This window comes from Cynocephalus volans, chromosome 4, assembly GCF_027409185.1.
Source record: "Cynocephalus volans isolate mCynVol1 chromosome 4, mCynVol1.pri, whole genome shotgun sequence".
Lineage (NCBI taxonomy): Eukaryota > Metazoa > Chordata > Mammalia > Dermoptera > Cynocephalidae > Cynocephalus > Cynocephalus volans.
In genome coordinates, this window is record NC_084463.1 from 83,409,687 (window position 1) to 83,553,865 (window position 144,179).

At 35.8% G+C, this 144,179-nt stretch overlaps 2 protein-coding genes and 1 pseudogene across 4 annotated transcripts; 2 read left to right on the forward strand and 1 right to left on the reverse strand.

Annotated features, from left to right (window-relative positions):
- Positions 1-11,620: 11,620 nt before the first annotated feature.
- On the forward strand, positions 11,621-29,572 carry CHORDC1 (cysteine and histidine rich domain containing 1). 3 transcript variants are annotated; one of them, XM_063093528.1, is made up of 11 exons: positions 11,621-11,822; positions 14,896-14,945; positions 17,548-17,604; positions 18,629-18,786; positions 21,440-21,543; positions 22,094-22,152; positions 25,394-25,464; positions 26,492-26,597; positions 28,473-28,592; positions 29,100-29,162; positions 29,420-29,572. In XM_063093528.1, the coding sequence occupies exons 1-11, from the start codon at positions 11,759-11,761 to the stop codon at positions 29,564-29,566; spliced, it is 999 nt and encodes a 332-aa protein (XP_062949598.1). In that variant the 5' UTR covers positions 11,621-11,758; the 3' UTR covers positions 29,567-29,572. The 3 variants fall into 3 exon arrangements, with proteins under 3 accessions (XP_062949598.1, XP_062949600.1, XP_062949601.1); XM_063093530.1 differs by having other exon boundaries at positions 22,097-22,152; XM_063093531.1 differs by having other exon boundaries at positions 14,917-14,945.
- Positions 29,573-43,813: 14,241 nt separating this feature from the next.
- NAALAD2 (N-acetylated alpha-linked acidic dipeptidase 2) lies at positions 43,814-94,851 on the reverse strand. Its single transcript, XM_063094846.1, has 21 exons — positions 94,787-94,851; positions 92,600-92,603; positions 91,878-92,115; positions 91,056-91,167; positions 82,378-82,564; positions 78,662-78,763; positions 77,707-77,832; positions 74,472-74,658; positions 70,833-70,926; positions 69,738-69,836; positions 66,097-66,182; positions 65,693-65,812; positions 65,513-65,595; positions 63,007-63,070; positions 62,073-62,140; positions 59,462-59,553; positions 57,845-57,935; positions 56,414-56,678; positions 53,552-53,633; positions 51,857-51,949; positions 43,814-44,003 (listed from the first exon to the last, which is right to left on the reverse strand). Exons 1-21 carry the CDS (start codon positions 94,849-94,851, stop codon positions 43,814-43,816), a joined length of 2,448 nt encoding a protein of 815 aa, XP_062950916.1.
- A 41,960-nt stretch (positions 94,852-136,811) lies between these two features.
- LOC134376221 (tripartite motif-containing protein 43B-like) overlaps positions 136,812-144,179 on the forward strand; it is a 9,964-nt pseudogene continuing 2,596 nt past the window's right edge.

Genomic DNA, 144,179 nt, shown 5'->3' on the forward strand with positions numbered 1-144,179 from the left:
GAATACGTTTGGGGATCTTTGAGCATCCTGAATCTCAAGATCTGTGTCTTTTCCAATAACTGGGAAGTTTTCTGCCACTATTTTGTTGCATATGTTTTTAATGTAATCTTGTTTTTCCTCTCGTTCTGGAATACCCATGACTCAGATATTTGAGTTCTTAAGGTTGTCTGATATCTCTCTTAGATTTTCTTCAATTTTTTAATTCTTTTTTTTTTTTTCTGTATGCCTCTGTTATTTCAAATAGCCCATCTACAAGGTCAGAAGTTCTCTCTTCTGCTTCTGCAAGCCTGCTGGTTAAACTGTCTGTTGTGTTTTTTATTTGGTTGAATGAATTCTTCAGCTCAGCAAGCTCTGCTACATTCTTTTTCAGGGCATTGATTTCCTTGTACATTTCTTCTTTCAGGTCCTGTATACTTGTCCTAGTATCATCATGCTGTCTAGCTGAGTTTTCTTGTATCTCATTCAGTTTCCTTATAATTATCACTCGAAATTCCTTGTCAGACATTTCAAGGGCTTCTTGTTCTATAGGATCTAGAGCTTGAGAGTTATTACCCTTTGGTGGTATACTTTCTTGATTTTTCATATTTCTAGTATCTTTCCTTTGATGTTTATTCATTGTGGCAGGGGGTGTCACAGTCTACTGGTTGGACACGATTGTCTGCCTAAGAAGTTGCTGGGGTTGCAAATTTGGTATGGCTACCTCAGTGTCTGCTTGGTTGGCCACTAGTGCCTTGTGTGCATGGTTGCTTCGGGTCTTAGGCCTCTCCAGGGAGCCACCTCTCTGGTCAGCATGCAGTGGGCCAAGCTACTGGGTTGCATGCCTGTACCGCAAGGTGTGTGATCTCTGTGGAGCTTCCACCTCCCCTGCTGGACGTCTCCCTGCTCCACGCACCTCTCTAACACTTTCTAACATCTTCTGCCTTTTGCTCTGTCATCCTGTTATTAAACTTGGATTCCACTGCAAGCCATTCCTCCTCAGATTTATGCCTTGCCATTGAAGAAAGACCCATTGGTTCAGTTTTGAAAGTTAATAGAGAATAAACAGCTTCTGCTCCCTAAAGCCTTGCACTCAGCCACTATTAGAGTGAGCTGAACCCATCTGTTGTTCTACATTAGCCCATTGTGCTTTCCAGTGAATTCTTGTTGCATATCTTTGGGTTTGCCTATTCCCAGGTCTGTCAGTACTCTGTTGCTTCCCTCTGCTTTTCTCTGCACAGATGCTGACAACAAAAAGGTTTTATGGGTCTTAATGGTTTGTCCTCTGCCATTTGTATTTTGGGGTTCATAAGGATATGTCACTACCTATGTTTTTGTTGTTTTTGTAAGTGTTATCCATAGGCTTTGGGTTTTGCTAACTACCCTGTTTCCATGTGGTATTTTGGGAGAACACAATATCTATCCTATCACTGATACTACTATATTTCCCCAATCCCTCCCACCTTCACTTTTGAAGGGTTTTTCCCCACTTTGAAATTTTAAAGATGCCATTCTATTGTTTTCTGGCTTTCAATGTTCTGCTGAAAACTACATTAGACATCAAATAGCAAACAGCTAGCTACTTTAATGCAATTATGAATTTAGCTGGTTCAAGGAAATAGGTAGACTCAGTCATCCTTTATTGTCAAATGCTTCAAGAATAGGTCTTGTTCCCCACCTCCTGCCCATGACCTCTCTTCTAGTAGGAATGCGAATCACAAGCACTGTGAAACTGAGGGAGATCTTCACTCTGCCTTTCTGTTCTGGCTCCAAGATTCCTATGTCACCCTACCACTTAAGAAATGTCCTCTAGGGAAAAGTTGATGTACGTCTTTGTTTTCTTTCAATCCCAGGTTGTCAAGCCAGCCTATGCAGCAGCTTTTAAAAAGTTCTCTTTGTTTATTATTAAAACCTATTAGAGTCTCTCTATCTATGGCAAACCCAATCTTTATCCAGTGTACCCAAAGAGGAAAGATCAATAAATCAACTAGGAAGAGTTCTCCTGTCTTTTTGTTTTGTTTTGTTTTGTTTTTTGAAGGATTTATTTTATTTTATTTTATTTTATTTTATTTTATTTTATTTTATTTTTAATTTATTTTTTTCTGTTGAATCAAAATTGATTATACATATTTTTGGGGTTCAACATTGAGATATGTTGATCAAATCAATGCTACTAGCACATATATTGTTACAAATCATAATTATTCTTTACGCCCCTTGTCCAATCTCTCCCCATCCCCCTCTCCCTCCCCCCTCTAATTACTCTAGATTTCTTCTCTCTTTCTGAAAGAATAATGGTTACTCTGTTGATTTGTTGCCTATCCAATGCTAAAAGGTGTGTTCAGGTCCCCCAATATTATCATAGAGCAGATGCTTCTTCTGTCACTCTGAAATGGGCTTTGTGAAGAGAGACATCCTCTTCTTTTCTTTGGTCTCTGCTGATGACTCTCCAGTGGCTGATGGACCATCTGCATGGTGTTTGTGGAATCTAGCCACTTTTGCAGCTACCGTGGTTACTGTGGTTGCTGTGGGGGACCACCCACATGGAAGTGATGTTTTTGGCATGCTCCTTGGCACTGGTGGTGTGGCTGGCTGTGGGAGGGGTGTATAGTCCCCTATTCCATGCCTTGCGTCCCCAGGCAGGCTCCGAGGTGCTGGCATAGTGTGTATGCTTGTGGGAGAGGGGTCCAGTCCCTGGCTATGTGCCCTGGGCCCCTGGGTAGGGCCACAAGGTGCTGGCAGTATGCCTGGTTGTGGGAAGGGGTCCAGTCCCTAGATCCATGCCTTGGGTCCCCAAGCAGGCCCCAAGGCACTGGCACAGTGTGCCTGGTTGTGGGAGGGGGTTCCAGTCCCTTTCTCCATGCCTCAGGTCCCTGGGTGGACTCTGAGGTGCTGGTGTGGTGTGCCTGCTTGTGGGAGGGGGTCCAGACCCTGGATCCATGCCCTGAGCCCTCGGGCAGGCCCCGAGGTGCTGGTATGGAGTGCCTGCTTGTGAGAGGAGGGTCTGATCCCCAGACTCATGCCTCGGGTCCCTGGGTGGGCCCCGAGGTGCTGGCACAGTGTGCCTAGTTGTGGGTGGTGGGTCTAGTCCCTTTCTCCATGCCTCGGGTCCCCATGCAGGCCCTGAGGTGCTGGCATGGTATGCCTGCTTGTGGGAGGGGGGTCCAGTCCCCTTCTCTTTGCCTAGGGTCCCCAGGTGGGCCACAAGGCACTGGTATGGTGTGCCTGGTTGTGGGAGGGGTGTCCAGTCCCTTTCTCCATGCCTCAGGTCCCCAGGAGACGCACTGTCATGTTGTGCCTAGATGTGGGAGTTGGGTCCAGTCCCCAGCTCCAAACCTTCAGTTCTCATGCAGGCCCCATGGCGCTGGCAGTGAGCCTAGGCTGGAACTAATTTGTTGTCCTTTGCTTACTTCTAAAATGGGGGAACTTCCTGTGAGAACCAGTACTTGAGCAGTGTGGTTGAGCTAAATTGCTGCTTTGCTGCTCTTTCCCTAGGGAAGACTTTTTGTGCAGCTTAGGGTTTAATGGTTGACCTTATAGGTACTTCCAGCTCTCCAGAGAGCAGGTGGGTCTGGCTTGCATAGAAACTCTGATCTGGACCTGATTTTTTTCATCAAACTACACCCCATGCTGTTCTGCCTTCCTGACCAGTCTCCTCTGAGTGGTTCTGTGCAGGTTGGCTTTTCTCACTATGTTCTCGTGGTGGGCCTATCTCCCCCACTGCCCGTGCTCCAAACATTTCCCATGGGATGGGCCCTGTGCAGGTCCCTTGCAATGACTCACTGGCCTCTGAATGGCCCACCTTTTTCAGCTATTCTGGCTCCTCGTTTCTGCATGGGTATATGGGAACCCTATTAGTGTTCTTGCTGTCCTGGGGGCTGCCAAGGCCCTTTCTCTCCTGCCACCACCAAGTAACTCCATCTGAAAGGCATAGCTGCAGCTCCTGCCGGCTCCTGCTCCATGCGCTCATCAGCTCTAGCCTTAAAGCAGTTGTGGCCAGAAACACTCAGCAGTTTTTTCTTTCTCTCATCATGGTTTCTCCTGCCTTCATGAACTCCATGGGTCTCCTCATCTTCCCCTGAGCTCCAGTGGCCCCAGCTTTGCTGATGTTACATTTTTATAGTTGTAAATTGGTGGATTTGTGGGAGAGAGTAACGCTGGGAACTGTCTATACCACCATCTTGATCAGAACTTCCTGAATGATTGAGTTCTTCTGTCTTTGAAATATTAGTCTATCTAGGCCTCTTTGCTTCCACGCCTATATAATGTCTTTAAAAATATCATTTATTCCTTTATATAGTTGTTGAAATAGAACAAATGACTTGCTACTACCTATTATATCCTACTACGAAATAAGAAGTAAAATTCTCTATGACCCTATCTTTTATTTTCTTTTTGGAGAGGAGTGTTCTACTTAATCTCTCAAAGGCTGAGGGTGTTCTCGTGTAAACTATTGTGTTTCTATCAGTATCATATATTTATAAACATTTTGGTTTCATTTGTTTATACTAATGAGCACATAAGGTTTAATGAGAGGGTGAAGAAGTTTCCTCTCAGCTACTAATAGTAGAATGCCACTATTTTCAGGCTTTTTCTGCCAGCTACTGGGTATTTTGTCTTTTCTCTGTGGCTTCTTTTAAGGCATCTTTTCTGTTTCTGTTACTTTTACAATTAAAAAAGAAAAAATCATCCTGCTTGGGACTCATTGAGATTCCTTAATCTGCACATAGGTGTTTATCATTTCTGGAAAATTCTCAGCAATTCTCTCTTCATATATTACCTGTGCTACATTCTCCCCACTCCTTCTCTGAATAGACAAATTTTTGACCGTCTCAATCTCCCCCTCTCCTTACCTCTCTTCTACATTTTCAATGTCTTTTTTCCTTGTGTTTTACCTTCTAGGTATTTATTTCAGCTCTATCGTTCAGTTTACAAATCTCCCCTTAAGGTTAGTCTATCATCTATTAAGCCCATTTGCTAAATTTTAACTATATTTTCTCATTTCTGGAAGTTCTAAATCTTTCTCAAATTGCTTGTTCATTTTTAAAGTTTGTAGCTCTTATGTTCTCAGTCTTTTTAAAAAAAATATATTGTATCTGATAAATTTCAACCTTTTACAGGCTTAATTACACAGTTTTTGTTTGTTTGTTTTACTGTGAGCTTGTATTTCTTGCAACTTTATCTGTTGGTGGTATCCTTTGAGGCCTAGGTTGTAGTAGATGCATCTAGAGAGAATGATTATTGCTTTTATTGCGGGGGGGGGGAGGAAGCACTTTAAACCAAAATCTTATAGCTTTTTTAGCAACTCCTAATTAGTATAAATCTTGATGACTAACCTGAGTAAAGCTTGGCTTTTTTCTTCTCCACTTACACCCAAAATTTGAAACAAGCAGTGCTCCTTGTAGTCTTCCGCGGAGAACCAGAAGAGAAGAAGCAGGACTGAAGAGGTTTACTTCTATCTCATTCTCACAGTACAGGTATATCCCTTTGCTCTCCCAGATTAACAAGTGAAGGGAGAGCAAGTTGTGTGAAGTGTTCTACCTTGGGTAGACCCAGGAATTTTTCTCTTTTCTCCTGCTCACTGAAAACTGAAGTGCTAGATCACCTCAAGGTGACAGCCCCATCCTCAATACTCCAGCTTTTGAGCTGAAAATTTTTACTTTCACATACTTCTTGTCCTCTGAGTATTTCTGATGTCCTGCATTGATAAATATATAGAAAGTTTTTAAGAATTGTATCCAATATTTTCAATTGTTTTGCCATGGGATACCTAGTCTGAAAAAGTGTTAGATAAAGAAGTAAGCAACATCTTTAATATAATAATTTAGAAAAACTCTAAGTATCCAAAGAGAAAACACAGAAAGCCTATAGAGAACAAAAATTTACTCTAGCTTTCAACTTCTCTTTTGCAATACCAAACACCAGAAAATAATGGAGTTATGAGTACAAGAAAAATTTCTATCGAAAGGGAATTTGAGCCAAAAATTTAATGCCCTGGTAAATTGTTATTCCAAAAAGACATCTTAGAAATATAAGAATGTAGATGACTTGTTGCTATAGATAAAATTAAGAAACCAAAATGAGTAAAATATGGTGTGTTGGCAGTGATTATCAAGGCAAACTTAACATAAGATTAAGTAGAATTATTGCAAATATGTTCACAAAACTGAATGTAAACTACAAAAATTATATCTGGAGGAGCCATAAGAAGACTAAAAGTTTAATACTCATAATGTGGTTTTAATTCTCCTCAATACATTATTAAAACCTGAGAAGCGAACAGAAATATCAAGGGAAATATAACATGAGGTTCTATTAATTAAGCTGTCACTGAGCTGAAAGCACCATATACATTAATTTAATCCTCACGACAACCCTATTAAGTAGGTGCATTAATTTCTTCTTGACACTGTAACAAATTATCTCAATCATAGTGGCATTAAAACACACAAATTATTTTACAGCTCTGTGCATCTGAAGTTCAAGAGCTCACTGGGCTAAAATCAATGTATCAGAAGGACTGTGTTCTTTACTGGTCACTCTAGGAGAAAATTTGTTTCCTTCCCTTTCTAGCTTGTAGAGGCTGCTCACAATTCCTGCCTTGTAGACCCCTTCCTCCATATTCAAAGTCAGCAACAGCAGGTTGCGTCGTTCTCAAATCATATCACTCTAATCTCTTCTGCCTTCCTCTTCCACAATTCAGGAACTTTGGGATGAAATCGAGCCCAGGATAATTTCTACTTTAGCAATCTTAATTTCTACTGCAACCTTTGCCATGTAATACAACATATTCATGGTTATAAGAATTAAGATGTGAAAATCTTTGGAGAAACATTATCCTTCCTATAACAGTCTATCCTCTGGCCACCAAAGACTTATCTCACCCCATCTGTTTACCCCATTTGCAGGTCCTAATAATTCTAAACTCATAGATCGTCAACTCAAAGTCCAAAATCTCTTCTAAATCTCATTCAGTTCAAAAGTCCCAAATCTCATCATCTAAATCACCTAAATTAAGTATGGGTGAGATTCTAAATATAATTTACTTGGGAGCATAATTTTTCTCCATTTGTGGACCTGTGAAACTAAAGAACTAGTCAATGTTGTATACATTCTTCAAAAAAGACCTAGCAAGTTTAAGTAACTTGCCTAAAACCAGAGTTATTAAATATCAGGGATTTTAATCTGTTAACTCCAAAGTTCATGATATTATTAACCACTTCACTATCTAGCAAACACAAACTTCCTCAATTCCTAATTTTACAATTAGAAAGTTCAGACGGTACTATTTCATTGGTAAATAAATAAGTCAGATAAAGGAAACGACTTTAAATATTATCTATGCTGGCAACCCAACCCCAGATCTGGTAAACTTCCCTGTCCCCACTAATTTAGCATTACATACTTTCTACTCATAGCACTGATGGCAATTATCAGAGATTGTATTTGCATTTAGGGTATTTGATTCATATCTATCTTTCTCATGAAATTCAAAAACAATGAGGACAGACAGGTAAAGTGTCACTTCGGTTCGCTACCATACCTTGTACCTAGTGTAGTACCAACACATATTAACTACTTAATATTTGCTGAAATGAAGTAAAACCAAGAAACATACTTTGAAAATCACAGAGAAAATAAAAAATCAAGAACACATTTTACTTAGCAATTAAAATAAAAAAACATAAGTAAGCAGACACACAATTGCACACAAGGAAAACATAAGTGAGACAACTGACTAGGACTAAAGATCTTATTCTTGATCATTTTCATTGCTGAACTTTGTGGACTTATTAATTAGTGCTTACACTACACTATATGTTTTACATGAATTGTTTAATCTTAACAACATCCTATTTTCAATGTTTTATAGATGAGAAAACTAAGGCTTATAGACATTAAGTAATTTACAAAGTAATTTTAAGTTCTGGGCCACTTTGGGCCTGAACTTTCAATCAATAATCAACAACAACAAAAATGTTAAATTTCTCTACAAAATAAAAGGATTTTGAGATTTGAGTCAAGAAAAGAATAACAAGAAGCAATCTGTATGTTACTTACTATAGAAACAATCCAAAGAAAATGACACAGGTTAAATATAAATGGGTGGGTTAAGGTTTATCAGGCAAAAACAAAGAAAAACACAGCAAAAGTTAAAGCATTAATATCAAGGTAGATTTCAAGATGAAAATATTAAATGGTGCAAAGATGGCATTTTTATATTAAAAACATAAAACAAACTATGTAAATCTAAAAGACACACACCTTTATAGGATGAATAATGTGAGTTCAAAATATATAAACCACACACTGCTCAAAACACAATCGTAATGGGTGAAATATCTGAGGATTAAATAGATCAAATAAAAATAGTCATAAAAAGTAGTTTTTGTTCCTGTTTATAATGTTAGTTTATATGAAAAATGAATAAATACTTACTATATTTTTTATAAAAATCTAAGTGTATAGAGTAAAAAGTAAAATATTAACTTTACTCCTTTAAACCCACCTTTATCTTAGTAGATAGCCGCTGATATCAAAGATCAGTGCATTTTGTTTCCAAACATTACGTATTTACATAGATACATACACACCCTCTTCATAATTGTTGTTTAAGATAATGGAGCTTAACTGAACTTTTTAAAAAAATTTTACATAACATACATAACTTTTCATCTTTTTTAACATACATGTCAGTCAACCTTACTCCAATAGAACTGCATAATATTCCCCTTTAATGGCTTATTAGAATTCATTTATTCAATCACTTTTAAAATTCTAATTGAATAGATACTAAATGGCAGACTAATTCTGCCCAATACAGTAGCCACTAGCAACTTCTGACTATTGAACAATTCAAATGTTGGTAGCCCAAACTGAGAAATGCTATAAGTACAAAATACATATGATATTTTGAACACTGTAAACAAAAAATGCAAAATATCTCAATAATGATTTTAATATTGACTATGTTGAAATGATATTTTAGATACATTGGTATAAATAAAGTATATTATTAAAGTTATTTTCACCTGTTTATTTTCATTCTTTTTTTAGTATGACTATCAGAAAATTTAAAATTGTATACATCCTCACATTTATGGCTCATTTTATATTTCTATTGAACAGTGCTGTTCTAGGTCATAGAGATACAGAAGCGCACCGACAGTCCATCCTTCAAGGAGTTGACATTTAGTTTGGTGAATAAAAACAATAAACATAAAACCATATACATACACATAGTACTAATACTTACTAGGGTACTTCAGAAAATTCATGGAAGGACTCGTATTATGTTTGAATTCCATTTTTGCATGATTTTTTTGAAGTACCCTGTGTATTATACAGTGTATGTGCTTTGAAGAAATAAAACAGTATAAAGAAACACTCCAGAGTGATTATTTCCCTATTGATCAAAACTTTGTTTATAAAATACTGCTATGAAATTTAAATAATAAGTTCAAATTCATTTTTATAGGTAGATACAATTTTTTGCCTTATCAAAAATTATTTTATTTTGAGCAATACTTTAAAATTCAGAAAAGTAATGAGAATACTATATCCGTTTCCCACCAAGAAAAATTGAGGATCATTTTATGTTAACATATTTAAGTCTTTTGCAAATAAGATAGTCAATATTAAAGCACCTTTTGATATGTATAGGGGTAGAAGAAGGAAGGGAAGCAGGACTTAAAGTCTATGTAAAGTACACATGTAACTATCAGAAAATTTCTCAGTTGGTGGTAGTCAGCACTGCACGAATGGAGGTGGAAGCAGAGGTGGGAGTGGAACACACTGTGTCTGTACCACTGATTTTTTTTTTCCAAACATTAGAATGATTTAACTTTATAATTTATTAAAATACCCAACGGATAAACATAAACTTGTATATATATTATGACTTCATTCTTTTTCTCTCTTTTTAAAAAAAAATATCTATACCTACAAATGCCTTAGTCTGTAGTGGGGCAACACTGAAAATAAATTTACCAAAGAGGTTTTTTTGGGGATTCAGTACTTATTGCTGAGTGGTGGGATTACTAATTTTGTTCTTAATATATGTCTGCATTTTTCATATTATCTACTATCAGTAATTATTCTCTCATTGTAAAATGATACAGATAAAAACAACAACAACAAAAACTGGCAATAAACTTTAAAACTATTTAAAAGACTTAGCTTACTAACAATCCTGGTAATGTTGCAGTGATACTAGGACACTCAGACAGTGGATTTGGCCACAATTAAAACTTTTTAGAGCTCTCTATCTCTCCACTGCTAATTATGTACGATTAATTTCTATGGTCTATTGTTCACATCCATGGCTGGTGAAACTGAAAATTGGTACCACTTTTGGAAAAGCAACTGGTGATATATCTTTAAAATCTTAAAATTATTTTAAAAGGTTTACGCCCTATACCCTAGTCACTTCTCAAAAATTATGTTAAAGGGGGGATTTAAAATAAGGAAAACAATATACAGTAAACTTACCATTCAAGGTTATGTATAATAGAGAAAGTTGTTGAGATTAAAGAAAAAAGGCTAAAAATTACAACGCTTTTATTCAACAGAATACTCCATCATTTGTAACAATGATGGTGAAACAAAATGGAAAACTATTCATGTTAGGTAGGTTAAATGAAGAAAAATAACAGTGTATGTACATAAAAACTTAAAACATTTATGTATAAGGAAAGGAAGAGAATGGCAAAATGAGTAGTCTTTCTTCATGTGGTGGGAGAATTGTGAGCAGATGTCTCAATAACAAACTTGGGATTACTGGAAACATTGAACAGCTTTCTACTGTTACTCAGAAGCTACTGATATCATTATTTCAAGATTGTTCAGTATATCTTGTCACCAAAGAGCCTTTACTTTTATTCCAAATTGCCCAAGTTTGGGAAATATACATGTCGTAGCTAGTGTCGTTTGCAAGAGCCTGTTAGCTGTACTTTTCATACGCATTTGATGACATTTTACTAGATGTTTCAGGATTGAAGAACTGAGCATTCACGAATTGGTTAAGTGGAGGCTAACATTCAATATTAATTATTACCCCAGGGCCTTAAAGCAACTGTGATTTTCTTTGCTATTCTGATTTTTAACTGTTTTATATTTTCAAAGTGATTTGACCGCACTTGCCAAAGCTGACATTTCTTCAGTGCTCCAGAGATCATGACACTTGGAGACACACACACGGAAAGATTCGTCCACCATTCCTCTCCTCCTTTACTAAGTTCCCACGTTCTATACAAAAGATTTGGAAATACCTTGCGATTCTGCACTTGATCTCAAACAGCGAGGGAGTAAACATACTGACAATGCTGTATCATTACAACCCCTAAATTACTAAGAAGGATGCTGGGCCGCGGGGGACGAGAAGGCAGCACGGCCACTTTGCCGCAGGAGGTGCCCACAGCCAATAAGGCGTGGCAAAATCTGGAGAGAGCACGCCAGTCCCTCAGATACCTTCATTTTCCTCTAAGTTTCTCGTCTACGAGCATCCCGACTCGGTCTCCGACCTCTGCAGCTGCCCGCCGCAGTTCGACCTATCGCAGCCGCGGCTGGCGCCCCGCCTCCAACGCCTTCCTCCGCCCCTTTATATCTCCTCTGCGCCTGCGCGACCGGAAAATTCGCGAAGGTTCCTGAAGCGGAACCGGCCGTTTCCGGAAACCGGCAGCCGTCCCAGCCTTAAGACTGGTGCTTGCGACAGGGAATTGTAAGCGCACTCTCTTGCGGTTCCCGGTATTTGGGCCTTACCTCGTAACAGCAGGAAAAGAAAATGGCACTGCTGTGCTACAACCGGGGCTGCGGCCAGCGCTTCGACCCCGAGACCAATTCCGAAGGTAAGAGAAACGCGCTACCGGCCCTTCCTCCGCTCGCCACCTCTTCAACCTCAGGGAGGCCCGTTGGATTGGAGAGTCCGGGGTCCCCCGTGAGCCGTCATCGTGCTGCCCCTGTCCGAGACCCCTCCTGGGCCTCCCTTGGCGGCCCGCACATCCTGCCGGTCGCCTCCGAGTGCGCGGCGGCCCCTGGGCGAGCGCCCGGGCAACGGCGTCTGGCCGCCCTCTGCGGCCGCACAAGGAGACTGTCTCCTGGACGCACGTGTTTCCTGATCGCCCCCGCACTCTTTAATTCGCCTGGAATTTAGAACAGACACCCTTATCCCTGGGCACCCCTTAGTGTCTTCGGGGAAAGTTAATGAGGTACTAGTGAGCTCTCGCTGTCGTTCCCCGAGTGTCGCTGGCTGTGATTTCGCGTGTGTGAGAGCGAGGGAGAGAGGACGGGTGGGATGGGCAGCGGGTGTCCTAGCGTAGAAGTTCGTCTGAAAGCACACTGTCGGCTTGTTAACCGACCCGCTGATATAAACTTCCTTTTTAAAAGTGGCTTGGTTAGGGAAATTACTCTTATTTTCACGCTAAATTTCAATACACCTGCCGAGTGTGTACATTCGTTTTTCTTAGTAGCAACATTTGTTGCATATTCTTTTGTGGCTTCTTCATTTTAATACCATGCTGTCATCGCGATAAAGTGAGCGAAAATCCTGTGCAGCACCTAGGTGTCGAATTAAGAATGTAAAGAGAAGGTGACGACTGTAGGTGAATGAGGGGAAATGACCAATGAATTGGAATTGCGATTGGTGAACGAGATAAAGTAGGTTGATTCCTTGAATGTTGTGGAAATTGACAACACTTTCAAATTCAAATAGTATTAATTGTATGTTTTTTATATGCCAGACATTAGTCTATCACGTTCAAGGAAGACACAGCCATTTGTTGGAAGTCAGTATGTCTCTGTGTGAAATGGTGCTGTCCCTAGGAGAGAGAGATGGGGAGGCCAGAAAACCCAAAGGAGTAGACAGTCTCAAGGATTAGGTGGCCAGCAGTACCAGATACAGCAGGGAACTCCAGTAAGATTGCTGAAGGTTTATTCATTTTAGCAAAATGAGGGTTGTTTTGAAGATTTAGGATAAAAACTTCAAGTAAATAGGTTGAGTGAATAGGAGGTAAAGAAAATGGGGCTTAGGTGAAGAAGACAGGAACTAAGGGCAAACCGTGGACTTGGTTAGGAGAAAGTTGGGGGGTTTTTTATTGTTGTTTGTTTGTTTTAAAAGAATGGAAGAGGTTTAACTTTGTACATTGACTAAAATAACAAATTAAAGGGATGAAGTTGAAGATAGAAGTAAGTTCCGTCGTGCGTGGAGCCAGAAGCTGGATCTGTCAATCCTTAAAAAATCCGTTAGTCTCAACTAAATGCTCTCTGTCTTGGGGATATGGATAATTGCCGTGCTCGTTGACTTAGCCTATGATTTCTTTCCCCTATAGAGAAAAATTAGACTCCCTTTTAAGCTGAAGAATATTTTAGTTTGTAACACATTATAAATAGGTGTTTGAAGATGTGGTTGGTAACTTGCATATTTAAACAATTATTATTCTAGAAAAAGCACAACTTCGCAAACAGTATTTTATTTAATCCACACGTGAGGAAACTGAAACAGCTGCTAGTGGCAGAATGAGAATTTTAGGGTCAGACCCAGTGTTAAAAGCCCTTGACATATAACCATTATTGTATAGTAGCTTCTTTCCCATAAGATATTAACCTGAGGAAGACCAGTAAACTTGATAAAGAAAGGCTAGAGAAGAAAATGTTCATCTGCTTGTTATTTGCTTTTGAAAGCAGTGATTTTCAAATTGTGTTCATACTAGTTGTGTGTTTAAGGTTTGAGTCATTCTTCCTGTCATTCTGCCAAAATTGACTATTATGACGTTTTATGCTTCTGTATTGTACATGGTGCATTTTATCTTGCACGTTAAATTTGGTGTTCGAAAATATATCTACTCTCTACTTCCATTCCCCTATTAACTTGATGTCTTTTTTGCATATCCATTTCTACTTCCAGCCTCTTTTTTCAGCCCCTTAATTCCACTACTACCCTGAATTAATAGTTTCTTCCTAATCCATGGGTTTACTTACTGTTTCAGGAATACCTAACACTTTCTTAGTACATTTGCTAGCAGCTGTGAAACACATGGTTACTAAAGAAGCAATACTAGCTATTAATACGGGGTAGGGAAATTTCTCTGAGTACCAGGAATTAATCTACAACCTGGAATCGAAGGTTGTAGAGAACTGAAAGCTAAACAGACTTGAAAGGTTGAGTGAGGTACCTTTATAAGAAAATTGCAGAGGGAAGGAAGTGACCTCTTTTCTCTAGGCTCATGATACTGTGTAACCAAGGAATAAGTGTGTCAGGTTCTGATTTTTTTTAGTATGATACTCCATATTGTAAATTGTAATAAACCCATTTTCATAAGAGTTAAGATTGATGGTGTGATGGGGTAGGAGGAAAAGTACAGGATAACAATCAGTAACAATCTTGAAAACAGTTTTTAGAGCTTAAATTTCTTTTTAATGAGGTTTGTACCTAGGAATTTACACCTGTGTAGGCAAGTTAAATTAGCAATTAGATATTATAATAGTTTTAAATTTTTCCAAAATAATCTTTCTAGGGAATCTGTTGGGAAACCTTTATGGATCAGTGCACATAGAACACTTATATTTGATAGTATTTTTGTTAAAGCAGAATTGAAAGATGATGGGCAGAATCTTGGGGCTTGAAGTTTTGGTACTAAACAAATTTTACTACAAAGATTAGAGGAAAATAGAATGTAACTTGTTATAGTTAAACTGTTCTGCATTGTTTTTAATCTATAGTCACATTCTCTTAAATTAGAATTTTAGCTATTACTGTCTTAATACAATGTACTTTGTGGTGTGGGATTAGTAAATTTTTAAGGAACAGTGTTACCTGCATTTGGAAAAATGATTAAATGTTAACACGTGAAGGAAAAAATTATGTATACATTTTTCTTCATTATAAAGACTGGTACTTTTATTTTTCTTCTCTATTTTCACCAGATGCTTGCACTTACCACCCAGGTGTTCCAGTCTTTCATGACGCATTAAAGGTAGGAGCTAGAAGTATTTTCAGTTTCTTAACATCTGTGTAGTAAATTTAGATATACAATACTGAATCTTTATTTTTCTCATCTTTTTTCCTCAGCTTGTGACATTCTTCTTTCTTAATGACCATTGTGGGGTGCTTTAAGCATGTAGTCCACTAAAGGCAAAGAAGACAGTAGATGGTGATCTTAAGGTCTTTTTCATTTATAAAATTATATTATTTCCATTTCAGTTCTCATTTTCTACACCCTTTCTTCAGTTTCTTAATTTTGAGGCAAAACAGAAACAGTTGTATTGAATCTCAGTCTCTCAATCTGGCACTGCTAGCTAATAAGAACCACTCTGTATGAACGATTATTATAAACACTTAATGGTGCCAATCTCAGGGCAGATGTGTAAATTTAGAGTATTTTTGTTAGTTTTCCACCTGCGCTTCCTCTATGTTCTGTGGAAGTAGAGAAGTAATAGAATGCTGTTTAACCAGGTTTTTGATGGTGATCTTTTGAAAATTTATGATAATATGGTACATTTGAAGAATTTCCTTTGTCTATCTCAAAAGAACTGCTGCAGTGGGGCTGCTAGGATTATAGGTACTACTACTGTTGTTCTCAGGAGCATAAACAGTCTTACATGTTTAAATATTATTGATGTCCTTTGAATTTGTACTCTTTTGGCATTTAACTGTTATGCAACCAAATCTAAACAAAGATGTACTGAACATAAGAAGTTTATGTTAGTCTGGTTAGTTTTGAGTGAGGAAAACAGACCAAACATTCAAGAGGGCAAAGTTGAGACCTGACTCCTTTTTTAGCCTCTTTATAAACCTCTATGGGGGTGGAAACTTTGGCTCTGTGGGAATCTTTATTTTTCTTTGCAAATTTTCTTCCCTGGACTGCTATTTATTCTGTTTGTTTATTTTTTTATTGTACCTTTTTCTTTTTTCCTATGCTATTTTCTTCCTATCTCCTAACTATAGGAATACATCACTTCTCAGTCCTTAGCTTCCTGTTTTCTCTTATTCGGTTCCTTCATTTTTATCCTCAAATGTCACTTCTGTGATAATGGCTCTTACAACATATTTCTATTTGTGTCTCATTGGCAATGTCAAACCAGTTTCTAATGTGAACTCTTATTCCAAAAATAATCTGCTTCTCAACTTTGCTGCTCCTAGTAATGATGCCACTGACTTTCTAGTCATTTGGTTCATTGTCTTTTTTTTTTTTTTTAATTACCCCACTGTTAATCACTCCAAGTGGTGATGATTTCACTTTGAAATATATTTGTTTCTCTTCTGCAATTCTATTGTTTCTTATTGTCTCTATAAGCATTTCTTGAAGACCTAGACTTTCCAAGACTTGGGATTTCACAGCTCAGTATATCTCAGAAAAAATATGTACATCAACATAAGATTGCTAGTTTTGTTTGACAAAGTAAGAGATTAAACATTGCATACAACAGAAGGAAGAGCATTTTAAGATTAGATGGGGCATATTCAGAGAAAATGACAGTCCTTCTCAAAAAAAGACAGCAACTTTATACTTAGATATTTAAATTTATCCTTTCTTTTCTCATTTTACCGAGGTGAGTAGCATAAACCTAGATTGGCATTTGGGAACAGCTGGCCTGTGTTGTTCTTATGTGTATGTTTCCCAGTATCTGATATAATTCTGTATATGTAATTAACACAATAAAGCTTTTTCTCTTCTAGAATAACTTTTCTGATGACTATATTATTATTACAATTTAAACTCTATTTAAGGTTGTGGTAATTGGTTCATCTACATCTCCATTCAGGGTAAAAGAGAGAAATTCAAAATAAAGGATAATTTGAGTTATAAGATATTTAAATTTCCTTTAAAAAAAAGAAACCTGAAAGTGTATATCATGAAAAAAAATCACTACCAAATTCTTTACACAGTTTATTGAGAAACAGTCAGGTCCAGGTGGGTATCTGCAAAGTTGGTTCTCAGTCTGAATTTAGACCTTCCAAGTCTTGAGATTGCAGCATTATTATTTCCCTATTCTGTGTATCACATTGGAATTACAGATGATAACTTAAAGCCATTTTTTTGTGAGCCACTTTGTATTTGGCTCAAAAATCACATCTGTAGTACAGTTTCTATACTTTCAGGCTTCTCACTAAAGAGATCTTTCACCCTCAAAGATGTAACAGTACTTATGCTGCTATGTTAAGTAATCTATGTTGTTTTGAAAATAGTGTTTATTGTTGAATTACAATGGGTTTTGTTTAGAAACTAAACTATTGTAATTATTATCATTAATGGATTTTTAAAGTAAAAGCACCTTCATTTACTCCCAGATCCTTTAAATATATGAAATTTTTAGAATTATAAAATATTGTAGTTCTAAAAATCAGGCACTATTCTTGAAAACAGAACCAGTTTCTGCTTCATTATTTTAAGATGCTTCCTTTGATGGTAGGTCACAACAAAAATGATTTTATCATTGGATAATTCTTTTTTTAAAAAATCAGACTAAATATTATTTCACACCACAAGTTACTTCAGGATTCAAGGAGATAAGTGCAAGATAAGTGTGATTCCCTTGCAAATACAGTTTTCAGTTTTTTTCTTTTATGTTCCCTAGGGTTGGTCTTGCTGTAAGAGAAGAACAACTGATTTTTCTGATTTCTTAAGCATTGTAGTAAGTACTAATTTTTTTCTCTAGATTATCTTCTAAGAGTACATATTACAGAAAGCATTAGATTTGAGGAATCTGATTTCTGGTATCTTACTGACTGGTCTTCGTCAGCTTTCAGATAGCACCTTACTTTTAAGATGGAGCTCATCTCCCTTCCACAGCCTCCAAAATAAAGAATTTATTTGTCTCTTTTGGAGAGTAATGATTTAATATATTAATTACCCATATGTCATTTTGGGTTTGTTTTTGATGAAAGAAAGAACATCAAGAAGGACGAAATGGTAGGCAACAATTTAAAGCATTTTCAGTTAGGAACAATAAATTTTTACCAAATCTAAGATACCATCGAGGTGCACCGTTTTATATACCACTAAGAAAAAAACCTAAAGTTGCTAATAAACAGGCATGCCATTGACCATATGTATTCAGAGATGTTGAATGTATATATCCCTCAGTGTAATGTGGTAAAAGTTTGTTGAATGTTTACCACCTGCCAAATGTGCCAAGCATCTATTATTTTATTTAATCCTAAAAAAATAAAAAAATAAAAACCTAAGTGTCATTACCTTGATTTTCCAGATGAGAAACCTGAGTTTTAAAAAGATTAATTATCTTTCTCAAGGTCCCGTAGCTATTAAGTAGGAGAACCAGGGCTCAGATTGAGGCCTTTTTGTGTAAAAGGCTTCTGTATATAAATAATTTTTTGAGTTCTCTTTGGGGTTTTTCCAGAATTCATTTTTTGTAAACAAGAGGTTCATGCTGTATGTTTAATAGAATAAGCAGATATTCATGAAATATAAATCAAAGCCTTTTTTTTTTTAAATGCCTTATTCAGAGGTGAGAATTCATTTATAAATACAGCAAATTTGGAGTCCTATTTTCAGTTTTTTTTAAATAAGTCAATGTAATAAAACTGAAGAAAACATGCAACAGAATTTATCAATAAGGAAATGAATAAATAGTATTTCTGTCATGGAATTTAAAATAGATGATAGGATAACTCTTAATAAATACCTTTCACTAACAGGGCTGTACAAAAGGTAGGCATAATAGTGAGAAGCCACCTGAACCAGTCAAACCTGAAGTCAAGACTACTGAGAAGAAAGAACTATCTGAATTGAAACCCAAATTTCAGGAGCACATCATTCAAGCCCCTAAACCAGTAGAAGCAATAAAAAGGCCAAGGTATACTTTATACAGTTGCATATTTTTGTCACAGTTTAATGATGGCATTTGTTTATGGGATTCCCTTTTATGATTTTACATACCATTTGTAGCTGTTGTGTAGGCCACCAAATTTTGAACCATTTGGTTTTTCTCTTAAGTCTGCCTTTAATTTTTATTTCCCCTCAACTTAAGAGCATGTACACAGTAAAATGTTATTGCAGATTTGCTTATTGTACCATCATAATTATAAGTACAGGTACCATCATGATGGGGAGTCACACATCTATCTTAGGCCTTGGCATGTTTCTTTTTTACTGTGGCATGGTGAAATTTTCAGTATGAAGGAATTGTCTTTGTTGTGGAATCAGTTTGAATTAGCAGAGAACCAAGAGGTTTCAGATGCCTGAAAACTGCTGTTAATCTCTGAATTTTTAATGCATTTGATTTTGATCACATATCTTTTAAAGTAATCTTAAAATAGCTTTTGCTCATTTTTCAGTAGAATTATACAGATTCTTCAGTCTCACCTTCTGATCAACCAGACTCTTTTACATTCCTACACATGTGTATTGGGTACCTCAGTTACCCTGTGTCTTTTTCATATTGCACTTGAATACTGGAATTGTTTTACCAGCACCATGCTCTAACCAGGTGAGCTAACCAGCCAGTCCTGGAATTGTTCTAGAATCAAACTACAGAATTTAAAAGACAGATGGTTTCCAGCTCCCAAATATTGCCCCTATTGAAATTTTTATTTCATGGTATCCCCAACTTGTTCTCCACTGATCTTTTTTCTTTTCTTGATTATATATATTTATGGGTACAGAGTTGACTATCAGTATTTGTGTACAGTGTTTGATCAAGTAAATATTATTAGCATGTTCATCATTACAAATCATAATTATTCTTTGTGTCCCTTACCCAGTTACTCCCTAACTCTCCTCCCTCTCCCCCTTTCCCAACACTAATAACTATAGGTTATTTTCTTCTGAAAGTTCAGTGTTTTATTGTGGCCATCTGTCCTTCCTTCCTCCCTTCTTTCCTTTCCTCCCACTTATCAGTAAGGACATGTAGTATTTCTCTTTCTGTGCCTGGCTTACTTTCCTTAACGTAATTTTCTCTAAGCTCGTCCATGTTGCTGTGAATGGCAGAATGTCATGCATTTTTATGGCTCAATAGTATTCCATTGTGTATATATGCCACATTTTCCTTATCCAGTTGTCCATTGGTGGATGTTTAGGTTGGTTTCATATCTTTGTTATAAATAGAGCTGAAATGGACATGGGAATGCAGGTATCCTTTTGACATGATAATTTCCATTCCTTTGGGTATATACCTAGAAGTGAGGTTGCTGAATTGTGTGGTAGTTCTATCTGTAGTTGTGTGAAAAACCTCCATACTGTTTTTCATAATGGCTGCACTAATTTATAGTCCCACCAACAGTGTAGAAGAGTTCTCTTTTCTCCACACCCTTGCCAGCATTTGTTATTCTCAGTCTTTTTGATAATAGCCATGTAACTGGGGTGAGATGATATATCAGTGTGGTTTTAATTTGCTTTTCCCTGATGATTAGTGATGTTGAACATTTTTTCATGTACCTGTTGGCCATTTGTATGTCTTCTATTGATCTTACTTAAATAAATTAATAGAGTGTTAAATAATATAGGACCAACCTAATAACCCTAGGAGACTTGATGTTTGTTTGTTCATTAACACTCTTGGTACAGATCATTGTTAAAGAAACTACTCAGAATGATCTTTTTCCATCTCCAACTTATTCATCATCATGAGAGACTATCAAATGCATTTCTGGCTGATTGAGCAGTTTTAAAAAATTGAAAAAGACAGGAATTCTGTCTTTGCTCATTCTTAATGTCTTTACTATTGCAGTAGAGTCTACTATAATCGTATGAGTTCATATTTATTTTTTTTAAATCATTTTACTAATGAGGCAGTGAGAAAAATTAAATATTCTATCCAAATTCATTTGGTGGTACTGTGGAGATTAGGATATAGGTTTTTATGTACTTTGTTAATGCCTCCTATGCCAGTGTTTTTCATTGTGGATGTAGAATGAATAACTTATATTTATTTGTATTGCTGCATTGAATGGATTTAAACAAATTGTGTACAACACTTAACCATTATGAAATGTTAGAGAATGTTGATTTTTTTTTAACCCTACTGAAATTTTCAGGCTTGCAGTACCATTGTATCTGCATTTATAGATCCATGTATTAGTGTCTACATAAAGTAAATTATCTCTACTAGTAGAAATGAGTATGGATTCACTTAGTACATATTTATTGCCTGTTTATTATGTGCTCAGCATTTTGCTTTGCCATGAAATACAAAAGTATGGTCCTTGCTCTGAGTTACTCATCTTTACAAACTTGGATTTCTAGTACTTTATTCTTTTTCCTGTTAGCCCTACTTATTAATAATTGGATGTGCTGGCAATAGCATGATTGAGATTTAATATTTTAATATAAGAAGCTTTTCTTTTAAAGTTAGAATGTGGATACATTATAACAATTACTTGTAAAATACTTTATTAAATCACTTGATCCACAAAACACTGGCTTCTCATGAAGAGTCTTTTAAGATTATTAATTTTGAGCACAAAGAAATATTTTGGTGCATTAGTAATACAGTTTTTAAAATTCTTCAGCCCAGATGAACCAATGACAAATTTGGAATTAAAAATATCTGCCTCCCTAAAACAAGCACTTGATAAACTTAAACTGTCATCAGGAAATGAAGAAGATAAGAAAGGTAAGATTTTTTTTTATTGCAATTTTTGTCTGTACAATTAAGCAGTCACCCAAAAGAGACAACAGTAGTTTACTGAACATAAATATGGAAAAGTAGCATATTGCAGTAAAGAATTTACTTTTTTTCTAAATGCCAGTAATACCACAGAATAAATACATGATTCATCCTGTTATGTCTTCATTAACAATGGAGACCAATTAATTTGAAATTTTTTTCCTTCTATGGTTCATTATTTAACGATGAGTTAAATTTTTTTGATGATTGAAAATGTTTCCTTGTGCATGGAATAATATATATTCAGTATTCTCTGATTTACACCTGATACCATGAGAGGAAAACACTCTTTCATGATTTCTCTTACAAAGTTAAGGTATTGAATATACCATTTTATTCTAGACTAGAAATGTGTCATATATTGTGAGGATATAGGTAAAAACCTAATCATGTAGTTGGTTTTTCAAAAGACTTGTTTTAAGGAAAAGATTGCTTTTTAAGAATGATGCTATTTTCATGTTTTAATTTGATTTTTTTTTTTTTTTCTTTGTTTCAGAAGAAGAGAGTGATGAAATTAAGATTGGGACCTCATGTAAAAATGGAGGGTGTTTAAAGGTATATATTACAAAATTTATGATGAATGAAGTAAAATTTTAATTTTGAAGAAAAGGAGCTCAATTTACTCTTTCAGCAAACATTTGTGTGCTTATTACATGTTGGGCATTGTGCTGTGGACTAGGGCTGCAAACATGGATAAGAAACTCTGTCTCTGAAGAACATCATATCTGATAGTATCATGGGAATAAATAATTCCAATTTAGTCATTATTTACTGAGCACTTACTATGTACCAGAAATTGTTTTAGTGGCTCAAGATATAGTATCAAATAAAGCAAAAATCTCTGTTCTTGTGAAACTGATGTTCTAGTATAGGAAGAAGGACAACAAATAGGTAATTAAATATTATGAATTCAGCTAGATAGGGAGAAAATGAAAGAGCTAGAGTGTTTGGGTTTGGGAGATATTTAAATAAGATTCAGTAAAGTCGTTTTTGAGAAGGCGACTGATTAATGTAGAGAATGAATCATGTACACCTGGGGAAAGAGTGCTTATAGATACAGGAGCAGCATGAGTAGAGGCTTTAAAAAGATTTTTTTTTGACTTGTGAATGGCAAATATATGGTGATGAACTGGAAGAAAAGAAACCAGCTAGTATACTATTGTGGAGGGACAGGCAGTGGGATTGGAGAATACAAGTTTGTTGAGAGGTGATTAAATTTGGGTTGTAATCAGACAGTGAGGCCTTTTTCTGCTTCCAGTGTGTAAAATTACATACCCTCTAACACTTCCTCTCCTCTTCTTTTTTCTCCAAAGCTTTCATTTACCACCTTATATTACTCATTTTGTGTATTTATTTTGCTTATGGTCTGTCTCATCTCAGGACCCCTTCCGCCTATGTAAGGTTTATGAGGATAGGATTTTATTTGTTTTGTTATTCTTGGAATGCTTAGAACAGTATATGTGGAATGAATAATACAGAAGAATTAGCAGAACTTACTAATTGATTGGATGTGAAGGGAACTTGTGACTAGAGTGTCTGAGTGCTTTGGTGGCACCATTAACTGAGAAGGTGAAGGTAGAGTGGGGACAGGTTGTATTTTTCCTTCATGTTAAGTTTGAGGTCACCTTGCTCATTAAGGAATGGAAATACAAATGTATTTACACGTATATGAGGTAGAAGTAGTAGATAAAAGGGAATGATTAATTCTTGGAGTGGTGATGACAGTGCAAATAGTAGGGTAAGATAAGAGAATGTATCAGATGAGTTTTGAAAAATGAGTGAAAGTTCTGTAAATGGAAAAACAGGAAAAGATGTGTCAAGCAGAGGAGATAGTACTTGAGAAAATAGTGATGGTATGAAATTTACTGGTGTGGAGTTGAGATTCATGAGATAAGTAGGGGCCAGATTTTGAAAATCTTTAATAGTGCTGAGAAGTTAAACCTTATTTTAGATTATGGAGGCCATTAAAGAAATTTTTTATCTTTTTAATTGAAATATAACAGAAATTTGTGTGAACATATACAAATACAAGTTTATAGCTCAAGAGATTTTCAGAGTAAACACATCAATATCGCAGGGCACTCCTTGTACCTCTCCTCATTCATTATTCCCTCCCCCAAAGGTAACCACATTTTTCTATCAACATAGATTAGTTTTGCCTGTTTTTGAATTTAATGTAAAAAGAGTCATAGAATATGTACCCTTCCTTGTGTTTGTCTTCTTTTGCTTAATAATATGTTCATTAACTTTATCTTTGTTTCATGTAGCAGTAGTCTTGTTCTTTTTCATTGCTTTAAGGTATGCCATTGTTTGAATGTGCCACAATTAATTTTTCTTTTCTATTGTTTTTTAATTTAAAATAATTTTTTCATGATGCTACTATGAACATTCTTGTGCATGACTTTTGGGATACATGTACACTAGAAATGGAGTTGCTTAGTTATAGAGTATGTGTATTGTCAGCTTTAGTAGATACTTCCACATAGTTTTCCAAAATGGTTGTATTACTTTACACTCCTACCAGCAGTATATGAGACTGGTTCCACTTGTTCCACGCTTTAGTAACACTTTGTAATATCAGACTTTTATATTTTGGATGTTCTAGTGTGTGCATTGTTCTCATTGTGGTTTTAATTTGTACTTCCCTGATGGTGAGGTTTAGTACATTTTTGTATGTCTATAAGCTATTTATATATTCTCTTTTATGAAGTGTCCAAGACTTTTTACTTATCTTTCTAATGTCTTACTGATTTGTAGGAATTCTTTATCTATTTTAACTGAGTTTTTTGTCAGAGATAACTGTGCTTTTTCACTCTTGATGGCTTTGATAAAGATTCTCTTTAATTTTAGTGGAATCCAATTCATCTTTTTCTTTATGACTAGTGCTTTCTCTGTCCTATTTATGAAATAATTGCTTACCTCAGGGACATGAATATTTTCTCATATAGAGGGTATATTTAAATATGCATACTATCTGGAACTGAGTATTTGTATAAGGTGTGAGGTACATGTAATTAAAGGACTTTACGAGAGTGGTAGTAATTAAATAATTGTAATTAGAAAACAGAAATTGAGAGCTGAGAAATGAATTAGTAGAAACTGTTAGTATAGTCTGATTGCCTAAAATCTGCTAGTTTATGAAGATGGTTATCAAATGAAACTGATAGATATTAAGTCATATTAACAGGATTTTATGATAAACTACGTATGGGTAGAGCAAGAGGAAAAAGGGAAGAGGACTTGAGATTTTGCATTGGGAGACTGAGTGGTTATGGTGCAATCAAATAAGATGGAAAGAAGAATAGATTTGGGGGCAATAGTGCTAAGTTCAGAATCTAACATACTGAGTTTTGTGTGCTTATGGGTTATACACATCTTTAGGCGATATACACACTTAGTACTGTACTTTGAATTTACAGGAAGTAAACACAAAATTTTATTTTCTATACGTATATATAGTTGAATACACACACACACACGCACGCACACCCAGAATTGCATATTGGATGGGACCGCATATACAGACATGCTGAAAGCATCATAATACATTCTGTTGCCTACTTTTCTATTTGCATTTCTCATAGGGACTTATAACTTAACCATGTCCAAAGGGAATCATTTTTTATTCCTTAACCAAATGGCCTGGTATGAATTTGTGAATGTCTAGGTAAATGTCATTATTTCTCTTGAGTATTTTGCAGAGTTCAAAGAGGTCATCAGTACTACAAATATGAATGAGATGTAACTGAGATACACAGCTAATTTTTTTTTTTTTTTTTTTTTTTTTGTCTTGTAGACATATCAGGGTCCACAGAGTCTAGAAGAAGTCTGTGTATATCATTCTGGAGTACCTATTTTTCATGAGGGGTAACTTGTGCATGACTAATTAAAGTATTTCATGGTAGATGTTAGAAAAGTTAAGCCTTTATGCTTTTAAACATTATTTGCCATGTAGTTAGGCATTTTACTTGCATTGGCATTTAATCTTTGTGATAGCCTAGAAATGTGGCGTTTTTCTTCTTACACATGTGAAACAAAAACAAGGGTACAGTTTTTAAGGGCCATTGTGATTCAAGTTCTATGCTTTTCCTTATACCCTGTATTTTAATATGCTGTTTTTTCTATTTGGGCTAAATTAATTTTTTGTTTGATGAACTGTTGTGCGCATTGCAGAGCATTTAGAATTTTGTGCCCTGGGGTACTAAGACACCATTATCCAAGAAGACCTATACTTTTTCATAGCCCTGAATTGAGAGCCTTTCTTCTTTATTATGCTGTAGTTTATAGAAATGCAGTACATGTACTGTGTTAAAATCTTCCACTCTGTTTCCATATTCTCCAGGACTCACACCTAAAGTTCTACTCCAATTTTTGTCTTTCTGTGTTGGATTTTTCTCAAGTAAATAATAGTAGATTTCACCTACTTTGAGATTGATCATCAAAGGTTATTTAATCATTAGTTTTTGTTTGCATGTTCTCACTTTACTTGTTTGTTGAAATGAGAGAATTATACATTTTTGGTTATATTACTTTTTGGCAGCTTCATAAGGAAATTGGAGTGTGAGCCATCACTGAAAAGCTGATTTGTAATTTTGTGATGGTATTAAGTGTCTTTACTCAGGAGCTCCAAAATTTCTAGAGTAAATGACATTCTGGTTTTAAAATTATTAGTCTTCCCAATATATATCCATTTTTAACTGTTTAGTAACTTAGACCCTTGAAAAATATTAAATTAATATTTTTAATATTAATTTTAAAATTTTAATATTAAAAATATTAAATTAAAATATTGCAGATTTTTTTTTTTTTTTTAAATCACATTTGTCACCATAATACTCTTGGATTTAGTTGTTTGTGAAATTTTATTTCTGAAATTTTTCTATGATAATTAAAGGATGAAGTACTGGAGTTGTTGTAGAAGAAAAACTTCTGATTTTAATACATTCTTAGCCCAAGAGGGCTGTACAACAGGGAGACACATGTGGACTAAAAAGGATGCTGTAAGTAATCTTTTCAAAATAACACACTGGGTTGTATTCATCTGAGTCCTTTTTAAAAGATTTGAGATTATTTTGTCTAGATTTTTTTTAAGAAAAGTTCTTCTTGTCCTTGCACAATAAAGCTTTGATATGCCTGCAAAGTAAAATTAATCGGAGTCAAGCTCCCAGAACACTGCATTTTAAGCAGCATAGCCATTGTGTATGTTGATGGAGGTATCTGGGTTTTTGTGAAATTCTTAAACCTGCCAAAATTGAAGCATCTTTTTCCTTTTCCTGTTTTTTTTTGTTTGTTTTGTTGTTGTTGTTGTTGTTAGTAAAATTGACTACATAGCATGTTTCACTTTTTAAAAAAAAAAATCTCGTTTCTGTTCATTTGATGTTACTAAGCATGTAGATCTCTGAGTCTTTTTTGGCCACTTAGAACTTCATTCACCCATTTACAGATGCACAAACACTTCATCTTGTGGCCGAAGAGGAAGATGCATACTTGTTTCAGTGGAATACTTTTGAATGCTTCTGTTTAGTACAGGAAAATTTATCACAAAAATAAAAAGTATTAGTTCCTACTTCTGTGAACACCATTTTAAGACTTGGGCTATACAAATAATTAGCCAAAAGCCCATTAAATTGTAAAAAGGCAAGCAATTTATTGATAAATAAGTTTTTGTCTGTAAGCTATTGTTAGTGTATTTTAGAATGTATTAAATTAGTCTTTTGTGTTGTATTAGTATTAATAAACTGGTCTTTTCATAAACACACACAAAACCTGTACCTTTTAACTTAAAAAATAATTTAAATTTTCAGATTAGTTTAGAGATTTAGTCAATATTTGTGTATTCTATAGTTGCTACTTTTTAATAACACATGGTTAGATATTGTAAATATCCCCCACACCAAAGTTATAATGATTAATCTCCCACAAAACTTCCAGGAATGATTTATTGGCAGATAGTGAGGTCTGCCTGTATATTTTTTTCAAGGTTCAAAAGTTTGAAAGTTTTACTTTGAAAAAATAAAATGTTTTCTGTTATGTTAAAAAGTTTTTACAGTATAACCCTTGATGAGATATTTTTTGTTGTTTTTAATGTATGCAGTTATCAAGTAGTAAGTTCTAAGCTATTAGCTTAGGGAAAAAATGTGAGTAATAATATATAATTTAAATTTAGTTAGTACAATTGTACCAAAATACAAATATTGCCTTTTACACTATCTCAGAGTTTCCTGTATTATGTGACTAAATTATTATCATTTATAAAATAAATCAACATTTGCATCTTTTTAAAAAATTTATTGATTTGGTAATGTACCTCTGGTATGTATGATTATCTCTAATAGTAATCAGAAGATTATGTCCACAAATTCTTACTTTTTTCTGCGTATTAATATGAGAGGAATAATTAGGAATTGGATAATAATAGCAGATAGTTATAAGTGGCCCCTTATTTTTTCCCCAAATTCTGATTTGATAAAAACAAATTGAAAGGTCCTATGCATGAGGTTAAGGTATTGTCTGGTTTATCCCACTAAGCAAAAATGTCTTTCTCATTTCAGTCACCAAAGAATGTTTTTATGATAGTACTTAGTGGATTACAGAATGTTAAAATGTGACAACGTTTAGTAGGAGTTCTTAAATTGTCTTTTTTAATGTATATTAATACTGTGGCCCTAAAAGAGAAAAGCCAAATGGAAGGAATAAGCATGTTCTCAAATCATGAAACTATGAAGATTCTTTGTATCATGATAACTTTTATTGTTTAAACCTCTTGGTAAGAACTTTAGAAGTTGTGCATGTTAAGTTTTTCTCAGATGGGTCAGTTTCCTCTTTTTCATATGTATGTCACTTTTTAAACTTTCAAAGTTTCTACTATTTTACAGGGGAAAAAAGTTGTTCCATGTAGACATGACTGGCATCAAACAGGGGGTGAAGTCACCATTTCAGTATATGCTAAAAATTCACTTCCAGAACTTAGTCGAGTAGAAGCAAATAGCACATTGGTAAGTACACTAAATAACTGAGTAAAAAATTCTCTTCTATACATTGTAATCTGTATTATAAAATAGATTAGTGTATTATAAAATAATTGTTGTTTCAGCTGATTTTAAGATAAGATCCCTAAGATTAATTCATTTAAATTAATTTTAATTAACTTAATGATTTAAGATAAGAGCTTTAATTTTTCCCATATGAAAAAATAAATTACTTTGCATGGAAACTTTATTTTATGTGAAAATCTCTGCCTAATAGAGTAATTTCTGAAGCATTCTGGAGGTATTATAGTAGTTTAGAAGATTTATCAAGTAAGTATGGTTCTTAGTTCTCAGCATGAAACTTAATGTCAATTTTTCTTTTTGTTAGCAGACTTCCAAATTGAAAAAATACAATATTGGCAGTTTCTTAAAATAATTGATTTTTGTTAGTGTCATCTTGTTTTTATAATCATTATTTGATACGATAAACCTTTAGTTTGAATTCGATTAATCAACTTTCTGTATCTTTTTCAGTTAAATGTGCATATTGTATTTGAAGGAGAGAAGGAATTTCATCAAAATGTGAACTTATGGGGTGTAAGTATTATGAATCTGTCAGAATTTTATCTGATAATTTAAAATACTATTTATAGAATAAATGCAGTACTTTAGTAAGCGTTGATGTGTAGTACATGTATAAGTTAATATTGTATCTTACAAAAAGGTTAAATCTAAGTATAATATTGGCTTTAGAAACTTGGGTTTGGGATTATTAGCATAAGGAAGACCTTTGTTTTCCTCTGAGACTGATAAAACAACCCAGATTTACTGTAATTCTCTTTGATATGTTACAGGTGATTGATGTAAAGCGAAGTTATGTAACTATGACTGCAACAAAGATTGAGATCACCATGAGAAAAGCTGAACCTATGCAATGGGCAAGCCTTGAACTGCCTGCAAGCAAAAAGCAGGAAAAACAAAAAGAAGATATAACAGATTGAGGGGGCGGGGGGGGGGGGGGTAATTGCCTGTTGCAGAATTCTTAATCTGTGGTGAAGTGGTGGCTTCCTGCTGTAGTCTTTTGTGATCATTGTCATCATTGAATCTGGCATTTCAGGGTCAACATTAGGTTTTTAAAAGCAAAAATCATTTCATATTTTTGTGCCTCCCATCTTCCTTGTGAGTTACTTAAGATCTATTATACATTTCTCCTCCCTGGTGGAACCATAGTTGTGTCCTGTACTTGAAGAAGCTGGAAGATAGTTCATAAACATAATTGCAGTTTTTCTTAGTAGAATATTATGTTAAACAAAAGAACATTAAGGAACATTTGTGTTTTGTTTTTCTATATCTCTTTCTATTATCCCATAATTAGTAAAGCAAGATGAATTGTCAGATTTTTAATCAGTTTTTTCATGGATTTGAGTTCCTATAATACTTGAAAATCTTTAAGGAATCAATGAAGCTTTGCATTGTTTTTTCCATGTGGGTTGGTTGCTTTTTCTAGAACGTTTAATTCTGAGGTAGTATAGTAAGTAAAAAGGGAATATATGCATTGGTTAATAAATTGGAATTTGCTTACAACTAATTAAATTTAAAACTTGTATCAGTACTTATCCCAAGCAATATGATATAAGAGTATAGGAAACACAAATAAGACTATAGAGGTATCAATTTGGGTAAAATTCACCATTTTATAAGACTAAGCAATAATGTTAAAAATCTTTCTTGATTATTTAACTGTCTTTGTATGGTGTTATGACTAAATTGTACCTGATTTATAGCCTAATCCTTATTAAAACCTTTAGTTAGTTACATATAAAAAGAAATAGATATCTGGCCTCCCCCAAAAGAGATACATAGCTGGCATTTTTTTTTTTTTTTTTTGTAGTCAGAGATACTTTAATGGGAATATTTATTACTGTGAATTTTAAATAAATATATGTTTATCTCCACTCAAATATTTCAATAAAATAAAATAATAGCAAAAAAGAATTTCAGAGGTTGAAGCAGTTTCAGGATGAAGTTGGTAGTATGAAGAGAGATAGCAATATATCTATAGAAATGGATATCATATTGGGCTCTATACACTTTAACTTGATTTTTTTGTAATAGTACAGTGTAGAAACATTTTCACAGATGTTGACTAACTTCCTACTTCTCTTATTTTTGTACACTCCATCTAGAGAAGTCATATTGTTTGCTCACATGGAACACTTTCAGTAATATCAATACCAGTTTCCTTTGTTTGCAACTGCTGGCTTTGTAGCTTCTTCCTTAGAATCCCAAGATGATCCTACCTCTGTCTCCACTCCTGACCCTAATGAAGACCGCATATCAGTTTTTTGTGTCTGTAAACTTGTAGATTTAAAGGTTTGTGAAAATATATTAGGGTCTTAGGAAACGAAATATATGAACTTTGCTTTATGACAACTATTACATTTGTTAAAGTAGCTTAATTCTTTTGGAGTTTTTTATGGGTCTTTGGGGGGGGTTATTTTTTTACGGCTTTCATGAAGAGCTTGGCAAGTCTAGAGATACAATATTGATTAAATATTGTATTTGATTTATATTAAATACAAGTAACACAGTTTATACTAATTGGACCCATTAAAAGATAGGTTACTTTTTGAGGCATTGTAGAGCTCAAGAAGAAAATTAAATTTTAAGAAATGTTATGAAGGCCCAAACTGGCAGAACTTAATTAGGGGGAATTAATTAGGCTTGCATCAATTAAACATGAAAATAAAAAGGGTTTGGGCTGGCCCTGTGGCTCACTCGGGAGAGTGCGGCACTGGTAGCGCCGAGGCCGTGGGTTCGGATCCTATGTAAGGATGGCTGGTGCGCTCACTGGCTGAGCATGGTGCGAACCGCACTGTGCCAAGGGTTGCGATCCCCTTAACAGTCAAAAAATAAATAAAATAAAAACGTTTATTTTCCAAACCCCGTGTTTTCCTTTTTTTGGTATTAGTGGAAATGTTATAAAGAAAAATTTGCAGCACTAGTTATTAGTACTATTCTACTACCCTTAGCAAATAAACTGTATGTAATTAATGATTAAAAGGTTTAGCTCTGTTATAAATAATGACAATAAAGAAAATCTAGCAACCAGGCTTTCAGGACATTAAAATATCTTGACAAGAAATTATTGGCAGTAAAAATTGGGCCCAAATAGTATACATGAGTGTCTAGTACTCAGAGATTTATTTAAAATTTTAAGAGATTCCATGGTTCAGGAACCTGGGATCATTTAGAGACATGAAATCTTGTTTATTGCTTGGGGGGAGAGATTGATACTTAATTTGATTCGTGGTAATGATTAATATACCTTTTTTTAAAAATGCTGACTTCTTGATACTGTTTTCCTCTAAACAGTATCTTAATCTGTTATGTGTGGTAGAACCATTACTTAAAGCAAGTGCATTGTTCTAACCTCAGACAGATACAAAGCACTGATTTATTATTTTTTTGATACAGTATATTTAGTGTGATTACACTAGTGATCATTTTATTTTGTTTCTTTTTCCTAAGAACCTCTGAATTTGTTGCCCTCCCAAAAAACTGAATGATATTTATCTTAGATTCATACATAAATGGACATAGTTATAGTTAGGTAAAATATGTTTATCATTTGTTAAAAAAAGTTAAAAATGCTCACTAACTTAAGTTCTTTAGAAAAATGCTTTGTCTTAGCATTCAGTTTATTATATAGCAAAGCATTCAAAGCTAGGTGTATTATATACTTTGTAACTAAATTCATCATGGGAAACCTAAAATGATACTTTTGCTAGTATAAAGCATATTTATTAGTATAGAGGGAATACAGTCCTAATAAGTTGAACTTCTTTTTAAACCTCTTATTTTGAGATAATTCTAGATTTACAGAAGAGTTACAAAAAAAAGTACAAGAGTTCCTTATATTCTATATTAATCGTCCCCTCATGTTAAAATCTTATATTAACATAAAACATTTACACATCTAAGAAATTAACCTTCATTACAATACCATTAACTAGAACAATAGAACATTTAATTTTGGCCATCTATTTTTAGTATAACTCTTGAAGCGTAGTTCTTGAGACCTTTTTTTACTGTTTTAATAATTTAAGCCAGTAATTTATAAACAATTAAAAATATGAACTGAAATCAACAAATGCTTACAGGTTGATAATGTAACTTTTTGGTGTAACTATATATACTGGCAAAGGACTGTAGTGTTTTTATGTTTTATGCCAGCGCTTTTAATTAAGTGCAATTTGTTTGATTTTCTTCAGAAAATGTTTCAAACATCAAAGAGTGAAGAGAACCTTAAGGAGTTCTTGCAAGTATTTTAAGGGGACGTTGTTACTCCTGCACCCCTTGCTTTTTCTAAAAACCAGTCATTCCCCAGTCTGAAAATGTGTCATGCATACACCCACAATAAGTAAACTTTTAAAAACTCATTAATAAGCTCTCATTTCCATTTTAGGGCATTTGGGTATGTACTCTGTAACTTTATTTTTGTTAACAGCCAGGTATTTTATCTATTTGAACAGTAACAAGCTATTTTGTTTGTTTGTTTCATTTTGACCTGGCAATTGTAATTGTATTACTTTGTATTCTTTTGTCAGTATCATAATTCCTTGGCCTCAGTTCTGAAATGCAGTCTTAAGTCCAGCTTGTTTTCAGGTTTTATTAAGTTTTTCTCTTTTTCATGTGTTTTCATTGTTTGGTAGGTGGGAAATTGGTTTCCCCCGTTCCATCCTCACCCCCACTCTCACCCCCGATGACCTCACTAATGCCCAGATGTCTTACAACTTAAATTCATCTGATAACATTGCATAGCTTGCCATTTCTAGTTTATCGTAGATGCCTGTGGCTTTATACCTGTGGCATTATCCCTAAGATACCATTCTTGCAAAGTTTTTCTTCTGCGTAGTTATTGTTTGATTTTAAGTTTTTATAGAGTTCTAAGCTGTAAAGAATTTTTTCAAGAAGTTTTTGTAAAGACCATGTTTTCGTTAATGCTTAATAATGACTTCGTATTTTTGCAGTATTGGTAGGCCACCTTTAATGTCCATTGAAATGAAATAAAACTTTGAGCCGTAAACATTTTTATGTTGCTTAAAGATTGCATGTCAGGGCCGAGCCCGTGGCGCACTCGGGAGAGTGTGGCGCTGGGAGCTCAGCAACGCTCCCGCCGCGGGTTCGGATCCTATATAGGACTTGCCGGTGCGCTCACTGGCTGAGTGCCAGTCACGAAAAGGACAAAAAAAAAAAGAAAAGAAAAAAGATTGCATATCAAAATAATTTAATTTGCCATTCCTTTTTGACTAAGCAAATATGCTGTTCAAATGGTTGGATTGTTAAATCATTCTTTTTTAAGACTTTCATAATTAAAGTAAGATCAGTGATTAAATCTAGAAAAGGGAAACTTCCCTGAACTTGAGGTACTTTCCCTTCCATAAAAGAGATTGACAAAGGTACTTTCCCTTCCATAAAAGAGATTAGACAGATGAGTTAATGTTGGAAAACAACATGATTCTTACCTTCATGATGCTCATTTCAGTTGAGAGTTTCATATTCATTCACATTTTATATATTTATGTGATTAATTTGTTAGTGTCTGTATCCTCCTGTAGACTGCATGTAACCTTATCTGTTTATATTTTGGCCAACCATTGCATCCCCATTTTCTACTGTAGTACTTGGCATATTAGTTGGTTCTTGTAATGTCAAACATGTAGCACTTATGAGCTAGTCACTGTTCTAAGGGCTTTAATGAATATTAATCCTTATGACAACCCTACATAGTAGGTTTTATTATTATATTACAGATGGGGAAATTGACTTATGGCACTGGTTTAGTAACTTAGCCATAGTTAAAACTAGTGAGTTGTAAAGACTTTAACCTCATGTGGCCTGATTTTGGGTTCTCTGCTCTTAACAACTATTCTCTGCACTTTTCTCAATTTATGAATGGACTCCATAAAACATTGGCACATAGCATGGGAAACTAATAACTGTGTGTTTTGGTAACTAGGAACAAATTTTGGTTAAGATGTGTTTTGTGGGAAAATAAATTTTTAAAATAAATAGCCTGTTTGCCTGGAAGGTTTTGGTTGTAATAGCTGATTAAAAACTCATCCCTTGTGATTTGACAACTCTTAGGGTCTCTAGTTTCTCCACACAGCCTCCAAAGAAGTTTCAGAACCCTCAACACAAACACATATGTTTCAGTTGCCATTTTGATAATGATTTGTGCTTATATGTAGCTTGTAGATAGGAATTCATATCTGTGTGTGAGATACAGTGCGTAATAAAACAGCATCAAACTTATCTTTGTTTTCCTATTAATATAAGGCCTGGTTAAATCAGTTACATCATTTGGAGCATCTGGAGCAAATTACCTGCATTGGAAAGACAGTAGATAAGCTGGTAAAAATAGAGACCAGATGGCAAAGGGTTATTTGAATTTTGTCTTTCCTCTTCTAAGCCAAGCCAGTGGTTATCAGAATACTACTTCTAGACCAGCAGTATCAGCATCACTGGGAATTTGTTAGGAATGCAAATTCTTGGTCTGTAACTCCAGACCTACTAAATCAGAAAGAAATTCTGGGAGAGGGCCCCACAAATCTGCAGGATAATTTCCTGGTTGTTCTGATGTACAGTAAAATTAGCATGGCAGTCTGATTAGCTTTGCAGTTTTTCCTCTTATCAGCGGAGTTTCTTTTAACAACTTTTTGTTTTAGTACAGTTTGGATTTATGGAAAATCTGTGGATATAGTACAGAGAGTTCCCATAGATACCACGTCGAGTTTCGCCTGTTATTAACATCTTAGTATGGACATTTGATAGAATTAATGAACCAGTATTGATACATTATTATTAGCTAAAGGCCACACTTTATTCAGATTTCTATAATTTTTACCTGATGTCTTTTTTATGTTGGAGGGTCCCATGTAGCCACATTATATTTAGTCATTTCTCCTTGGGCTTCTCCTGATGTTGACAGTTCTTAAACTTTCCTCAAAACCCTGACAGTTTTGAGGAGTTCTGGTCAGGTATTTTGTAGAATGTGTCTTAATTGGGATTTGTCTGGTGTTTTTCTTATGATTAAACTTATGTGTTTGGGGAAGAAAAAGCCACAGAGATAAAGTGCCATTCTCCCATCATGTAATACTGTTCAGGTAACTTACCGTTTTGATCAGCTAGCTAAGGTAGTGTTTGTCAGGTTTTTTTCACTGTAAAATTACTCATTTACCCCCTTCCCATTCTTCTGTGGAAGGAAGTCAGTATGTGCAGCCCATATTTATGAAGGAGTGAAGAGTTAATGTTTCATCTTCTAGAGAGCTGAGTATCTAAAGAAGTTATTTGGAATTTTCCTGAGTGGATTTGACTCTACTACAGTTATTTGTTTAATCATATGTTTATATTAGTATGAACTCATGGATATTTTATACTTTGGATTGGAATCCGATACTACTTCATGTTGCTCAAGTTGTTCCAGGTTACTTCAGCCTTTCAGTTGGCTTCTGGGTTACTTTGTCATACCCCTGTCATTGTGGGATTTTTTTGGCATATGTTTGATTTTTCTTTGAAAGTTTTTTTATTTAGTACCTATTTTCTTGCATTTCAAGATACTCCAAGTTCATTTTGTATATTTCCTGCCTGAATCCTAGAATCAGCCATTGGTATTAGAAACCAATATCTGCATGCTGGGTATGTTTATTGCTACTGGGGTGTTTTGCCAATAGGCACTTTCAGTTGATATCAAGGACGTATATGTGTGTATTTATATATACCTATAAATATTTTTATATGTAATCATCTGTGTCTATGTTAAGCTAAACATGAGCTCATACTTATATCTCCAACTCTAGTCCATTACCACATAGATCTTTCTAGCCTCCTCTCCTTGCTTGTCTGTAACCTCCCACTCCTACAATGATAAACCTGGTTCCCACCATCTGCTATCCATTTGCCTAATTCTTCAATTCCAGTATACATGTATAGCAGTATCAGAATTGTTAACCCAGTCCCCCATAGGAAACTTTATCAACTAGAGCAAATGCTTTTATACATACATATATATATTTTTATCTTTAGTCTTAAAAACTCATTTGTAGATGCCTACTCAAAGTTAGTTGAGCAACTTTCCTTCCCCACTTCCCATCTCTTTTCATATATTTGTAGTAAGTCTTGGGTTTTAGAAAGATCAGTTTGATAGAAAGGAACAATTGGAATTGATGTAAAGATGAGTTAGGATGAGGGCAGTTAGAAGAAGCAGAGGAAGAGGAGATAAGAAATCTAACATCTTGAAAGGAATTAGGGACTAGAGAGTGAAAATTTAGGATAACTTGTAGGTTGGTGTAGTAGTCCACTTTTGTTGCTTATGATAAAATACCTGGAACTGATTAAAGAGAACAAAATTTATTGCTTGCACATTTAGAGGCTGGAAAGTCCAAAGTCCAGGGAACAAATCAGGTGAAGGTCATCTTTGGTGGTTGCTTTACGGCAATGCAGGAGTCTCACATGGCAGAAAATTGTGGAGCAGAGAGAGAGAGCTCCTCATGCACTCTCCTTTTAAAGCCCTCAGAACTATGCCCATGACCACCATTAAACTATCAACTTAATCATCTCTTCAAGGCCCACCTTTCAATTACCATTATAAGATTTTTCCACACTCAACCGTTACAGTAGGGATTAAGTTTGGGGGGGACATAAGATCCAAGGCTGTTGAAGAATAGAGGGGGAGTCTAAACAAGTCAGGGAATATAGATTTTTGGAGTCTCTATTCAAAAATAGTTTTGGAGGAAGTGATTTTTCTCAAGGGATTGTTGAGTCTAAGGAATCTTTACAAATCCACATGAAGTAGTCCAGGCTATTGGTCAGGTCTGAAGCGCACAGTGAGGGAGGCTTTGTCTGATGACATCGGATTTTAGAAATCTTAAGCAGTAACTTAAAATACATCATTTAGCTAACTTTGAAGATGCAAAATTGATAGCATTCTGAACTTCTTTGAGGGCATAATTGCTTTCATTCAAAATATGGTGATAATCCTTGCTTTTGAGTATGATGCAGTAGAAGTATACAGGCATGGAAATAAGTAAATCCAGTACAGGATTATTAAGGCTCACACACTGAATATTCAAAGTGTGCCACCCAATCCTTTCTGTAATGGGTCCCTCTCATGAAAGAAAAGTTCTTTTACCAGAATAGGGAAGGAAAGCCAGATGGACAAAATCAACCTAGCTCCACCACGTACTTTTCATTTTGTCAGTATCAATGATAAAACAATTTAGTTAGGTATATATTCTTAAGGTACAGGAAAATGTAAAAGTTGCTTTGCTAAGAAAATCGACAAAAATGATGTTTTTTGCTGATGAGAGTTAATGGGATCATAATTATAATTTTATTTAAAACCTTAGAAGGCTCCTTACTAATGAAAGCTGAATTCCAATAGCAGGTTGATCCCATACTGCCTACTCTCATATTAGATACCAACTTGAACTGGTTTTGATGCCTTTAAAGATTACTTCAAGTCTCCCTCCCTCCAGTAAAGCTACTTAAATTTATCTGCAGGAAAGGCTGAGTAGGGGGCCAAGGAGGGGAACATATTTCAGAGCAGAAAGCCAGTGACAGAATAATGAAAATCAGAATCTGAAGATATTTCATATATGGAATTCTAGTCCCATTTTTCAGGCAGATAATTTAAAACATTCAGGAAAAGTAAGTGTGTAATCCCAGGACTTTATAATTCTCTTGATTAGATCACAGGACACATTAAAAATTATATTTGTGATTTAAATTTAGGAACTTAAGAAGAATTAGTTACAAGAACTAACTCAAAGCTGTAGAGATGGTGGCTCATTTTTTTTGCACAATTAGAATGTGTCACACACTTTCTAAGTGCTTTGTGATAGCTTTTTATTTACTCTTCAGAAGATCCTCATGATTATATACTATCATCCATGTTTTACATTTGGAGACAAAGAGGCAAAGAGCTGCATAACTTGCCTTAGGTCACATAAATAGCAAATGGTTATATTTGATTTTAAATTTAGGGACTTTACTCCAGAGTTCTCTTAACCATGACACTGAAAACACAAAACCCCAAATCAGAACTGCCATTTGATTATAAGTATTTACACCTTTCTTAGTATCAAGTGACTGAATTATGAAAAGGTAATGCGTTTTTAATTTTTGCAGTAGTCACTTGAGGCATTGATTTTCTTAATAAGAACCTCTAAAGAGGTAATGGGTAGCTGACAAGAATTAGAAATGGATTCTGCAGCTGAAGTCATAGGACTGAGTGAAAATAAAAGGTCCATGGCAATGAATTTGTCCAGTGCCCAAAGTTTGTTCTAAAGGCTTGTGCATATAAATAACCTTGGTTTCACTATCTTCTGTACTCTGAACATTTTTCTGAATCTCTGTGGTCTTAGATGTGTATGGTTAGAAGGCTACGTACATAGGCAAACAGCATAAGTCACTGTAAAGGCGGGGGGGGGGAAGCAATGCATTAAAATTAAGTATTGTATTAGGTAAACAAATTCACTCTTATTTCAGTCATGTAAAACTAGCTAAGTTCTGAATTGTAGAAAGTTAGGGAAGATCCCCCATCACATCACAAGGGAAAGACATTTTCTTAAACTTAAAAAAAAAAAAAGTTTCTGAACTTTAAGAGTGTTTTAATGAGTTAAGAACCATGTGTAAAATAATGATGTAAATTATAGGAATTTTCTCCCAATGGGATCTCCAACATACATAGGTGATCTGTTTTTGCTTTGTGAGAAAATTTTGTGAAGTTAGTTGAAGTTTACATTTTTTAACAGATTTTTTTTTTCTCCCAAAGGAATTGCTCTGAGTTCATAAGGTGAAATTTACAGATGTTATTTTTTAATAAAATATAAAAGTATGTAAGCATCTTCAATACCATAGTCATCCCTTTGCTTATTTCATTTCATTCAAAAAACACTCTTTGCTCACTTCCTATATTGTGGGGACAACTGACCAAACACATAGCCTTTGCTTCCAAGGAAGGTTCCAGAAAACAAGAGGTCATTAAATAAAATTATGCTAGATATAAGCATATAAAGAGTTCTTGTGTAGTATATTTGGTAGAGTTTATGAATGGATTTCTTTAAAGATAGATACCAGAGTCGGGGGCGGGGGGAGGGTTGGAGTTAGCTAGACAAATAGAAGAGATGGGAAGGGGTCCATGGAGAAGGACTAGGATTTGAAAAATCCTGGAGCTGAGACATGGCACTGGCCTGTTCAGAAAACTTGCTAAGTCCCCAAGCTTTCTAACCTGCCCTAGCCTCTAAGCAAACAATATCAGCATTGGGATTGGGTCTCCTCTAGATTCCAGTATATCATGGTAGTTCAAACAGCCATCAAAAGCTCTTCTGATTTTCCCCCAGTAAAGTGCTTTAGTCCATGTCAAGCTTTATCTTTAGTCCATGCCCAGAACTGGCAAATATCCCCAGGAAAGAAAAATTGGTAGTTAGAGCTATCTTGGAAGAACTCAGGGGCTTTTCAGAAGTACATCTTGTCTTCAGTGCTTCCACAGCTCTTTGATATCTTTAAGATATTTTATATTTGATCCATTTTTTTTTCCTAGTTGTTGCAACTGGAGCGATTGTCTGCCAAGTACTACTGCATCATCCCTGGAAGAAGTCGTCCCTGTGGAAGGGTTTTTAAATAGCACATAACACGATCATATTTAGGAAGAGCATTCTGGCTAAAGTTGATACAATTATGATTTTAAAAAAAGGAAGTGAGGCACTCTGAAAGGAAGATTTTGCGTCATTCAAGTGAAAGATATTGCTCGTCTGAATTTAGAGTAATCACATTGGGGACTGGAAGAAGTGGATGAATATAAGAGTTATTGAAACAATAGAGGATAAAAAGAGCAAATGACTCCACAAAGTTAAAAAGTAGTGACAAGAAAAAGGTTAAAACCTATTACAGTATTGTAATTATTTCTAAGGTTACTATTTTATCCTAAATACATTTCTATACTTGAATGTTCCAGGGTAAATTGATGGTTTTTGAAATTCTGAACTAAATATGAAAAATATTAAATTGTCTATGCATGCATATGTAAATTAGTGTTACTTATATCCTCAGAGAAGAAAATCAGTAAGTTACAAAGATAAGGATTACTATTTGTGAACTGTAGTGTATTCCAGAATATTGCATACTTTTTTCTGTTCAAAATAAAAAGTTCTTATAACTGGATTATCATACCCTTTATAAATGGAGTATATCCTGATGTAAAAAATTTCAAGCAATTCACAAAAATAGAGTACAATAGGTAACCTAAAAGTTCGCCATCCCAATGTAAGAACTGTTGAGATTTTGTTTACTATCTGTGTATTGTTTTATCACCTTTTTAATTTTAACCAATAAGACATGGACAAGTTACCATATAAGTGCAAAATGTATATATCAGTTTTATGATTGTTTTTATATTATTATACTATGTCAATTAGTTCCCCATTGATAGTTTGTTACTTAATTTTTCACTATAAGAATGTTCAAAATTCATACACGTATTACATTTCACATGCTTTTTACTTACTAGTTTCCTTTTATACTACACAAATTATATTAAATATGTTTAGATCTTTTAGTGACTTAAATAAATCATTGCATTAAAAAATTGCATTACAATAGAAATTTATGTCTTATTTAAATTTGATTTTAAAAATCGGTCATAAAACAGGCTCCTGCCACTATGAAAAACGAAACATTTCCCAAGTATCCTTAAGAGAAATATCTCTCACTCAGGAGTTGGACAAAGAATGAGAGAAATGGGAATAATGATTAACAGCTTAATTCAACTAATCTCAAATGCTTGGGGAAAAAGTTAAAAAAAAAAAAAAAAAAACAGTTTGTGTGTTGAACAAGTGATAGCACATACCCAATATTCAACATCCTGGATTGATTACAGTGCCTGCCACATAATCACTTGTTCTGTCGCTAATGATCAGGTGTTCATTAAAGATAAAAATAAACAAAATAACTTACCAATTAAAATAAACAATAAGTTGCAAAGAAGTTACTATTTTACCCCAAACTCACATTTCAAGTCATGTATGCTATTTTGGCTCTCTTCAGGAAAGCTATCAGCAGGAAGAACACTCTACAAGATATATTTAAACCTTTGTACTTTGTCTTTAGTAATAGTGGCGTTGAAGGGAGCTGATGCCCAGAGATATGCAGTGATGTAAAGCAGCTGGATAGTACTGAAATATGACTCACAGGTCTTAACCCCATCTTTTCTACAACAGTGCTTCAAGGCAAAAGTTAAAGCAAAGGTAGTTCTTTGTGTACCTCAAAATAAAATGTTGTACTAAGGTAGTGTAGTGTGGTGGTGAAGTTAATTCTTTAGATTTGAGAAAACCAAGTATTTTACAAAAATATTACTTATATGCTTTATAAATAACATACTTTATTGCATTTTTAAGAATACCCTATTACCTATGTAAACAGAATGGAACCTATTTAAAACTTACCTTGTAACTCAGGGTAATTGCTATGCATACCATTTATTTTATTGTGGGGAATCAGTGAGATTCCTTCTAGTAATATTGAGATGTATAGGAAATGTTTGTCCCTAAACTAAATGCCCCCATTATTTTATTAAATTTAACCATATTGTTGGCCAGGGAGAAAGGGTAACGGGTAGTTTCTCTTCAGTCAAACTTTGAGTTGTTGCTTCTTATTTTACTTACTGTGCCTCTCTAAAAAAGCTCTTCTAATTTTTGATTCTCAACTTTTTTTGGTGAAGTAGTTGAACAATAAAGCTTAGTGAAACTTTCACCATAGTTTATGTGTAATTCTGAGTCACTAGGCTCTGCATAAAAATTTGCAGATGCTGATATGCCTTTTTTTTTCCCTCCCCTAAGTAACAGACTTTATTTTTTAACAGTATTAGGATTACAGAGGTAAGCAGAAAGTACAGGCAGTGGTCATGCCCTCCCCCCACACACATACACAGTTTCTCCTATTATTAATGTTACATTAGTGTGGTACATTTGTTACAATTAGGAGCCAATATTGATGTATTAACTCAAGTTTACATTAGGGTTCCCTCTTTGTGTTCTACTGATATACTTTCTTTATAGGAGTTGAGTATGAAGATTTTTTGCAGCTATTTTCATCACCTATCAGAGTGATATGTTTATTCAGAAGAGTTAGGGTTATCAAAAGTATGGATATGAATGACTTTTGTTCCAGACTGTTTGCACTCCGTGGTGATTTCAGATGAGAAGGTATGCTATTCTTATTTCCTTGCCAGACTTGTTATTTCTAGTTTTATTTTTTGTAATCAAATTTTATTTTGATTATTTTGATTATAATTGCAGAATAATTTTTATACAATAAAATGTACACATTTTAAGTTTGTAGTTTGAGGAGCTTGAAAAATGTACACACCTGTGTAACAACCACCCAGATCAAGATACAGAAAACTCCCATTTATCCAAGAAAGTTTCCTCATGCTTCTTTGCAGCCATCTTCCCCCACCTATCACTTACCCAGGCAATCACTGATCTAATTTCTACGAACATAGATTCATTTTGCCACTTCTTCATATAAATCGAATCATGTACTATGTACTCTTTTGTAACTAGATTCTTTTCCCTCAACAATATCTGCTAATAATATTGAATGTATTGACAGTTCTTTCATTTTTATTGTTGAGTAGCATTCCATTGGATATACCACAATTTATCCATTCATCTGTTGATAGACATTTGGGTTGTTTCCACTTCAAGTTTCTGTGAACATGCATGCAGGAGTCTTTTGTGATCTTTTTGGGTGTGTGTGTGTGCTTTCCTTGATTAAATGAATATCTAGAGGTAGAATTGGGAGGTCATAAAGTACGTATATATTTAACGTTGTAAAAAATGGCCAAAATAGTTGTACCATTTTACATTCCCACCAGCAATGTCTGAGAAGTCAAGTCCTTTGCCATAATTTATTTTAGGGAATTTTCTGCTACTTTCTTATTCTGCCACATGACAGGAGTTTTTTGTTTTATTTTGTTAGATTAACAGTATGGCAGTGTAGTTATTAATTTTTAAAGAGTCAGAAAACTCTTTGCAGATTAACATGGTGGAAGTCTAAAATGAAAACATGACATGAAAAGGAGGATTTTAGCACACTCTGGATTTATGACATCACAATGAAAGATAAATTTTAACCTCAGACTTCCCACAACACCTTTAACGGCTAGCCACTTGGCTGACACCTTCCTATAACACTTCTTTCAGAGTCCCTGCTGCTGCTTGAATTGTAAAAGCTGCAATAGAGATATGTTTCTTTACTTCTGTCCAGGCCAAATGAGGGTCTGCTTTATTTTCAATATCAAACATAGCATCATAGATCCCAGGAAATGATTCTCCAGCATATTTGTTGTGGCTACTTGGAGCAAAGATGATGTGCCTAAAAAACAAACAAACACAACACACAAAGAAGGTAAGTTGAACTAAAGAGTATACCCATATTACACTTTATATATTTTTTGTTTATTCATTTCCTTTTGTTAGAACACATTATTATATGTTCCCTCCTGATGTTCACTTTTGTTACTCCATTGGGGAGACATATATAATTGATTTGAGACACTTATGCAAAGGTATAATTTTAAGCAAAGAAAGGGGCTGGACAATATACAGTTGTTAAGATATATCTCCAAAAATCATATACCATGTTGTCTACCCATAGAGTTGAAAGAAAGTAGGTTCTTCCAGGTAAGTTGTGAACAACTGTTAACTAACTGTCTGGGTATCTACAAACAGGGAAATAACACGTGTGCTTAATGGATATTTTCAATGAGAGAGGAGATTGAGAGAGAATTCGTATTGCCATTTTTAGACATACAACAAGACTGACAGTTTTCCTAATACTTTTTAGACATTAAAAAGCAATAATTTAAAGAAACATGTATGCCCAAAATACCATAAATGGCAAGGATAGTGAAGCCCATTCCACAAGGTAAAATGGTTATATATGGGCTGCCCACAAAGAAACAATTACTGATCTAGAAAGAAAGTTCTACAATTGCTTTCCTACGTTATCACATAAGCAGCTTAAGAGATCAAGCTACTTCTTTTCCCAATAAGTACGTGGAATTTTGCCTTACAGAAAGGGATGTATTTTATTAAACACTCATCAGGAATTAGGTCAAACAGTCAAATCACAGAGATTATTCAAGATGTAAATCTACTGTGTGAGACAATATAGAGTTCACTATGAGTATAAGCCAATATTAATGATCAAAGTGAAATTTATAATGCTAATTATTTAGATTTCCCAAGGTACATCAGGATTTATCACTCTTGGCTTTTAAAACTTAACATGGCCTCAAATGGGTCTTTATTAAAATCAGTATATATCCTAAACTATTTACAAGCATTGATATTCTGACCTGTATACAAATCAGATTAAGTCAGTTAAGTTATAGGTGGTATTCCTTAGTATATTTACCCTCTTCTGGAGGATTGTAAAGGGAGAGTAAAGTAAAAAAAATTAATATAAAAATCAAATGAACCTTGTTTGAATCATTGATCTGGCATCTAATACCTCTGTGGCCTTTGGAAAATCACTTAACTTATTTAAACTTGTCCTACATTTATTAAAAAAAAAATTGAAATAACATAGACTCTGCCTAGAGTAGTGACTAAATAGGTTGCGGGGTGAAATGGCCTGTATTTATAAATCAGAATGCTATCATATTTACCTTGTGACCTTGAACTCGTTATTTAAGCTCCCTGTACCTATTTCCTGATTTTAAAAATGGGGGTGATAATAGTACTGTCCTCAGGATTATTGTGAGAATCAAATGATGGACAGAAAGCATTCAGTGTAGCTTGACATCCAGTAAGTTTTCAATAAATATTAAACTATTCTGAGGCTAAATCTGTTCCATAATTCTTTCAGGTAAGAAGCAGGCAGCTGGCTAAAAGAGATGATCAGCCAATGGCCAATGCTTGAGCAATTCAAATACCCTTTCATGAATGGTGAGCCGGAATAAACTATTCTAGCTCCACAATTTAAATTCTGGTCCAGTTCTCAAGGTTTCAAGTGTATCATGATATAATTCACCACCCTCCACAGTGAACATTTGTGAATTTACAAGATGTATCAAGAACTGCTAGAGCAGACTACAGTCTACACTTCTCCGTCCTTTTTTCCCCCTCAACCTTTCCCTTGGTATGTACAAATTATTCGCTGATGAGGTATAATGCTTTTAGATTTTCAGAGTAAAATGCTTTGCAGCTTTTAAGAACTTTTGCATATTTTATTTCATTTGAAGTTTAAAAGAAAAGTAAGCTCTGCTTAATACTCTTTCGACTACATTACAAAGTGTGTTGGTTTTCTATAGCTACAGTGATAAATTACCACAAATTTAGTGGCTTAAAAAACAAAATGTTATTATCTTCCAGTTCTGCAAGTTAGAAGTCTGACACAAATCTCACTGAGCTAAAAATCAAGGTTTCGGCAGGGTCATATTCCTTTCTGAAGATTCTTGGGGAAAAATCCCTTTCCTTGCTCTTTTCCAGCTTCTAGAGACCTCCCACAATTCCTCCATTTTCAAAACAAGAAACAGTGGGTCAGAATGAGTTCTTTTCAGATGACTTGACTCTTTCTCCTCTGCCTCCCTCTTCCAGGAAAACTTTTAAGAGCCCCTGTGATTACATCATTGGGCCCACCTGTATAATCCAAGCTACTGTCTCTACTATAGTCAGCTGATTAGCAACATTAATTCCATCTGCTACCTTAATTACCCTTTGCCATGTAACCTAACATATTCACAGATTCCAGGGATTAGAAAATAGACATCTCTGTGAGGCCATTATTATGCCTACCACACATAGCAATTAATTTATGGGGAAATGTCCTCAGGGGAAAAAAAGACAAGAATGTAGAATATTAGAATGTAGAAAATGTGCTCAGTGGTGGATAATGAAGGATACAACTTATTTGTTGTGAAAGTTTCAATGTATTACCTAAAACTCAAAATAATTTTGCAGAAATTATCAGGTATGTTTTATGGTTTAAATATGTGTGTTCTCCCCCAAACTCCATATGTTGAAAATGAATCCCCAATGCAATAGTATTAAGAAGGTGGGGCCTCTGGAGAAATGATTAAGTTATGAGGGTTCTGTCCTGGTGAATGGGATTAATGCCTTTATTGAAAGAAGCTAACTAGCCCTTCCACCTTTTCTGTCATGTGAGATTGCCATGACAAAATTCCATCTACGGAACAGGTCCTTACCAGACAGGACATCTGCTGGCACAACATGCCCACCCTCCAGAACTGTGAGAAAGTAAATTTCTGTTCTTTATAAATTATCTGGTCTCAGGTATTTTGTGACAGCAGCAGAAATGGACTAAGATACATGGTTTTATTCTACAATAAAGATATAGTTAGCACTTCTAAATTTTAAGTCGCATGTTTTGTATAATCCACATTAAAAACATTTCATTTAAAAATATGCTCAATTTTTTTTCTGATTCATGCCTTTTTTTTTTTTTTTACTGATTATACATATTCATTGGGCACAGAGCTGACCGTCAGCAACTATACCCAAAAAGTGATTACTAGATTAATACTATCAGCATGCCCGCCATCTCAAACTGCAATTATTCTACTCCCCCACCCAACCTCTATACAACGCCCCCTCCCGTCCAGTCCCCTCCCACTCTGGCAACCCCAGGTCTGTTCTCTCCCTCTGCAAGTCCAATGTACCACTGTGGTCTTTCTTTCCCTCCTTTTTCTCTCCTAGCTCCCACTTATGAGTGAGGACATGCGGTATTTTTCCCTCTGTGCCTGGCTTTTTTCACTTAACATTATTTTCTCCAGGCTCATCCATGTTGTTGTAAATTGCATAATTTCATTATTTTTTATGGGTGAGTGGTATTTCATTGTGTATATATACCACATTTTCCTTATCCAGCTATCTGTGGATGGACATTTAGGTTGGTTTCATATTTTGGCTATTGTAAATAGAGCTGTGATGAATACAGGAGTGCATGTATCCCTTCAACATGATGATTTCCATTCCTTTGGGTATATACCCATAAGGGTGATTGCTGGACTGTATGGTAGATCAATCTGTAGTTGTCTGAGAAACCTCCATTCTGTTTTCCATACTGGCTGTACTAATTTACAGTCCCACCAAGACTGCAGAAGAGTTCCACTTTCTTTGTATCCTTGTCAGCATTTGTTATACTCAGTCTTTTTTTATTATAGCCAGTCAAACTGGGTTGAGATGATATCTCAATGCGGTTTCAATTTGCATTTCCCTGATAATTAGTGATGTTGAGCATTTATTGAAGTACTGTTTGGTCATGTGTATGTCTTCCTTCGAAAAATGTCTATTCAGCTCCTTAGCCCATTTGTTAATAGGGTTATTTGGTATTTTTACTGTGTAGTCGTTTGTATTCTTTGTACATTCTGGATATTAATCCCTTGTTGGATATCTAATTTGCAAATATTTTCTCCCATTCAGTAAGTTGTTCTTTCACTCTGTTGATTGTTTTTCTTTGCTGTGCAGAGGTTTTTAGTTAGATATAATTGCATTTATTTTTTTTCTTTTGTTGCTTGTGCTTTTGGGGTCTTATTCATAAAGCCTTTCCCCAGTCCTACTTCCTGAAGTGTTTCCCATATGTTTTTCTTTAGTAGTTTTATAGTTTCAGGTCTTATACTTAAGTCTTTAATGAATTTTGAGGCAACTTTGTTATACGGTGAGAGGTGCAGGTCTAGTTTCATTCTTCTATATATGGATGTCCAGTTTTCCCAGCACCATTTTTGAACAGGCAGTCTTTTCTCCAATGTATGTTCTTGTTGCTTTGGTTAAAGATCAGTTGGCTGTACATACATGAGTTGATTTCTGGATTCTCTATTCTGTTCCATTGCTCCAAGTGTCTACTTTTATGCTAGTACCATGCTGTTTTGGTTACTATAACTTTGTAGTATAATTTCAACTCAGGTAGTGTTATGCCTCCAGATTTATTTACTTATTTATTTTTGCTTGGGATTGCTTTGACTATTCAGTCTTTTGTTGTTCCATATGAATGCTAGCATTGTTTTTTCTATTTCTGTGAAGAATGACATTGGTATTTCAATGGGTATTGCACTGGATCTGTAGATCACTTTGGGTGGTATGGATATTTTCACAATGTTGATTCTTCCAATCCAAGGTCATAGAATGTCTTTCCACCTTTTTGTGCCTTCTTTTTTTTTTTTTTTTTAAAGACGACCAGTAAGGGGATCTTAACCCTTGACTTGGTGTTGTCAGCACCACACTCACCCAGTGAGCTAACCAGACATCCCTATATGGGATCCGAACCGTGGCCTTGGTGTTATCAGCACCGCACTCTCCTGAGTGAGCCATGGGCCAGCCCCTTTTGTGCCTTCTTATCTTCTATCAGTAGTGATTTGTAGTTCTCTTTATAAAAATCTTTCATGTCCTTAGTTAAATTGATTCCTGGGTTTTTTGAGGTTTTTTTGGTGACTATTGTAAATGCACTTTCATTCTTGATTTTTTTTGCTAGTTCACTATTGTAGAGTAAAATGGCTACTGATTTTTGCATGTTGATTTTGTATCCTGCAACACTACTAAAACTGTTAACCAGCAAGAGTTTTTTGGCAGAGTTCTTAGGTTTTTCTCTATATAGGATCAAAGAGAGACAGTTTGCCTTCATCTTTTCCATTCTGAATGCCCTTTATTTCCTTCTCTTGACTGATTGCTCTGGCTAGTACTTCTAATACACTGCTGTACAAGAGTGGTGATAGTGGGCATCCTTGTCTTGTCCTTGTCTATTCTTAAGGGAAAAGCTTTCATTCAATATCATTCAATATAATTCAGGATGATATTGCTGGTGGGTATATCATATATGGCTTTTAATGTGTTGAGATTCTTTCCAAACCTGATTTGATGAGCATCTTTATCATGAAGGGATGCTGAATTTTGTCGAGTACTTTTTCTGTGTCTACTAAGATAATCATATGGTTTTCGTCCATGATTTTGTTCTTGTGTCACATTTATGACTTGCATCCATTGAACTATCCTTTTCTCCCTGGGAATGAATCCCACTTGATCATGGTATATAATTTTTTTAATGTGTTGCTATATTCTGACTGCTACTATTTTGTTGAGAATTTTTACATCTATGTTTATCAGAGATGTTGGCTTGTGGTTTTCTTTTGTTGTGTATCTTTGTCTGGTTTTGGTATCAGGGTGATGCTGGCCTCATAGAATGAGTTAGGGAGAATGGCCTGTTTCAATTTTTTGGACTAGTCTGAAGAGAATTTGTATTAATTCCTCTTTAATGGTTTAGTAGAATTCAGCAATAAAGTCATCTGGTCTTGGGCTTTTCTGTGCTAGAAGTCTGCTGATTACTGCTTCAATCTCATTGCTTTTTACTGGTCTGTTCAGGTTTTCTGTTTCTTCTTGGCTCAGTCTTGATAGTTTGTATGTGTCCAGAAATTTATCCATTTCCTCCAGGTTTTCAAATTTGTTGGTGTATTGTTTACAATAGTCTCTAATGATTCTTTGGTTTTCTGTGATATTGATTGTAAAGTCTCTTTTTCATTTTTGATTTTTGTTATTTGGGTTTTTTTGTTTGTTTTGTTGTTTTTGTTTTGGCTTTGGGTTTTTTTGGTTATAGTAGCTAATGGTTTGTCTATTTTATTTATCTTCTTAAGAAAAAACTTTTTGTTTCATTGAAGTTTTGTATCATTTTTCAGGTCTCTATTTCATTTAGTTCTGCTCTGATCTTAATTATTACTTTCCATCTACTAACTTTGAGTTTGGGATTGGATTATAATTGTTTTTCTAGTTCTTTGAGGTGTAACATTAGGTTTTTTATTGAAATATTTCTATTTTTTGATGTGTTTATTGCAACAAACTTCCCTCTTACTAGTGCTTTTGTAGTATACCACAGGTTTTGATATGATGTGTCTTTATCTTCCATGGTTTCAAGAATCTTCCATGGTTTCAAGAAATGTTTTGATTACCTGTTTAATTACTTCTTAGAATCACAGGTTATTTGGGATCCTGTTGTTAAATTTCCTTGTATTTGTACAGTGTCCTGTGTTTTGCTTATTAATTTCTAGTTATAATCAATTGTGGTCTGAAAAGATACTTGTGATAATTTTGATTTTTTAAATTTTGTTGAGACTTGATTTGTGATGGAGTTTGGATGTGTTGTCCTCTCCAAAACTCATGTGCAAATTTGATCCCCAAAGTGGCAGTGTTGGAAACTGATGGGGTCATGGGGGTGGATCTCTCATGAATGGATTAATGCTGTCCCTGCGGGCGGGGGGATTAATGAGTGAGTTCTCACTCTATTAGTTCCTGTGAGAGCTGGTTGTTTAATAGACACTGGCACCTCCTCTCTCACTCTCTTGCTTCCTCTAGCCATGTGGTCTGCTTGTACACGCCAGCTGCCTGCCACTTTCCACCATGAGTAGAAGCAGCCTGAGGCCCGTGCCAGATGCAGCTGTCCCAGAATTGTAAGCCAAATAAACCTCTTTTCCTTATAAATTACCCAGTCTCAGGTATTTCCGTTATAGCAACAAAAAATGGACTAATACAATTTGTGACCTAACATATCCTGGAGAATGTTCCATGTGCTTATGAAAAGAATGTATATTTTGTAGTTGTTGGATGAAATTTTCTAATAATTAGATCTTCCTTAAAATAAACTTACCTTCTTCATGATGTTGTAAACTTCCCAACACTGGAAGATTTTAACAGAGACTGGATAACTACTTATCTGAGATCCTATAGAAAGAATACATGTAGAAGGCTGACAAAGATAAGCTCTAAGATCCCCTTTAAGATTCTCTGTCTTGGGGCCGAGCCCGTGGCGCACTTGGTAGAGTGCTGCGCTGGCAGCGCGGCGACGCTCCCACCGCGGGTTCGGATCCTATATAGGACTGACCGGTGTACTCACTGGCTGAGTGCCGGTCACGAAAAAACGACAAAAAAAAAAAAAAAAAAAAAAGATTCTCTGTCTTGAAGATTTTGTTGCAAAGAGTTCTTTTCAGTTGTCATCTACCATTTTCATCCATAGCAAAGCAATAAACAATGTGAAATTTATTTTTGTAATGTTACATATTATACTATTTATAAGATGTATAATCTTACCCATATTCCCCTTCAGTATAAATATTCACCTTACACTCATCTGACAGCATTAGTTTAAAGCAGACTTTGGGCATGCTGTTCTGTTCATAGCGAGCTATTTGATGCCCTTGAGTGAATCACCTTTTGTTTCCTTACCTATAGAACTGCCTTCCTGGTAAACCAAGGGGATCGATGAATGCTCTTTCCAGGAGCATCAATTGGTCATTCATGATTCTCACTGCAATGGGACTTTGAGAACAGAAATACATAGTTATAACCCTTCCCATGGAACTATGTTTTACAATGATATTAAATAAATATAAGACATGGGAAAATAAACTTCTAAAAGCAATAGATTTTAAACAATATACATATTAATACATTAATGCTTTGCAAGATAAACTATGACAGCAAAGTCATCTTGTCTAATATTTAAAATAAGCAGAGAGACCTATTAGGAAATTGTTTTGTTTTCCAAGACCCCAGAGTGATCAAAAAGAACTGAATGACATTCTTTACTTCTTTCTAGGAGGGTAGGCAGGCCTCTTGGAAAGATGGACAGAGAAAACTACCAAGTTGTTCCTGATAAGCCATTCGGTTCTACTGTGAAAGAAAGGAGCAGAATAAAGGCTGAACAACAAATAGCGAATGAAGTTTCTACGAGTCTGTAAGAAGGGCAGAGACAACTGCGCACAGTGGGTGGGGAATCCCTTTTCACATTTAGAATCTTCAGACTTTATTTTGGAGGAGTTGAATAAGTTTCCTGGGCTCTCCTACCATCTAAGGGAGAGAACAGCCCCTCAAGATGACTGATATAGCTTTCTGACAATACAGGAGGTGGGGAAACATTCTGGTTACATCTGAAAAAATAAATGTGAAATGTACTAAATTGTGGAGCAATTTATGCTTATTACATGTTTTACTTTGAATATACCTTTGATGGAGTTTGGATGTGCTGTCCCCTCCAAAACTCATGTGCAAATTTGATCCCCAATATGGCAGTGTTGGAAACTGATTGGGTCATGGGGGCGGATCCCTCATGAATGGATTAATGCTGTCCCTGGGGGGCAGGGGGATTAATGAGTGAGTTCTCACTCTATTAGTTCCTGTGAGAGCTGGTTGTTTAATAGACACTGGCACCTCCTCTCTCACTCTCTTGCTTCCTCTCGTCATGTGATCTGCCTATACCCGCCAGCTGCCTGCCACTTTCCTCCATGAGTAGAATCAGTCTGAGGCCCGTGCCAGATGGAGCTGTCCCAGAATTGTAAGCCAAATAAACCTCTTTTCCTTATAAATTACCCAGTCTCAGGTATTTCTGTTATAGCAACACAAAACGGATTAATATTTTCAACTTACAAGTGGCAAGAAATTAAATGAAATGTAAAAAAAATGTAACAATGAAAAATAATTTCTAACTAATGCACAGAGGGGTATTGGTAAGGGACTGTAGTGAAATATATTACAAATGCAGTTAAGCACATGGAACTATGAATTACCAGCAACAGTCAGAATTCTCATCATGCAAAGTCCTAAAGACATATTTTTTGGCCCTTGTCTTGGGATGGGTATTTAGTCTACCATTCAGAGCAGTTGCTCCTCAAACTTTAATGTTAGTATAAATCACTGGGGGGGGGGGGTATTGTTAAAATGCAGAATCCTAATCACTATGTCTTGGATGATGTCTAATGCTCTGCCTTTTTAACAAGCTCTTAGGTGATGCTGATGATGCTGGTTTGCAGATCATAATTTGAATAGCATAATTTTAATTTATAACTGAATGCTTTTATGAGTGAAAACAGTTCATTCTAGTGACCAGATTGCTTTTCAAAAGAGCAGGCATCTGAAACTTACTTATTAAGATCAACTTGTGTGAGCCTTCTATGAAAATCTGTAGCAGCCTCTGAGAAGTTTTTCACAGCAGAAAATAAGGAGTCTTTTAAAAATAGAAAAGTAGAAGAAAAATTAGTAAGCACAGTGCTTCACATTTGAGAGGTTCACTTTCTTGCCCTCCGCATTCTGGACTGATATGACTGAGTAGATGCTGAAACCACTTTTCTACTGAGCCTTCTGGCAAACTCATTAACAGTATTAGAAAATATCATCACAAAAAATAGTGCATGATAACTAAGAATGGCTAATTGATTCTTAATAAAATAACTTTCAAAAATCAAGGACACAATTAATTCCTTAACCCATAATTTACCAGGAACCCAGCACTCATTTATTTATTCATTCACTCAATATATATTTATTGGGACAACTAGCATATATGCAAGACACTGGATACACCCCAAAATAAGTTATAATCCCTGTAATTATTACAGGACAAAACAATACAATTCCTTGTTTTCAAATGTTTCATTTAAAATCTTGTTCAAGAAGCAACCTGTGACAAACTGATACTTTCAAACTCTGAGAAAAAGGATCAGGTTTGGTCTGTTTCAACTTTTCTTTCTTTCACAAAGTTTCCAAGGAAAGTGATTAGGTTCTCAGGATATTACTCTTTTACTTACAACAACCTATTTATTATTTTTCATATTTTCTAAACAGGAATTTAACATATATTATTGATTTGTTGCTTGTATCAATCCTGTGATGCAGGCAAAGCAGGAGATACAACATCCATTTTACAAATAAAGCACTTAGAGCTCAGGACACAGATTTCTATTAGGTCACACAGCTAGTAAGTGGTACATCCATTATATGTATATTCAGTATTTAAAAAACAGCGTCTTTTTAGACCTAGATTTGCTTTAAGCTTTAATTGTTGTTTCTAAAACCATGTTCAAATCAAATAATCTACTAACAGGTGCAATGTCAGCTAAGGGAAGAGAATATTGAATAAGGAATTTATAATTTCAACACAGAAGTCAAGATAGATAAGAACTTAACTGTGCCCTTGAGATTTAGTGACACAAGTGAACAACAACTTTGCCAAGTCATTTTCAATAGACTAGAAGGGACATAAGACAGCACAATGGATTGGTTATTGGGAAGTAAAGAACCAGAGACAGGAGTATAGATCCCATCAATCACTTATTCATTTATCATACCTTCATTCCTTCATTAAAATTTTCTGAGGAAATGTTTTTGCCTGGCACTAACTGAAGAATTTAGGTTGTGAAGGAAGTAGGACATATCATTGTCGTTAAGATAGAAAAGATATGAGAATATTTAAGCCAATGGATAGTCACCAATAGAGATGGAGATTTTGAAAATATGGCAGAGAAAGGCATTAACAGATCAGACCAGGTCCCTAAGAAGGTAAGCAGGTGGAGGAATTACTCTTGTATAAAGAGTGCTCTTCCACTGTACCTGTGTAGTTTCTGTCTCATCATTGAACCCTGACTTACACCAAAAGGAAATCGGGGCATTTAGAAAGGCAACTGGATGCTGAATCGCCACAGAACTATAAAGTCCATCTTGCTGTAGGCTCTGCTTATTTCTCCAGTTTCATCTCTCTTCATTTCCCCCATCATTGCAAAGATACTCCATTCATATTGATGTAAACATAATGTCCTACATTTTCTTTGCTTCATTTGTGGTACCTAATGTTCTTCATAACTTCATAAAGATTACTAATCCTTATGTAATAATATCCAGAAGTCATTACTGACCACTCCATACTCAATCCTTGTGCTCTTATAGTACTCTCTGTGTACCCGTACAATAACTTGTCCTCTGCATTTTGTCTTCTCCTTCCCTACATGAGATTTGTAAGCTCTTTGAGGACTATGACTATGTCTTATACATCAGTATATCTCCCAAGAAATAGCGTAGTAGTTGATACACAGTAGGCACTCCGTACATATTTGACAATTTTGGTATATACTAAGAATATGTACCCCCATTTTAATAAAAGAAAATGGTGACCATAAAACAGTAATAATAGGTAACACTTATTGAGCACTAAGTGCCAGCCACCACTGCTTCTATATATTTCCTAACTGAATCTCCACAACAATCTCTGAAAAATGTTGTATTCTTTTTCTCTTTTTCTTTTTTTTTCTTTTTTTTTTTTTTACCATTTCACTCATAAGAAAACTGACACATAGAGAGGTTAAGTAACTCTCCCAAGGTCACACCGTGACTAAATGGTAGAGCCAATATCTAAACCAGGCATACCACTTCCAGACCCATTGTTCAACACTATTACGTTAGCTACATTATATTTCTTATACATATATATATATAAATATGAATAAATGCATATATATGAATATATTCATATATTTCTTAAAAGGAAAAATAATATGAATATATTATTTTACATATATAAAAAATACATAATATAATGAAATATATATTCTTAAAAAGAAAGAATGCTTATGACTATGTAAAAAATCCTTTATGTAGAAAAATATTAAAATATATATACAATAATAATAATAATACGTAGATATAGTGGAAGTGATGGTTTTCTCTGCTTTTCAATCTTTTTGTAATATTGTTACATTTTTCTAATAATGTTCCTAGACAGTAAAAATGTTTTTAAAGGCAGTATTATAGGAAAAATATTTATCAACTCAATGTTTGTAACATCAACTCAGCCATAATGAATTCATCCTACACACATCAGATTAAATCAGATTCTTCAATAGGTGTTTGTTTAAAGTTTTTATCTAGAAGTCAGAATTAGTAAATGAGGCAGGGAGATAATATCTTAAAGCTCTACCTTAAAGATTATAAAATATCTGCCCAATCATTTCTTACCAAATGATACTCCGTGGTCTCTCGATTGTTGTTCATGTTTTTTGGATAAATTGTAGATACTTGTTGCATAGTTTTTCAAAGCTTTAGCATAGTCTTGAATATTGAAAGGAATGATTTTAGAGTCTGCAAGCTCATATACCAGTGCTCCTCGTAATTGAGCCACTGAAAGCTGTTTTTTAAATGTGGGGTCATAAAAATTCTCTACCAATTCAAATGTCTCGTAAATTGTGTGGTATACTGGGTAGCTGCTGTACTTATCTGTTTTCTGAAAAAAATGGGGGAAGGGTGAGTATAAACAAACATTAAAAATTCAAGTTACAATATTTTACGTAATCATAAAAAATTACCATAGAAAAAATACAATCATATTACACCCTGAGTTTTATCAGTGAAACAAAAAAAAGTTAAAACCTAATTAACCAAAACACTACAGTCCCTCTCCTTCTAACTGTCTGCTTCTAATCTATGGTGGTCTTAGAAACTAGACAACTTTATTCAAATTGATGACAGAGTATAAAAGTGAACAGGCCTTGAAAAAGAGTTAAAGCACATCTCTCATGTATTAAATGTAATGGGTGTTAGTATACAGACTTTATGTATCTATTTTGGGTTATCCTGGAGCTGTTTTTGCTTACTTCTTTGTTCTCAGTTGTATTCTGGATAGTCAGATTTGCAAGTGATGGGTATTACAGACAAACAAGATGTTGGTGTATTGCAATTACGATTTTAAAACTGATTAAAGTCTGTGACTAATCTGTGTCTACTAATGTAATCTTAAATTTGGTTTATGACATAATTTATAACATAGACAAGCAAACATAGTATATGTTGGTTATGTACAAGGACATGCAAATCATCAAGATGTTTGAGACACAATGGTGCAACCCAGTCAGTGCACAGCAGAAAAGAGGATAAAACTAAAAATTAAGAGAAACTTGTTTTATTCCCTACCCAAGAGCCCTTGACTCAATGACAGGCAGAAGTGGGAATGTGAACACCCGCTATTGACGATAAAGAATCTTAGCCTAGTGTTCCCCTTTTCCAAAATACATCTTTCTACTGCATTTTTTTTTTCCCCTGCAGGAAAAACACATCAGATCTTGCAAGTCTAGGCTAGAAAATGAGATTTTCTAACAAATCCTGCATGGGAAAAGGATATGAACTAATTAGTACTGATAACTAGCTAAGTATCTGGCATTACTCTGTGAACTACAAACTCATTGGATAACCCTGGTAGTGAAACAGTCACAAAATAACTCAAATTACTTCCTAGTCCATCTACAAAGGGACATGCAGTCTATCTCTATCCCTGGAAGTATTCCCAGGCCACATGTCCACCTGGTGCCTGGTGCCAAACAACTCAATGACAGGGTTCCTTGCCAAAGGAATGTAGATGAAATACTATATATTCAAAATGATAAAATGGCTTACCTTATTCTTAGTATAACGGGCTCTGCCTGAAGCAATTCCAAGTCTCTGAAAATAAGCTTCAAAATCACTTCCAGATCCCAGCTTATTGATTCTAGATGTAGAATATAAATACACACACACACACACACACACACACACACACACACACACACACATAAATAATATAAAGTTAAATAGACGTAAGAATGAATCCTGTCCAAAAATAGCAAAGAATTACATAGCATATTTATAAGAATTAGAAAAGGTTAACTGCCCTCAAGATACTTTCTTATCATCTGCTGGAAAATTGCTGTGATAAACTTATAAATCTGCATTGAACACAACCAGAGTTGGGCAATGCCACCAAAGAGTGCAGCCTAGTGACAATGCTCTCTTCCATATTTTCAGCATTTATTTAGAGGGGCCCTGCACTCAGAGAACTATAGTCTAGTTAGAAAATTGCCATGAGGAAGTCTATATTTAAGATCATAAAGAATCTAAATGTGGTTTATTTCATTGCAGAAATAAATCTAATTACAACATATTTCTTTGCATATAATTAAGAAACCACTATCTATCAATACATACATACACACAGACATACATATGACTACATGTACATGTATGTACATAAAATGTCATGACGTGGAATTTTTTTAGGATATAATGGTAAGTCAGTAAACCAGAACACAAAATTAAATATGCATTAAGAATATAACTATATGTTCTAAACAATGAGATTATTAGATGTGTTTTTGAGATGGAGACCTTGGATGTTTTTAAAATCTTTTTTGTATTCTAGTTTTTTTTTTTGAATAAGCATGTGAAACTTTTATAATGAAAACACATTTAAATTTTCACAAGGCTAATTTAGAATATGGAATGAAGCTATAAACTGCTACTGTCATCTGCTAGTACTAGAAATAGGATTGTGGTGGTAAACACAAATTCAAGAAAGCTACTGTAGCATGAATAATAAGAGGTAAAAAATAGATTGATTACAGGTAAAGACACAATTTGATGGTTATTGATAATGTGTCTTTATATATTAGGAAGCAAATAAACCATCATTTGTTTTTTATTTCATCATTATCACTTGAAGTTATACTATCTATTAACACAACTAATACATACCTAAACAAAAATTTATGCAAGAATTCAAGGAGGAATTGGTAAAGGGACACAAAAAATAAACTACATTGTATACTGATAAATTAAAATAAAATAAAAGTTTAAAAAATATGTTTGGGTGGAATTGCCAGTATGAAGGGAAATAATTGGTGGATTGTAAGTAAGGGAGTGGTAATGTGGTCTGACTGAACATTTTATAAAGACCACTGTGGCAGCTTGGAGGAACAAGAATAAAAAAAAAAAAAAAGAATTCCAAATAATGACTAATAATGCAGCAAAGTAATTTTGACTAAAAGTTTGCAAAACTAGATCTGTCTGTGCTCTATTATAGGTTAAAAGACTTGGCTGTGCTGACTAATCAGCAAAACCAAGGCTGGACAGAGGAATTCTTTATTATCTTTACTCAAATTATTGATAAGGCATTTGAGAATTGCATGTCTGGAGAAACAAGGGGTAAAGGGGAATTCATTTATCCTATGGTAGAAATGATGCGTAAAAGTAATTTACCTAGGAAAATCTTTATTTTCAGGTGAAGGGTCTTTTTCCAACCAGCTTTCATAAAGTGATCTACTCTCAAAACCATCATCAGGGCTAGAGATCTAGAAAAATAAATTAAATATTGAAAATTAGGGGCAGACACAACTAAATTTATGCTAATATAAAACCATATATTAGTAGTCATCAGCTTCTACTTCTGTCTGTATTTGCATATATGTATCATGTTTACTTATAGAAAAATTTTTATTTTTGCAAATGGCAACAAAAAATGTAGCACAAATTCTTGTTTATTTATGATGCCTACCTGTTGATAATTCTTCCATGTACCTATGATGTAATTTTCTGCTTATTTCAATAAACTCTTTACTACAGTTTCAAATTTCTCACATATGCCATCACTTTAATGTTTGGCAGCATAGATTTCTTTAAGTAGGAAGACATTGGAGATAACTTTACATATAACATTTACTTTAAAGTTGCTTTTGTCCAAGAAGACCTACAAAGAGTCCTCAGGGCAGTAGAGGTAATATAGATTAAGAAGCTGAGTTTGAATTTGTCAGTAAAAGTCCTGGTTTTTTAAGGTAGGCTGGGGATGGTGATGGAGAACTATTTATTATTTTAGAAAGTCTAACTACGTTTAAACAAAGTTGGAATTTTACGGACTTAAAAACTCTTCATAACCTCGAATTTCTATTTGGGAATTTTAAGAGCTTCTGTGTATATATACATAAACATTTTTACTGCCTTCATTCAAAGTACATTTACAAGTATACTTTTTTCCACTCTAAGAAGAGCAGGACCATGTGGTGGAAACATTCTGAAATGTGGAGTCAAATAGGTCTATTTTAGATTTGGATTACCACATGTACTGGCTGCATTTTATTTGTTTATAGCTCTGCTTTTTCAAAAATAGACCTAAGGCAGGCCATACCTATGCAACTCTGAAAGCATTATAACTTGGCGTATTGCTTCCCAAACTCTTTAAACATTAGTTTACTCACCTGTGAAAATGGAGATAGTGATACATATCTTAATCTAAATAATCTCCTTTAATATCTTCTCTGATCTTTACACAGAGTTGGCTATTCCTACTTTTGTGCCATTATTCATTAAAAAATACCTGTTCTTGGTATGGACACAGATGAGCAGTCACCTTTGTACAAAGGAGCACAGATGTAAACCTCTCCCTTACTGCGCCCCAAATTCTCATCATATCTGACATCAAAGACAGAAGCCATCTCCCTAAGACAGCACAAATCATAAAGGCATCTCTTGAAAAGGGTTCTCCCATTAAGGATTTTCTTTACAGCTTGCTTTTAAATAAGATGTTTTTATAGAATATTGCAAAGAAAGGATCAAGGACATAAGCTACCCAAGATGATGAGAGTTGCGATGAGGATAATGAGAGGACTCTTATTTGGGAGAACTAGTTTGTAAATACACTAACAGTGAAAAGAGAGGGGCAAGATTAAGGAAGATTAGGAAATAATATCTACAGAAAAGTGACACTACTTCACATTGTTATCTAAAGCTGACCTTGAAGCAAACCTTTCTACATGTAAATTCTATAGCAGGGAACTATTTAAATGAAGTACACAGATATTAAATAAGTAGATTATATAATTTTTAGAGATTTAGAGTGCTTTAGTTTTTAGAGTATTTTTTACATCTATAATTCATTTAATATTTATAAAATTCCTGTGCAGAATTATTTTCATTTTGTCTTTAGACTTCTTACTGTTTAATCTATTCATTACACTAATATAATAAACAACCTTTTTAGAAATTCTGCAATGATTTCTCTATCACCATATTTCTGAACTCCTTGGCCTATCTATCATGCCAAATTTCTTACCATCTTTCCACCAATGCCTTATGCTTAGGCCATACTGAACTACCTACAGGTCAGTAAATATGTTCTTTCATATCTATCTCCACATCTTTGTTAGGTACTGTTTCCTATGCTTAGAATGCCTTCTTCTTTACTTCTATATGTTTTCATTTGAAAGTCCAAGAATTAATTATTCTGTAACCATCCTCTTATACTTCTCAATTTTCCCCAGCTACGTCAATATTTTAGATTGTCTGTTCCATAACTCTTCTCCAATATACGTAGTATCAACCATTCTAGTGAACTATAATTCCTCTTTTATATGTTTGTATCTTCTGTGTCTTTGGATTCAGTGACCTTGTACTTTTATCAACGTTGCTGCTAGAATTCATTTTACAGGGCCTGACACATAGTAACCATGCAATGAATATCTGTTGAGAGAATGAATGAGCAGCTAAGGCAATTCTTGAACCCTCAAGGCTTTTCCATTTCAGCTCAGTGTTCTTTCTGCTATATAAAAATGACTCTGCCAGTTGAATACTATATGCTGTATACATTACAACTATGAACAATTATTAATAAGGACTATTATTAGAACAAAGACAATGCTATCTTATAGTTATGTCACATAAGTAAATACTGTAATAAAGATTTTTGTTTTGAATTGTTATTTACACGTTAGCTATGTTCTGTTATCAGTTTGAAAATAAGTACCACTAAGGGGAAAAAAAGCATTATTTTTTTTATCCATTCATTAGAAAACATATTAAGACAGATCTCCTTATATACCTCTTTTGTCAGTTTATATACCAATTGGTAAAGAAGGGGTGTACAGTCAACTCTGAGAGTATAATTGCCTGAAAAATAAAGAAAATACAGAGTTTTATTTCATATGTCCAAATGAAATTCCATTTGTTTAATATTAAATTTATTTTTTAGTTTTAAACAAAATATAATAGTTTTCAAATCAAAGACATCATTCCATGGAATAAAACAGAGTAGAAATTGTTCTTCAGAAGAGAGGCTGCAGCATATATTTTGGATAAAAGGAGGTATAGGTGGACTTCAGTTGCTAAGGAAGCAGCTTCTACAGCAACCATAAGGATCATCCTACGGCAGCATTTCTTAGGGGAACTTTGACAAAGGAAGTGGTAAGTCCACAGCATTCATTTCTTATTCTTTTATTCAACAGTATATATCAAGACATTACACAAGAGCATGTCAGTGACTAGTAAGTACGCTAGGACATTAATATAGCAATTATTACAGTGCAGTGAAATCCTAGAGACACAAACCTCAAATGTCAGATTCAAAAGTAAGTTTGTAGTTTGTGCTTACTTCAAATTTTTTTACAATAAATAGAGGAAATATTTGTGTATAAAATATTCTTTAAAATATTTCTTCTTAAATATTTTAGCCAAATTTCTGTAATATCTCCATAGGAAGAATGTGGTTAATACTAGAGTTTAAAGTAGTAATCCAAAATAGGCAAATGGTAAATATAACAAAAAAATTAGGAGCAATAGCTTAGTTATAAATCATATTTATTCATATAATTATTTTATCTGTCATAAAATGGAATATGAAGGTATTATTGGGGCACCTGATAGGAAGAGGATATCTGAGATAGTGAAGTAAGCTGTAATTTATGGGCTTAATAACAACTAAAAAAGGTATTTGAAATAAAATTTAAAATTTAATTTCAACTTGAAATGAAATTTACCTTCTATAGATGAGTCTGAGTTGATATAAGCAATGCTTCTCTCCTGTAGTATTTTTACATTCTCCTATGGTTGAAGCAAAATTGTTACTTAATTCACAGTATTTAAAATTTCAAAAATGTAAACAAAATAAGCCATATAATTTTGTGAAAAAGTGGTCTGCAAATTCCTTTATGAATCAAATATCTATGCTTTCCTGTGAACATAATTTCTGAGACAGTGTTGATAACATAACTGGTTGGCTGACAACAACATTCACACAACTAAAACAATAAAGAATATTAAGAAGCAGTAGCTACTGTTCATAGCAGTAGCAGAGAGCCCCAACAAAAAAAATTATTTTCATAGTATGGTTCCTTGATTCCCTACATTAGAATACACGGGGGTGGGCCGAGCCTGTGGCGCACTCGGGAGGGTGCTGCGCTGGGAGCGCGGCGACGCTCCCAGCGGCCGCGGGTTCGGATCCTATATAGGAATGGCCGGTACACTCACTGGCTGAGTGCCGGTCACGAAAAAGAAAAAAAAAAAAAAAAAAAGAATACACGGGGGTGAGGCTCCTAATTCTGATGCCCTACCCCAGATCTGCCAATTCAGAACTGCTGAAAGTAAGGCCTGGAAACCTGTATTTTCTAAAAGGTGTCGCTGGTGATTGATCCTTACTTACACTGAAGTTTAAGATCCATTGAGAATGAATATCCAAGTAAATTTATTGTTTCAAAAATTAGAAATAAAAAATTTCTGCATTCAAAAAAATTTATCTACATTTACAAAAATATATGGAGAATTGATAGATTATAAAAAGGAGAGAAGGACAGAAAAATTAGAAGGAGAGAAGGAGGGACAAATTAGGACAAAAAGAAAACTCACATATTCACACTAATACACAGATCCAAGAAAGATAGAGAAAGACTAATATGGTCACACAAAGATGGAAACATGTTGAGAGAGCCCTTTACCTCTCTCTCTCTTCAGCTTGTTACTTTATGAGAACATACTATAGTAAAAAACATTTTAAGCTGTGTGTGGTTGTGGCACAAATTAAGAACTGTCACCTCTTTGCACTTGCCTGCATAGGCCAGATGATAGCTGCTTCCATTATAGAGAAATATAAAAATCAGAGTTTCCATTATAACAGATTTACAGTGGAAATAAAGAAGATTCCTTATGTGTATTTAAAGAAGATAAGTATGTTGCTGAATATGATCAAGAATCTGGTAGAAAACTGAAAAGAGTATTGAAATTATCTTTTAATGCACATGTATATAAATTAATGCAAAACATATTTATTATTTTATATCTTAGAATTCTTTTATCTATATTTTAAGCTGCCAAAATTAAAGAAACAGACATATGTATTTATATACATGTATCATTAGAAATTACATATTTCAAAAAGTAAATGACCTTAATGAATAAAATTTATTAATCTAAATTCACGTTATACTACCAAAATACCAATATTCATATAACCAATGTAGTTAAAATTTTCAATGTAAATGTAATCAAAAAGGATAAGTGATACCAGACAAATAACTGTGTGATTTTACCCCCACATTTATTTGATTCATATTATTCTTATTATTTTAAAATAATGTAAGAGGAAATAAGTTAGGAGGAAACCATCTTTAAAACACAATGGCAAGATATGTATGCCATACTTTAAACAACTCTATAAAACCTGGACTTATAAAAATGATAAATAGCAGATGGTGGAGGGAAAGTAAGTACTTGTATAGTACACCTATCTTTATAAAAATGTATAAGCTTACCTTTTATGTTTAGGTACTTAGAGATTACTCAACAGAGAGGCTAAGAGAAGAAGAGGAAAGAAAGAGGGCCTTGGAGAGAGATTTAAAGAATTAACAGCCATTGACAAATGACAATCACATCTGAAGGAAAAAAAAAAACCACCTCTGAAATTGTAAAATAAGTCAATTTACTAAAGAAATTCAATTTACAAAATCATAATCTTATATGAATACTTAACCATTAAGCACATATCTGCTATGGATGGTAAATATACTTATTTTTGCAATTTTATACAGAATCTGTAAATGTGAAATTATAATCAAAGTGTAGTCATCTTAATAGAACATCTTATGTCTTCTCAGATGAGAGAACTGCAAGGAAACTTCAATAACTTGAAACTTCAAGGTTTTGTATCAGTTTTAAGATAAGTTAATTCACCTGTAAAAAAACAGCTTGTTAATTTTGATTATTTCCTGAGCTTATTGATTTTACTTATGTTTCACAAAACAAATACAAGTAGAAACTAAAATATTCTGACAAGAGTGAATAAATTTGTCTGTAGCCTAGTAATAAGAGGTTATTCTGTTTTGCCAAACTGATGTGAAAGTAAAAACAAACTATTTCTTAAATTCTCCTGAGTCACTCTCCAAATTAAAACCATATTAGGTATTGGAATCTAATCGTGATCATTCTGAGATCCATAGATATCTGTACCCTGTTGACAAAGAAAATAACAAGAACCTTCTCTGTTTTATTTACCTCAGCCCATTCTGTAGAACCCAGAAGTCCAAATTCTTCTGCATCCCAGCTGGCAAAAATGATAGTTCTTCTAGGTCTCCAGCCTGTAATCATTAACAGACACGGTTATGTATAATAGCCTAAAAATAAAGGAAAACTAAGTCATTTTCTGTCATCACCTACCAAAGGAGCATTGTTTACCTCTACTCAACAGTTTTCCAAAACTCTGGGCAATTTCTTGCAAAACAGCAGTCCCACTGGTTGGGTCAATAGCTCCAAACACCCAGGAGTCCCGGTGACCTCCCAGAATAACATACCTGTCTGGGGAAAAAATGTGTGTTCAAAATAACTACAACTTCGAATACATTATAAATATGTGTAATTTATATTTTTAAATTAAACTTTCTCTTGAGTTTCCTGCATAGAAAATAGTAATACTATAAGGTCTTTTTTTAAGAGCCATACAATTTTTTCCCCAAATTTAGTTAGTTTCAAGTCAGCCATGAAAAAAAAAAAAAAAAATCAATTGTTGAATTGAAATTTATCTTCCCTTACTCTTTAATCTTTGGAAAAACAAAATGTTAAAAAAAAATTCACTGACTCACCAGGTTCAATGGATCCTTTGATAGTTCCAATTACATTGTAAATCCTTGTAATTTTATTGGTGTTATGAACATGCATTCTAACCTTCCTGGAATTTCAGAAAGAATTACTTCATATAGGGCAGTATGTCTATAGTCTTCCTCCAATGTTTTATTGTGAAAAATCTCAAAACTAAAAAAAACTGTACAATAGAGCAATGAATTCTCATAAACTCACCACTTAAATTCAGTAGTTGTTAACACTTTTGAACCATTTACAAGTAAGTTGCAGACATCAGGACAATTTACTCCTAAGTACTTAAGCATGCACCTTCATGATGAATTTTAAAAACTGTCTAGTATTTTATATTCCTCTTCCCTTACAGCTATATTGTTATTTACTTAAAAGTCAAAATACTGTATTATTCAAAATGCCTTAGGTATTCATCCTAAAAACTTTAAATACACCCAACTTAACTACAAAAGCAAGAAAGATGGCCCATTATGTAATAAAACAAAAAGAATAAGCATATTATTTGAATGTTTGTTTTTATATTTATATTAATTCCTACTATTCAGTAACTTTCTTAAAGATTATGGTAATAGTGCATAAGTACATTGTTAAAGAGCTGGCTGAGTGCTGCCTATAAAAAACGTGATCAATTCTAGCATTAAATGAGAATTTAGTAAGCTTGAATAAAATACACAATTATACAATTGTGTAGGTTGTACACAGGCCATTATTATAGATTCTGATTTGGGCTGGGCTTTAAATTCTATTCAGGAATTACAATTAACCAAATTAGAAAACAAGGGAAAATAGAATCAAACTCAGCCAGACAAAAAAAAACAATGCCACTCACACTTTATGAATCTATAATGACATGGGAAAACGTTGAGCCATTTTCCACAGGGGAACAAACTAGTTTTTACTTGTTCTGGAGGTAGGGAGATCCCAGTTGTTTTGACTTTGTGATTATTTCTTGAATAGAAGAACTAACAAGATGTATTTTACTAAGTGCAGATTCTGGCTTTTCCCCTCAAAAAGTATATTGTGCTTCTGAATGCATATTTAATCCACATGTAATATTCAATGAAGAGTACCTTTAGGGTGAAACTAATCAATGGGAGAATTTTTTCTTGTTGTTTTAAAGAATTAAAGGATTTATTTGTCCTACTGAGATAAAAAATGAATAGCAGAGAAGCAGAAACATTGTTTAGCACATGTTTCTAAAAATAGGAGCCTAAGATATGTGATTAGTAAGAAACCCAAATTCATTGGTATTATGTCATTAAATGAAGAAAATTAAGAACAGCATGAATGAGAAATGAGAAACATCTGTTAGTCTAAACATGAAAATAAACATAGGTTATCTGCTCAGATTCTGAAAAAAGCTCATCCACATCTTTAATCCCCATGTCTTTCTAGTTCTTAGTATCTCTGACATGCACAATTACCTAAAAGAATACCAATTTGTTTGCCCTATTATTACTTCAAACTCATTACGTTCCATATAAACTGAACTCTAGAAAGTAGGCTCCACAGGGCAGGAATTTTACCTGTTTTTTTCACCGCTGAATCCCCCAGAACCCAGAATGGTGCCTGGGGATAGTAAATGCTTAATAAAAATTTGTGACACGAATGAATATACTCCTGTAAGGAAAAATTAGGAAAGACCGTAGCTCATCTATCAGGGTTACCTTGGCCTTTCATTGTCTTTGACAATTTTACAACTCTGTAGAGACAGAAGTTAACTTGTAGAAAAATGACAGTAACACAAATAATAAACATCCACTGAAATGTACAATCCAATCTGCCTAGTGAAGGTTCATTTGAGTTCCCTCCCCCATTGTGGAAGAAACAAGTTTTTATGCTACTAAGTACATTCATTTTGGTATTCCTGATGAGCTGATTTTTTGAATTTTCCTTTGAACCAGTTTCAAAACCTTTCCAGGTTTTCTTATTAATTAATGAGTTAAATAAAATCTGTGATACATGTCCATTTTACATTTGTATGACAATCATAATTTTTAAAAAAAAACAATTTACTCTTAGTCATTTTTGGAGGTCCCACTAGATGTACCAATGGGTTCATCTTGTTGAACCAGGAATGGACACCTCAAACCCATTCTTTGTATCTTCTTTTGGCTCTTAGAGGTTAATCCCAAGTAACAATAGAACTTTAATTTTGCTGACACTCCACATCTCCAGCTTTATTTTTTTCTCTACTTATTCTGTGTTTTATGCTTTTACTTTTCTGGGGGGCAGATTAAAGTATTTCCTACTGATGGCAGCAATGATTTGGAAGTTGGCTTTATGTTGTGTGATTTGGTATCTCTCTAAATGGATTAGTGGATTATCAAGATCTCTCTGGGGTGGGAGATAAGAGAGAATCTATTTCTTAGGTTTTTTTTGTGGGGGGTGGGAAGGGTATTGTCGTTTGTATAATTTTTTGTCCATTTTGAGCTCAAATCAATTAAAAATTTTATGTCCACAGTGAAGGAGAACATTTTTTTGCTATTTAAACCTGGGGATAGATTTCGAGTTTACTCTTGAACTGTGACTTAAATTGTTGAACGAAGCTCTATGATTTCCCTTCATCTGTATGTTTCTGTTTGTAAATCAGAAAGACTTTGACCTTTCATTGTGTGAGCATGTTACGTTTTTCTACCTCTGAAAGGTATATACAAATTTGATAAAAGTCTCTTAAATTAGAAGAACTCTATTCTGATTGAATTATAGTGATAAACACTGTAAATAAAATATTTCTAAAATTCCTATGAAATGAGGAAATTGAACATTTAATACTTTAAATTTTCTGGAATAAAAAAAATTCCTATAGAAACTTAAACACTTTAAGAATCCATGCTCACATAGTTAAGGTAAGTTGTTAATAATCAAGACTGATTTAATAACTTTGGTTAAGAAAAACAGCTATGTCTTCTCTGATTTATCACTATTATATTTCACTCTCCTCCTACATTTCAGGCAAATCAAACTTCTTAAAGCTCTGATCATGCCATGCTGTTTGACAACTCTGCACAAGCTGATCTTTCTAGCTGGCATTTTGTGCCTGCCTTGATCCAATGAAACATTACTCTTCTGTAAGACTAAGCCCAATAAACACATATCCTGTGATCATTCCTCCTCAGCAACAGTGCTATGAAGTATTAATAACAATGATAATTATAATGGTAAGTCTATTGAGACTTACAGTAGCTACATGTTTTATCTATTTTAACTCTTTTTTTACTCCACACAGTAAGTGATCAATAAATATTGGTTTCTTTTTCTTTTCTCCTTTACCTACTTCCTTAACTTAACCAAGTGTTTCACATGTATAGCATTTTGAAAGTACTTGAAGAATTATTTTTAAAACTTCAGGTGAAAAGGGAAGTTAAAGAAAATCATTGCTTGAAATGTTAAACCTATAACTCCAATGTAGTAATTTAGGGGTCTCTATGAAACTATTGAGATATCATTTTTGAAATAATTCAATACTATATTCTGAAAGTACTTCTTAAGTGACATAAAATGATCAATTTTTCACTAGTGAAAATAAGAAAAAGAGATAAGCAAAATATACCTAGCAAAACACTTATCTTGACAATTTTCCATTAAAAGTAGAAAACATTTCTGGGCTATTAAAGTAATGAAAAATTACCTGAAAGAATCACTCCCTGTAAAGCCAGGTCCAATACTGTAACTTACATTGAGTGTTCCCTTCCAGCTCTCATCTGGTGGAGCAGTTCCTCCCATATGGCTGTCAAGAGAAAATGAAAATGCCAGAAAAAGGCTGAGCATCACAATTTCCAAGAAGAAATCATAAAGTTTGATGATGAGATAATATTTCGTTACTATAGCTAAGAAATTTACCAAATGATTTTCTAAGAGCATTTGCTAAGTGCCAAGACTCTCAAAAATCCCTTCCCTTGTGGAGCATACATTACAGTGAGAGAGACAGAAGTGAGAAAAGTTAGTAAAATATGTAATACATTAGTGACAAAAACTAAGCAGGGAAAAATAAAATAGTGAGGGCAGATGGGGGGCATCAGCCTCCTTTCTCTTGACCTCAATAATTTATGTGGGAAAACACTCTCGGTTTAAGAAATCCCGAATACAGGAAATTCATGACTGTGTTAGGGAGAAGATATAAATTCTTAAGTTGTAGTGGTACAGACATTTAAAAATGGAAATTGGGGGATATGTAAAAAGAATATTAGTTACGGAATACAATAATAGCAAACATTAATTGAGCATTTACCATATTCCAGATACTGTGCTAAGTACTTTACATATGATCTCATAATAACCTGACAGGGAGAAACAATTACTGTCTTCATTTTACAGAAAAAGAAACTGAGTCAGAGAAAGATTAAGTAACTGGTCCAAGGTCACACATCTAGTAAGTGGTAAGCATTATATATTTACACTACAGGTCGAGTATAAATATCTAATGAATATCTAAGGAAATCCATCTACTTTAAAAATCTCAAATTAGTACTCACTCATCTTTGGACATAGTTCGGCATTTGAGAATTTCATTTGTAGCAAACAGAGCAATGTTTTTATTATTATTTCTTAGTCACTGATTTCTCTTATGGAGTAAGATGGAGTGTTCTATTATTCCTATTTCTGGAGTTATTTTGATATGAGACTGAATGAGATTGAACATAATTAGATTTTATTGGTTTTAAATCAGAAAATGAACACATTAGTACAAAATATTTTAATCTCATATTCAACTAGAAAACTATACCGTAATAATATTTCTGCATCATTATATCCAATGGGATGTATAGGTATTTGGGGGATTCCCACTCCATCTTCAATGTTAAGTCTGAAGGTGTACTCTGCAAAAACCAAGTGCATAAATGAAAATAATGAAGAAACTGAGCAAGGCATATACAGGAATTTCTTGCATTACTATGGCAGATTTGCTGTACATTTGCAATTATATCAAAATTAAAAGTTCCCAAAAAGTCAAATGATTGTTTTACCTAATATGATCTATTTCATCAACAGTAAAATTTAAAGCTTTTACATTTTAAGGTAAAATTTATTATAAAAATTATATATTCATAAATTTGTTTTTACATTTCACATAACTGTTGAATTTTACAAGAATATTTTATTTCCTCAAGCTTCATTTAAACAGATGCCTGGAAGATGTGTCACAGATTCTAAAACTAGAAATAATTGGAAAAAAAAAAAAAAGCAAAGGGAATTTATGAGATTTTAATAATAAATGATAAATATCTTATTTAAACAATAATGCGATATTCTCTTTGAAGAAAAATTGAACAGTTATTGTCAGCCTTAAAACATCATTGGGATATTGGTTTTTACCCGAGATGGAGTAAAAGGGACAGGTTTTACCTTCATGCCTAAACTAATTTTAAAAATGACAAATATACCCAACAATAGTTCTACCATAAAATTTTCCTATTATTTATCTTTATATGATAATTGACTGTTGAAATAGAAATTTTAACAATACAATTAGATAGAAATTTACTAAGTATATAAGACTTGAATAACACTATCAACTGACTTGTCCTAATTCTATTTATAGAATACTCCACCAAAAAGCAGAATAGTCATTCTTTACAAATGCATATAAAACATGTATTAGATAGACCATATTCTAGGCCATAAAACATGTCTCACTAGATATAAAAAATCATACAACGTATGTTTGCTAACCACAGTGGAATTAAATTAGAAATCAAAGATACCTAGAAAATTCCCAATTATTTGAAAATTAAATAACACATGAGCCAAAGTAGAAAAAAGAAGGAAAATAGAAAGTATTTGGAATTGAATGAAAGTATAAACACAATATATCAAAATTTGCAGCATGCAGCTAAAGCAGTGCTTTTAGAGAGAGTTAAAGCACTAAAACATCTATTTTAGGAAAAAAGGCTCCAAACAAATTATATCACATTCTACACAGAGATAATCAATAAAACTCAAAGCTGACTTTTTTATTGCTCTGCTCTCTTTGAGTAGAGCAATAAAACTGATAAAATCTCTAGCAAGACACATCAGGTAAAAAAGAAGAAAATACATAAATTGCCAATATCAGGATTAAAAGAGAGAATCTCATTCTAGTACCTGCAGACAAAAAAAAAAAAAAAAAAAAAAAGGAATAAGAGAATATTATAAACAACTCTATGTCCATAAATTTGATGAGTTAGATGAAATGGACAAAATCCTTGAAAGACACAAACTACCAAAGCTCACTCAATAATAAACAGATAACCTGAACAGCCATACATCTATTAAAGAAATATAATTTGTAGTAAAGAACATTTCTATAAATAAAACTTCAGGCCCAGATGGATTTCTGAGGAATTCTACCTAACAATTATAGACAAAATTTAACCCATTCTACATAATCTTGCAGAGAAATGAAGAAGATGAACTAGTTCCCAACTTATTCCAAGAGGCCAACATTACTCTGATACCAAAATGACAAAAAGATACTATGAGGAAATAAATCTACAGGCCAATATCTCTTATGACCATTGACAAAGATATTCCTAAGAAAAACTTACCACAAATCTAACAACATATAAAAAGATCATACATTGTGACCAGAGTTTAACATTTAAAAAAATCAATGTAATTTAATAAAAGTAAAAAATAACATATGATCATCTCAGTATACACAGAAAGCGCATTTGATAAAATCCAATATACACTCCTGATGAAAACTCTCAGCATATTAGAATAAAAGTGAACTTCCTCAGTCTGAAAAAAACAGTCTATAAAAAACTGAGAGCTAACGTCATATTTAATGGAGAAAGACTGAATGCTTTCCCCCTTGGAACAAGAACAAGGCAAGATGTCTGCTCTAACAACTTCTATACCACTTTGTACTGGAGGTTCTAGCCACTAAAATAATAAAAAGAAATCTAGATTGGAAACAAAGAAATAAAACTGTCTTTTACTTGCTGATGGCATGATCACCTACATAAACTGATGGAATCTACAAAAACCTAGAAGAACTACTTGGTGAGTTTAACAAATTTGCAGGACACGAGATCAATGTACTACTTCTAGAAATACAACAGTGTTTCTATTTACTAATAATGAACAATTGGAATTAAAATCTAAAATATAATTTACAATAGTATAAAACTATAAGATGCTATGGACAAATCTGCCTAAAGAGGTGCATGTTCATACAATGAAACTAGAAAACATTGTTGAACAAAGTTGAAGAATGATGTGTTGTACCTCCCATGAACCAGAAGATTCAACATTTCTAACATGTCAGTTCTCCCCAAATTGATCTGTAGATTTCATTTAATTCCAAAAAACCTCAAGGAGGCTTTTTGGTTGAAATTAGCAAGCTTGTTATAAAATTCACCCTGAAAGGACCAAGAATAGCCACAACAACTTTGAAAATGAAGAACTGTAACTGGAAGGACTTACATACCTATTAGAACATAAAAGTCAAAAGACTGTCAACAAAGTATGGATGAGGAGGTAGCAACTAGAACACTCACATACCGCTGTTGGAATGTAAAATGAAATAACCACTTTGGAAAATGATTTGAACATTTCTTAAAAAGTTAAACATCCATCTACCATATTATCTAGCCATTACACTTGCAAGTATATGTAGAAAGACTTTTACACCAACTGTTCATAGCAACTTTGTATGCAGTAGCCCCTAAACTGAAAACAACCCAAATGTCTATCCACAAGTAAATGGATAAATGAACTGTGGTATAATAATTCAATGGAATATTACTCAGTCAAGAAAAATGACCTATTGACATAGATGCAAACATGGATGGATCTCAAAATAACTATGCAGACTGAACACAGATCAGTAGTTGCCTGGCATGGAAGGGACAGAAAGAGTTGGGAGGAAGAGATTACAAAGAGATGAGAGGAAACTTTTTGGAGGTAATGGACATGTTCATTAGCTTTATTGTGGAGATGGTTTCACATATGTAAAAACCTTTCTAGTTTTATATTTTAAATAACACTGTTAAAAAAAAACTCACTGATAGTTTTAAAAATAGAAAAGTACAATCTAAAGAAGTGTGAAATCTCTAGGTAACTTAAAAAACCTAAATTCTAGTTTGGTAAGAGCAATATTACTTTGGGTATGAGGATCAGTTTTCTGAGCCTCTACTCTGCTGAAGGTAGAAGGAGAGTATCAACTTACTGTTCCCTCTCATGTTCACACCTCATGAAAAATTAAAACTAAAATAATACAAGGGAAATGCTTTTGAATTCCCAGCAATAGTAACCCACAGTTATATAATTGTACAGAATTTTAGTTTTATTGTTATTCTGTAGATGCTTGCTTTTATCCCATCTAAAAGGATGAGAAGTATTTTTGTAAAAATGATAGACTGAAAGTCTCATCCATTACCTTTAGCTGGATAGCCTGGAGTGAGTGGATCACCAGCACCATTCAAATTTAACACATTTCCTCTCTGGGCTGCAGTTCCAGGAAGGTTCCATCCTTTAGGATATGGCTGCACCTCAGGGGCAAAGTAGTCAGCTGGATCTGAGTACAAGATGATTCCTATGGCTCCTGCTAACATGGCATTTTTAACCTGCAGGGGCAACATACAATCCATAATGCAGAATGGCAAATGATTGGCTTTTCACATAAGAAAAAAATCAATTTAATAATGGAAGGAAATATAAACACTGCTTTTTATTGTGCCGTTACACATTCAGTTCTCCTTGCCTTGAATACAATTTCCCTCTTGGTAGACCTAAGAAACTTCCATTTATTCTATAAAACTCTAAACAAGTTATCACTGTCTCTATGAAACATTCCTATTGTCCCCCAAACTGCAAAATGAATGCCTCCCTTCTTCTTTGTACTTCTGTATTTTATATATATTTCTACTGTAGGATAGATCATAGTTTATTAAAAATATTTTTAAATGTCTGTCTCCCTTACTAGACTGAGGGTGTTATTGAGAACATGTACTACGTCTTATTCACTTTTAACTACCCACCCTCCAAAATTTAGCACATCATGGAGTAAGCACTCTACAAATTTTTATGGAACTAAACTGATTTAAAATTTTATGCAGGACAGTAATAGTGTATGGAAGACTTCCCAAAGTGTTTTTGTAAATATCTAACAATTCAAACTGGCCAAGAATAGGAAAATCTACCCTGTGAGATGCTGCATTCTTCATTATCAGAAGCACTGTAGCAAAAGATGGATAACTATCATTCTTGGTTCACGAAAATGCATTCCAATATTCAGAAAGCAGTCTGCTATATAAAAGTGGAAGGTGGAAGTATAATTTGTTGCAACTTTTTTGAAGGGCAATTTGATTATGCCTATCAAAATTTTGAAAGAACATACACTAGGATTCAGCCATTTCACTTCTAGGAATTTATACTACAAAAATCTTCAAACAAATGTTTGAAGTGCATGTGAATCAGGATTTCACAATGGAATTATTCATGGTAGTAAAAAATTCAAGACAAGCCAAGTATTCATCACCAGGGGAACGATTAAATAAGTTGCTTATCAATTCTGTGAAATATTATGCCATCATTTAAAATAATGAGGTGTTCAATAAGCAATTATATAGACATTGCTAAATACCAGCCACTATCCTAAGTGCTTTCAAACATAAACTCATTTAATCCTAATAAGGACTCTATGAGATTGGTGCTATTTCAGCATTCCCATTTATATTTGAGGAAACTTTGGCACAGAGAGGTTAAGTAATTTACTCACAGTAAAAGATCTAGATAAGAGGGTCCTGCTAGATCAGACACAGGTGGTATGAATCTAGGGTGCTATATACTTATCCACTATATTATACATCACACTATGTGCTGACATGGAAGAATACCCATGAGATATGGCTGAGTGAAAAAATACAGCTACACAATACACAGTATATGATGCCCACCTTGTAAAAAAACATTACAACTTTCTTTTTGTATATACACAAGGTGCCTTGAAAAGTTCATAGAAAATGCATATTATGAAAACAGTATGCATGCATTTCGAAATTTTTTTCTGCACCAAAATAAACTCGTACTAACTTGTTATAACATCTCTGAACAGGATCTAGTTTGAGGCACTAAGAAAGATAAGACAGCAGTTTGAAAAGAGCCCCTGTCAAAGCAACATGAATTCTGCTACAATTAAAGCAAGAACAAATATCAAACTGATGTTGAAGCTTGGGTAGAAGAATGGTGTAAGCATTGATGCTGTACAATAACTTCATGGGGACAATGCCCCAAAGAAATTAGCGGTTTACAAATGGAAAACTCATTTTAAGAAGGGACAAGATGATGTTGAAGGTAAAGCCTGCAGGAGCAGAATATCCACATCAATTTGCAAAGAAAAAAGTGAATTTTGTCTGTGCTCTAGTTGAAGAGGATCAATGACTAACAGTAGAAATAATAGCCAGCACCACAGACATCTCAATTGGTCCAACTTACACAATTCTGACTGAAAAATTACAGTTGAGTAAATTTTCCACTCAATTGGTAACAAAAAACTGATGCATCCAGATCAGCTGCAGACAAGAACAGAGTTATCAGTGGAAATTTTAAACAAGTGAGATCAAAGTCCTGAAGCATTTCTTCAGAGAATTTTAATAAGAGATGACACATGGCTTTACCAGTATGATCCTGAAAACAAAGCACAATCAAAACCATGGCTACCAAGAGGCAGAAGTGGTCCAGTCAAAGCAAAAGAAGACCCATCAAGAGCAAAGTTCATGGAAACAGCTTTTTGGGACGCTCAAGGCATTTTACTTGTTGTTTTTCTGGAAGGTCAAAGAACCTACTTATTATGAGAGTGTTTTGAGAAAGTTAGCCAAAGCGTTAGCAGAAAAATGCCCAGGAAAGCTTCATCAGAGAGTCTTTCTCCACCAGACAATGACCTGGCTTATTTCTCTCATCAAACAACAATTTTGTGAGAGTTTTGATGGGAAATTTTTAGGTATCCACCATACCGTCCTGATTTGGTTCCCTAATCTTAACAACTCTTTAAAGGCCACCCATTTTTCTTCAGGTAACAATGTAAAAAAGACTGCATTGACATAGTTAAATTCCCAGCACCTGCAGTTCTTTAGGAATGGACAAAATAGCTGATATCATTAGTTACAAAAGTGTCTTGAACTTGATGAAGCTTACGTTTAGAAATAAAGTTTATATTTTTTATTTTTATCTTTTAATTTCATTTTCCTACAAACTTTTGAACTTCCCTCTTGTGTATAAATATGTATGAATGTGTGCATATACATCGGTGAAGTGGGTATATAAAACATACATATTTATATTTCACAGAATTAGGTCTAGAAACAGCTATTAAGATTGATTATGTCTGGGCAATGAAGTTGGGTAATGCAGGGAAGCTTTTACTTTTTAGTTTATATAAATTTCCATTAATTAAATTTTAAAAAGCAAATAATACTTCTATAATTACAATAATTAAAAATGATTTCCCTTTCTAGATATGTGAGGTAACATAGAAACAGGATTTTCTGTGCACCCATGCTATTAGCAAAAAATAAACTTTTTTTTTTTTTTTTTTGCAAATTTGGAAACTGTAAAGCAAGTTAATTATTTACATTTATAGGATATTTCCTCTAGAAAAACAAATAACACCCTACTTTATTTCCTCTGAAGATTTTCCCATATCTTGCAATAACAATCTTTCCAGTGCAGTTGATGCTCATCTCTCTTTCTAGTTTAAAAAAGTCTTCAGTACGGGCATAGTTCACATATACAAGATCTCCCTATACCGAAAAGAAAATAAAAAATACATAGTACTGTTAAAGAGAAAACAGCAACAGAAAAATAAGTTTGCTATGTAATACTGCATCAATCAAAAGTTTTCCTTTCTTATTTGGGATTGATAAACAGATGCGCGGGCAGAAGGCTTTAAAGAATCTTTCAAAACCCCGAATAGTTTTAAAAAAGTGATAACATATAAAACATATTTTATTTTACTTATTTAATTTTTTTGGTGGCTGGCCAGTACAGGGATCCAAACCCTTGACTTTGGTGTTATTAGCACCACACTCTCCCAAGTGAGCTAAGTGACCAGCCCCCAAGACATATTTTAAACAATGATTCTGTTTTAAAGAAATTATCCTAATATATTGCTCCACAGAAAATAAAGAAAATAAATATAATTTTAAAAATCCCAGCTATATTTAATTTCCAACCATGACATTAATTTAAGAACTTCTGTGGCATTATCTATAAAATTAGATCTACAAACCTAACAAAAATTCAGATATTGGCAATGAAAAGCTTGTAAAAACACCTGTTGTCCTTCGCTGAATTAAAGGTAGGTTCAGCAGTTTCTTTGTCATTTCAAAGAGTGGCATCTGCATTCAGGTTCTGTTTTTAACGTATTTATTTTCTTTCTTTTTTTCTATTTTTCTATTACAGTGTTTTTTTTTCTGTTTTATTATTATTATTTTTAATTTGGGGGGCAAGGTGTTCATACTACTGAGCATCAAACAATGGATTAACATATCTGGTTACCTAATCCCCTACGTTTTAGTTCTCCACATAGGAAAAAAAGAAAGAAAGGAAGAAAAAGGGCTTTTATCTTACCTCTGGCATACCCTGGGCTGAGAAAGCATTATATGGTGGTACAATATTGGTAACATTCTCATATCCTTCTGGTGGTGGTTCAAGGTATGAGGTTTTGAAAATCTAGCAAGAATTGAAACATATCAAGTTGGAGAGAAAGACTCCAGATCATTATTAAGGTATAATTCATTTTGCCCCCAAGTATACTCTTAAGATTAAGCATCCTGGAGCTAGGTTCTATAATTAAATAGGTAAATTCCACTGACAACAATGAGGAAGACTTTATAATTATTTTTTATTTTTAGCCACAAAACAAATCTCAATATATTTAAAAGGAATAAGATATTAGAAAATATGTTCTCTGGCCACAATAACAGAAGGAAATTCAGAAAATTCAAAAATGTGTGGAAATTAAACAACATTCTCCTAAATAAAAAATGGATAAAAAGAAAAATCACAGGGAAATTAGAGAGTACGTTGAGATAAAAAATCAAAGTGCAACATATCAAAATTTATAGAATGAAGGGCTCATGCAGTGCTTAGAGGAAAATTTGTACTTGTAAAGACCTATATTAAAAACAATGAAAATCTCAAATCAGTAATGCAAATTTCTACCTTAAGAAAACAGAAAAAGAGGAGCAAATAAACCAAAAGCAAATATAAGTAGTAAATAAATATTACAACAGAAATATATGAAATAGGAAATTAGAAAACAATGGAGAAAATTAACAAAACCAAAAGTTGATTATTTAAAAAGAACAACAAAATTTGCAAACCTTTATCTAGACTGACCAAAGATAGAAGAAAGACAAAAGAATTACTAAAATCAGAAATAAAGCAGGGGTATTATTACATTGTCATTATAGCTTTCTGTGGTAGTAAGATTTAGTTTCTTTCTCTTTCTCATTTGCATTTTTGTTCTACCAGAGTGTTTTGTTTTATCTTGTGTATTTGTGGTAGTGACTGTCATTTTTCAGATTCCAGATGCAGGACTTCCTTGAGGATTTCTTGTAGAACTGGTCACATGGGGATCAACTCCTCCATTTTTTATTTGGAAAATACACTATTTTTCCCTCATTTCTGAAGGATATAGCCTTACTGGGTACAGTATTCATGGCTGGCAGTTTTCTTTTAGTATTTTGAGTATATCACCCCATTTTCTTCTAGAGCTCCCTTATAGGTGACTTGATGCTTTTCTCTTACTTCTTTTAAGATTCTGTCTTTGAGCTTTGCCGTTTTGATGATAATGTGTCTTGGAGAGGATTTTTGGGTTGAGTCTGTTTGGGGATCTTTGTCCCTCCTGGATCTGAAAGTCCGTGTAGTGGTGGTTCAAGCTATGATGTTTTGAAAATCTGGCAAGAATTGAAACACATCAAGTTGTAGAGAAAGACTCCCTATAGCTGTGAAGTTTTCTGTTATTTTGTTGAACAGGTTTTCCATGCCTTTTCCTTTCACCTCCCCCTCTGGAACCCCCATGATTTGAATTTTTGTGCACTTAAGGTTGTCTGCTATCTCTCTTAGATTTTCAGTTTTAAAAATTCTTTTTTCCTATTTATTTTGTCTGCCTGGATTGTTTTGAAAAGAATATCTTCAAGATCAGAAATTCTTCCTTCTGCTTGTTCTAGCCTACTGCTTAAGCTCTCCGTGTTTTTTTTTTTTTTTTTTTTCATATCATTGAGTGAATCTTTAAGTTCCACGAGTTCTGCCAAATTCTTTTTTAAGGTATTAATTTCCTTGTAAATTTCCTCCTTCACATCCTGGATATTTTTCCTCATTTTATTATGTTTTCTGTGTCTTTTCCTGTCTCAGTGAGTGTCCTTAAGATTGTTGTGCAGAGATCCTTTTCAGTCATTTCAAGAGCTTCCTGCTCTATATGGTCTGGTATTTGAGAATTACTGTATTCTTTTGGTGGTGTCATATTTTCTTGGCTTTTTGTATTTCCGGTATCTCTACAATGACATCTGGCCATATGGTAGAGCAATTGCTTCTTCTGTTACTCTGTAGTGGGCTTTGAGGAGAGAGATGTCCTCTTCTTTTTCCAGTCCCTGCTGGTGACTCTCCTTGTGTCAATGCAGTCAAGTGTCTGGTGGGCCACCTACGCAGTGGCTGTGGCTACCGCTGTGGCATCAAGCCGCTTTTGCAGCAGCAGTGGCTGTGGCAGTGGTGGGCCACCCATGCGGAAGTGGTGTTTTTGGAATGCTCCTTGTCTGCTTCTGGGCACAGGATGCTGCCCTCGGCTCCCGCCTAGGACCCCAAGTGTGTCCAGTTGCCTCCCTGTGTCTGGGTGGCAGGGGCTCCCCTTGTCTCCTGTCTATGACCCTGGGTGTGTTTTCCTGCTTCTGGCAAGACTTTATTATTGTTTTCAAAATAATAGAAAATTTTTAAGTACATACAATCCCAGGTAATTAAAATTTCCCTTATAAAATATAAAAACAGGGTTTCAAAGGTGGTATTCTCATGATTCTCCTTTTTTGACTATGCCTTTTCAGCTTCCTTTATGGGACCTTTTTCTTTTGTCTTCATTTAAGTATGTTTTGCATGTTTTATCCCTAGCCCCCTGCTTGCTTCATTCTACACTCTCTCCCTGTGAGATTTAATTGACTACCAGAATTTTTTCCATAGCTAATATGTTTATGAAGCTCAGTTTTTCAGACTTACGTATTTAAGGGCCTTATTTTATTTCTATTTGGAGTCCAAACTCGACATGTTAAAATTTGAATTTATCTTCGCCCACCCCTAGGCCTGCTTCTGGTTCTGAATTTCTTACCTCTATTAACAGCCTCACTAGTTAGCCATCAATACCACATAGTCTAGGAATCACTCTGAACTCCCTCTTCACCTCTTTCCTCCAGTCAATCACTAATTTAGTCCTGCTAATACACCACCTAACTATTTCTCAAATCCATCAATCTTCCTTCTTCCTACTAAAATCCTAATTCAGGACTGCATCATCTTTTGCCTGGACTATTGTCTTCAGACTGAAACTTTGAATTCCTTGCTTTGTCTAGGTATAATCTGCTGAATGCCCACCCAATCCATTTAAAATGCCTCTCTAGCTACATCCTTCCCCTGCTTAGGAATTGTCATTATCTCCCATGGACTGAAGTTGAAGTGAAAGCTCCTTAGGACAGCATAAAAGTCCTTCTCTGACCTGTCCCAAGAACACATCTACTTGCTTACGTTTTTATCATGGCTCACTTTGTATTTTACATTCATGAAATGCAGAAAAATTTTAAGTTCTCCTCATAATACTAAGCTAGTGGCTATATGTTTCCAAGCCTTTGCCAGTATTTTCTTTGGCCTAGAATTCTCTTACCTTGTTTTTTAATTTAGTCAACCCCTTTTGATCTTTCATGACTCACATATCAACTCTTTTAGGAAGGCTGCTCTAACTCCGAGGCTGGGCTAAGTGACTCTTTTCTATGTAGATAAAGAGCCCTAATCATACTCTTCATAGAACTTACCATATTGATTTGAAATGAGGCATTCCATTGTCTGCCTCACCTTACTTTAGCAAAGGATCCACATCCTAGTTTCATTTTGACATCAGAACCTACCACCATGCCTCACACATAATAATTGACACTAAATAATTAGCTTGCAACTTATTTGTTTTTCTTAAAAACGTGAGTTCTATTGCATTATTAAAAATTTTCTATTTTTACTTGACCCTACATTGCAATACATATAAAAGGGCAGGATTATCAAATATAAATGTACCAACAATTCCACATCACCTCAATTCCATGTTCATCCACAATTGATATATAGTTGGCATTTGTCTCATTAGGATAAGATAGGAGAACATCATAATGAACCAACTTGGCTGAATCTAGTCCAAACTTCTTCCACTGGGTTTGGATCTTCTTGGCAAGTAGTAAATTTTGTTCTGTTCCTGCCAGATGAGGTAGCTTTGTAAAAGAACTAAAATGAGAATAAAATACAAATGGGAGTTATAGACAATACTCAATGTGCCTAAGAACAATTCAAGATGTTTTACTCATCCTTTAGACATTATCATTTCTATATGAGAGATTAAAAAAAAAAAAAAGCTAGAGTTACCAGTTTCTACATATGACAATTTTTAAATTATGAGTGCAACTGCAGTTTTCATATTACGCTCCCTTAGAAAAGAACACATTCCATGGTAAACAACAATCAGCAGAGGCCCAGATATGAGAAGATACACTGGAAGAATGTCATTCTTCTGTACCAGTAGTACTCTTTCTTGCTCCTCATCAGCAAATAGAGGACATTTTGTGAAAAAAATAAAATAAAATTTACAAAAAGCTTAATGTTTGCCGGGGCCAGTCAAGAACTTCTACATTTAACTTATATACTTCTACTGTTGATTATACCATGTATGTAGTTGCTTATTTATCTCATTGAGGTTAAGGTCTATGCATTTTTACTTTTATATTCCCTAGTGCTTAGCTCTTGCCTGTTACCCAGGAAATACAGGTTTGTTGAATTGGATTTGGGCAATGTTCTCTTGGTTCTGGGTGTAAATGAGTTGTAGCATTTAAGTGACCTCACAAATGTAGTTCTTAGTGAGACTCATTTTGCTTGAGGTGAATAATATTTTAAAAGTTCCCAACCCTCCCCCACCACAGCATCCTTACGGCAATAAGAAATACTTCTGTAAATTGTTTTTTTTAGTCAACTAGAGGAAAACCAAAAAATACACAGCAGTAGAGAGAAATTAACATTTATTGAAAACTTTCTATATGCCAAGTGCACTACAGGCACTTTCACATGTGTTATCTCATTTAATTGTCAGTCCTTCTTCCATTATGGACATTTTGCAAAGGGGGAAACTGAGAGAGTGATTAAATAACTTGTTCCTAATTTTACAGCTAATAAATACTGGGGCTAGAATCTGAAATTATAGCTGTCTGGTCTTGAGAAATAGTGGTATTTCTAAATAATTCATCTGATTGTTATTACCCAACTGCTTAAAATCCTTCTGCAGTTACCTACACCCTGCATTATAAAATTCGCACTCCAACATGGCATATATGGACCTTTTAGGTCTGATTTTCCCTTCCACCTTTGAGCTTCATTTCCCTCCACTCTCTTTACAAGCTTCTACTCCTGAAATGATTATTCTCTCATACTTTTTATGCTTTCACAAGGTCTTCTCTCAGACATAGATATTGTCTCATCTACCTAAGTCTCCCTCCATTACTACTTCTACTCATTCCCCTTTACTATCTGCAAACTATTAACCATCTACTAGGACTCCTCAAGTATTATCTTCTCTGTGATGCTTTCCCTCTTTTATCATTAAATGAAAACAGGGTTACTGATGTTTAACATCGTACAATATTTGTTTTTTAAAAGTACAAGTGCGTTTAGAGAAGTTATTTCATATTCTTAGACAAAAACGGTAAGGGTGAGGATGTTTAATTTCTACTCTATACAATCTGTTATTGTTTTATTTCTTATAATAAACTGACAATATTCTTGCAATTATAAAAAATATATATATATTATTAAGTTAAGATGGATGCTTAACCATGAACTTTTGCTTCTCATCTTTTACAGAACCCACCAAAGTTAAATATAGAAATGCAAAAAATAAAATAAAATAAAATAAAAAGCAGCAAGGAATAACATTTTTTGCTTTACATTAGAATTTCTCCTTGTGGTCCTAAGATGGGCATTACAGTCCCAGGCATCACATATTCACTCAGTTATGTTCGGAAAAACAAGTACACACAAGAACAACTATTCTCTCTTTTGTGTTTCTTTTAACAAAGAAAAACTTTTTGTAAAAGATCTTAGCTCAATTTTTCTCCCATTAGACATAATAAGGTCATTTACCCTTTCTCAAACCAGTCATTGTCAGAGAGAAGAGAATTATATTGATTGGCTGATGGACTAATCAAGAGATTCCTGGGCTTGAGAGGAAGACAATCTTTACTGAACACATGCCCTCCTGGAGGAGAGTGAACACTCACAGTTCAGGCTCTGCCAATGAAAAAGTGACTGGGAGAAATTAAATCATTCCCACCATTAATCCCTATAACCCAATCTTCAACCCCTCCTTTCCCTGCTAAACTCTTTTGCTGTTGTCATAAACTCTTTGGATCTATGATCAACAATTCTCCTATATCCTAAGCCCCTTTGCTTGACCTCCTTGTCTTAACTGGTCTCTTCTGAGGACCCTGCTAACCTGCAAGCTGTTTTATTTTCTATGCTGCCACATATCTCAGGGCTTAGAAGGTCAGCTATGAGTCCTTCTTACTCTCCATTGGCTCTTTCACATATTTTTCCTTTTTGTTCTTTCAAAACTAACAGCTTTTAAAGTTTATATCAAAAATCCCTACCAGTTACACATTCTCAGTGCTGTCATCTACAAAACTGGGTCATTCTTCCTCATTTATTAAAGTTATGGGCTCCTAATTCAATGTTTTCCCTCTACTCTTATCCCTGTCATCATTTTTGGTGTGCAATTTCTGTATTCAGTTGAAAGCAAAGGAAAGAAAAGCCAACTCCAACAAGATACTTAATCATCACAAAAACTATTCATACATCACTTTTCACCTTATGTGTTTTACACATTAAAGCAAAGTACTAATAATATAAATAGACATACAATTGTAAAGTTTGGTCAAAAGCATCACCAAGTTTTACTTTTGATACCTCATGTAACGTTCTAGGTGCTTTCTTTTTGACACCAAATTATATGCTACAGACAGAGTTCAATAGTGTTAACATCTACTTGGTCTGTTAAGTTAAGCAAATTGAAAATATAAGCATTGTTTCACTTGATAAGACATTCTGCCATTTAACTGCATTGCATGGCAATACAGACTGAGTCTCTCTTCAAGTGATATTTATCCCACTAGCCTATTCATTCTTTTCCCTATCTCCCAAAAAGCACCTCAAAACAGACATTTTGAATTATTTAAAATAACTTTAACTTTTAAAGTTCTAAAAAGTGGAGGCAGAGGCGGAAGTCCACCTAGAATCTTATATTCAGAGAAAATATTTTTCAAGAATAAAGATGAAATAAAAAATTTTACAGATGAAGAAAAGCTAAGAGAATTTGTCACCACCTGACCCCACAGTGCAGGACATAAGTTATTCAGGCTAAATAGAGATACCAAGGGGCAACCTAAATTTTCAGAAACAAATAAAAAACATTGGAAGTAATAAATATCTGAGAAATTTTACTATTTTTAACTCTTAACTGGTTTACAATACATAAAATGTTCAATGAAAAAATTATAAAATTGTTTTTTGGAGTTATAGTGTATGTATACATGATACACATGACAGCTACAGTATAAAGGACAGTGAGGGAGAGAGTAAATGGACATATAGAAATGTGAGGTTTCTGCATTTTATGTTAAGTCATACAATAGTAACTTTAAGAATACGGGGAACATTATAGATGTATAATATAATCTTTAGAACATCCACTAAAATACAATTCAAAGCAACATAATCAAAAGATAAATTAAAATGAAATAAAATTTCATATATTCTTCCCACTACCAAAGAAAGGCTGAAAATGAGGAATAAAGATACAAAAACAAAAGAAGAAAACAGAAAACAATAAAGTGCTTGGCTTAGGTTTAACCATATCAATAATTATATTATATGTCAATGGACTGGATACTTAAAAGGCAGAGATTACCAGAATGAATAAAAAAATCAAGTTGCTACTATATGCTACCTACAGAGGGCACACTTTAATTAAAATTCAAAAATAGATACAACAGCAAGCGGCAACTATATGCTTTCTATATGAGGCATACTTTATAAAGGAAGTTATAAATTGAAAGTAATCAGACTGAGGAAAAAGATATACCATGCAAACATAAGTATAAGAAGGCTATACTAGTTTTAAATAGAATAGAATTGAACATTATTACCAACAATAAAGGACTTTTCATAAAGATAACAGGTCATTCTGTCTTGAAGACATAACAACATTAATGTGCTTATGCGTAATAAATGAGCCTCATAGTAAACAGAGGAAAAACTGACAGAATTAATGGGACAAATAGAAAATTTCATATTTCTAGAGATTATAACATCCCTCTTGATAGAATCTGATCCTTACTCCCAAAATCAGTTAAAAAAAAAAAAAAGAAAAAAGAAATTACCATACCAACCAGCAAAAAAAAGAAAAACCATATGATCATACCAACTGATGCAGAAAAAAGTATTTGACAAAATTCAGTACCCATTCACAATAAAAACCCTCAGCAGTCCTGGAACAGAGGGAGAGGGCTTCCTTAACTTGACAAAGAGCACCTACAAAATACCTACATCTTAATGGTGAAATTTTAATGCTTTCCCCTTAAGATTAGAAACAAAAAAAAAGTTTGCCTTCACCAATCTTATTCAACATAGCTCTGAAAGTTCTAGTCAGCACAATAAGGCAATTAAAAAAAGAAAAGTAAAAGCCATACAGATTAGAAAGGGAGAAATATAACTGTCGCTATTTGAAGAAAACATGATTTTCTACATTGAAAATCTCAATCTACAAAAAATCTCCTACAGTTAGTAGGTGAGTTCAGCAAGGCCACAGAATTCAAGATCAACATACAAAAATCAGCTTTTTGCATTTTTGTGTTTCCATATACTAACAACAAATAATTAGAAACTAAAATTAGAACACAATCCCATTTACATCTGCTCCAAAGAAAATAAAATATTGAGATATAAATCTAACAAAACACATAAAGGATCTGCATCCCCCACATTATAAAGTGATGATAAAATAAATCAAAGAAGACCTCAATAATTGGAGAAACTTACCATGTTCATGGATTGGAAAACTCAACAAATAAAAATGTCAAGTATCCTCAAATTTATCTCTTAGATTAATACATCGCCTATCAAAATCACAGCAATAGTTTTTGTAGACATAGATATGCTTATTCTAAATTTTACATGAAAAGGTGAAGGATATAGACTTAGCTAAAACAATTGTTTAATAGAATAAAGTGGGTGGAATCATTCTACCTGTTGTTAACCCTTACTATAAAACTTCAATAATCAGGACAGTGTTTACTAGATCAATACAGCAGAATAGAAATCCCAGAAATAGATTCACATGAATATACCCAACTGATTTTTGACAACAGTGTAAAAGAAATTAAATGGAAAAAAGATAGCTATTGCAACAAATTGTGCTAGAGCAATTGGACATCCATAGGAAAAATAATAAAACAACCTAAATTTTTATGCAAAAATTAATTCAAAATGGATCACAAACTTTAATGTAAAATGTAAATAAAAGTTTTTTGGGGAAAAGAAAAGGAGAAAAGTGACAAAGTCCAGATCAAATAGTTCTTGGCCATGCACCCAAATAGTTCTTGGACATAAAAGGGAAAATTGATAAACTAGACATCATCAAAATTAAAGACTTCTGATCTGATAATGACTTGTTGAGAGGGTGAAAAGACAAATTACGTACTGGGAAAATATATGTACACTGTATTTCCAACAAAAGACTTATGTCTAGAGTATGTTTAAAAAAACTCTCAAAACTCAGTAGAAAAAAAACAAAAACTGTCCAGATAGGAAATAGGCGAAAGACGTGAACAGACGTTTCACAAAAGAATGTACAGAGATGGTGACTAAGCAGAGGAAAAATGTTCAATATCATTAGCCATTAGGGGAAAGAAAATTAAAACCACAATGAGATATCACTATGCACCAAATAGAATGGGTAAAATTAAAAACAGTGATAATGCCAAATGCTGGTGAGAATGAGAATATAAAATAATACAGCCATGACACAGAATTGTTTAGCTGTTTCTTCTAAAACTAAAAATGCACTTATCCTGCAACTTGGCAATTTCAATCATGGACATTTATCCCACAGAAATGAAAACCTATGTTCATTCAAAACCTGTACACGAATGTTCACAGCAGCTTTGATTATAATAGCCCTAAACTGAGAACAACTCAAATGCCCCTCAGTGGGGGACAAATTAAACTATGCTTCCTTCTTCCTAACATGGATGAAAGGATGGATTGAAAGACTCAATATGGTTAATATGTCATTACTCTTCCAAATTCATCTACAGATTCAATAAAATTCTAAAAAAAAATTCCAGCATGTTTTTTAATTTTTATTTTCTGACAGGAATTGAGAAGCTGATTTTAAATTTACTTGCAAGTGCAAGTAACAGACTAATCAAGACCAGTTTTAAGAAAAAACAAAACAAAACAAAAGAAACACCTTACAGAATTAACTCTGATTTTCAGACTTGAAATAAAGCTACAGGAAACAAGATAGTGTGGTATTGAGATAGACAGATGAATTGAAGGAAACAGAAAATCCACAAATAGATCATTCATTATGGACAAGAGATTTTTGAGAAAAATGCCAAGTAAATTCAATGGGTAAAGAAAAGTATTTTCAACAAATGTTGCAGGAATAATTGTTTGTATTTAAAAATATCATTAGTCCTTACATTACACGATACAAAAAAATGAACTTGAAATAGATCATTGACCTAAATGTGCAAACTCCAATTATAAAACTTCTAAAAGAAAACAGAAGAAAATCTTCACAACCTTCTCACAGGCAGTTAGACAGGACACAAAGAGTATGAAATGTAAAACAAACCATTTGGTCAACTGGAGTTTATCAAAATTAGAAATGTCTGCCCTTCAAAAACTCCAGTAAGAAAACAAAAAAGGCCAGCCAAAGGAGAAAATATTTGCAACATATATGTCTGACAAAGGACTTTTCTCCATAATATGTATTGGAAAATATTTTAAACAGAGACTTTACAAAAGAAGATATGCAAATATCAAATAAGCACATGAAGAGATGCTTAATATCACTAGTCGTCAGGAAATACAAATTATTATTATTATTATTTTTTTTTTTTTTTTTTTTAAAAGATGACCGGTAAGGGGATCTTAACCCTTGACTTGGTGTTGTCAGCACCATGCTCAGCCAGTGAGCAAACCGGCCATCCGTATATGGGATCCGAACCCGGGGCCTTGGTGTTATCAGCACCGCACTCTCCCGAGTGAGCCACGGGCCGGCCCAGGAAATACAAATTAAAACCACAATAAGATACCACTACACATGAATTAGAATAATTAAAATTAAAACAACTGACAATGCTAAGTGTTGACCAAGACGTGGAGCAACTGGAACACTCACACCTGGTAGGTAGGAATGTAAAATTGTGAAAACACTTGACATCTCTTTGGCATTTTTTTAAAAAGGCAAACATATGCTTATCATCCAGCCCAGCCATTCCAAGATAAATAAAAATGTTTATCTACAAAAAGACTTATAAACATATGCTCATAGCAGCTTTCTCACAATAGTCAAAAACTACAAACAATCCAAATGTCCCTCAACTACCCTTTGTAGTATATCCATACAATGGAACACAACACAGCCAAAAAAAGGTAATGAACTGGTGATACATACAACAACCTTGACGAATCTCAAAATCATCATTCTGAGTGAAAGAAGCCAGACAAAAAAGAGTGCATATTGTATGGTTTCCATTTACAAAAATTCTAGAAAATGCAAATGAATCTATAGTGACAGAACTGATCAGTGATTACCTAGGAATAGGGGTGAAGGGAGGAATAAACTGCAAACGCCATGATGGAATTTTTTTGTATCTTGACTGAAAAGGTGGTTTGTTGAGTGTTAGCATACCTCTGTAAGAACTATCAAATCGCAAGCTTTAGAGGGATGCAATTTATTTTACGTAAATTATACTTCAATAAAACTTATTTTAAAAAATGACACCCCTTTGAAAGAGTCTGAACACGGAATGTCATGGTCATTGCCTTCAAGGAGTTCATAATCACTCCCCTGAATATCACTCTTTTTCATGTTTAGAAGGTGGAGTATTTGAATTGATCCTTTTTGCTTTCATTTTGTACTATTTGTGAACACTTTTGTATTTGCAAGATGGAATAAAGGTTCAACTTGCAGCAGACAGAATCTGAAACTTTAATCTTTCTACTGAATCACTGAGTCAACAGCTATCTAATTCTTCCTGACAGAATATGGTGTGTAAATAAAATTGCTGATTAAAAATCCAGGCGTGAGGCACAAAGGACAACATTCAGTTGCAGTCCAAAGTTACATGAAGTTGAAACATCTCTCAGTAAACCAACCAGAGATACTTTTTTGGTAGATTAAGTTAAGGAAGAAAGACCTACTTCTGTAACATTCTAATGGATTCACCCTAAGAGTGGTTTAAAGAGACAATTCACACCAGCTGGACGCCAAAAAAAAAAAAAAAAAAAAAAGGAGGCATTTTAAGCTACCATAAATTAATGAGTAATATATAATTTCACACAAAGAAGATTGCCCACATACATATAATCAGTTTTAATACATTTTCCACTCTGCAATACTTTAAATACTATTTTTGGAATCAAATATGAAAAGCAGACTTACCGAAGAAATGATTTAATGTTTTCAGCTTTCATTTCTGAGACCAGTTTCCACCGTATACTTTGATGATAGCGCACTGAAGTTGCTGTTTCTTCGAGAGGCTTAATAAACCAACCTGAAGGGAAAAATACACACACACACACACACCACCGCTTTTGACTTTACTAAAACTAGAAGACCAAAAAAAAAAAAAAGCTCTTACCTAACAAATAGATCATGGTGAGATTAAAAAGTAATATTCATATTAAATGCAGAAAACCTTTAAATTCTGATGCGTAGCCTAATTTTGAATTTGTTAAAACGGGTTTTATTTGAAGGACGTTAAGCATAAGGCATGACTTTTCTTGTTTTATCCAGGGGATATAGTTTTCAGCAGGGTGCCTGACACACAGGGAGCATTCCACAAATATTTACTTAAATGATGAGGGAAGGGCAGTTTTTTGCAGTGCTGCCCATATTAGCTGACAGTTTTGATTCGTATAATATTGCTTGGAAATGAAACCATCTTTTCCATCTCAGCGGATAGTGACAGCTCTAAGTTGTCTTTTCAACAACCCATAACAGTAGCCCGAACCCAGTGAGCATTTAATAACATTTGAATTTCAGTCAAACCTTGTCTTTTAGGAAGGCCAAAATGCATCCCATCAAGTTTCTAGTTTTGCTGAAATATGCGGAGTTGGCCATAGCTAGCTCAGCTGCCCAGGCCAGCCCAGCGCGCAGCCCAGTCCCTTCAAGCTCCAGGTTTTCTCCCCTATCTCCGCAGAGGAGCAGCTGCAGGGAAGAGAGGAAGCCCTGGGGTCGGGGGAAGGTGTTTCGTACACTTACCCATCATAAATCCCGCCAGAAAAGAGGCCAGCGCTGCAGCCAAGCACATCCAAAGGTACAGACGGCCCCTGGACGTCGCCGCCATGGCTTCTCCGGGGCTGCGCTGGAGGCGCCGGCCACCCTGGCGGGCCTCGGGGCTGCGGGCGAACAGAGCGCGCGCCGGGAACGCGGTGAGCCCCCAAGGGCCGGCGCTGACCCCGCCGAGCCCCGCCTCCGCCCACCCCTGGAGGTCCGGACACTAATGAAAACCAGCGCGCTCCAAGCGGGTCCTGCCCCTGTGGCCCCGGGGGCCGCGCGGGGAGAGCAGGCGGCGGGCGGAGGGGAGAGGCGTTCTTCCTGTTGGCCGGCAACTCGCTTTCTGTGAATCCCGCAGGGACACGGGGGAGGCAGCGCTGGGAGCTGCTGAAATGTTCCTGTTTCCTGGAAAATTCGACTACTGCTTCTTTGCCACCCCCATCCCGAGAACTGCCAGATTTCATTTAACTACTTCTCCTTTTCTGTTGATAACTCTACTTCCAGATTCTCTGTCCCAATTTCCAACTAGTCAAACTCGGGAAGAATTTCTGGCCCTGCCTGTTCCACTGTAGGAGAGCAGTACCTCAACCACGTGCCAAGATCAGAACTGATGGGACTGAGTTCTTTCGTTCCTTCCCCCTTGCTTAAACGAGTCTACACATTTATGTAATTCTGTTTCTTCTTCTTTAAGTGAGGTTATTACCTACCTCACTAGAATGTTGTAGGTTCGAATTAATCAAATGAACCATTTCAAGTGCCTTGCAGCGACAGTGGTTACCGACAGGAGATAATTAACAAATGCCATTCGCCTGTCCTCATGCTGCTATAATATTCGTATTTATACAGTATTTCTTTTTAAAGGTGATTGAATTTGCAAAATAGTGATACTTGCATCCATCCACCTCGCCGTATAGAAAAATTTTAGGGATTTATGATAGGCTTTTCAAATCTAACCAAAAGCAGTTTCTCAGCCAAAGCAAAACTACTGAGTGGATGTTCCAGGGGATGGCACAATGAGTTATCCCCCAACCTTCACAGCATTGTCTGGAGCCCTGATGACCTTACAATAAGGCACCTTCCTTTGCTCCTAGCAAGTTGCTAAGAGTCTGTTTTTCTTCTATATAGTTGTTACAGATATACTTAATGGTTTTTTACTTGGAACTGTTGTAAAATCCCTGATGGTTAACTGTGAACCAAATATTTTTAGTGAACTAACATTTTAAAATGTTTATTTGTTGTGAAAGCCCTTAATAACTTCTGCTCTTTCAACTACTAGTCCCTTGGACATTCCTCAGCTGATGCTTCCAGTGTTTTCTATTTTAGAGATAAACACCTTTCAAAAGATATTTTCATAACAAAATAAGTCCCCCCTCCACACACATACACACAGAAGCATGTATAGCAGATTAGAATGAAATTATTCAAAAGTTACAGTAGTTAGTGAAGTGACTATACTCTTCAAACATGGTTTAAGAAACACTTCCCTAGAGCACCCTGTAGTGGGTTAGAAATCTTGATTCTCCTTTGATCTTAGAATAAGGTTTTTAGGTAATGCAAGAAGGAGCCAAAAGGCTCAAGTAGGGGACAACAGTCCACAGATAAGATTGGCAAAAGCCATCTAATCAATTCTAATCACTGTTTAGGGATGGGATTGTGTACTTTGTTTTAGGTTGCTGGTTTGATTCCGGCTTGAATGACTATCGACTATTTAACCTACTGATTATTCTTTAGATATTTTAAAAAAACTGCTTGAATGCTGTTTAAATATGCTAAAGAAATGGCTATCGGAAGTATGTAAAAAAGAAAATATTTACTAAGGGCAAGCTGTTTGTTGGTGGATCAACTTAGCTTTTTACAAATTGCATTCTAGAATATCACATTGTTAACTATACTGCTATTACTAGTTTTAGTTGTTTAAAGCTATACTTAGCTATAATTCCCTTCTGTAACACTGCCTGCTTTTATGTCCTTCTTTGATGATTGAATCAACTGATTTTTCTTGTGAAACTTCTTTGTCTTGTCAATAAAAAGAAAGGCTGATTTTTGAATAGGGGCTGCTCCCCTGACGGGTCGCAGTCCCTCTAGGCCTCATTGATGGTACTTTGAGTGAATTCTTTCTTTCTCCTTTTTTCCATCTCGGTTACACAGAGGAAAGTGTAACAGCACCCGGAAGTAGACACTAGTTATTAAAATCCCAATAGTTTTTAATAATATGACATTTTTAATAATAAGGTGTATTATTAAAAACTACTGGGACTTTTAATAATACGTTGTATTACTAAAAACTACTGGGATTTTAATAATATGTTGTAACATTTTTAATATGTTATATTACTAAAAACTACTGGGGTTTTAATAACTAGTGTCTGCTTCAACAGTTGGGTGACAAGGTCTTCTCTATGCCACAAATAATATCAAATGTTATCATGTCCCATATAAACATTCTGAGGATTGATTATGTAATTTGTTGATTTCTACCTGGTTTTTCTCTCTGCTACCCATGGGACTGTTTGCTATTGACTACATATTTCTCAAGAGATCAAAATTATCTATAGAAAAAGGGTGTAGAGAAAGAGAAGGTAGAAACTAATGACTAAAATGACTAAGTTACTTGTAAAATTTGGTTTTTCCTATTCTTATCTCAATTTTTATAGCTCATTGAAGTTTGACTAATAAAATAATCAATGTATTATTTGGCACAGTTTGCCAGCTTGATTAATCTTCCCAAATTAAAATTATTTATTTGATCATCATTATTAAGAGGCTATAGCACACCACACTGTGCAAAATTCTGAGGATATTCTCCTTGCCTTTACAAAGTCTGCAATACAATGAGAAGGCAAATATAGCATAAATAATTAAATGTAAAGAGTTCCAAGAAGGAACATTATTACCTCAAATGTGGATGTTGTTGATGCCTCAATAGGCGGCATCTGCAATCTGTATCTTGAAAATGCATTGTAGAAAATCCAGTTAGCCAGTCCAAGAAGTCTTTGGCCTTTTGTTAATAGAGAAGCTATAAGCATTCAGAATTCCATCTTCATTAAGTTTGCAACAGAAAGCTGCTATCAAAAAAAAGTTTCTAATTATTAGCGTCTTGGCATATATCTGCACCTTGCAAAGCACACTTAACAAAGCAACATTGTTTATTTATGCTAATCCTTTTCTATTTTCCTTCCAAGTTAAAAGATGTATAAGAAATTTTTGGTATTGGAAAACAAGTCTCTTGGTAAAACTATTTTACACATTTGACCTGCTCATGATTCAGTAAGCCTCTAACATGACAAAAAAACTCACCATTTTTTCCATTCATCGGGTTAAATCACCCTCATGTAACCTTCTCCCCACCCCCATCTCACATTGCAGAAGAGGCAAACTTGTAGCTCTGAAGTTCAAATCCCTTCAAATGGGACAAGGTTTGAAAACAAAGTGTGACATATGTACTAATAAAGCAGTATATGTAAATTCTTTAATAAACATTCCAATAATTACTCTTTAATAAAGGAGGAATAATGTTTAGCTTATTGATGATAAAATGGCTAGATATTTGTCAATCTGACAGTCTCACCAGCTGCTGTTACAAATTTCATGTTTTGTTTGAAGATGTTGCCTTATCTCTCATATGAGAGGCTCACTGTATAGATATAGACATTATGCCACTAATGATGTCACAAGGTGACATTACTAGAGAAATGATAATAGGTCCACATGATAAGGTCATCCAGATAGCAATGTTTACTTTCCAAAAAAGTGAGTGGTTGATCTCATGATAGCTGTGATTCAGGACAAGAGATATATTCCAGTTGAGTATTTCTAAGATTTGGGGCTCCCAAATTATCAAAAATTAGTTTCAAACATACAAGAAGATGTTATAATGTTACTATATCAAACAATATACTAAAAGTGAGAGGTGAGACAGAGGAAGAAGTATAGATAGTGAGAAAAGGATAGTAGACTAGTAAGAGTGAGAGGAAATTTTAAAAGAAAAGCAGAAACCATGATTGGATAATTTCCTTCTGATGTCACAATTACTCTACTTAACAATAAATGTGGAAATTAGAAAAGACCCACCAAGGAGAAGTGTAAAATAGAGGGAGGACCTGCTCCATGCCCTTCCATCAACACAGGATGTGCCTACCACCATGCTAACATTCCTGTTGGAGCCTTGACACTGGTAAGTTATGTAACTTGGTCTTTAAACTAGATTTTGCTGCTAACCATTGCTCATCCCTTATTGTTAACATATGTCTTTAGCCTGTTGACCATGATAGCTTTAGCTAGTAGTGCCGGGATCAGGTACTTTTCTCCCAACATGCTCGTCCTCTAGCTTTATTTACCACTGCAGTCCCTGTATTCCTTCAATATCACTTGTGAATTAATCCCCCTAGATTCTTAATCTCTCTCATGAGGTAGACCCTCTTCTACCCCATCTTGTCTGATATGTATTTTTACTTGATATAACTTTCCCTGAAAACCAATTAAATGGACATTTTCTCTTCTTGCCTCTCCTTTCACTCATGAAGTCAGAGAGGAAAGACAGACCCTTTGCTCTGCCACCTTTGTTTTATTGTGCATTATCTTTTGAGCTCACTTCCCTTTGACTGTATCACTTGCTTCCTATTTTCATCATTGTCCCCAGTTGAGCATCAAGATATTCTCCTGCCTTCTCCAGTGGTTTTAATGGCTGCCTTGTAGATTTCGGGTCTACCTCATCCTTTGGCCCTTCACTCCTCATTTCATTTCACACCTCACATCCAAACCTTTAGTCAGGTCTGTTGGCTCTGCAATCAGAATTTATCTTGAATCCAGCTGCTCACCATCTTCACTTGCATTCTTCCAATCTTAGCAATAATCATCTTTTATCTAGACTTATTCAAAGTGTCTGAACTAGACTCTCTCCCTCCACTTTTGCTCCTATACAGTCCACCTTTGGCTCAATAGAATGTTCTTCTTAAAGCAACAATCAGATCATGCTATTATTTAAAACCCTTCAAGGCTTTCTCTTTAAACTTAAAAACAAAATTCAGACTCATTATGGCTACCAAGCCCACGTGATCTAGTTTTGAATCTCACTTCCCTTCAAAGGAAGACCCCAAAGAAAGACATGCAAACCAAATACATAGAGACCAAGCAACTACCACATCAACAGAGATCATCAGCATCACAAAGAACCAGCCAAGCCCAAAGAGATAGCTTGCAGTGCTATGCTGTCCTAATGATAGTATAACAAGTCCACATGTCTACAGATGAAGAAGGCATTGTTACACGGCAAATGATCCAGCAAGTCCCTCTTCTTCTTTTTTAGTATTTTTCAGAGGTCCCTGATAAGGCAAAATAGCAAGAAGGGAGTGTTCTACAATTTTTATAATTGAAGGCAATTATAGGAAAAACCAAAATTATTTAATATTTTTGCTTCAATGAGTTGATACACTCTAATTAACTGGTTACTCTTCTTGATCAGCTAGAATAACCAAGGACAATCTAGTTCATAACTGTAGGAGTATAATACCTATTCTGAAAGCCATATCATAGCAAAGATCAACCCAATTATTTCCCTAAACTGCATTGCTAGTATTTGGAATCAGTGCTTATTCCCTGCTAAGTAAGTCTCAGACCTCCCTGAGAAAGGTTGCAAGACATTTACCATCCCTTCTCACAACTACCACCTCTTTCACACAGAATGCCTTCTTTTGATTAGGCCCAGACAAGCAAGGCTATTAGAAAATAAGTGAACAAGGTTTTCAAATGATAGGGTAATAGAGTTATTGCAGACTCTGGCTTGGTAACAGCGGGGAAAAGAACAAGAGAAGAACTTTACAAAGAGTAAAGATTCTTTACAAAGAGTAAAAGAATCATGGTGTAGCCCAAGGGGAGGTGAAATAGCTGACTCAGTGAATGCTCTGTGGCCTTCATAAAGACCAAAACTGTGGGCTGAGCCCGTGGCGCACTTGGTAGAGTGCTGCGCTGGGGGCACGGCGACGCTCCCGCCGCGGGTTCGGATCCTATATAGGAATGACCAGTGCACTCACTGGCTGAGTGCCGGTCACGAAAAAACGACAAAAAAAAAAAAAAAGACCAAAACTATACCAAGCTGTATATTCTAAGTCCTTAAACACACACAGGTTATCTATCCACAAAAACCCTAAATCTCTAACCAATATAAACTTTTTTCCTCCTCCTTAATGTCTCTTTTTATTAAAAAAAAGACCTGGAACCTGGAGGACATTATGCTAAGTGAAATAAGCCAGACATGGAAAGAAAAATACTGCATTATCTCACTTATATGTGGAATGTAAAAAAAAAAAAAAAGTTGAATGCACAAAAACTGAGTAGAAAGATAGTTACCAAGGGCGGGCAGTGTACGTCAAAGGGTAGAAACTTGTAGTTATACAGGATGAATAAATCTAGAGACCTAAGGTACAGCATGACGACTATAGTTAATAATACTGTATTGCATACTGAAAATTTGCTAAGAGAGTAGACATTTGGTGTTTTTAACACATGCACAAAAATGTAACTATGGAAGGTGATAGGTTAATTTTCTTAACTCTGGTAATCATTTTACTGTGTATGAGAGGTCTTCAAAAAGTTCATGGAAAAAATCATATTATCTTTTAATTCTGTTGCCCAAACTTTTTGAAGTACCCTCATATATGTACATCAAAATATCATGTTGTATACCTTAAATGCATACAATAAAAAATTTTATTGAAATATTTTATAAAAATTCTCCTTAGAACAAAATGACTGACGGAATATCCAAGTGTAGTTTGCATATTGTAGAATAGGATAAAAGCTCCTAGAACTAAATAAATAAAGCTGAGCTTTAAATGTATACAAATCAAAGGATGTTTATAATCATCTGAAAACACTGTCACAAATTTTCCTTCAGAAAGATTTAAAAAGCACTTAAAGTCAATCAACATTGGAGGATAGACCTCACTACATTATTCTGGTCATTCTGGTCATCTTTGTGAAGAAAAAGGGGTGTGGTGAGCAGGCATACTACAAATAGACCTCCTAACTTAAAAACATTGCATTTTCTGTATTACTTAGAGAAGAAAGATTCTATCTTTGCAATTTATTAGCCTGAGGAGATACCACTCCCATCAGCAAAATACAAAGAGGCTTTACTCTAGTAGGCAATCAGCTTTCCTGAATTTTACACCTTTAAAAAAATCTGGTTAGTGTAGATGAAACCAAATTTAAGACTTACCTATGAGTACAAAATTTAGAGTAAGATGATTCCTGTTTACCTTCCACTTTAAAAATGCTTTGGATACTTGATCTGCAGGTTCTATTTTGCAAGTGACACACACTACTTTAACTTGAAGAGAAAAGGCATGGTAGCTTATAGAATCTCTGGGAAGATTAGAAAAAAAAATTTTTTTTTTAAAGTAGACAGGAATTAAGGTAGACAGGCAGCCATAACTATGGCAAAAATTGCAACCTAAGAATATTTTGGAGAGAACAGTGTGGCTGCATCTGTGGGTCACTGGATGGTATGAATCCTGCTGCTCTGAAGCACTTTGGAGACAATCTCTATGACCCCTACCACCATGGCAACACTTGGACCATGTGCCTGTGCCCTACCTGCCAGAGGCTGGGAAAAGAAATGTTTGGACTGTATAGCTTCTCCAGTGGAAAATAATTTTGAAACCATGAAGAATTATAGAGTTAAATATTCCAGAAACACAGAAAGTGTTTTCAAATGTTGAACAGCCAAAAATACACCAGCAAAAGATCATATAGTTCATTCTTTATATCCAAATACATAATTCTTCAAAAAAAAAAAAAACCACATCCCCATTTATATTTTTGTAATTGTCACACTTAAAAAGATTATACTTACTTCTCATTTGAATAGGCAGGAAAAAAAATGCATTGGAGTATTGTCTAGGGAAGTGGTTATCAAAGTGAGGTCTCCAGACCAACAGCAACAATATCACTTGGCAACTTGTTAAAAGTGCAAAACCTCAGGCCAATCCTAGAACTATTGAATCGGAAACTAAGCAATTTTTGTTTAACAAGTCCTCCAGGTGACTTCTGATTATGGTAACAGCAGAGAACCATTGGTCTAAAGTGATTGATCCTGACGGCCAAATAAAAATGGAGTTGCTTTTACACAATAGGAGTAATCAGCCCAAAGTCTCATAGTTATCACATCTGTCTGCAAATCCAGCATTTCTAGTTGATGTGCATTCGTCCTCAAGTTCTGTCATGATTCCATATCAGTGGCCTTATCCTATAAGCAAAACTGAAAAGCTAACCACCACCCTCATACCCTGTTTACATTTATAGGTAATAGGAAGAGAAAGAAGAAATTTAAGATAAAGTATAAGAACACATAACATGATACAGTGAGAAATGAAGACAGATGGAATCAGAGTCCTTGTTTCAGCATTTGATCATGAAGTCACGTACAACCTCCTTCCACCGTTTTGCTTCCATGTTCCCTTTACTTCAACAAGTATATCAGTTACTCAGAATTGTTTACCTTCATTTCTGAGGGACCTGAGCCCCTGCTGATACTTCCTGTTTAGTAATCTCAATTAACTTTTTACACTGAATGTAAGGAGGTAATTTTGGAAATCATCTAGGTTTAAACCTTACTCTTTGTCTCCGTGACATTACAGAAACCTCAATTCTCTCTGATCTTCAGAATTTTCACCCTGCCAACAGTATATTCCATTTTCTATCTGTGACATTTTCTGTCCAGTGGAGTGAGAGGCTTAACATAGTCGGGGAGCAGCTTCAAACTTCATATCTATGTAACTGTTGTTATTTCCCTTGATAGGAGCATTTGCCCTTAGGTACTAGAATTTCTAAATCATCGGGAGTCCAGAGTTGTGGGGATTACAAATGGATCACCTGATGTTATTATGATAAGTACCATCTTTTCTCCATTCTCAGTTCCTTTGAGATATGTATTGTGATTGTAGAAGAAATGGCACTGTATATCAGTTACTGCTCTGCTTAACTTGTCCTGAAAGACAGCACTTTGAACTCAAAGTGTTGTCTAGCAAATGCTACTGTCTGAGTCTTCAAAACTCATTTCATTGTTCTGTAAGGTTAGATTTTTCTGAGTGATGAAGTACAGTACATACAAAACCCTGTGAGGATCAGTTAGCTAAGACTACTTCAAGAGCTAGCACCTTTAATATACAATGTCTGGTAAGCACCTTCTATTGGTAAATTCAGCCTAATCTAAAATTTTATTCTTCTTTGTCAAGTATTATCAGAATCCATAACCCATGCATTTGCCAGATAGTTGCCAATATAAATCACTAACACTCTGCAATTTTGTATTGTGTAAGCTTTCTTTATGAGGATATGCCATGGGAAAAGATTTCTGATATTTGCTTCTGTTTCAATCTACCCATGTGTCTATTTAGGAGACAATGAGCTATGAAGATTATTGAACTTTTCTTTTGAGGTAGGAGAATCTCTCTCAGAGCAAAAGTACAGACTAGGAGGCACAGTTTCTTCATCAAAGGAGGGGCCGCACAAGCTGGCAAGTTGGGATCTAAATTTTCCTCATCTATATATTCACATTCCAATCTTTGGTATATCACTCTTTTAAAATCAGTGCTGAAACTTTCAGTTAAGAGATTTAGAAAAACTGTGAATTCAGCTGACCTTGTAATTTGTAGAAGATCCAAGGAAAAGCTTCCGCTTCAACCCCCTGAAGGTTCTCTGAAAAATAAAGCAATAAAAAGAGATTAATATGGACAAAAGGCATAAAATAAAAAATGTATTACTTAATGTGCTGGGAGTAGGCAAAGCACAAGGGGGTTACAAGAGAGAAATTTCCTAATTTCCTAATGGGGTACAGATGTTTGTATATCCCTCTTCATAGGAAAAGAGGAGATGGGGTGTAGGAGTAAATGATTCTCAGGGGGGCTCAATGGGCTTAGAGACATACAATAGCCTGAGACAAGGTCTGTTTGGCCCACAGAGCAGACAATGACTGGTGAATGATTCTCTTCAAAATACCAAATGGGACTGAAATAAAAGACAATGTTCTATGATAAAAGTCTGTCCAGGTGTGTTGACAGATTCCAATCTTCCTTCTTGTGATATGAGTTAAGTTAATGAAAACTGAGGGGAAGGACCCAAGGTAATTGTCTTCTTTAGGCAGATAAGGGAACAGTTTCATTCTGTGCTCTGGAGAATGACAGAGGATTGAGGGATGGTGGGGAGGGGAGGAGGGGAGAAGGTCAGAGAGACCTTGAGGCTGCTTCTTTATTCTGGCATGTCAAAGCACCATATTTGGAGTAAGAGCTTTCTGCACTTCAACATTTACCAAGTAAGAGAAATAAACTTGGCATTTGTTTATAGCAATCTCAACCCTTTTGTTGCAAGAAGTAAGAATTTGTGTATGTGGGAAGAGGAGGATGTCAGCCTCTAAGCTTCGGAATGTTACTTAAGCTGAGAATTTAAGGAATTGAGTTAATGTTTATATCTTTCTTCAAGGTGCCCTTTGCTGTTAGAAGCAGCCACCCTAAATTACCATTGTTTGAATTTTCCAAGTCTTTCATACTGCCCTAAGGCAACAAATATCTTACTCGTACAATTCAATAGGGCAACACTCCTATGATAGCATGAAATAAACAAACATCTTTATCATATTGTATTCAAATAAAGAGTATAGTAATAATTCCCAGAGATTTTGTTATAAAATAAAATTCATAACGATTATTTTTATCATCACAATTTGGTTTCCTCTACTACTGGTCTCCTTATCTGTTCCTAAGTGAGCATTCAGAATCATTGGCCAATGGGGCCATAAGGAAGTGTCAGGAAGAAGGGACCTGGGAACTGCAATTATGAGAGATTATTTCTAATACCAGCCCCATTTCTTTACAGGGGTATGGCTTTTTTTTTTTTTCAATATAAAATGTTATAGTCCCTAAGGATTATTTATTCCCTCTTTCAAAAATAAAGATGAAACAAGAAATTTTTTAAGTATTCAAAAACTGAAAAAAAAGAAAAACAGCTTATCACCAACAGATTTTCACTACAGGAAATATAAAAGCTGTTCAGAGAAAAGGCCAATAATACCAGAGAGAAATCAGGAGTGCCACAAAGAAATGAAGATCGTCAGAATGGAAACTACACAGGTAAAGATAGGATATTTTTCTTAGTATTCAAATATCTCTAAAAGTTAGTTGGGCATTTAAACACAAATACCAGTGTAGTGTGGTATTTATAATATATGTAAAGATAAAATGTATGAATAAAATAACATAAAGGTGGGTAGGGTAGAAATGGAACCATCCTATTGTAAGGTCCTTATATTATACATGAAGAGATGTAATGTCACTTGAAGGTAGACTGTGATAATTTAAAGATGTATACCCTAAAGCAGTCACTAAAATAACAAAGCATTGTAGCTAAGAAGCAAACAAAATGAATATAATTTAATCATAAAATATTCAACCCAAAAGAAGGTAGAACAAGAGGAAAAAGAAAATGAAAAATACTTGAAACCAATAGAAAACAAATAACAGGATGATAAACTTAAACTCAGCCATACCAATAATCACATTAAATGTACATGATATAAACACTCCAATAAAAAAAGCTAGATTAGCAAGTTGACTAAAAAGAGTAAGACACAACCTATAAGAAATGAACTTTAAATATAAAGACAAATTTATGAAAAGTAAAAGGATAGAAAAGGATGTAACTGGATAACACTAACAACAAAAAAAGCAAGAGTGGCTATTCATATATCAGAGAAAGTATATTTAAGAGAAAAAAATTATTAGCAGAAATAAACTGATTCATTTTAGAATCACAAGTGGTCAATTCATCAAGAGGATATAATGATCCTAAACATTTATGCACCTATTAATAGACTTTAAAAATACATGAGCAAACAGTGACAGAACTGCAAGAAGAAACAATTCACACATAGTAGTAGATTCTTGAATAATTGACAGAATAAGTAGACATGAAATCAATAAAAACATAGAAGATGGAGCAACACTATCAACCAACAACAGCAGATGATACCTTTTTTTTTCAATTGCTCCTAGAACATTTAACAAGATAGCTCCTATTCAAGGCTATAAAACTATTCTTAACAACTGAAATAATTCAAATAACACAAAAATATTTTCTGAGCACAATGGAATTAAACTAGAAATCTATAACAGAAAGTTATCTAAAAAATCCTGTTATTTGGAAACCAAATAATATACTTTCAATAGCCTATGACTCAAAGGAGAAATCGAAAAGGAAATCAGAAAACATTTTAAACTTAATTAGGGTAAAAATACAAAGCCAGTAAAGCAGTACCTAAGGGGGAAAATTTTAGCACTAAAAACATATTTATTAGAAAAAAAGAAAGATTTCAAATCAATGACCTCAGAATTCACTCTGAGAAACTAGAAAAAGAATATAAATTAAACCCAAAGTAAGCAGAATCACAAAAATAATAATCTGAGCATAAATCAATGATACAGAAAACAAAAACAATTGAGATCAATAAAACCGAAACCTATTGATCTTTAAGAAAATCAACAAATGTGATAAACCTCTAGTCAGGCTGATCAGGAAATAAAGGAGAGAAGATACAAATTACCGATATCAGGAATAAGAAAGGTGATATTACTGTAGATTCTACAGATATTAAAAGAATAGTAAAATAATATTTTAACCTTTGTGCTAATATATTAGGCAATTTAGAAGAAATAGAAAAAAAAAACCTACAAAGAAATTTTTTTGTCAAAGACCACCAGTAACACAGTTTTAATTAAACAAGTTGTGTTTATTACTCCTTTTAATGAGGAAGAACACATACCAAAGGGAAGCAAGAGTTGTCTCAGTAGTATGGTATTAGAAGAAACCTATTACAGGATTTGAACTTTGGTTGGGAGATATGAGTGAGGGTCTAAGAAAGTGGGGGTTTGCTCTAATTGGATGCTGTCAGAAAACAGAGGCACATGGCTCAGCTATTTCACCCCTAGATATTACCTAAGAGAAATCACAATGTATGTTCATATAAAGACTTGTATGTGAGTGTTCACAGCAGGTTTATCTATTGTGCCCCCAAACTGGAAACAACCAAGATTTTTATTAACAAGTAAATGGGTAAACAAACTGTGGTATGTCCATTCAATTAAATATTCTGCACAAAAACATCACGCATGTAACAACACGAACAAATCTTTAAACAAAGGCTGAGTGAAAGAAGCCAGGCAAAAGCAAGTATATACTATATGATCTATTTATATTAAATTCCAGAAAATACAAATTAATTTATAGTGACAAAATCAGATCAATGATTACCTGGAGAGGAGCTGCCTGGAAGGTCAGGAGGTTCAGATTACAAAATCACATGAAGAAGCATGTATGTAATGGGTGTTCATTATTTTGATTGTGGTGATGGTTCTATACATGTATATATATGTTAAAACTTATCAAATTGTGCAGTTTTAAAGGTGTGCAGTTCAGGGCCAGCCATATATGTTAAAACTTATCAAATTGTGCAGTTTTAAAGGTGTGCAGTTCAGGGCCAGCCCGTGGCTCACTCGGGAGACTGTGGTGCTGAGAACACCAAGGCCCCGGGTTCGGATCCTATATAGGGATGGCTGGATGGCTCACTGGTTGAGCGTGGTGCTGACAACACCAAGCCAAGGGTGTTGTTTCCTACCACAGATCCCCTTACTGGTCATCTTTAAAAAAAATAAAAAAAAAATAAAAAAAAAAAAAGATGTTCAGTTCATTGTATGTCAATTATAGCTGAGCAAAGCTGTTAAAAAAAGGGAAGGAGGTAGCCAACTTTACTAAACTTCAGGCACAGTCTCTTGAACCAGAAGAAATGAACTCAATCAAGATCCTTCTCCTTCCTCTATGGACATTAGTAGTCATATCTCAATTAGCATACATATATTTTTAAAACTGATTATTAATATTATTTTTGATTGCAAAAATCATAGTTGTATACATTTATGTGGCACAATGTGACATTTGATATATCTTTACAATGTAACATGATTAAATCAAGCTAACATATCCATCACTTCATTTACCCAACATTTTTTATGGTCAGACATTTGAAATCTACTCTTAATTATTTTGAAATATATGATACAATATTATTGACAATAGTCACCCTGCTGTGCAATAGGTCTCAAAAGCTATCTCTCCTGTCTATCTGAAATTGTGTACCCTTTGATTAGCAACTTCCCATTCCCTTCTTCCTCACTCCCCAGCCTCTAGTAACCATCATTTTACTTTCTGCTTCTAGCATACACATATTTTTTAATAGAGTGGAGTTGAGAGTAAGTTGTAACCTGAAAAGTTAATTAGAAGTTGATGTTTATACAAGGGTGCTTCAAAAAATTGTGGCAAAATAGAATTAAAAGATAATATGAATCTTTCCACGAACTTTTCGAAATATCTTTATAGGTGAGCCTCCTTTTCACCATTTGTGTGATAGACAAAGCAACATTTTCTTCCTTTCATTTATTGGCTACATTATGACTCACTGTTATATATGAAGACCAAATTACAGCCTTGAGTTCATGGAATCCAAACAGGAACACTCAGAGAGGCTTTTGTTTTTTCCTTCTTGGACCATACACACTTTTCTTCCTGCTTCTCTATCCAGAAATCTTAATTGCTACTCAGTATAAATATCCAGAAAGCTTTTATCTGCCCTACTCAAAAGGACCCCTCCATCAATCCCATTGTCTCTGTACATGGTATTGACAGGCCCCACCCAGATCGGCTGAGGAGCCTTTGCTTTGCTTTACTCACAAGGTAGTCTTTGTTCTTGATGATGGTCTGAGGAAACTGACCTTAATATCATACGGGTCACGTTGTATACAAATGTCTATCAGTGTCCTCTAGTGTTGGCATTCTCAGGCTCATTTTTGTATGATTTCTATCTCTGTCCCAACTTTGGCATTCATTTGGGGTTTTGAAGAGGAGGATAAAGACAATGCTACTTCTTATCGATTTTAACTTATAGATGTCTGTAATCACCTCAAAGTAGAATCACCTGGAAGTCTTAAAAATGTCAATGATTGAAGCCGAAACCCCGAAATTCTGATTTAATTGTTCTGATCCTGTGTGTTGGTGTAATCGAGTTCCCCAGGTGATTATGCATCTAGGATTTCAAACCAATAGTCTATAACCTTCATACTCAAAGTTTGGTCAAAAATCAGCAACATCAGTACCACCTGGGATCAGTCTCCAGCCTGCAAGAGGCTGCATTTTGACAAGATACCCAGGTCACGTAAATGTACTTTTTTTTCGAAGAAGCACTGGTCTAGAAAACATACAAACTCCAATGGGATTCTAGTTCCTAAGTTGATTTTTTGAGTACAAGTTCTTCAAATGTGTTCTTCAAAATTAAATATTTTTAACGTTTTAAATGCTTATACGAATTTTAGGATCAACTTACATTTTTTGCAGGAAAAAAACCCTGCTTGGTTTGTATCTGAGACAAATAACAAATTAAATCATCTATTCAAATATATTACCATGAAAGCAATTCCTTAAGGAAAATATCCACAGTTGTTTTTAAGAAAGGAAAAGGGCTTCTCTAAAGTTGCATAATATTAAGAAATTGGAAATCAAACAATGTTTTGTTTTGTTAACTTTTATATTTGTTGTAACAATTGATTGTACATATCTGTGGGATACAGAGTTAATAGAAATAACTGTGTGCAATATGTGATGCTCAAATCAGAATAATTATTATATTCAACAATATAGAATGACATTGCTTTCCATGGCCCTTTACCAATTCCTCCCTTCCCCCATCCCCCTCTCCTACCTCTAGTAACCTCAGTTCTCCTTTTGAAAATTCAACATATTATTGTGATTGTTGTGTCTTTCTTTCTTGTATTTGTATCTCTGTGCATTGCAACATTTTTTAAAATAGAGAATACAAGAAGGTTCTCTTTTGCATCTGTCAAATAATTTTGAATTAAAATTACAAGTTCAAATTATATGCAAAATAAACATTTTAATTAATAGGACTTTTTTGCAAGTTGTTAGCAGCAGCAACATAGTTTTATTAATATTCCTGAATTTTTCACAAAATCTGACAGATCAACAAGGTAACTAGGCAATATCTATGACAAAACAATGTGACCAGGTATCCACATGAACCTCTTGAGAAGTTAAACTACAAGGACCCAGGGGAATCACTAACTGTCCTGGAGGAAGTAAAAGAAAGGAAAAGGATTTTCAAAAGCCCTGAGAACTGGAAAACCTAGACATCCAAGTGTTAATATATACATTCCTAAATTCATAGATTTCTACTTGGCCTGGAGAACTCAGCAGGTTAATCTGAGAGCAGCACCTAAGGCTGGGAGGGGGGGCTTGCTAGGCCCCAACTCACAGGTGAAAGTAAGAATGGCAAAAGCAGAATTGTGAGTGGTCTGTATCCTATGAACTCTCCAAATTAACTACTCCCAGGAGAAAGCCCTGTCTTGAGGAGAAACTGCAGGAAGTCAATTATAAGTTTAGTTGAACAAGGATACAGGCTCAAGGAAAGAGGAGGTTCAGATTAACATGCAAGAGGGAAAGGAAAGACAGTTCTCAGCAAGTTCAAGTGCAAATGATTTCTTCACCTTCTACTTTCAGAAATACCAGATGCTGTGTATGTAAAATAGGAAATCATGGTTGTGTGTTATGTAATCTTCTGACCTAGCATTACTAATCCAGTCTCTCCTCTACTCAGCTGTTATACTACAGTACTAATATTTTCTTGGGAAAACAGATGCTGAAAGAGCTTTCTTAAATTCCTTTCCCAGTCTATAGATCATTTTAAGCCATCACCAATTCTTGAGTCAACCCAGCTTTTTGGCGGGGCTTCCCTCCTCCTGTGGAAACCCATAAACTCTACCTGCTTACAATCAAACACCCTCTCCTGCAACCTTAGAGACACTGCTCAGTGTAGTATTCCTTCCAGTCCAGAATAAACATATTCATTCTCATTGTCTCTCATTTGCTCTCTCTCTCCCTTCCCTCCATTCCATCAACATATAATATTTGTTTGTTTGCTGCAGTATTTAAAAAAACAAACACACAAGCAAAATACAGACCTTCTTTCCCAAACTGTGGAAGTAAACACTGAATATATTTAACTTCAAATCAAAGACAAAAACAAATACAGCATAAAGCCAACAGAAGAAATATAATTGTTACGTGCTCTGACTATGGAAATGACAGAACTAAGAAAAATGGGAGAAAAGGGGGAAGAGAAGGTATTCTGTAGAATAAGCTTACTGACTGCTTATTTGTAATGCCTGATAGTCAAAGCATTTTGTTTGTAGACATGTAGGCATATTTAATACCACTGTAGGGAAAATAAAGGAAAATGGTTAGGGCCCCTCAGATGTTCAGAATCTTGCCAAGCAGTTGATGTAAATATCCACGTATGCCCATGTGTGCCTTGGTTATTATCTAATGTAATTGCATATGGGCACCCAGGTGTCCTGAGTTATGGACTCAAGTATAAAGGACTAACGGCTCTGATACACTCTGCCCCCCTTGGAATGCTCCAGGAGACCACTAGGGCAGCTGTTCCTAGCTCTGATTAAAGCCTATTAATTTTTTACCCACAGCTCCCAGGATTTTTCTTATTACCTGGCTCATGGACCTGCATGTGAGGGGTTTGTGACCCAGTCTGTATAATAGGCTTGAGGGTTTGTGAACCCTAAGCCCAAGCTTGACAATTGATGTAGTCGGTGGCAGTATTCTGAGCAGGTATGGGAGCCAATAGCCCCTTCGGAGGGGGAAGAAATGTAGCTACCGTCGAGTATGTGGTGCTCAGTGGCCACTTTCCTGCTGAGTGGAGTCTGGCTACTAATCACTATACTGCAAGCCAATCAAGATTTGCAGCAGAAAGCAGATTTGTTGGAAGTGCAGATACTTGTCCTGGAGGATGATGTACAGTGATGGGTCATCCCTCCTTCTCATACCAGGGAAGATGACAAACCCAGTGGTGAGTTGGGGAAGACTGTGCATCTCCAGGCACAACATGTTGTGCATTAGAAAATGAAGTACGAGCAGTCTATGGGACCAGGTGGACAATCAGTGAGCAATCCGCAGGTGACCCAATTCACTACCTATGTCCTGTATACCGAGGTCGAATTGGTTGACTTAGTGTATTAGTCTGTTTTGTGTTGCTATAACAGAAGTACCTGAGACTGGGTAATTTATAAGGAACAGAGGTTTATTTGTCTTATGATTCTGGGACAGCTGCATCTGGCAGGGCCTCAGGCTGCTTCTACTCATGGCGGAAAGTGGCAGCCGGCCAGTCAATATAAGCAGATCACATGGTGAGAGGAAGCAAGAGTATTGGGAAAAATAAGAAAATGTCAGGGCCCCTCAGATGTTCAGAATCTTGCTGAGCATTTGCTGTAAATACCCTCAGGTGTTCCTTGTTACTACTTAATGTAAACTGTGTATGGGCACTCAGGTGTCCAGGGTTGTGGACTTAAGTATAAAAGACTAACAGCTCTGCTCCACAGTGCTTCTCAGAACTCTGAGAGAAGTCACTAGGACAGTTGCTCCTAGATCTGAATAAAACCCATTCATTTTTCTATATCCATGGCTCCCAGAAACATTTTTTTCTTTTCCTATTACCTATTGCTCAGACCTGCTTGTGGAGGGTTTGTAACCCAATCTGTGCAACAGACTCGAGGGGTCTGTAAGCCTTAGCTTTACAAAGAGAGAGGAGATGCCAGCGTCTTTTAAGCAACCAGCTCTCATTAGAACCAACAGAGTGAGAACTTACTCACCACCCCTCCTCCCCCAGGGAGAGCATCAATCCATTCATGAGTTTTCTGCCCTCCTGACTCAAACACCCTCCAGCACTGCCACATTGGGGATCAGATTTCCACATGAGTCTTGTGGGGACAACACATCCAAACTGTATCACCTAGGGAGACAGTTTCAACAGAAATAGGGAGAGGCCCTGGCTGCTGTGGTTATGGGACCTGGGTGGATAGTGTGATATGCTATGGTGAGGGATGGAAAAGTTGGCCCCCATTACCACTCACCCGTCCCTGAGGCAGTGGCTACACAATAGCCACAGATATGCACAAGGGCCAGATAATCACTCCTTAATGGAATGGATGAATGCAGCTGCCTGAACCGTGTGGGTGAATGCTGGAAAACTGCCCCAAACTGTGAGTAAATGGCAAACATGCTGAGTTGGTTCAAATAATTCAGGAGCTGAGGATGCCGCAGTCCATGTTTAATGTAAACACCTGTGGCCCAGACAATGAGTATTTTACAGGTAGCATGAGAGACATAGTGCTGCAAAATGCCCCATCAGCGTCCTTTGGGTCACTGATGGCCATACTGGCACCATATGTTGGTCATCCTACAAATGAAGTAATGACCATGATAGCCAGTCTGGGCAAAGTGGAGGAGAGGAGACAAGCAAAAGCAGCCCGAAAGGTGGCTAAGACCAAACTCCTGAGAAATGCTCAGGATTTTATCCTGACGGGACCAAGCAAGACCAGCTGTAAGCAGATGTGGCTTGACTTGCTTGCAGCAGGGATTGATAGCAAGTAAATTGACTGGTAACCAAATGTGGTCCTGTTTGCCTTGTGGAAGCAATTGTGCCACAAACAGCATTTCACAAAATGTCTGGAAACAGGTGGCAAGGTACGCCCAGAGGATTTAAAGGATTTTTTGGTTGCTCCTGCAGAGACGGATGAAGTGTCCCATTTCCATTAAGGAACAGGCCAACTTGCTCATCCTTGGGGGCAGGTGAGGACTGGAGGCCTCACGTTGAACTGGCAATACATTGGTCAAGGGCAAATGTGCAGCATGTATTGGCATTGGAGGATAAGGGCAAAGAATGTAGCCTGATATATGGCAATCCAGATAAGTTTCCAGGGGCCACAGTTTGTGTAGATGGGTATGGAGGACATACTATTGAAGTCAAAGTTGTGTCATTGTTATTGGGCATAGGACGATTAACCCCTCATGCGTATACTGTATACATATCCTTGGTAGCTGAAAACATCTTGGATATGGATGTACTTCATGGTTTGCACAGCAAACAACAGTTGGAGAGTTTCGGCTGTGAATATGGACAGTAAATCCTGTGTTACAGGGATATGCTAAACACGACCCACAGGTGTTACCCAAGATAAGACGTGTAGTTAATGTGAAGCAGTATCATCTACTGGGAGGACACATGGAGAAAGGTGATATATTGGAGTTCTATATTGGAGTTAGAGAAAGTTAGCATTATTCATCTGGCACATAGATCATTTAATGCTCTGGTATGGCCAGTGAAAAAACCTGATGGTACCTGGAGAATGACTGTAGAATATCAAGAACTAAACAAAGTAGTACCTCCTTTGCATGCAGCCGTGCCCTTGGTTCACTACTTAATGGATCAGCTGACGACTCAGCTGGGAACTTATCATTATGTATTGGACCTTGCAAATGCTTTTTTCTCTATTCCAATCTTGGCAGATAGCCAAGATCAGTTTGCCTTCACCTGGGAGAGGAGCCAGTGGACCTTTCAAGTATTGCCCAGAGGTAATCTGCATAGCCCAAGCATCTGTCATGGTTTAGTGGCTGGGGACCTAGCCAAGTGGACTAGGCCCAGCAAAGTTACAATGTTTCACTGCATTGATGATGTGTTACTAACCTCTGTTTCTCTTGCAGATTTAACCCAAGCAGCTCCAACACTGCTAAGTCATTTGGAACAATGTGGGTGGGCTGTGAACACAACCAAAGTGCAATGACCTGGGCTGTCAGTCAAATTCTTAGGAGTGGTCTGGTCAGGTAAGATGAGAGTCATCCCAGAAGCTATTGTAGACAAGATACAGGCATACCCGCGACCCACAACTGTAGCCCAGCTACAGACATATTTGAGACTTCTGGAGTATCGGAGAGCTTTTGAACCCCATAAGGCCCAAATGGCACACCCACTGTATGCATTAACAGACAGGAGCCCCCTGGGATTGGACTGAGAAGGTAGAACAGGGTTACTGTGCTACAAAGAGAGCAATACAGCAAGTGCAGGCTTTACAAGTGGCTGATGACACTAAGCCTTTTGTATTAGACATACATATAACCTAAGAAGTTTTCTGACAGAGACAAGACTGATTCTGAACATGTGTAGGATTCTGGTCTCAGCTCTGGAAGGGCACTAAAGTACGTTATTCTCTAACAGAGAAATAGTTAGTAGTTGTATATTCTACCCTAATGGCTACTGAAGCTATCACAGGAACAGCCAAAGTCCTAGTAAGGATGACATACCCCATACTAAGTTGGCTGTGCATGTGGGCAGCCACCCCTCAAATGGGCATAGCTCAGACTCCCACTCTGTCTAAATGGGGAACATATATAGAACAAAGAAGCACTGTGTCAGAGTCCCAAAGAGTTGCAAACTGTGCTAGGACAAGTAGAGGTTGTGGAGGAAAGTTTGACACAACACTTTACCCATGGAGGTGGGGCTATACCTTTCTATGAGGGACAGGGACCTACCACAGAGCAAGCTTGGTATACAGATGGCTCTAGCATGGGACCCTCAGCATCGTGGACAGCTGTTATTGTCCATCCCTTAACAGATCCTATGTGGTATGAAAACAGCACAGGGCAAAGCAGTCAAAGGGCTGAATTGAGAGCAGTATGGATGGTGATAAAAAATGAGCCTGGGCCATTAACCATCTGTACTGACAGCTGGGCTGTGTACAAAGGTTTAACCCTTTGGATCTTTACTTGGAAATATCAACGGTGGATGGTAGGCCACCAAACCCTGTGGGGACAAGCCATGTGGCAAGAGTTATGGGAATTGGGGCATGAGAAAGAAGTAACTTTTCCATGTCACAGGACACCTCCCCTTAGTCAGTGTGGGCAATGACAAAGCCGATGCCTTGGCTAAGGTAAGATAGCTGGAGAGAGCCCCAGCTGCTGATGTAACCCAGTAGTTACATTGATGAATGCAGCATGCTGGCTTTAAGACCATGTGGATGGTGGCTCAAAGATGGGCCCTGCCCATAAAATGGAAGGATGTAGTGAACGCCTGTTGCATTTGTCCAGTATGCACTCAAGCGGGTCCACACCCCTGACGAGTGCCGCATACAGATGGGCAAATAACTCAAGGGAGGGTGCCCCTGACTCTATGTTAAGCAGACTTTGTCAGACTACTGCCAAGGTCAGAGAATTCCGGATACATCTTCACAGATATTGATACAGCTACTGGTCTTGTGTGGACTTGTAAGGCCCCAGACCAGGGCACTGTGAAGACATTGAATAGCCTTAATGGCTATGTATGGCCAACCTACAGTCATAGAGAGTGATTATGGAACCCACTTTACTGGACATGAGGTACAGAAGTGGGCTTCCCAGTTGTCTATTCAGTGGAAGTTACATACGCCATATCATCCCCAGGCAGCAGGAATGATTGAATGATACAGTGGTCTTTTAAAAAAGGGACTAAAGCTATCTGCCCAATCTTCGTCCCTGAAGGGGTGGACATGGCAGTTATGGATGACAGTCAGGATTCTAAATGAGAGACCCCACAAAGGCAGACCTTCTCCAGTGGAAGCTCTGTTGCATAGGGCTGCAGCACCTATACAACTGCAAGTCACTACTAGAGATCAGCTTTTGAAGCCAGGATATGGCAAGAATGGAAATATTCTTACTGGCCCCAACCTGTTTGCAACAGGGACAGACAGTACAATGGGAATGGCCTTGGAGAATAGAAGCTCCCCATATACTCTGGTAGGCCTAATAGGGTCTTGGGGGGAAGGATTAGAAGAAGACTTGCAAGTTTCACCTTAGGTGAAAAGTACCTGGCCTCCCTGAGTAAAGATAACATGGCCGGAAACAGATAAGCACTCTATTCCAAAGGGCACATTTGTATTATCATTATGGCCAATTATGAGTTCCCCTATACTGTTGCATGTAGAACCTACAAATTCAACAGTGTTAGCAGATAATGTGTGGTATCGTAAACCAGGTAAGATACCTATTCCTGCAACCATCTTTACTCAGGATGGCAAACTGGCATGTATTCTACCAGAGAGGCAAGAATTCCCTCTAATGGTATCAATACCTCTCTGTCTTTTCACACATAGTGTTGTGGCTGCGGGCACCAACATACATTCATGTTACCAATGTGTTGGCTTGCTGAATATGCACTGAACTTCCCCTCAGCATGGCTACAGGATTCCTGTGGAAAATCACCCCAGTGATGACTACTAATTGGACATGTGTAGAGGAAGGATTTCTGTGGCTAATTGTTAAAAGGATAGAATTACAGGACAAGCCTTAAGGTGTATTGAATGGACAATAGGTTATATGAATGTATGGGTCATTTATCCTCGCTAAGGGAACATCGTGGAAGATTCTGAATGTGTAGATTGAGGGACCCTGAAGGGGTGGATTGTATAGAAAATATAGGAAAATGGTCAGGGCCCCTCAGATGTTCAGAATCTTGCTGAGCACTTGATGTAAATATTCATGTATGCCCAGGTGTTGCTTGGTTATTATCTAATGTAATTGCATATGGGCACCCAGGTGTCCTGGGTTATGGACTTAAGTATAAAGGACTAACGGCTCTGATACATGCTGGTCCCCCTCCAAACACTCCGGGAGGCCAGTAGGGTGGCTGCTCGTAGCTCTGAATAAAGCCTCTTAGTTCTTTGCCCACTGTTCCCAGGATTTTTCCTATTACCTAGCTCGTGGACCTGCGTGTGAGGGTTTTGTGAACCCTAAGCCCTAGTTTGACAACCACCAAGGGAAACACTTAAAGTTTACATTATTATATTAAATTGAGGTATGAATAATAACATGGGGAGGGGAAGGAAGAGAATACAGTTAATATTGTTGTTCTCAGTTTGGAGACAATAGCCACTGTCTAAGGAAAGAGATGACTTTAGGAAATTACATAAGGTAGCCATTAGAACAAAAATCCAACCTTCAAAAGTATCACAACACCAAAACAAAAGCAATAAAAAAAAATAAGACAGTGAAAGAAAGATGTGTATATAGATTATAGTGTAAAATATAATAACCAAAATAAAATTTTAAAAAATTCTCTTATCAATGAAAGTAAATAGGCTTAAATCTCATTCAAAAATATTGTCAGATTAAGTCACAAAGCAAAACTCAATTTTTTTTTTTTTTTTTTTTTTTGCTGGACAGTAAGCAAAACAATTCTATGTTGAATATAAGACTAAAGATGAAAGAATGGGCAACAGATAAAATAAAAGGATATCTTCCCTTTATGCACATGGAGTATAATACTGTGGGTAAACACATAATACATTTTCTCCTTTTACACTGACATAGCTAGAGATGTTTAAATCACTAGTGTGAGTTTACTTTGAATATATAAAGGTGACAGTTTTATATGATTAGAAATGATAATAGTGATTAAAAGGAATAACAATAGCACCTACACTGAGGGCTGGGAAGAACGAGGCATTACTGTGTATGTAGTGATCACCTTACCATAAAACAAGCTGTTCCCAATGAAAATGTTCTTGCCCTTCTACTGAAATAATGTATAATACTGCAAAAGTAGTGTTTGCTTTTCACAAATCTGCCTTTGGCTGTGCTATTGCTATTCATACAGAACGGAGCATCAGACCTAGTTTCAGCTGTTGTATCATTGAGGGTTATATTTTGCCCTTTAGAGAGGGTGTGTTATTTCAGTTACATTTTGGATAATTTGTCTAGTTCCATACAAATAATCTTTCCAGGATGTGGATGAACAATATACCTTGGTCCATATGAAATTAGGCTTTCTATAGAGATCCAGGGATTGAGCTTATTTGCAGTTATTATTGCATCCTGATCAGGTTGAGAAACAGATAACTTTCTATTTTCTTGGGATGTCAGAGAATTAAGTTTAGTGTGAAAATTATCGAAAGTCTATGATTTTTAAAAGGATTTTATTTACTTTGTGTTTCCTCTATAAAAAAATAATTAATTCTGAAAAACTATATTAAATAAATTAATTAATTTAGGATGTTATTTCCCCCTTTCTTCCAATGAGAGGATATCCAAAGTTATGTGAGGAGCTTGCTTCACCTAGGAATGTGTTGAGGGCCACAGGCCCACCTAGTAGTATTTAGGGACACATCCTTAAGTTGTTGATGGAGGGTAGGGTAAACGTTAGATAGAATCAGGCTAATGGAGACCAGCTGAGAGCATTACATCACTCCAGAAACAAAGCATATACCTAGGGGAACTGTTCTAAGTATTAATGTCTTAAGCATTGTAAAACTGAGTATAGACCAAGACAACAACTAGGCAATTTTTAAAGAATTTCATGGAAAGATATTTTTGCATTTTTTTTAACTTTTATTTTGTCAATATACATTGTGGTTGATTATTGTTGCCCCTTACCAAAACCTCCCTCCCTTCTCCCTCTCCTCTCTCCCCCACAACAATGTCCTTTCTGCTTGCTTGTCATATCAACTTCAAGTAATTGTGGTTGTTATATCTTCTTCCCCCCCGCCCCGGTTTTTTTTTTGTGTGTGTGTGTGTGTGTGTGTGTGTGTGTGAGTTTATATATTAATTTTTAGCTCCCACCAATAAGTGAGAACATGTGGTATTTCTCTTTCTGTGCCTGACTGGTTTCACTTAATATAATTCTCTCAAGGTCCATCCATGTTGTTGCAAATGGCAGTATTTCATTCGTTTTTATAGCTGAGTAGTATTCCATTGTGTAGATGTACCACATTTTCCATATCCACTCATCTGATGATGGACATTTGGGCTGGTTCCAACTCTTGGCTATTGTAAAGAGTGCTGCAATGATCATTGGAGTACAGGTATACCTTCGACTTGATGATTTCCATTCCTCTGGGTATATTCCCAGCAGTGGGATAGCTGGGTCATATGGTAGATCTATCTGCAATTGTTTGAGGAACCTCCATACCATTTTCCATAGAGGCTGCACCATTTTGCAGTCCCACCAACAATGTATGAGAGTTCCTTTTTCTCCGCAACCTCGCCAGCATATATCGTTCAGAGTCTTTTGGATTTTAGCCATCCCAACTGGGGTTAGATGGTATCTCAGTGTAGTTTTGATTTGCATTTCCCAGATGCTGAGTGATGTTGAGCATTTTTTCATATGTCTGTTGGCCATTTGTATATCTTCCTTAGAGAAATGCCTACTTAGCTCTTTTGCCCATTTTTTAGTTGGGTTGCTTGTTTTTTTCTTGTAAAGTTGTTTGAGTTCCTTATATATTCTGGATATTAATCCTTTGTCAGATGCATATTTTGCAAATATTTTCTCCCACTCTGTTGGTTGTCTTTTAACTCTGTTAATTGTTTCTTTTGCTGTGCAGAAGCTTTTTAGTTTGATATAATCCCATTTGTTTATTTTTCCTTTGGTTGCCTGTGCTTTGGGGGTCGTATTCGTGAAGTCTGTGTCCAGTCCTATTTCCTGAAGTGTTTCTCCTATGTTTTCTTTAAGAAGTTTTATTGATTCAGGGTATATATTTAAATCCTTAATCCATTTTGAGTTGATTTTAGTATATGGTGAGAGGTATGGGTCTAGTTTCATTCTCCTGCATATGGATATCCAGTTATCACAGCACCATTTGCTAAAGAGGCAGTCCCTTCCCCAGTGAATAGGCTTGGTGCCTTTGTCAAAAATCAGATGGCAGTAAGTGTGTGGGTTGATTTCTGGATTCTCTATTCTGTTCCATTGATCAGTGTGTCTGTTTTTATGCCAGTACCATACTGTTTTGGTTATTATAGCTTTGTAGTATAGCTTAAAGTCGGATAGCGTTATGCCTCCAGCTTTATTTTTTTTGCTCAGCATTGCTTTGGCTATGTGTGGTCTTTTATTATTCCATATAAATGTCTGGATAGTTCTTTCCATTTCTGAGAAAAATGTCTTTGGAATTTTGATGGGGATTGCATTGAATTTGTATATCACTTTGGGTAGTATGGACATTTTCACTATGTTGATTCTTCCAATCCAAGAGCATGGGATATCTTTCCATCTTCTTGTATCCTCTCTAATTTCTCTCAGCAGTGGTTTGTAGTTCTCATTATAGAGATTTTTCACCTCCTTAGTTAACTCAATTCCTAAGTATTTTATTTTTTTGGTGACTATTGTAAATGGGCAGGCTTTCTTGATTTCTCGTTCTGCATGTTCACTATTGGAGAAAAGAAATGCAACTGATTTTTGTGTGTTGATTTTGTATCCTGCTACTGTGCTGAAATCATTTATCAATTCCAACAGTTTTTTTGTAGAGGTTTTAGGCTGTTTGATATATAGGATCATGTCATCTGCAAACAGGGACAGTTTGACTTCATCTTTTCCAATCTGGATGCCCTTTATTTCCTTCTCTTCTCTGATTGCTCTGGCTAGTACTTCCAACACTATGTTGAATAGGAGTGGTGAGAGTAGGCATCCTTGTCTAGTTCCTGTTCTTAAAGGAAAAGCTTTCAGCTTTTCCCCATTCAGGATGATATTGGCAGTGGGTTTGTCATATATGGCTTTAATTATGTTGAGATACTTTCCATCTATACCTAACTTATAGAGGGTCTTTGTCATGAATGAATGCTGAATTTTATCAAATGCTTTTTCAGCATCTATAGAGATGATCATATGGTCCTTTTGTTTGACTTTATTAATATGGTGTATCACATTTATTGATTTGCATATGTTGAACCAACCTTGCATCCCTGGGATGAATCCCACTTGATCGTGGTGAATAATTTTACGTATGTCTTGCTGTATTCTGTTTGCTAGTATTTTAGTGAGGATTTTTGCATCTATATTCAGCAAGGATATCGGCCTGTAGTTTTCTTTTTTGGTTTTATCTTTACCTGGTTTTGGTATCAGGATGATGTTTGCTTCATAGAATGAGTTTGGGAGATTTGCGTCTGTTTCAATCTTTTGGAATAGTTTGTAAAGAATCGGTGTCAATTCCTGTTTGAATGTTTGGTAAAATTCTGCTGTGAATCCATCTGGTCCTGGGCTTTTCTTTGTTGGGAGCCTTCTGATAACAGCTTCAATCTCCTTTATTGTTATTGGTCTGTTCAAATTTTCTACGTCTTCATAGCTCAGTTTTGGGAGCTTGTGTGTGTCCAGAAATTTATCCATTTCCTCCAGATTTTCAAATTTGTTGGCGTATAGTTGTTTATAGTAGTCTCAAATGATTCCTTGTATTTCAGATGAATCAGTTGTAATATGGCCTTTTTCATTTCTAATTTTTGTTATTTGAGTCTTCTCTCTTCTGTTTTTTGTTAGCCATGCTAATGGTTTGTCAATTTTATTTATCTTTTCAAAAAACCAACTTTTTGATTCATTGATCTTCTGTATTGTTTTTTGGGTTTCAATTTCATTCAGTTCCGCTCTGATCTTAATGATTTCTTTCCGTCTGCTAACTTTAGGTTTGGATTGTTCTTGTTTTTCTAGTTCTTTAAGGTGAAGTGTTAGGTTGTTCACTTGCCATCTTTCCATTCTTCTGAAGTGAGCATTTAATGCAATAAATTTCCACCTTAATACTGCTTTTGCAGTATCACACAGGTTTTGGTATGATGTATCATTGTTTTCATTAGTTTCAATAAATTTTTTGATTTCCTGCTTGATTTCTTCTTGGACCCATATGTCATTAAGTAGAATGCTGTTTAATTGCCATGTGTTTGTATAGTTTCCAGAGTTTCGTTTGTTATTAATTTCTAGTTTTAATCCATTGTGGTCTGAGAAAATACATGGGATAATTCCAATTTTTTTGAATTTATTGAGACTTGATTTGTGACGTAATATGTGATCTATCCTGGAGAATGATCCATGTGCTGATGAGATGAATGAATAATCTGAGGTTGTTGGATGGAATGTTCTGTAGATATCTGCCAATTCCAATTGGTCTAGAGTATTGTTTAGATCTTGTGTTTCTCTGCTGATTCTTTGCCTAGAAGATCTGTCTAATATTGACAGTGGGGTGTTCAGGTCCCCTGCTATTATGGTATTAGTGTCTATTTCCTTCTTTAGGTCTAATAGAGTTTGTTTTATAAATCTGGCTGCTCCAATATTGGGTGCATACATATTTATGATTGTTATGTCTTCTTGATGGATCAGTCCTTTTATCATTAAGTAGTGTCCCTCATTGTCTCTTTTTATGGTTTTTAGTTTAAAGTCTATTTTGTCAGATATAAGAATAGCTACTCCAGCTCATTTTTCTTTTCTGTTTGCATGGTAAATCTTTTTCCATCCTTTCACTCTTAGTCTATGTGAATCTTTATGGATGAGGTGGGTCTCTTGTAGGGAGCATGTAGTTGGGTCCTCCTTTTTGATCCAGTCAGACAGTCTGTGTCTTTTGATTGGGGAATTTCAGCCTTTTACATTAAGAGTTGTTATTGAAAGGTGTTGATTTATTCCTAGCATTTTATTGGTTGTTTGGTTGTCTTAGGTGTCTTTTGTTCCTTGCTTTCTGATTTACTGTTTGGTGTCTGTGTTTGTTGGTTCCCTCGGTTGTAGATAGCGTTTTTGTTTGCATGTTTTCTCTTCATAAATGCCGCCATTTTTATTATACTAGTGGGTTTTGATTTTTCTTGGGTTTTTATGGCAGTGGTAGTTATTTTTCAGGAACCAAACCCAGTACTCCCTTGAGGATTTCTTGTAAGGGTGGTCATGTGGTAGTGAACTCCCGCAGTCTTTGTTTGTCTGAGAAATATACTATTTGCCCTTCATTTCGGAAGGATAGCCTTGCAGGGTAGAGTATTCTTGGCTGGCAATCTTTGTCTTTTAGTATTTTGAAAATATCATCCCATTCCTTTCTAGCTTTTAGGGTTTGTGATGAAAAGTCTGATGTTAACCTGATTGGGGCTCCCTTATAGGTGATTTGACGCTTCTCTCTTGCAGCTTTTAAGATTCTCTCTTTGTCTCTGAGTTTTGTCAGTTTGACTATAACATGTCTTGGAGAGGGCCTTTTTGTGTCAAATACGTTTGGAGATCGTTGAGCTTCCTGGGTCTGAAGATCTGTGATTTTTCCTATACCTGGGAAGTTTTCTGCCACGATTTTGTTGAATATGTTTTTAATGGAATCTCTGTTTTCCTCCCCTTCTGGGATACCCATGACTCAGATATTTGAGCCCTTAAGGTTGTCTGATATCTCTCTCAGATTTTCTTCAATGTCTTTGATTCTTTTTTCTTTCTTTTTTTTTTTTTTTTTGTCTACTTGTGTTATTTCAAACAGCCCATCTTCAAGTTCAGAGGTTCTCTCTTCAACTTCGACAAGCCTGCTGGTTAAACTCTCCATTGTGTTTTTTATTTCGCTGAATAACTTCTTCAGTTCAGCAAGTTCTGCTACATTTTTCTTCAGGACATTGATTTCTTTGTACATTTCCTCTTTCAGGTCCTGTATACTTTTCCTTGTTTCATCATGATGTCTAGCTGAGTTTCTTGTATCTCATTCAGTTTCCTTAGAATTATCACTCGAAATTCCTTGTCAGTCATTTCAAGGGCTTCTTGTTCTATAGGATCTAGAGTTTGAGATTTATTAACTTTTGGTGGTGTACTTTCTTGATTTTTTGTATTTCTGGTATCGTTTTTTTGATGTTTATTCATTGTGGCAGGGGGTTTCACAGTCCACCGGTTTGAGACTATTGACTAACTAAGATGTTGCTGTGGTTGCCAATTTGGTATTGCTACCTCCGTGACTGCTCAGTTGGCCTCTAGTGCCTTGTGTGTGTGGTTGCCTCGGGTCTTGGGCCTCTCTGGGGAGCCACCTCTCTGGTCAGCTTGGACTCTGCTGGGCTGCTGGATCACGGGGTGGTACCGCAGGGTGTGTGGTCTCTGCTGAGCTTCCACTTCCCGTGCAGGACTTCTCCCTGTTCCATGTGCTCTGGCCCGGGCTGTTGGATCACCCAGTGGCGACCCTACAGTGTGTGTGGTTTCTGTCGAGTCTCCACCTCCCTAGCCGGACGCCTCCCCGCTCTGTGCACACTGGGCTGGGCTGGGACGTGTCTTCTGCAGTCCTCGTCTATCAGCTGGGCCTTCAAGACCCTGCTCAGCACTGCCTCGCCCAGGAAGTCTACCAGGTTTCTGCTAGGCGCAGATGACCGGTCGCTCTGGGTGCCTTTGTAGCACTGTGTGGATCTTTCTTGGGACTTATCACCTTCCTCCTGGTATCGTGGTTATTTGTGTACTTGTCTTATCTCCCACACCAGAGCATGAGCTCCTCAGGGGAGGAGCCTGCAGCACACGGTTCACCTTTGAATCCCCCAGGCGCAGACCGAGTCTGGTGCCTGCCCGCAGTCAGCTCTCCAGCAGGTTCAAGCAAACTCGGGAACTCTTCGACCACACTATTCCTAACCAGAAGTTGGTTAGGCATTTTTCCGAACTTGTGGCCGCAGAGATGGTATCTGCCTCCCGGTAACAGGAAGTTTACCAGGGGCCGGAGCCCAGGGTGCGGTGGAGTGACAGTCGGCCCAGCCTGTACTTCCTTGCCCTCCCGATGCTGGCCGGGGATGACCCACGCCACCAGTTCTGCCAGAGAACCACGGAGGGAGTGGGAGGGGCGGCCGGCCCGCAGGCTCCGGGAAGCCCCGCGCTGGGGCAAGCAAGTGGGAAGGCTCAGTGAGGAGCCAAGCCGGGCTAGGAGGACAGGCTTGGCCGAGCCGGGCCAGAGCCACCACCACCTGAGAAAATGGAGGCAGCTCCAGGGCCGGTGAGTGGCATGGTGGGGCTGGCAGAAGCCAGGTGGGCTTCCGCCCCCGAAGCAGGGCTGGGCCAGGGGTCACTCACAGGGCTGTGCTGCGTTGGGCGGCTCCCTCTCTGCCTCTGCATCGTCACCGTCCCCATTCTCGGCCGCCCCCACCTCGGGCTGCTCACTTGGTCCCGCGGCGCAGCTCGGGCACTCCCAGGAATCTTCTTTTATGCCGGCCTGAAACCTCGAATCCTGAATAGGGCAGCTGGCTGCCTTCAGCACGGCCCTGGCCTCCGGGATCCTGGCAGCGTCAATAGCAGCCCCGGCACCGTGTTCCCTGTTTAGAGACTCACTTTTGCAGCTAAGAAACAGTTCTTTTCCTGCTCCATACTTCAAAGCTGTTGCTTGTAAATGAGGCAGCCTCTCCTGCCAAGGGCAAAGTGGCGGTCAGTTTGTGCATTATTTTAAAAAAGTTTTAGTTATATTATGAAATATTGAACAGAAACAATAGTGTATTTCTGAAATATTTATAATGTATATATAATGATCACATAATGAACACCTGTCTCCAGCCTTCTTTTTAAAGAAATAGACCTTTATGATTACTTCTGAAGCCACCTGTGCAAACTTTGGTAATGACATCTCCTTCTTCACACTCTAATGATGACCACTGTGAGTTATGTGTGTATTGAGCTGTGTTTTATTATCACTTCACCATCTTTTTACTTCATTTAAAAAATATTTTAATATAATAAGCTTACTCATTTTTGCCCATTTTTGGATGCTATGTAAATAGAATCCATCATATATTTTCTATAATTTTCTTTTTTGCATAGTATTTCCCTCCTGAAACTTGCCTATTACTGTTTGTGTACATTTTGTTCATTTTTTTCTAGCTCTCTACTATCGCATTTTATAAGCATAATAAATTATGCAAGGGGACTTCAAAAAGTTTATAGAAAAGTGAAATTAAAAGATAAAAAATATAAACTATTTCCAAACATGAGCTCCATCAAGTACAAGATGCTTTTGTAAGCAATGATACCGACCATTTAGTACATCACTGAGGAACTAAAAGTCCTGGGAATGTAACCATGCTAATGTAGTATTTTTTTTTAGGATTAGGAAACAAAAACAAGTCAGAGAAGCCAAATCAGGACTGTAAGGTGAATGCCTAATGCTTTCCCATCAAAACTCTCACAAAATTACCCTTGTTTGGTGAGAGGAATGAACAGGATCATTGTCATGGTGGAGAAGGACTCTCTGATGAGATTTCCCAGGTGTTTTTCTGCTAAATCTTTGGCTAACTTTCTCAAACTACTCTCATAATAAGTAGACGTTATTGTTCTTTCACCCTCCAGTTAGTCAACAAACAAAATGCCTTGAGCATCCCCAAAATTGTTGCCATGACCTTTGCTCTTGACCAGTCTGCTTTTTTTTTTTTTTTTTTTTTTTTGGCAGCTGTCTGTATGGGGATGCAAACCCTTGACTTTGGTGTTATAAGCACCATGCTGTCCTGAGTGAGCTAACTAGCCAGCCCTCCTATTGTAATTCTTCAAAGAAATGCTTCAGGATCTTGATTCCACTTGTTTAAAATTTCCATGAAAAGCTCTGCTCTTGTCTGCAGTTGATCTGAGCACAGCAGTTTTGGCACCCGTGAAGCAGAAAGTTTGCTCAGCTCTAATTTTTCAAGCAGAATTGTGTAAGCTGAAGCAATTGAGATGTCTATGGTGTTGGCTATTGTTTCTTCTGTAATTTTTGGTCCTCTTCAAATAGAGCACAAACAAGATGAATATTTTCCTTTCAAATTGGTGCAGATGTTCTGCCGCCATGGACTTCATCTTCAACATCGTCTCATCTCTTCTTAAAATGAGTTATTTGTGAACTGCTGATTTCTTTGGGGCAGTGTCCCCATAAACTTTTTGTAAAGCATCATGATTTCACCATTCCTTCATCCAAGCTTCAACATCAATTTGGTATTTGTTCTTGCTTTAGTGTTAGAAGAATTCATGTTGCTCTGACAGGGGCTTTTTTCAAACTGCTGTCTTATCCTTCTTAGTGCCTCAAACTGTTGGAGTGAGCAGGACCAAAGCCATGCTGGGACCTAAAACTGCCTGGGCTGCTGGGAGGGGGTGGATTTTAATAAGCACAGGTTTTTTTTTTCCCCCTCCACTCTTTCTTCCCATCCTGACTTTCTTATCTTGCTTGCAAAATAGAAAAACAAGGCTGAGAAGCTAATCAGTACTTTGCAAAACTAACAGTTCTTTTTCTGAGACTTGTAGAGTTTTGAGAAGTGATCTAGGCCAAATGTCTGGGAGCTGACCCTGGGCACCAGCCAAGTCAACCAGAGCTCTGTGAAGTTACATGAAACACTTTGCAGAGAAGTTGATTCTTTTCCAGAGCAAATCAAAATCTTGCAGGGCCCTGAGATAACAGCAAAGAAGAGAACAGAAACCAGATGAGGCCTTTAGGCACCTTGTGCCTGACTCATAAACACAAACCCCTTAGAGCTCACATCTCCTTCTTTCCTGCTTTCCACTTCCCACCTTCTGTTCCCTCAATTCCCTCTTTAAAAACCCCTTGGTAAATCTAAGTCTTTGGGATGGGATAGCCTACCATCTCCTTCAGCTGAATACATCTGCTTTTCTAAACACCAGCCATTTGAATTCTGAGTCTTTTTCTTTCCTTCCTGAGGTGGCAGGCGGCCAGACCTGAGTTTGGTAACAAAACTAGATTCCATTTGAATATGTTATAACAAGTTAGTACAAATTTATTTTGGTGCAAAAAAATTTTAAATACATGCATAGTGTTTCCATAATATGCATTTTCAATGAATTTTTTGAAGATCTCTCAAATATGAGTGATACTTTTGATTGTCATTTCATTGCTTTAGCTTGTTTTTCTATAATGAACATTGTTAATATAAAAATTCTGCTATATTTTTACAGGGCATGTGTACAAGATTTTCTCTAGGGTTATATCAGTTTTCTATTCCTGCTATAAAAATTTACCAGAACTTAGTAGCTTAAAAGAACACAAATATGGGCCGACCCCATGGCACACTCGGGAGAGTGCGGCGCTGGGAGCGTAGCAACGCTCCCGCCGCGGGTTCGGATCCTATATGGGAATGGCCGGTGTGCTCACTGGCTGAGTACCGGTCACAAAAAAGACAAAAAAAAAAAAAAAAAGAAAAGAAAAAGAACACAAATATATTATTTTGCAGTGTTTTTGTTTGTTTGTTTTTTGTTTTTGTTTTTGTTTTGCCATGAGTCTAGTATGGTTCTCACTGAACTAAAAGTAGATGTTGTCAGATGGTGTTCCTTTCAGAGGCTCTAGGAGAGAGTGTTTCCTGCTCATTTAAGTTGTTGGCAGAATTCAGTTCCTTGTGAATTGTAGAACTGAAGTTTCTGTTTTCTTCCTGATTGTAAACTGAGGGTCATTCCCAGCTTCTAATGGCCACTCACTTTTCTCGGTTCGTGGTCCCCTTCCTCCACCTTCAAAGCCAGAAATAGCAGTGGTCTCGTGCTCCCATATGTCTGAGTCTCTTCACCCAGAAAAATTCTTCTGCTTTCAAGGAATCATGTGATTAGGTGGGACACACCAAGGTAATTTAGGATAATTTCCCGTCTCAAAGTCCTTAATCACAATCACATCTGCAAAGTTCCTTTTGGCATGTAAGACAACATATTCAAGGGATCTGAGGACTGAGATGTTGACATCTTTCTGGGGGAGGCAATTCTGCCTAACACAAAAATATACATCTCATAAATATATACAACTTGTTCATGGAGATTGAACAATTTTAATTCTACCAGACAATGTTTTCCAAAATGACCATCCAATATAGTACTTTTCACCAGCACTGTTTAAGCAGTATATTTACTTCATAACTTTGCCAGTACTTGATATCAGGTATTTTCATTTTCTTGTCAGTCAGCGGTGATGTGACACTGTATATAATATATTTGTTCATTCACTTAACAAAAACTTTTATCAGATACCACTGATGTGCTTGACAGTATTATGGATGCTAAAAATACAGCCATTAAAAATTAAAGAAAAAAACACCAAAATCCCTGCTCTGATGAAGTTTTTGTCCTTTGGAGCAGGCAGATATTAATCCAGATAAATAAGTCCAAGGGAAAATTGCAGGGGAGAGGGGGAATTTAATTTGGAAAGCTTAGGACTTGACCCTAGGGAAGAAGAGAGGGGAGAGAAACCCAGTTCACAATTTCAGTGCCTCCATACCCTGCAATTCCATGAGGGCTGAAGGATGGAGTAGAGTGGCTTGTCTGATGCCACAGGAGACAGAAATGTGAACCCCAGTCTTATCTCTATCCTGTTGATGTCCCTAACTTGATTTCCTCCTCTCAGCAGAGTCACAAATCAAGGAGTATATATTGAGGGGCAACATTTTTCCAGGGGCCTGGCTAGGGGTTCCTAGATGAGAACTCATATGAGTCTCTAGCTAACCACTGCAGCCCGGCCCTGTTCTAGGCTCATGGCCAAGGGCCAAGATTCTGTACTCCCTTCCAAGAGGTAGAAAAAATACCTGCAGGGGAAATGAGAGGTTTTAGGTGGTTGTCACAGAGTGAGATTAAGGAGAACTTTTAAGGCCGTGTGTCTTTTGTTTGCTTAGTTATTTATTTTACAGTATTTTGATGTCAAAATATTTTCATAGGCAAAAGAATATTAATAAAGGGTGACTTCTCCATTATACAAACTCTAATAGTGAATGCATTTACCAAGAAGTTTTATCCTGTCTTTTGTTTTTGATTTTTGCCTTGCAGTTGTAAAAACAATAGTTTTATTCGGGGATGATTAACATAAACTACACATACTTATAGTGTATAATTTCGAAAGTTTTCACATACATGTACAGTCATGGAATCATCACCACAATTAAGATAATGAACCTATCCTTCCCCACCAAAATTTCCTCCTGTCCTTTTATAATCTTTCTCTTCCAGCTTTCCCCCACTCCCTCACTCTCCAACCCCATCCCCAATGAATCAATCATCTGTATCTGGTCCTTACAGATTAGTTGCATTTTCTGGAATCTTATATAAATTGAATCATACAGTATGTACTCTTTTTCTTTTTTGGTCTGATTGTCTCACACAAAGTAATTATTTTGACACTGATCATTGTAGCAATTATGAATAGGTCATTCCATTTACTGCTGAGTAGTATTTCATTGTATGGATATGCCACAAGTAGTGTATCTATGCACCTGTTGGTGGTCATTTAAGTTGTTTTCAGTTTTCTGTCATTTCAAATAAAGTTGCTATGGACATTTGTGTACAAGTGCTTAGGCATATACTTTCATTTTTCTTGAGTAAATACCTAGAACTTGAATGACTAAGTGATACAGTAAGTGTATGTTTAACTTATAAAGAAACTGACAGAGTGCCTATACTATTTAATATTTCCGGCAATAATGTGTAAGCCTTCCAGTTCCTTCATGTTCTCACTGATATTTAGTATGGCCAGTCTTCTAAATTCTAGCAATTCTAATAGGTGTGTAGCATTATCTCATTTTGGTTTTGATTTGCATTTCCCTCATGATTAACAATGTTGAACATCTTTCAATGTGCTTATTTGTCATTTGTCTATCTTCTCTGGTGAAATGTCTGTTCAAATCTCTTACCCACATTTTTTATTGAACTGTTTGTTTTATTATTATTGAGTTTGGAGGGTTCTTTTTATATTTTGGATAACAGCCCTTTATCAAATTTATCTTTTGCAAATATTTTCTCCCAGTCTGTGACTTTTCTTTCTCTTGACAGTTTCTTTCACAGATCAGATTTATTTTTGTATATAACTGTTCATATTCTTCTTCTTATTTTAAATTTTGTAATTTTTAAATTTATTTTTAATTTTCTTTTTACAAGATAAATAAAATTTTAATTTAAGTGTAGTGATAGAAATTTTCTTTTAAAAATAAATATGTTTAAGTAAAAATGTTAGTATATTAAGAAAATTGTATATATAAAATAGTTGGTTTTTACCGTAGGGGTAAAGGGAAAAGCTTCCTTTTCTGTCCTCTGAAGAGTCCCTGGAATGGATTGACCATAGACAGATTAATGCAAGAAAAGGCACACAAATTTATTTAACATTCGTAAACACAGGAGCCATACACAAGTATGAGACTCAAAGAGAGGCCAGATGGTTGAGGCTCAAATACTATCCTCACAGAGTAGAGATACATGGACCCATTATTTTGTAAATGGTTATCTTTGGAAGATGAGGAGTGGAACTGCATAGGTTATCTTATCATGCAGATTAAGTTTTATAGGTAATCTCTTGGATATGCTCTCAGAAGACTGAGGGTTAAAAGTCTGTCCGGTTCTGTAGAGCCAGGAAGAAGCCCAGACCTGAGCCTGACACTTGAGCCCTTCACAGTGATGCCCTGGTAGGCAAGGCCCACCACAGAAGTCCCCCTGACAGTGTAGTGCTGGCACAGTGATGGCCCCCAGGACCCGTGGATACATCACCTCCCATGGCAAAAAGAACTCTGAATTATGAAGTTAAGGACCTTGAGATGGGAGATTATCTTGGATTATCCAGGGGACCCAATGTCATCAGAGGATCCTTAGAAGAGGAAGGTAGGAGTGTCGGGGACAGAGAGAGATTGGAAGACCCTGTGCTGCTGGCTTTGGAGATGGAGGAAGGAGTCAAGAGCCAAGGGCTGCAGGTACCTGTAGAAGCTGGAAAAGAAGGAAATGGATCTTCCCCTGGAGCCTCCAGAAGGGACTAGCCCGGCCACCACCTTGACTTTAGCCCACTGAGGCCCATTTTGGACTCTGTCCTCTAGAGTATGAGAGATTATATATGTGTGGTTTAAAAAATAAATAAGATGAAAAATAGAAGTCTGTGTCCTCATTGTGAAACATTTAGTTTCTTCTCTTTTCAAGTGATTCATCTTTCTTAGTTGATTGATGAGATTTCTAAAGAGAAGATTTAAAGACAATTGCATTTCTTTTAGAAGATGTTCCCTCTCTCTCTCTTTTTTAAAGCAAGTCCATATCATCTGCATAGAAGATGTTTTCTCAGTCAAATACAAACTTCCAAATAGAGCCCCTCTAGGTGCTTCCAGAAGGAAAAAGGATCATAGAGAAAGGGGGCCAGGGAAGGTTAGAGAGATACCTTGGTTCTGAGGCTTATTTCTGAGGCCTTTCAATTTTTTTTAATTCAAAGTACTCAGCATGCCAAAGCACCATATATTGGGGTATTGTTTTTTGAGCCCAATGTCACCTATGGCAGAAATCCTGTGGGCAAAGGAGAAAGATTGGAGTCTGCCCTAGATGTTCCAGCTGTTAATAAGAAGGAAGAGGGTTGACCATGGCCTCATTCTTGGAGGTTCTGGGCACTTCACCGCTCCCTACCCCCCAATCCCACCCCCAAGCTAGAAACTAGCTCTCAGATAAGGCTCCTTGACAACAAAGAATCCCGGGGGCCGTGGCTCTGTAGAGAGTTCTGTGCTTGGTCCCTTTCCTTGCCCCACACATACCAGCAGGAAGTGATGGATTCCTGGTTGATCACTGCATGGAATACACATCTATGGCGACGTTTCTAGCAGCACTATCATTGTCTCAAATCTCCTGTCTGAACATGAGCTTGTTCTCCTGCACCATCCAAGTTCATGTCCCCTGCTCCAGAATCACTGTGCCCATGCTGAACCAGCTAGAAAGGACAAGCTTGCTGCCTTGGCCCAGCTCTGTGGAGTTGGAGCCCCTTGCTTTCTGTCTTATGGATTTCTTCCTCCATGTTTGCCCTTGGATAAAGTGCAACAAACATTAACGATGGCGTTGCCTTGGTTCATGGAAACCAGTTGCCCCTCTCCTGTGGCTCTCTGTCAACCTGGGGAAGACCCTGGGCCTCAAGGCCTTCCTGAGTGTTTGTGAAGCCCTGGAGGGAATGGGGCAGTGGGCTTCCCCGCACTTCTCCCTTGCCACCAGATGGGCAAGGGGACTTTGTAGTAGAAATCAGAGGCTCCTACTTCCTCCCAGCACCATCTAACTAGGGATTAAAATTAAACAAACAAACAAATTCTAGTCTGTAGAGTCTAGAATCATCTTAATAGTATCTTAGCTGTTACTGAAAAAGGAGATGTTATTAGGAAGGCCACACAGTAGACAAGGGAGCCTACTAGAAGCTGGAGGGGCATTTTCTATTGGTCTTCCTCCCAGGATGGGGATTGGAGGCCTCTGGATGGCCAACCTGTGTAGTTGGGGCTGCAGATGAGATATTTGTTAAGGAGAGGCCCCCACATGTGGACCCTGGTCTCTTGTTGAAAAGCACAAGCTGGAGGTGAGAAAACTGAGATTTGTAAACTGGAAATATTCTGATACTGTCCTTTCTTATCTCCTCTCCATCCCTGAGCACCTCCCCTCGTAGTTTCCCCAGAACCTTTACCAGAGCTTGGTTTTAGGGTTTTAAGTTCCTAGATTTAGGCTGGCCAGTTTGCTCAGTTGGTTAGAGCACCATCTTATAACACCAGGGTCATGGGTTAGGATCCCTGCACTGGTCAGCAGCAAAAAAAATAAAAATTAAAATTAAAAAAAAGGCTCAGATTTAGTGGAAATGAATCCTGATCATCTTTTGATAAGAACATTGTTGTCAAACAGCCCACCTTATTTTCAGCTGTTTGGTGGCATTAGCTACCAGAAAAAAAGTTTAAAGGAAGGCAAAACTCAAAAATGAACCTTTCTCCACACCCTGATGTCACCTTCCAGGACCAACTCTGATGGCTCTCCTGTAATGTTTCTCAGAAAAGATGGTGGTCACTGTTCCTCTATGCAGGACTGTAAGTCTGCCCCAAGGCTTTGAAGAGTGTGAGGATCAGCCATTCACCTTATCTCTGAACAAAACGTACGCACAAACACATTTAAATTTTATTTTCTGATTACACAGGTATCAGAAGCTACTCACCAACATTTTATGAAATACATAAAAACAACAACAAAATAAAATCACTTTAATCCTATTCTTAGAGAATATTTATGAATGTTTTAGAATCATATGTAATACATTCTTAATAAACACACATTTCTGTTCTTCTCTGAGGAAATGGAGGTTCTAGGAAAATTGCTTAAGAAATAGGAAAAAGAATCCCCTGGAAGTGATTTGAACAATTGTGGGCCCCCAGGTGAGATTAATTGTTCTTTTAGAATGAACAATTATTTTTAGAAAGTACATTAGTTGAAAATTAATACTGGGTTCCAGACAGTGAATTTTTGAGGGAGGCGCTATATATTTTTGTTCATTTATTAATATTTTTGACTGCTATTTGAGGGCACCTTTAAGTTACACGGAAAGAATTTGGATCGTCCTTTTAAGATTTGTTATCCTAGACTGGAACGAGATTCAACCTAGACGTAGTTATTTTCCACAGTTGTGGCAAGTCCTTTCTGTTTCCTCTACTCATCAATCTAGAGAATAGTTATGAATAGTTTTGAATAATATATATTATTTCATCTATAAGTACACATTTTGTGCTTCACTGAGGAAAGGATGGTGAAAGGAAAATTGGTTAAAAAATAAAACACAAAACAAATGAACAAATAAAAATAACTTGGGGGTGTTAAAAAAAAATCATGAGCCCCTGGGAGAGATTAGTTGTGCTTTTGGTTGAAAACTATTTTTAGAAAGGACAGTTGTAGAAACTTAATAGCATCAATCACCAGAAATATATATACAGGTACTACGGAAGGTTTAGAGATCAGGTAATAATTCCTTTTCCTTCTAAAACTTTGCATCCCCAGAGCTGAACCTTTAGGTGAGAAATACATCAGGAAAGGGAGGCATCCAGATTTAATTATTAAGTTTTGGTGGAGTTGGATATGATGTTTCGTTTAAAAATGCTCTTTATCATTTCTTCCACTATTGTGGATTTTATGTTGTTATAATTTATAACAGTAATAAAAGGAGGAAAAGTGGGTTTTTTTTTTTCCCTAGAAGATGACCAGTAAGGGGATCTTAACCCTTGACTTGGTGTTATCAGCACCACGCTCTCCCACGTGAATCACAGGCCGGCCCCAGAAAAGTGGTTTTCAAAGAATGCTTGGGAGCAGGCACTATTCTGTTAAGAGGTCCGTGTCAAGAAAAGATTTCACTTAATGACTGGTACCAATTCCACCAAGCTTCTTATTCTGACTTTTAATCTTTCAGCAAGATGTTTTGTTTTCCCACAGACATCTTCTATTATTTGTTCTAGAAGGGCAAGAAGAGGGATGGTTAGCTCAGCTGGTTAAAGTGAGGCCTTGTGCCACCAAAAATAAAAAAATAATAAAAAAGGTAAGAATACTCACTGAAGCCCACATACCAAATATTTAATACCTATAATTCTAGTTAACCACTGTCAATGCATATTTTTTACCCTCCCTCTGACTAGTATATGCCTCATATCGACACAGGAGCCTGGGTAAAATTTGAAATTGTTGGACCTTTTCATGGCGTAGGCATGGTTCCTCCTGGGGAGAAAACCCCAAAGAAAAGCTGGCAGTCCCTGGTTCAGGTGGATAATTTGGGGACCCCTTATAGGAGCAGCTCCAGGAGGTGGGAAACTGCATAGACTTCTCTGATTGTGAGGCTGGTCTGGACTCTTGTGGAGGAGACCAGAGAGAAGTGCTCTACTGCCTTTGCCCCAGGGCGTAGGCAGCACTTTCACCCTCCATTGTTTGTTTCTGCAGTTAAGAAGGGAGAATGCTCTGTCCAGTCACCTCTACAGAAAAAGCGCCCTCCTGCAGCTACTAGTCTCTCACCTCTCTTCTTCTAGATTCCCTGGGCCCACCCCTCCTCCATTTGACTGACTTCTATGCACTGATGTTGATGGCAGGTGATTTGGGGGACTTGCTGCTTCTAAAAGTGTACACCGCACTCTACCCATACCCTGCCCTGTGAACCTATGCACTTGCTCAGCTGGGTCTCCTTCCCATAGGGAAACTTTTCCTGCTGAGTCCCTTCCCTCTGCCCCCAGAACCAAATGGCATCTCCTGTCCTATCCCTGGATGGCTTAACCCAGGGAAACTTCCAGATCTCAGAGGAGTCAGGCAAAGGAATGATGGCCTTGTGGGTGCTGAGCTTCTCACAGATATAAAGGGGGAGTGCTGGAATCGGAGGCTCCTTCCTTACCTTCTCTCCTCCTGGCATTTCTTGCTGCTCCTCAGAGCCTTATTCTCTCACCCAGCTCAGGCTGCTGCTGGACTCTGTGGTCTCTGCATAGCTAAAGTGGATCTCGAAGGACTCCTGTCTGCACAAGGTCCGAGCTTCTCCAGAATTCACAGCTTGGTTTCCCATGGCTGCATGAAGGATATCTGGAGCTAATGGTAACTAGAAAGAGGTTTATTTCAAACTAGGAAGAGGAGTTTTTTCAAGGGTCTGATGTGCCATCTCACCCCACACCAAACGCAGTGGAAAAGATGGGTTGAGATCTAACCCTGCCATTGTTACCTTTTCAAATAGAAATAAATTTAAATTTATGAGTACGACTTGCATTACACTACCCTGGCCCTGGATGTGTGTGAGCTGGGGCTCTCTATTCTCCCCAGCCTTTCTCTTCTTTAGCCCTAAGCTGAGTTGGACAACGCCAAACAGAAAATCTTATTTACTGCCCTTGTTGGGAGTTCAAGGGAGGCTTGATCTAGAGTGTGAGGAGCAGGAGAAATCTGCATACTAAAGCAGGGGCCAAAGTTGTTCTTATATTAAATTCTTACATTAAGACACAAAAATAAATTTATAAATAAAATAAAGCACTTCCCACATGACAGAATTTAATTAAACAAAGAGACAAAATATTAAGTTTTCAAAGATATAGGTTAAAACCATTAACTGATAAAATCTTCCTTTCTACCTTTTAATAAGTTAAAACTAAAAGTTCTTGACCACCCTCCCCCCCAATTTAGGTATAAAGTCAGCAGATGGGGGTTCGTTTGTTGTAAAACTAGTGTCTGTTGATGAGATGATCTTTGCAGAGGTTTGTTTATGGAGATTAACAAGAGTATTAAATTAAACCTTTGCTTTGTTTTGAGGAAAACTGATCATCTATATTAACACCTATCTTCAGACCCCTGAAATGCAATCACTTGGAAGAAATGGGTGTGGTCTTCAGAGACTCAAAAAAAGGCCATTCCAGGAGCCAAGCTCATTCTTCCACAGAACAGGGAGGCTTTGGAACAGGTTTGCAGAGACTTCTGAAAGACACTGCCACCACACTGTGAGGTCCTGATCACTGAGCTGACTTCATGTTATTACTTCTGTAGCAAGCATTGGTTAGACCACAGATATATTTCTTAGGTAAGTACCTAATTTACAGAAGAGGAGCTCCCCACTATTTTCTGAAACCAAAACTAACAAAATGTCTGAATTTTACCTTATCGGCAAACTCACGTTGTTTCTATGAAATGATCACATTTGCTGAATTTTAAAAATAACTTCATTCCTTTAACCTATTTATGAATTAAACTATTTTGTCATCTTGTCTTTCTACATGTCTTTGGAATTAATTAATTTGATAATTTCTGGTCTATTACTTGATGTATTCTTTGACTGTATGGATTATAAGGACTCAGAATATAGTGTCTACATATTTTGAAATTTTTTACTTAGTACAGGTAAATGGGTTAGAAGTATTTTATTATCTATCTCTCTCAAGTATGTTGTTGTGTCAACCAGTATATTCCCAAATTGACAGTGCCAGGAACAATAAATAGGCGAGAAAATGCTTGTTGATTGAATTTACATAGTTGCTTAGAAAACAATGGTTGTTTTTGCTTATCATATCTAGCAGAGTAAAGGTTTGATTCTGGTCAAAGGTCTAAGTTCTGGCTCCAATACTTACTAGCAGTGTGATTTTGGACAAGTCATCATGATCGGGTGTTTGTGACAATGAAGTGAAATAACGAAAGAAAAGCTCAGTTAGCTGTCCTTCCCTAAACCAATCACTGGTGAGTAACATTATGATTGATTTTCAGACCAGTCAGGACTCACCCCCTGAAGCTACAGATTGGTCCAAGCAATTTAAAGGACACAAATACCTCAGAAAAATGGAAATTCTTTTATATAGGAAGAAAGAGTTTGAGGATGTGGATGTGTATTGGTTAGGCAACCAATACAATTTTCTACAGAGCTGTATCTTTCTTAGTGCTTCAGTTTTCTATTTCTTTCGCCTGAAAACTAAAGTCTGATCTGCTCCAGTATTATTGAATCATAACCTAATTCAAACTATGCTTAGACCTTTGTCTCTCCAGGACAGAAGGATAAGTTCTTCTGGTTTTCTTCCCTCAGAAAAATGAACTCAGACATCCCACAAGTCTTCCAGAAAGAACTCACCTGCCTCAACTTCCTTCTAGACCCAGTCACTATAGACTGTGGGCACAGCTTTTGTAGACCCTGTCTTTGCCTTTTTTGGCAAAGAGTCTCTATTCCTGCCCATTGCCCAATGTGCAGAGAACCATCACACAAGATAGCCTTTAAAATCCATATTCTTCTGAAGAATCTGGTGGCCATTGTCAGAAAAGCCAGTCTCTGGCAATTCCTGAGTTCTGAGGAACACATGTGTGGGACCCACAAGGAGACAAAGAAGATCTTCTGTGAAGAGGACAAGAACCTGCTGTGTGTGCTGTGCTCTCACTCTCAGGGGCACGAGCCTCACAGACACTGTTCCACTGAAGGGTCTGCTGAGGAACACGGGGTAAGTGGTGCCTCTGAGGGTACTATGGAAGCCGGGAGCTTGTATAGCTAAGAGATTATGAGGACAAAAAGGATCATGATGATGATTAATTCATCCTTTACTTAGTGTCAGGTATTGTTCTCTGCACCAGTGACAAAGCTATCAGTAAAATACACAAATATACCTGCTTTTATGCAGTTTGTGCCCAAAGGGACGGTGTTAAGTAAATGGTCATTATTATTTTCACTTTACAGTATAATGCTCAATGCACTGTAAGGCTACCAAAACTACAAGTGAGAAGAGGCCTTGATATAGGAAATATATTTGATAATACTGGACAAATAAGTAGGAAAATAGTACATTGGAAATACCAGGGGACTTGAATCAGTAGACCTAGTTTTTGAGGCAATATGTTTATCTGAAACTTAGCCACATCACATGAAATCTTTGTTAGTCTCTCTAGCCAAATGATTACATCCCATGTTGTGGTTCTACGGTTTGAAATCTCTCAGAATCGATAATTATTGAGTGCAAGAAATGAAACACTTTGATCGTTCTACTCTCTCTAATGTACTTATATCTGACATTCCTTTCCTCTCTCCATCAGTTAGTGTTTGAAATCTATGGTGACATGTATTCATTTTTCTGATGCTCAAATTCAAAGTTCTTTTGCAGGAGAAACTTTTAAGAAAAAATTTTTAAATATTCTAATATATTTATTAATGGTTCATAAATTTTCACTAAAACATTATTTTGTTATTAATTTTTAATATAGTAATACAATGAGAACAGTGTAATTATATATGCTTTTTTAAGAAAAAAATCTCGATTTAATGTTTAGTGATGGAGTGATTTGCAAGTCTGGTTCTAATTTCAGTTTATTTAGGTATCTAGTTTTAGAGGCTGTTACACTGACAAAAAAAAATCTCTTTCTCTTTTCTTCTTATTATTAGCATATTCTTTATTACAAGTCATAATTTTTCTTTATGCCCTTTACCTGACCTGTCCCTCCCCAAACCTCTTGTCTCCTTCTCCCCATTTCCAGTAACCTTAGGTTTGTTCTCTCCTTCTGAAAGTTGGATGAATTGTCATGGTTCTTTCTTTCTTTCTTTCTTTCTTTCTTTCTTTCTTTCTTTCTTTCTTTCTTTCTTTCTTTCTTTCTTTCTTTCTTTCTTTCTTTCTTTCTTTCTTTCTTTCTTTCTTTCTTTCTTTCTTTCTTTCTTTCTTTCTTTTCTCTCTCTCTCTCCTTCCTTCCTTCCTTCCTTCCTTCCTTTTCTTTCTCTCTCTCCCCCCTCCCATCCACCCTTAGCACTCAGTTATAAGTGAGAACATGTGATATTTTTCTTTCCTAGTTTGGCTTATTTCACTTAACATAATTTTCTCCAGACTCATCCATATTGCTGCCAAGGGCAGAATTTCATTCTTTTTTATGGATGAGTAGTATTCTGTTTTGTACACATACCACATTTTCTTTATCCAGTCATTTGTCGATAGACACTTAGAATGGAAAGACAACCTACGAAATGGGAGAAAATATTTGCAAACTATACATCTGACAAGGGATTAATATCCATAATATACAAAGAACTCAAACAACTATATAGTAAAAATCAAATAATCCAATTAAAAAATGGGCAAAGGAGATGAATTGACACTTTTCAAAGGATGACATATAAATGGCCAACAGGTACACGAAAAAATGTTCAGCATCACTAGTCATCAGAAAAATGCAAATCAGACCACATTGAGATATCATCTCACCCCCGTTTATATTAAAAAGACCAAGAATAACAAATGCTGGCAAGGATGAGGGAAAAGGGGAACTCTTCTATACTGTTGGTGAAACTGTTAATTAGCACAGCCACTATGGAAAACAGTATGGAGCAACCATACTGCAGATAGAGCACACAACTACAGATGGAGCAACCATACGATCCAGCAATCCCACTACTGGGTGTACCCAAAGGAATGGAAATCATAATGTTGAAGGGATACCTGCATCCCCATGTTCATTGCAGCTCTATTTATATCATGATATTTTAAAATTCCACCAATTAATTGTTGAAGATTGGTCTTCATGTGCTGAGTGCTAATTTAAAATGTTTTAACTGTTGTTAGTTGTGACTTCAATACCTAATATCTCAAGGTTCAATATGCATATTGAGTGAAATTAATCATTAATAAAATCAATATCTCATAAGTGGAAAGACTGGAATTCAAAGCTAGGACATATGATTTCAAAGTCAGTGCAGTAAATCCTTCTTACTTAAAGTGTGATCCACAACTAAGTGCATCTTCTGGGATCTTGTTATAAATGCAGATTCTCTGGCCCCACTACAGATCTATTGATTCTGAATCTGCTTTTTATCAAGATAACCAGATGATTTGCATGTGCACAAAAATTAAAAAGCACTGTTCTAAAACGTGATGTCTGGTATCAAAGAGAATTCAACTTCAAATGGTTTGATACCTAGACAATTTTAAAAGCCTGAAATGAGTTATATTTGAGAGTGTCAGACAAACACCTGTTTGTTTCTTTTTCTTTTTCTTTTTTATTGAAACAAACATAATTGATTGTATGTGTCTGTGGGATACAATGAATATCAATATCAAATGTTGAATGTCAATACCTGTGTGTTATATGTGAGCTCAAGTCAAGATAATTAGTACACTCAACATTATACAATGTAATCATTTTTTTTTTTTTTTTGTCTTTACCAATTTCTCGCTAACCCTTCCTCCCCTTTTCCCACCTCAGGTGGCTTCGGTTCTGTTCTCGCCTCTTGAAAGTTCAACAAATGGTTGTGACTGTTGTATCTTTCTTTCTTTTTAAAATGTATTTGTTTATTTTTTAGCTCCCACTATGAGTAAGGACATGCAGTATTTTGTGACTGGCTTATTTCACTTAACGTAATTTGCTCTGAATTCATTCATGTTGTTGGGAATGGCAGAATCTCAGTCTTTTTTATGACATAGTAGTATTCCTTTATGTATATATACCACCAGTCATCTGTCAATGGACATTTAAGTTTGTTCCAACTCTTGGCTATTGTAAATAGAGCTATGATAAACATGGGAGTGCAGGTATCCCTTCAACATGATGAATTCCATTCCTTTGGGTATATCACCAGCAGGGGGATTGCTGAATTAAGTGGTAGATCTATCTGTGGTTGTCTGAGGAAACTCCAACTGTTTTCCATAATGGGCGCACCAGTTTACAGTCCCACCAACAGTGTAGGAGGGTTCTGTTTCTCCACATCCTTGCCAGCATTTGTTATTCTTTGTTCTTTTGATAATGGCCAGTCAAACTGGGGTGAGGTGACATCTCACTATGATTTTGATTTGCATTTCCCTGATGCTTAGTGATGTTGAGCATTTCTTCATGTGTTCATTGGCCATTTGTATATCTTCCTTCGAGAAATACCTATTCAGCTCCTTTCCGCATTTTTTAGTCTGGTTACTTGTTTTTTTCACTGTTAACTTGTTTGAGTTTGTTTTATATTTTGGATATTAATCTCTTGTCAGATGCATAGTTTGCAAATATTTTCTCCCATTCTGCTAGTTGTCTTTTCACTCTGGTAATTGTTTCTTTCTATGCAGAAGCTTTTTATGTTCATATAATCCCATTTGTTTATTTTTTCTTTTATTGCCTGTGCTTTTGAGGTCTTATAATGTATTTGTTCAGTCCTACTTCCTGCAATGTCCACGATGCTTTCTTTTAGGAGTTTTATATTTTCAGGCCTTGTATTTAAGTCTTTAATCCATTTTGAGTTGATTTGGGTATATGGTGAGAGGTACAGGTTGAATTTCATTCTTCTACACATGGATATCTAGTTTTCCCAGCACCATTTATTGAAGAGGTAGTCTTTTCCCCAATGTACATTCTTGGTGACTTTGTTGAAGATCAGTTGGCTGTAAATATGTGGGTTGATTTCTGGGTTCTCTATTCTGTTCAATCGGTTCAATGTCTGTTTTTATACCAGTACTATGCTGTTTTTATTACTACAGCTTTGTAGAATTATTTGAAACCATGTAGTGTAATGCCTTCAGCTTTTTTTTGTTTTTTGTTTTTTGTTTTGCTCATGATTGCTTTGGCTATTTGGGGTCTTTTGTTGTTCCATATGAATGTTAGGATTGTTCTTTCTATTTCTGTGAAGAATGTCATTGGTATTTGATGGGGATTTCATTGAATATGGAGATTGCTTTGGGTAATATGGACATTTTCATAATGCTAATTCTTCCAATCCAAGAGCATGAAATGTCTTTCCATATTTTTGTATTCTCTTTAATTTCTTTCAGCAGTGATTTTTAATTCTATTTGTAGAGATCTTTCACCTCCTCAGATAAATTGATTCCTAGGGCTTTTTTTCTTTTTTGCTGACCATTTTAAATGGACTTGCTTTCTTGATTTTTTTTCTGCTAGTTCATTGTTGGAATATACAAATGCTATTGATTTTTGTATATTGATTTTGTATCTTGCAACTTTAGTGATTTCATTTATCATCTATAAGAGATTTTTTTGTAGAGTCTTTAGGTTTTTCTACATGCAGGATCATGTCTTCTGCAAACAGAGACAATTTGACTTCATCTTTTCCAATGTGGATGCCTTTTCTCTTACCTGATTGCTGTGGGTTGTACACTAATACCATATTAAATAGGGGTGGTGAGAGTGGGCATCCTTGTCTTGTTTCTGTTCTTAAGGGAAAAGCTGAAAGCATTGGTGATGTTATTGGTGGTGGGTTTGTCATATATGCCTCTCATTGTGTTGAGATACTTTCCTTCTATATCTAATTTGCTAAAAGTCTTTATCATGAAGGGATGTTGAATTTTGTCAAATGCTTTTTCTGCATATATTGGGACAATCATATGGTTTTTGTTCTTGATTTTGTTGATGTGTTGTATCACATTTATTGACTTTCCTGTCCTTATTTATGTTGAGCTGTCCTTGTATCCCTAGGATAGATAGCACTTGAACATGGTGCATAAGTTTTTTGATGTCTTGCTGTATTCTGTTTGCTAATATTTTATTGAGGATTTTTACATCTAAGTTCATCAGAAACATTGGCCTATAGTTTTCTTTTTTTGTTTTATCATTTTTGCAGGAGAAAGTCTTAAAGCAAGTAAGGATTTTATGGAGAAAGATTGAACAATATCAGGATAATCTAAGTAAAGGGAGCATAAAAATGCACCATTTTCTTGTAAGTATGAGACCATGTTACCTTAGAACCAGCTTGAGAAAGATATGCTAGAAACATTTCCATTGGGAACTTGAGCTGAGATCCTCATATGCCATTAGATTCTGTGCTATGTGTGTTAACAGGAAAAGCAACCCAAATTTTCAGTGTAATGATTACTCAGGTTTTAGGAAATGTTTCTCAGATAGGTTCAAAGTCAATTCCATGGGTATTTCAGGCAGAGATTTCTGTATGAGATGAATTCTATAAAATAAAGGATATATAATTGGGTACTGAAGTTATTTCATAATGCTTAATACAGTGATGTTCAGGGGGAAAATAGAGGGGTGTGAACAGTAATCAAGAAGTGTGTCTGTGATGGTGAAAACTGATAGCACAGGAACTAAACAAGATATCAGTTCAAGTGGGAGAAAATAGAACATGATGAAAAGCTGGAAAAAAGAGCAAAACAAAAAGACTGGGGGTGGAGAGTGAGAATGAATAGATAAATATTGGAAGGAGATATGCAATGGGATGAGAATTATTGTTTTTATAATGGCAAGGCAGTGTGAAGCCTGTGGCCTTAGAGGGCAGGAAGATAGAAATTAGAAGGTTGGAAATGAGTTTGAGGGCTCGAGGTTAGAAATTTTATAAACATCTTTCTTGTTTGATGATATCTGATTCTGAGTTTTACACACAACATGTTTTCCAAAAGTGATTGCTCAGGCTGTGAAGTAAGGAGGTTTGAGATGACAGCCTAAATTATTAACAAAAAGATCAGAATATATTACATGTAATGATATATTACACTTAATAATCATAAATTTCAATTTTTTTTTCAGGTAGTATTTCAGATTTGAGAGGATATGCATAAAATAAATCAAATCTGAAAGGCTTTTCTCCAGGCGTTCTATGAATTTATGCATTAGATAAAAGTTGAAGGAAGATTGTTTGGCTCTTTATATTGTTAATAAAGAGTGGAAAATAAATGACAGAAGAAGCAGGATGAATTTATGGTTTCTGAGAAGTGGGAGGGCATGAATTAGGGTACATGTATAGGGTAGAGAACATGAGTCAGAGAGAAACAGATGAGGTTTAAGTGGAGGAGGATAAAGTCAGCTTGGGTATGTGATCTAGGAAATCCATGTCCTTGCAGGGCTATGAGTTAAGATGGGAAGAGATGATCATGGATGAGTTTGAGAAGTTGCATCCACTTCTCTACGGGGAAGAAGAAGAACATTTAGAGAGACTGAAGAATGACCGTCAAGTGATTTTTGATAAATACTGGGAAAGTGAATTCAAAGTGGAGCATAAGAGGAAATAACTAGAAGTATAAGAGGAACTGATGGAAGTGTGCCATAAACCAAGTGTAGAGCTGCTACAGGTAAGGACTAAGGATGCGTTTTGAAGTATTTTATATTAGTTGATGTTCACATCTTTGCCCTCAATTTGTTATTTGCTACCAAGGATATATTACTTCATCTCCTGAGTCTATGGTGAGGGTTTTTCCCACTTGGGAATAACAGAGATAGACTGCACCTCCTAACATAACTATCAACACCAAGCTTTCCAGAACTGTGAAAGTGGATTCCCCAGGGAATATTCCCTTCCAGACTACCCCCTTATCCAGCTCACTTGTCTAAAAACCAACAAGGAGCAACTTACTCATGGAAATTTAATTCTTGTCTTCATTGGGTAATGTATAGAAACTTGAAACAAGCTAATATTTACTTCCTCTTTCTGTATGGAAGTTGTAGTTTTGAAATGCTCTCAATTTGACACATATTATATATATTGGGGACAAGCCCTGGGA

Excerpts from the sequence above, each read along its gene's own strand:
- NAALAD2 (XM_063094846.1), bottom strand. The coding sequence starts at position 94,851 with ATGCATTTTCAAGATACAGATTGCAGATGCCGCCTATTGAGGCATCAA. Across the intron at positions 91,168-91,877 it reads TCTGGCGGGATTTATGATGG|GTTGGTTTATTAAGCCTCTC; the intron begins GTAAGTGTACGA and ends TTTTCCCTTCAG. Across the intron at positions 57,936-59,461 it reads GAAAATAAAGATTTTCCTAG|AATCAATAAGCTGGGATCTG; the intron begins GTAAATTACTTT and ends TTCTACATCTAG.
- CHORDC1 (XM_063093528.1), top strand. The coding sequence starts at position 11,759 with ATGGCACTGCTGTGCTACAACCGGGGCTGCGGCCAGCGCTTCGACCCC. Across the intron at positions 17,605-18,628 it reads CTGATTTCTTAAGCATTGTA|GGCTGTACAAAAGGTAGGCA; the intron begins GTAAGTACTAAT and ends TTTCACTAACAG. Across the intron at positions 18,787-21,439 it reads GAAGCAATAAAAAGGCCAAG|CCCAGATGAACCAATGACAA; the intron begins GTATACTTTATA and ends AAAATTCTTCAG.